The 140047-nt window shown below is 33.2% G+C and overlaps 12 protein-coding genes and 5 pseudogenes across 14 annotated transcripts; 12 read left to right on the top strand and 5 right to left on the bottom strand.

The window, feature by feature from the left end:
* The first annotated feature begins 8426 nt into the window (after window positions 1–8426).
* On the top strand, window positions 8427–10312 carry LOC120147722 (annotated as a pseudogene).
* Window positions 10313–12017: 1705 nt separating this feature from the next.
* On the bottom strand, window positions 12018–14603 carry LOC120147721 (CASP-like protein 4A1). Its single transcript, XM_039161031.1, is given in 4 exon segments — window positions 12018–12290; window positions 13658–13793; window positions 13934–14387; window positions 14390–14603. Coding segments are annotated over 4 exon segments (939 nt in total). The 5' UTR covers window positions 14544–14603; the 3' UTR covers window positions 12018–12095.
* A 3934-nt stretch (window positions 14604–18537) lies between these two features.
* Window positions 18538–21017, top strand: LOC120147719 (formate dehydrogenase, mitochondrial). The gene is made up of 6 exons (XM_039161028.1): window positions 18538–18704; window positions 19162–19333; window positions 19634–20174; window positions 20288–20412; window positions 20519–20631; window positions 20715–21017. Exons 1-6 carry the CDS (start codon window positions 18621–18623, stop codon window positions 20826–20828), a joined length of 1149 nt encoding a protein of 382 aa, XP_039016959.1. The 5' UTR covers window positions 18538–18620; the 3' UTR covers window positions 20829–21017.
* Window positions 21018–30461: 9444 nt separating this feature from the next.
* LOC120147720 (serine/threonine-protein kinase STY13-like) lies at window positions 30462–34103 on the top strand. Its single transcript, XM_039161030.1, has 6 exons — window positions 30462–30975; window positions 32197–32318; window positions 32553–32749; window positions 32891–33065; window positions 33485–33619; window positions 33715–34103. The coding sequence occupies exons 1-6, from the start codon at window positions 30672–30674 to the stop codon at window positions 33919–33921; spliced, it is 1140 nt and encodes a 379-aa protein (XP_039016961.1). The 5' UTR covers window positions 30462–30671; the 3' UTR covers window positions 33922–34103.
* Window positions 34104–34298: 195 nt separating this feature from the next.
* On the bottom strand, window positions 34299–37389 carry LOC120147578 (annotated as a pseudogene).
* A 2231-nt stretch (window positions 37390–39620) lies between these two features.
* Window positions 39621–41185, top strand: LOC120147755 (annotated as a pseudogene).
* A 29623-nt stretch (window positions 41186–70808) lies between these two features.
* LOC120147740 (UDP-glycosyltransferase 90A1-like) lies at window positions 70809–72421 on the top strand. Its single transcript, XM_039161046.1, has one exon. The coding sequence runs from the start codon at window positions 70841–70843 to the stop codon at window positions 72260–72262; it is 1422 nt and encodes a 473-aa protein (XP_039016977.1). The 5' UTR covers window positions 70809–70840; the 3' UTR covers window positions 72263–72421.
* Window positions 72422–77969: 5548 nt separating this feature from the next.
* On the bottom strand, window positions 77970–81190 carry LOC120147759 (benzaldehyde dehydrogenase, mitochondrial-like). 2 transcript variants are annotated; one of them, XM_039161070.1, is made up of 12 exons: window positions 81041–81190; window positions 80592–80726; window positions 80341–80483; window positions 80102–80255; window positions 79768–79997; window positions 79490–79579; window positions 79230–79403; window positions 78976–79113; window positions 78637–78774; window positions 78474–78535; window positions 78100–78390; window positions 77970–78047 (listed from the first exon to the last, which is right to left on the bottom strand). In XM_039161070.1, exons 1-11 carry the CDS (start codon window positions 81108–81110, stop codon window positions 78117–78119), a joined length of 1608 nt encoding a protein of 535 aa, XP_039017001.1. In that variant the 5' UTR covers window positions 81111–81190; the 3' UTR covers window positions 77970–78047; window positions 78100–78116. The 2 variants fall into 2 exon arrangements, with proteins under 2 accessions (XP_039017001.1, XP_039017000.1); XM_039161069.1 differs by having other exon boundaries at window positions 78024–78390.
* Window positions 81191–88194: 7004 nt separating this feature from the next.
* LOC120147675 lies at window positions 88195–91338 on the top strand (annotated as a pseudogene).
* A 584-nt stretch (window positions 91339–91922) lies between these two features.
* Window positions 91923–92390, top strand: LOC120147504. Its single transcript, XM_039160865.1, has one exon. The coding sequence runs from the start codon at window positions 91923–91925 to the stop codon at window positions 92388–92390; it is 468 nt and encodes a 155-aa protein (XP_039016796.1).
* A 3125-nt stretch (window positions 92391–95515) lies between these two features.
* Window positions 95516–97393, bottom strand: LOC120147409 (RING-H2 finger protein ATL46-like). 2 transcript variants are annotated; one of them, XM_039160785.1, is made up of 3 exons: window positions 97009–97391; window positions 95981–96970; window positions 95744–95946 (listed from the first exon to the last, which is right to left on the bottom strand). In XM_039160785.1, exons 2-3 carry the CDS (start codon window positions 96916–96918, stop codon window positions 95889–95891), a joined length of 996 nt encoding a protein of 331 aa, XP_039016716.1. In that variant the 5' UTR covers window positions 96919–96970; window positions 97009–97391; the 3' UTR covers window positions 95744–95888. The 2 variants fall into 2 exon arrangements, with proteins under 2 accessions (XP_039016715.1, XP_039016716.1); XM_039160784.1 differs by having other exon boundaries at window positions 95516–96970; window positions 97009–97393.
* Window positions 97394–105187: 7794 nt separating this feature from the next.
* Window positions 105188–107433, bottom strand: LOC120147579 (probable inactive receptor kinase At2g26730). The gene is made up of 2 exons (XM_039160918.1): window positions 106043–107433; window positions 105188–105956 (listed from the first exon to the last, which is right to left on the bottom strand). The coding sequence occupies exons 1-2, from the start codon at window positions 107349–107351 to the stop codon at window positions 105400–105402; spliced, it is 1866 nt and encodes a 621-aa protein (XP_039016849.1). The 5' UTR covers window positions 107352–107433; the 3' UTR covers window positions 105188–105399.
* Window positions 107434–108797: 1364 nt separating this feature from the next.
* LOC120147503 lies at window positions 108798–110732 on the top strand. Its single transcript, XM_039160864.1, has 6 exons — window positions 108798–108822; window positions 108938–109067; window positions 109283–109452; window positions 109680–109965; window positions 110151–110320; window positions 110575–110732. The coding sequence occupies exons 1-6, from the start codon at window positions 108798–108800 to the stop codon at window positions 110730–110732; spliced, it is 939 nt and encodes a 312-aa protein (XP_039016795.1).
* Window positions 110733–111513: 781 nt separating this feature from the next.
* On the top strand, window positions 111514–122242 carry LOC120147502 (DNA repair protein UVH3-like). The gene is made up of 18 exons (XM_039160863.1): window positions 111514–111675; window positions 111756–112006; window positions 112420–112595; window positions 112701–112773; window positions 112999–113076; window positions 115010–115131; window positions 115213–115327; window positions 115502–115579; window positions 115685–115738; window positions 116284–116468; window positions 116662–118456; window positions 118915–119109; window positions 119605–119690; window positions 119909–120212; window positions 120310–120446; window positions 120641–120725; window positions 120911–121441; window positions 121541–122242. The coding sequence occupies exons 1-18, from the start codon at window positions 111588–111590 to the stop codon at window positions 122240–122242; spliced, it is 5055 nt and encodes a 1684-aa protein (XP_039016794.1). The 5' UTR covers window positions 111514–111587.
* Window positions 122243–124199: 1957 nt separating this feature from the next.
* On the top strand, window positions 124200–126623 carry LOC120147616 (annotated as a pseudogene).
* Window positions 126624–127739: 1116 nt separating this feature from the next.
* Window positions 127740–128647, top strand: LOC120147771. Its single transcript, XM_039161080.1, has one exon. The coding sequence runs from the start codon at window positions 127751–127753 to the stop codon at window positions 128624–128626; it is 876 nt and encodes a 291-aa protein (XP_039017011.1). The 5' UTR covers window positions 127740–127750; the 3' UTR covers window positions 128627–128647.
* Window positions 128648–137169: 8522 nt separating this feature from the next.
* On the top strand, window positions 137170–138833 carry LOC120147501. The gene is made up of 4 exons (XM_039160861.1): window positions 137170–137539; window positions 137901–137985; window positions 138376–138450; window positions 138717–138833. Exons 1-4 carry the CDS (start codon window positions 137427–137429, stop codon window positions 138831–138833), a joined length of 390 nt encoding a protein of 129 aa, XP_039016792.1. The 5' UTR covers window positions 137170–137426.
* The last annotated feature ends 1214 nt before the right edge of the window (window positions 138834–140047 follow it).

The raw sequence follows: 140047 nt of genomic DNA, 5'->3' as shown, positions 1-140047 counted from the left end.
CCAACTTAGACAACATATCCTCTTGAGCCTTAAGCATCTCTTCTTGCATTTTCCTCAGATCATCTTGCAACTGCAATTGAGTTCTTTCTATTTGAGCAATCTTATCATCCATGGCCTTCCTTGTGTTATAGTGATGCTTGAAATTTCCCAGTATTCTGTAATGTATCCCTTATTGTTAATTTTAATGCTTTGAGGATGAATGCAAATTATGTAAAGTGCGATAAAAATGCAATACAAAACTTAACGTGCAAATAAAATGCAAATGCATGCAGAAAGGCATTGATTCATAAGACGCGATCAGTCTTAGAACAACTTTCATTTAGGACCAAAAGCATCATTTTTACAAGAAAAGTCTACTACAGAAATGGCCTAGCTCTCATGTTCAGCTCTACTATTTGATTGACAAGCCAATCGACCCTCTTTCCTACGCCTGATGCTGGATTGGCATAGCTCTGGATGACTTTTGCTTGGAGGTCCATCTCTCCCAACTGCCTCGCAACGCCACTTAACTGATTCATGGTCTCTCGGATCACGTGATTCACGTTTGTCTTCCAGTCTCTAAAGTGATCGTTTGAGTTTTGCCATTGCAGTCTGGTGCCTTGGACGGTGCGCTCGAGACCAGCGATTTGTGTCTGGCAGCTTCGTAAGGCAGCCTCTAAATCATGAATCTTCTTTTGCAAAGCAGCGTTCTCCTCGAGGCTAACCCTTTGATCCACTTGGCAACGCTGACTGTTTTCTGCAGATAAGGAACTTTCAAGCTGCATAACGTAGGCACTGTACTCTTCATTCTTTGCCTTGGCTCGAGCTAGCTCTCCCTCATGCCTTGATTCCATTTCGTGCATCTCTTGATTGAGTACCTCTATCCGTTCGTTCTTTGCTCCGCATCTCTGTATCCAGAGGAATACTTCATCCTGTTTGCCTTGGAGCACATTCTCCCGATGTTGCCTTTCTAATTTTAGCTCTTCTTTGCTTTGCCTCTTCTCAGTTTCGAGCTCGTCGATTCTTTGCTTTCTAACCTCAAGTTCAAGTTGCATGTTATTTGCCTTCATTCTGAGTTCTTCAATATTAGCATGCAATTCTTCTTCTCGCTTCTTGCTCAAGGTGTACCTTTGTCTTAACTCCTTAGCCTCTGTCCTTTCGCTCTTCAGTGCCCTAACCCAGGACCTTCTCTCGGACTCAAGTTCTTGATTTCTTTTCTTCTTCTCTGTTTCTACTTCTCTGACTCGGTGCTCTCTCTCGGCTCTGACGTCTCTAACTCGACGATCCCTCTCAGCCCGGAGCTCTAACCGCCACTGCTCTGAAGTTCTCCCGAGGCCAGCAATTGCCCGTGCTCGACTCATCTTTTGGTAATCACTCTGTAAACTAGTGAGATTGGCCTCCACTTCATCATTTCTCTTGCGCATAAGCTCAAACTGTGTATTATAGAATCCCCTATCGATGTCCAACATGAAATTCTTTTGTCTAAGGGCCTCACACTCTGCTTCCTTCCTGGCGATTTCCGCTTCGAATTCACTCTTCAGTATCTCCAACTTAGACGGTACATATTTAAACTGTACTTCCAAAGGAATTGTTTGGTCGCGATCCGCCAACGGGAGGATATCATTCTTTCGCACCGCCCTCCATGCCACGTAATCTGGTGTCAGCATGACCTCAGCCGCTATGAAATCAGTTCTAAAGGTTGACTTCCACGCCTCTGACATTGCACGAGCAGTCTTCTTGTAATGATCTCCACAGTACACAAATTCAGATGCCTTCAGACCGGATGTAGCTGGGATGAATTGGCGTGCCCCAAATTGCCTTAGTACCATCAGTGGCGCATAACCTACTCCACCCCATAACCCTAATAGGGTTACCCAATCAGAATCCCCGCATTTGTACAACACATCCACAAAAGCTAACCAGGGGACACGCCACACTATATCATGCTCCTGTAAATTTCTGAAGAGTGAAACCCAATCTTTCCTGGTGAGATGCTCTGGCCACTCTTTAGTGAGGAAATCTTTTAAGGGTGAATAGGCCGTAGAAAATCGTCGACTATACTCTCGGTCAATTTTCCAGAAGTGACTGCGTATCCAAACAGTAAGCAGCTGGACACACCCGGTGAAGCGGCTACTCTCAGTTCTTCTGCAACTGCTAAGTGCTCTGAATGTTTCAGCCAAAACCGCAGGAACAGGGTTTACCTTCCTTTCCAAACGCTCGAATAAATCGACCACTGCGGCTTCCACGTGATAAAGAACTTTCGGAAAATCATCAAACCATAAATTCCCAAGGCGAACATCTCCATGCTCTTCTCGATATCGCTATGCTTGACGATAAGCTCCTTGAGGCATGACCAAGGGAAGCAATCGGACTCTCCCTTCTTTTGGATTCGATCAGCAACCCACTTCTCTCCCATCCCAGTAATCCTTGCGAGCTTGCCCTTAAAGGATTGTGTCCTTGAGGCTTTTGAGTAGATACGGTCCAAGTGTATCGTCTCGAAATGAAGCAAGGAGGTGTATTCTTCTAACGTGGGAGTCATGTCTTCCTTGTTGAAAGTGAAGCAGCTGTATGCGGGATTCCAAAACTGGACGAGAGCTTTGATTAGGGGTTCGTTTACTTTCACGTACAACAGAAGGGCGATGTCACCATACTTTTGCCAGAAAGAGTATTTCACATCTGAATTCCAACTTTCCCAAATTTCGCGTAACTCTTGCAAATCGTTTTGCTTTAGACTGACCGGAGCAACCTCTGGTAGTACTGATATGTAATCTTCAGTCAAACTGTCGCCTTTCTTCCTCTGAGTTTCCTCGGACCACGACCTCACTTCTGCGTTATCCACTTCCTTGTTATGAAAGCTCTTGTCCATTTTATGACCGCCTTCTACTTTTATGACCACCTTGTGAATCAACACCTTTTTTCATGAATGATGATGCAATGCAGCGGTAATAAATAAAACATAAAACACAGACAAAAACAAAACTGTGTTAGTATATATACAATGAATAGTCAAACAACATGAAGATAGAAAATATATACATCCTAAACCTATTTCACATGGTATCCACCCAACATGGCATCTACTGAATCATGCTTTAGTAGATCCTACCCAACATGATATTTACCCACATGTTTTGTTACTCATAAAAAATCCTAACCGCATGGTATCTAATTCACATGCATGTTTGAAAAATAAACCTAACCACATGATCTCTAGTTCGCATACTTTTTGCCAAAAAAAAATAAATTCGAGGGAAAAGTTAGAATGAGTTTCCCCTTTGTGTCTGCGGACAGAGATTCAACATAAGATGGGCAGAGTTTCAGTATTTCTAAAAGGGTCCTCGAATTGTCCTTTGCTGGTGCCCCCTTGGGCTTGCCAGACCCTCGATCTTTGCCCATTATAGGCTTAAAACGGATCAAGTTCAATTTCGAGAGGATACATTTCCCTATGTCCATGCGAGGAAACTCAATGTTTCACTCGTAAACATAAGGCATGTACCCCAGAGGTTACTAGCTAAAGCCCATGCGGAGAAGAGTAATTTTTCTCACGTAAGCGTAGCTTTCACCCCTACCTAACGGGACAGAGCACAGTTAGAATGCTCTAAATATTAAAGGTTTACAGCAACAGTGGGGAAACTCATAATCCTTTGCCTCGATCCAAGAGAAATAATAGACTAAAGTGAAAGTCAGAAAACTGAAAACATGTAGATCACACATTAGTACAACTATTTATTTGTTAATTAAAACGCAAATTAAAATGCAAACAACAATTTAAAACAAATCAGGGATCAAAAATCAAATTAAAGTGAACTTACAACTTTCGTTTGCAAAGACAATTAATTAATCGACTATAGGCCTGACTCTCTAAAAGTCCCCAGCGGAGTCGCCAAGCTGTCGAAACGATTTTTAAACAGGGTGGGGGCGAGATTTTTGAAACCGCGTCATTTTTAATTATTATCTTTTCAATTGGATTTTTAATTAAAAACAGTGCGATTTTAGAAAACCTCTCGTTTCGAAAAATTAGAAATTCCTTTACGATAAAAATATAAGGTTCGAGGAGTCGCCACCAATCTTTGATTAGGGTGTGATTGGGCACCCAAAAAACATTGTCATTTTAAATAAAAATTAATTTTAATTAAAACGACAAATTTACGGTCTACGTTACCAAAATCCAAGTTCGGGAGTCGGTTACGCGTGGGGAAGGATTAGCACCCCCACAACGCCCTAAATCGGTACCTAGTCGATTAATTAATTTCTTTGCAACGAATTTCACAAGTTCAAATTTGATTTGATTAATGATCCCTTTAAACGACAAACATGCAAATTTGCAACATTCAAAGCAAAAAAATAGATTTAATTCAAAATTACCAAGTCATTAGAAAGATAAAGAATATTCGATTATTTAAAAAATATCGAGACCAGATCTTTAGTTCAGTTCTAACGACCTTTTCTCGAAAAGTTTAAATAGTCGAATATTTCCTTTTCTTTCGCTCCCAAATTTTACAATGATATATCCAAATTTAATTAAGCGTTACTGACGAGATACCATTTTAATTTAAAATCGTCAAAACAACTTTCCTGTAAGTTAAGGAAAGCCATTCTGATAATTTTAGATTAAAAGGGCATTACCCTTAATTCCGATTATGTGATTAGATCGAGTCATGCACATGAGGCCATCATACGAATTATGCTAAATGAATGTCATACAAAGAGTAACTAAATAAATATTATGATTCAAATCTCATGCAACGTGAAATAAATAAAAAAAACTATATACATATATTTTAATTAAAAAAAATACAAACCTCGCATGTTAACATACGATGTACAAACATGACTTAAATATATTAATAAAAACATGACATGCAACATTACAAAATTTGAATACATAGATATACATATACTAAAGGAGTGACTAAATATGTATAAAACCAAAATTGAGCATACCAATTAACAGGTTAAACAAGGGCTAAAATAAAAAGAAAAATAAACAGCATACTCCTTTCCTAAACATTTCATTTCAAGGTACTGCAAACATAATACGACCAAAGCTTTACATAGGATCAAAATGAATATTTCCAAAATTACATATCCAATGTATAACAATCACGAAAACAACCCTTGCATGATTCTGGACTGAAATGTAAAACGCTGGAAATTACGAGGCGAAATCAAAATATCAATAAAGCTCGGCTTAAGGATCAAAACGAAATGAAACAAAACTGGGATGGCCACGCTCACAATTAACCCCTCCCCAGCAAAACGCGGGGGTTTTTTGGATCTGCACAAAACTACGCCGTTTCACGGCCACCTAAACGACGCCGTTTTGGCGTACGGGATATCAGGGTAACACTCATAACCCTAGCTTCAATTTCTTCTCAACCTAAACTAACAAACCCCTCGCCGTTTCCTCCATCCCTCTCTACCCATCTCATTCTTCTTCTTCGATGGCCAACAGAGAACCCAAAACAAACAAACTGGCTAACGTGGCCTCCAACCCCCAACGGTTCCGACAAGGAACCCAAACAACGCCCGACGAACGACCCAAACCTCACCGATGCTCGCCAACTAAACTGCGACCCTAGAAACCAAAGCCCGTGGCCTCCGGCCGTAGCAGCCACCACGGCTGCTACCTCCTCACAACCCCGACGATAAACCCCATACTCCGATGAAAACCCATGGCTAGAAACCTACCTAAAACCTATCCCTAGCACAAGATTTACCCAAACTTCCCGACGAAACCCGCAGACAGCCCCTCACATCTACCACGACTTTCCTCTCCCCTCAAGGCTCCACCAAGGAACCCAAAAGACCCGATGAACCCTCTCTCCGTTTCCCTTCTACAGACCCTAGCCCCAACCTCTCTTAAAGATCAAACCCTTTCCACGCCTAAACCCCGGTGAAACCAAACACGGATACAACGGAGGAATCGATGGCTTACCCTTGGTGACTCAATGGGACTCGGGTTTCAAGCGGCTGTGACGGTTCCTCTTCTCGACTCAGGAAGGTAAATGTTGTGTTGTTTTGCTCTCTCGAATTTCTGGTTGGAGTTGATTGCTCGAATATTTATTTTGGGTTTCCACTGATGGTTGTCTCAAATGGATTGTTTGGTTACTGCTTTGGTGTTCTCTTCATTTCTGGTTTCGTAATTTCTGATGGGTTTCGTCTTCGGTTTTGCCCTTTTCTCTGGTTATTGCTTCCCCTTTTTTTTTCCTTTGATCTCTTGATCGTTGGTTGATGATGGATCTTTTTTTTCCTTTTTTTCTCTTGGTCACTCTCTATATTTGTTTTTGTTGTTGGTTTTCTGTCCTCGATTTCTCCGTGCCTCTCGTTCTGCTTCTTGTTTCGTGTGTTTGCAGGGCACTGGCGAGAGCAGATCACGGGCGGCAGCTGTGGGGAGGCGAGCTATTGTCCGGTTGGGCGTGCGTGATCTGGCAGCAGGGTTGGCTTCCCGTGAGACTGCGGCTGGCTCGGGGATTGCTGGGAGTTGGGAACCGTTGGATCTTGAATCCAGATCCAACGGCCTTCAATGATACGGCGCTGGAGGCTGTGACATGGAACCCTAACGGGTTTAGGTTTTCCAGAGTTGGGCCCATAACAACCGGGCTGTTGTGTTTTTTATTGTTTGGTTCGGCCTGTAACAAAAATGGCAATATTTAGTGCATATTTTATATATTTAATTATTTAATTATTTAACTATTTAATTACTTATCCGTATATATATATATATATATATATATATATATATTAATAGCTACATAATACCAAACTTATAATAATAACCCTAATAATGATAATAGTAAAACCCAATTGAATTTAAATAATGCCCCGGACAAATCGAGCATCTACAATATATACTATTTCGATCCAACCTTTTACAAAATTCAACCCGAATCAAATATTATTTAAAAAAAACTCGATTTTATCGGATCGGGTCAAAATCTATTGGGTTAGAATCAAGTTAGTATCCCTACACATAATGCTTAATTCAATTGATATTGAATTAACCACTAAAAAAATCAAAATATAAACAAGAACATAAGAAAATTTGTTTAGGTAATTCACATCGGATCAATGATCCACTATAATATTTTGAGCACAAAAGATACAAATCTCCAACCTAATACACATACTATTTGTAGGCACTCTCCCACATAATATTATGAATCCAAGCTATTCTTTCTCTTAAGTAATCCCCACTAATTACTTACATTTACAATGAATCATCAGAACTCTTAAAAGCACACTTACATTGTTTCTTAATTAGTTTAATAAAACTCATTTTCAAATAATCCAATAAAAGTCCTAGTTAAAACGAACACGAACATTGACAATCTTTAAATAAACATTACACATTCTTTGTAAGGCTTGAGACGTAAGTCTTTTTTAATTAAGTTTTTTTAATTAGTGTAAAGTTTTTCCCATGACAGATCAAATCTTCATTTTCAAACAAGAAACCTTCCATAAAATTCATACTTGTCAAACAAGTAACTTAATAAGTTGAACTTAAAACATCAATGTTTGTTTCTCGGAGGATCTTGTTAAAGTATATCAAATCTATAATTTTTAAATAAAAAATCTACTCAAATAAGAAAATTTTATGATAGAATGTCTTAATTCTTTTTGGTTTTCAAAATAATGAGAATTCTTTTCTAACACGTTATAATATGATTACAAAGTAGTATATGTGTAGGTTTCAAATCTAGATAAACTTACATACATCTATAGATAAAGATGTTTGAATTATCTAATATAAAATAATCTTCTAAAAACTCTCAACACCCTGTGAACAAAATATACCAACAAAATAACTTTAATATGACGAGATGGAAACCGTGCAAATCAATATTGATCCAATGTACATTGTCTCAACCACTATGATTTGCACCAACACAATTCAAACTTGAAATTTGAAAGCGGATAAATAAAGTTTATCACACACACCCACGGACTCATGATTGTGAACATTCAAGAAAGTTATGCACCTACACGTACAAAAGAGAGGGTTGTGGAGCAGACACACAGTGGAGGAAAATATTCTAGTTGATGAGTGGACCCTTTCGAGCATCTGGATTACTACGAATGTTCTGGTGCATATTCAGGACGAAAAGCTCCAAAACTCCATATGTAATTTTTCTCTCAAGGAATCATCCTTTTGAGTTCAAGTGGCAATATAAATACCCTCCCCCACTCCCCCTTTCTTCCTCACCTCATTCCTAGGTTTCAAAACCCTAAAATATTTCAGCCATATTACATCAAATAAACCAGCTATGGAATCTGCAGATAACCCACGGTATAGTTCCTTTTCCATTCTCCATCTTAAACTCACAACATGGTCATGCAAACCCGGGGATTCGATGTTTATGTTTATCTCGGTTGTGAACATGACGTACTATAATAACCACATTAATAGAGTAAACAACATACCAGAATGCAGTTTGAATGATTTAATGTTGTAATGCAGGAATAAATGTGCAGCATGCTTCAAACAGTACAACAGAATGGAGCATCTGGTTGATCATATGAGGATTTCGTTTCATTCGGTTCATGAACCCACCTGTGGAGTTTGTAAGAAACATTGCCGATCCTATGAGTCACTAAGGGAACATCTAATAGGTACGTAATTCAAGTCATATTTACATATATAGACTGACTCTTGGAACTTGACTCATGAAAACTACATATGTATACCTTGTTCATAAACATAGGTCCATTGCCTAAACAAGAATGCAAGAGCTTGTTCAACATCAGAGGCTGCAAATTCTGCCTAGCCATTCTGGATAGTCCTTATTCCCTTAGGATTCATCAAGACAGATGCCAGCTATCTGGTGTAAACTATGTATGTATTTGTTCAACTTTTCAAGTCAACTATATGTGTATTATGGCGTTTTTTGAGTTTTTTTTCCTTTCTTTCTTAATATAGGGGATACTGCCTTATATGGCTAACTTGGGTCTTCGAGATAGCTTGACCATCGACAATGGTTATTCACGAGGACCCCAAGTGGTTGCACTCGCATGCAAAACTGTTGGTGGTGGCAGCGATAGGTCATTAGATCTTTGTGCAAGGGTTTGCATAATTGATGAAAATGAGAATATGATCTTCCATTCTCATGTGAAACCTCCTATTCCGGTTACAAACTATAGGTATCACATTAAAATAATCTGTTTAGTTCTATTTCTTTATTTTTTTATAGATATACGTATTCAACACATATTCATACATGAATATGAAGATAATGATTTTTTAAAGAAAACACTTAAAAATTAAATAATTACATATTTATTCCATACTGATCACCTTAATCCGAGTACTATAGGTCCCTTGTTTAAATCACTTTCAGGTATGAAACAACAGGCATTCGACCGGAACATTTGAGAGACGCAATGCCATTGAAACAAGTTCAAAGAAAGATTCAAGATTTCCTTTGCAATGGAGAACCAACGTGGAAAATTCGATCACCTAAAGGTGGAAAAGCCAGGATTCTCGTAGGTCATGGTCTCGATCATGACCTAGATAAAATGCAAGTTGAATATCCACCAATCATGATAAGGTAAAAGTTTGAGAATGCTATATGTACGTACAAAAGTCAACCTGCACTTTTCTTTCCAAGAGTTAACTTGCATATATTCATGTCTATATTCTATGTTCTCAGACTTTCATTTTTATGAATATTCAAATTAAATATTCGTATCCAACTCATATATTCTAAATATAAATATGAAATTAGAATATATATTCATATCCGGCACTCACACCTAAGAATAATAACGTTTAAGTTATTTTCTTTTTAAGGATATAAGCTCAATGATGAAATTAATCTATAAGATTATGTTTGCCTACAGGGATACAGCAAAATATCCACCTTTAATGAAAACAAGCAAACTTAGCAACTCACTCAAGTACTTGACTCAAACATATCTGGGGTAAGAATTAAATATAGATCATCTATTTTCTCCCTATATGATTCGTATTCGTATCGTCTATCAATCGATCATTATCGTTAAAGAGAGACGGATACATCATCTTCTGTGATCAGATATGACATCCAAACTGGCATTCAAGACCCTTACGAAGACTGTGTTGCAACAATGAGGCTTTACCTGAGGATGAGGAGACAATTTCACAAGAGACAAGACAGTCCGCTGGCTTCCGATCCTCAAAATCGGAACAACTTCGCGTCGTGGAGACAAGGCGAGCTCGAGAGGATGTCCCCTGAAGAAATGCTAGCGATCTCAAGGTCTGATTACTACTGTTGGTGCTTGGATTCTGCATGAAACCTTTGAGAAATGGAAGCATTCTAAAAGAGAAAATATGAGAGTTTTCTTCATCCCCCATCACTTATATTAGCAATAAGAAGGAAGTATATTTGTTATTTCCATATATAATTTGTACTAGTAAACAGTTTATTGGATTATATATATGTATGTATGTACCTACCAGTATAAAGTATGCAATCATCTAAATAATAGTATTATATGGCAATTCCATTTCCATCTTCCCATATCTTTCGTTGTTTGACATCTTCCATCCTTGTCATAAACTAGAAAGAATGCCATTAGGTCTGTTAGTTTATATAAACACTTCTAAAAGTATTATGTAATAAGTTTGAGATTCGAGTTCCATCATTTCCTTCGTTCATGGGCTACACCTTTAAGGCAATATATCTAACATATTGTATACAGAAGTTCTTATTCTCAAGAATGCTCAATTGATCAGTTGAGTTATGAACCAAATATATAAAAACTTGCCAAAATTAAAATTCAACATATATAAAGAGACTTTTGCCATGAAATATGAATCATCAAACAACATTTGAAATCTCTAATGAAAATTTACCAGCGATTGACTGCAATTATCAGCTGCTTGTTATCTTGGCTTTGCTAGATATTGCTAGTTTTCTCCCAGGATGGTCAGTTGGGGAGTTTGGATTTTGAAGATCGGAAGAAGTTGTTTTCATATGTTTCAAGATAATATTTACCATTGAAGTGGCACCGTCTTCACCTCATGGTTAAATTGATTCCCTCTTATTAGGACCACTTAACACTCACAAGTAAACTGTAGATCTCATTGGTTTCTACTGGAATCAGATTTCCAGGAATTCAAACTCAGGTTTTCCTCGGCCTTCTTATGGCCTCATGGTTAAGTGTTTTGCACATTTTATTTGGAATCATATTCTGCATGTCTATTATCTAATCATATTCCGATATATTTGAAGAATACGATAAATTTGTAATATAAAATATTATTAATATTTAAATTCAATAACGTAGTAAAATCCCATCAAATCGGGAAGTCGCTACACGTAAAATATAATGATAAATTGATCTTCTTATTTTATTTCATAATGGGAAGTGAACATAAATCTTATTAAAAAACATGGAAGTAAATGAAGGGGGTTAACAAGGACGTGTACAATCACATTGAGAAGGGTTAACGCATCGCCCAACAGCTTTAGGTCCGAAGCTAAACGTGCAGTGTTGTTCATAATCTTGTTCAGTGCAGTTCATGTTTAATGAAACTGTGCATGTTGCAGCCTCCACCATTCTTGGCTCACTTCCCGAAAATTATTACAATTACATACACAAAATTATTAATATTTTATACCCTTCAACAAAAAAATATTCTTCATTTAAAAATAATGGTACATAATATTAACTTGTGTATTTTTATTATATATGATTTTTTTATTAACTTGATATGATTTTAAGATAATAATAATATTTCTTTTTATCACTCAGATTATTCAATGAATTCTTATAATTAAAAATAATGGTACATAATTTGTTCATTATAAAAATAATTAAATATGAAATAAAATAATATACAACAAAGAAAAAAGTGTTTTATTTAAGGTACAACATCATTGTTTCATACACTATCTCCAACATAGTTCAAACAAAAACAACGGGCAAATTTTCGAATAAAAAGAAAAGGAAGAGAAAGCAAAGGGTAAATTTCTGTACAAAATGCATTGCATTACGTGCTTCACTGTTCTAAGCCAGAATCCCATCCATCTCCTTCAGGTTCACATTGTTCTTTCTCAAAGAAATTTAATCTTTATATAAATATATACACACACACATGTACGTATATAATTTCCCAGAAGATGTATTATTGGCTACATAGATTTGAAAGTACAAAGATGATAACCAGAAACAAGTGAGCTTAAGGCCAAGGCAACGAATGCCACCAAGGACAAGGCCATTGAAGCTCTTGCCATCTCCGGGAACTTGTCCTTTCCCCAATTGGATTGCCAATCGTCGACTCGAACAGCTGCTGAAGATGATGCCGCTATGAGAAGATAAGCCAGCATCTGCCAAATTGAACAAAGAGTTCAGTGTTTCACTCGAAAACAGATTTATGATGCTAGTATGAAGAAAACAGGATCTGCTAAACTTATCTACTGGGGAAAGTGTCAGGCCAAGTTCTAAAGCCAGAAGAGCATAAATAACTTTAATGAGCAAAGAATGTAGTATTTTAGCCACAACAGATGAAGATTTGTTTCAGAAAGGTTCTAGAAACAGAAAGAAGAAAAGAACATAGCAAAGCACCTTGTCTGTTTTCGAGTGTGGCATCTTAAGATCGATATTACACATTACACAGACTAAAATACTCAATTACTCATATCCGACCCTCACCTCTAAGTTCGAGAAATATAGCTTAACATTATAAAACAAAAGGCAGAAACTCGGTTCATCAAATTAACTTTATTAGTTCCCAATTCCCATGTTACTAAACCCTAAAATCCATATCACTCAAACACAGGTCTATTCTATCTTTTTCAAGATTTTCATGTGTTTGAAAGGTCCTTGAAGGATCACATCCTCATAGTCGTATCCAAATACACGTCAATCACTATTATCAAACTCGGGCACTTAAAAACATGAAGAATGAAAACAACATTGTATAAAATACCTATGTTCAATACTCGTATATTCAAAATGTGATTATGAGAACATGCTCCTTTAAACATTTAGAAAAATCAAACTTAATCATATATGATGCATATTCATATTTGACAATCACTTTTGAACTCGAGTAACATAAAAGGCAGCTGACTTTACAACCATTGCTTGGAAATCAAGCGTTTCCAAAGATAACCCCAAATTCTCCACTACACAAAAGTACCAACTATTAGCCAAACCAAAAGCCACAAACATTATTCAGAAACAAAATTGGGAAAGCAAAAGACAGCATTATCACAGAGAAAAGGCATTAAAAAAGGTCATCCGAAAAGGGTATTCCAACAACTAACCTAACTGGACCAAATACCCACCAATTGTGTGTCCAACAAGGAGGTAGATACACCGGCCATAGGAGTCACCCACCACCAACCTTTATAGGCTGTGGTCCCTAAATTACCTCATCAAACCCATCATAACTCACAGGTGCACCCCGGACTTTTTTTTCCTAAAATATTTGTATCTGATGTTATATCCGGCACATACTCACATGAGTATGGTATGAAAAATTTTGTGTCAATACACATTGCTATCCATACTTACTGGCCTAGAAAATAAGGGACTTCAGTCTAAAGCTATACTGTTTAGAATTTGTATTTCTCTTGAACTAACTATGTTCAAAATCCATTTCCAACATACATTCAAATATACTCATATTTGATTATCACTCTAATACTCGTACTCGATTCCTACTAACATGGTTGGAGAGAAGAATTACCTGATCCAAAGCGAAATCTATGTAGCACCGGAGACGACTCCGCGACTTACGCTTGCCTGAGGTCAATTGGTAGGCAAGGTCATATGCTTGAATCCCAGAGTATACAAATCCTATCACATTCACCGCCATACAAAACCTGCATACCATTGAAGATCAAACACATTTGAACAACGGATTTGATATCAACATCATTAAGAAAAAACAATGGCTGGAAACACATAATCAGTTGAATCAATGATCATTTCAATTAAGAAAAATCCAAGAAAGAAAGCAAACCTGAACTCCTTGTAGCGGTAGAAAGAATCAAGAGCCCAACCTTGATTTCTATCGGTAGCTAGAACAGAGAAAGAAACCAAACAGAAACCAAACCCAGAAATCCTGAACCCCAATAAAGCCTTTTTAATCACCTTATCTCTCTTGGTTCTCCTTAATATGGAGAAATCAGGCCTCAATCTTTTACCACTACCAGAACCCAGTTTTTGCGTCTGCTCTTCAAGTTCAACAGTAATCGCAGTTGGCTGATCTCTGGAAGTGAGCTCCGCCCTGGAAACCGCCGCAGCAGGTGGTGGCTTGGAGTTGGGTTCAGAAGGTTGAGGTGACGATGTTGGTTGTGGTGGGGAAAAGCCGTGGCTGAGAGAAGAATTATCAGATGAAAGAGGAGAATCAACGGGGGAAGGATCGGATGGTGGTGATCGAGTGGTTTTTAGGGTCAATGGAAACTGTGAAACCGTGGCGGTTTTCGCTCTTCTTCTCCATGCTTGTGCCGTTCTTGTCGATCTTTTTCTTGCTGTTTCTCTTGTTCTTGATTCTTCTGCTGCTCTTGAGGTTGTTTCTGATGTTGTTCTTCCTGTTGTTGTGCTTGGGGATTATTCTGGCTCTCCATCATTGAAGAAGGTAGACTGATTGAACCCTCTGGTTATCAACACTTTGAAAGTGAAACGGTTTAGGAGTCAATCGGGAGATAAATTATTGGTTATTATTAAGAGGGAAAAAAGGGGAAATTATTAAAAAAAAATCAAGAAAACGACAGCGTTAGTTTCCTAAGACGTTCTTTCTCTTGTCTCTTGTCTCTTGATGCTACTTCCACTGTTGTGTGGTTTTTTTTCCTTCTCAATTTAGGAGATTCAAATTCCTTTGTTTCAAGGGCAGTGGTAGTAGTATTTTCCGGCTACTTTCCTGTCGTTTCTACTCTTCTTTTTGTTATTTTTTCGTTAGTTGTAGTTTGGTTCATTAATTTTCAGTTGTATTTTGTGTATTTATAATAATGCATTATCTTGATTTTTTTTTGTAATAAAGAGTATTATGTTATGGGTACTTTTAGGTTTTTGGTACATGTTTCTTTCATTAATCTTTTTCTTGGTCTACAGTTCTATAGAAATTTTTAGTTTTTGTTTTCTAGATGCATGCTCTCTTCGTTTGTGTGTATATAATATTTCGTTAGTTGTTATATATCTATGTTAGATAGGATTACGATTAAAGAAATATTATTATTTTTATTTATCGCTTTGGATATTCATCAAAAAAAAATTTATGTTTGGTGTTGGGGAATGTCGGAGAGTTTTGTATCTATATATCATTGTCTCAACTACTCATGCTCTTACTCTTTAAATTATCACCGCTAGCTAACTGCTATATTTTATTTATGATAATTATAAATATATTTATTCAACATATATATGACAAGATGTTGTTGATGTTATTTTATTTTACTAATGAATATATCAAAATACTATTTTTAAAAATAAAATTAACTTTTTTTTTTTTGAAGAAAGGAGATTTAGAAGAAAACAAATTTAATTAGTAGAGAAGTAGCTTTGTGTTCAAGGCATGCAAACCCAAGAGTTGGTTTGACCAATAAACCCACTACTTCGTTGCGTTTTACGAATTTTTTTATGTTCTTAATTAATTAGAGACAAAGGCGGCCAATAATATTAATAAAGATAAATAAATTTTGATTTGATTTTTTTAAAAAATATTTTTTAAAATTTTATATAATTTTTAAGTTAATTTAAATTTCTTATTCAATTTGAATTTAAATTTTTTAAAGTTCAAATAAATGAAAAATAAAAAATTAAATTAATATCTTTAGTCTTTAGCTAAACAATTTAATTATTTAACTGTTTGATACTTGATTCTTCAATGTTTTCTTCATTTTATGTTTGTTTTTAATAAAATTTGAACCATGTTTTCACTCCTCAATTGTTATAGAATATCTATGTAGTTTTAGTTTCTCCTTTTTGACAACAAATGTCTTCTTTTACAATCTAGTTAAGCGATTTTGCATCATTATCGTGTTTTTTCCTCTTCGTTTTAAGTTTATCTTGATCAAATCTTAATCACGTGCTCCTTTATAACCGTAAAATATTTATATAACTTTAATTTTTGACAAAAAATCTTATTTTTACAATTTAATCTCCTAAATTTACCTTTTAATCAATTCGATCTCTATAATCACGACTCCTTACAAAGTTTTTCTTCCAATTTTTTGACTCATTTACACTCACATCAGTACTCCATCCTCAAAATCCCTTCTTAAAAAATGTCAATTCAAAATTATTATACTATAATTTTAGATGATATTTAATTTATTAAATAACATTATAAATCTTGCTTACACAGAATAAAAAATATAAAAATACATTATATCATATGTAGTTAGATAAAGTTATTTAAATTTGAACCAATTAGTATCATAAACTTACAAATAATCATATTTAAATTGAATAAAAACCTGAACAAACATATTTGATTTGACTCTACTCATGTTTCATAAACTCAACTCTATATGATATCTGTATATTATAAATAAATAAATATCATATATGATTATAGGAAATCATTTAAATAAGAATCAATTAATACAATAACAATATAAATATTTATAATTAAATTAAATAACAAATCGAATAACTTAACTCAAATTTTATAAATAATTAAAAAATTTTTAATTCAATCTAATACTCATTCTTAGAAAAGACTCTTACTCGTACTGTGTGGCAACGGAGATAAGGTGGCTAATGATTTTAAACTAATTCCAGGGTTATTCGGGGGTGGAATATTTTTAGGTACCTCCCCCACGTGAAAGAGATATTTGGTTTTTCTCTTCTTTTCTTTTTTCTCGGCTATCGAGATCTTTACTTAAATTACAGTTACCTTTTTCGTTTGATATGACATTCTAAATTTATATTTAGGTTCGATTGCAACTCAAGTATAAATTAAAAATGTCAAACATGTTCATGTAAAAAAATACGAAGTATGTTTAATATTATTTTATAATAATGATATTAATTATGTTCATTGAAAATAAAGTATAAATAAAATAATTTTACTCTCAAGTTATCCCAGTTCAATTTCATTATTATCAAGTATTTTAATTTTGATTTAAATAATTTATAAAAATAATATTTCTATTTATTTTTATTTTTATTCAAAATTTTCAATATCACTTAAATTTAAACTTTAGAATAAATATAAAAACTTTAGATTATGAAATAACATTTGTTTCATCACAGTTTCAAATTGAGCGCTGCAAATTCAAAGTTTAGTATATATATGATCAATGGTGAATTAAGAATTAAAAAAATAAAGGTTTAAAAATTTTAATATTTTTTTTGAAAAAGAATGTGAATGGATTTTTTTACTCTTTTCTTTCTCTTAATATATTAAATTATATTTAATAATTTATCTAAAATAATAGTTATAAATTTAGCCTCCAAAAAGATTAAGTGCATCTTTCGTGACGATGACTCTAACTATTTAATTTGTTTCATTAATAATTTTAAGATTTAAATTTAGATTATTTAGATGTTATTACTATTTCATTTTATTAACTTAATAGTTAATTAATTAAAACAACTTAAATTTTAATAATTAAACGCAACTAAACTTAAACTGAACTTCAAATCTTAATTCCCGGGTTTAGCTCAAATTTGTTGCGATTAATTTAACTCGATTGCACACATACTCTAAAGGGTAAATTACACCATTTTTATTGAACTATACTCTCTCTTCTATTTTATTCATTGTATTTAAATTTTTCTAATTTACTCACAGAATTTTTGAATTACTTCTATTTTCATCGCTCTGAATTATTTTATTATTATTTATGTATGAATTAGTATTTTATTATTATTATTTAATATAAAATAAAAACAGAATATGGTTGGACGCCACTGTCGACCACCTTCGACCGTCGTAGATGGTGACCATTTGGTCTCAAATTTCATGGCTCTTGTTCGTCATGACACCTTGAGTCTGAATATGTCCTCCATTTTGCGGGAACATGCTCTGAAGTCCACGAATTGGAGATTAAAGTGAGGAAGTCGAAATGTTTCAATCGAGATTCATGAGTTTTGAGACATTTTATGGTGAAACAATCACCATATTCAGACTTAGGGAGTCGAGACGAACAAGACCTATGAAATTTGGAACTAAACAATCACCATCTACGACGGTCGACAGTGATGTCCGATCACCTTCTGTTTCTATTTTTATATATTCAATTATTATAAATAAAATAATAATAATAATAATAATACAAGGCTAAATAATTAAAAATAATAAAATAATTCAGAGTGATAAAAATAAGAATAATTTAAAATTTTAATAAGTAAATTAAAAAATTAAAAAATAAGATAAATATAATAGGGGAGATGGGAATGACATATTTTACCCTACTCTAAAACTATTCTTACAGAAATTTTTCACTGAGTTATCCGAAATCTACTTTTTAAAATTATTAATGGCTGCTTGAGATGAACAAACTAAAATTCGACACGTACTAAAAGTCAACAAACTAGTGTACAAGAAGCAAAAGCCAACCCGAAATGTACCTCATTTGGGTTTTCGACAATTGGGAAACTGATTTTTCGCCTATAAAAGGGATCAAAACCAGATCATCTTCCTCACCGTCTCTTCCACAACTCAAACAAAATTCCGTCACTTTGAAAGTGTTCTTGAGATTATGGCTATGAAACAAGTTGCTTGTTCTGCTATCAAAGCAGTGGCCAATTCTGGGTCATCCTCTGTTCTTACCAGACAACTCCACGTAAGCTTATCCATGTGCTTTTTTTTGCTCTTCATTTCTTTTCTTTTTTCATATTAAGTTGAAATTCAGTTTGGGTTATTTGTTGTCAAAATATTCCAAGTTTAGATTGACAGTTTTTTTGTTAAATAATCGAGTAATTTAAGTGAATTTGATGGCTGGAATTTGGGATCATCGAAAACAACGAAGGGCCTGGCTAGTTCCTTTGCATGCACTGGTGTGGCAAAGTGTGTCGACTCAGTGTCACCAGTCATGGATTATCTAATTACTATTTTTTAAAGTTCTTTATTCTTAATTAATAATATATTTTACTGGCATGTATCCTGAATTTAAATATTTGTATCCGATACATCAAAGCAACCTAGATTTTCAAGATTGATACGAATTTCATGTTGTTTTCCCTGCAAATCCGTTTTTCACTAGTGGTTTAAGTGTTAATGTCTTGTAATGTTTCTTACAGGCTTCTCCAGGGAGCAAAAAGATTGTTGGGGTGTTTTACAAGGCCAATGAGTACTTCACAAAGAATCCCAACTTTGTTGGTTGTGTGGAGGGAGCCTTGGGATTGCGCCAGTGGCTTGAGTCACAGGGGCACCAGTATATCGTTACCGACGACAAAGATGGACCTGATTGCGGTAAGCATTAAGATCCCTACTGTCCTTTTCCGATATGCGGTTAATGTAATATCATTTACCATCATCGAATGATGTTGATGCCTCCATGATCTTGCATAGGGAAGTAAATTTGGTTGGTATAGTAAGAATTCTGAGTTTATAATTTAGAATGCCAGTCCAGTTCATTACAATATGTTGGTGCCATGGTTCAAATAATTAATCTATGGCATCCTTGCTTGCTTTGATCTATTATTTGAACTTTAAAAATAGTGGAATTTTTTAATACAAGTTCGATTTTAATCACTCGTGTCCATATTGCAGAACTCGATAAGCATATCCCTGATCTCCATGTCCTCATATCCACCCCATTCCACCCGGCTTACGTTACGGCAGAGAGGATCAAGAAGGCCAAAAACTTGCAACTGCTGCTCACTGCTGGGATTGGCTCCGATCATGTCGATCTGAAAGCAGCTGCTGAAGCTGGTTTGACTGTTGCTGAAGTCACCGGAAGCAATGTTGTCTCGGTTGCCGAGGACGAGCTAATGAGAATTCTTATTCTCGTCCGAAATTTCTTACCTGGCCACCATCAAGTTATTACCGGGGATTGGAATGTTGCAGGCATTGCTTACAGAGCTTATGATCTAGAAGGGAAGACGGTTGGAACTATCGGTGCAGGTCGTATTGGCAAGCTCTTACTCCAACGACTGAAACCATTCAACTGTAATCTACTATACCATGATCGAGTCAAGATAGATCCGGAATTGGAGAAGCAGACTGGAGCTAAATTCGAGGAGGATCTTGATGCAATGCTTCCAAAATGTGACATTATTGTTGTAAACATGCCACTTACTGAGAAAACAAGGTCCGGTCTCATTACATTATCTATTGAATGTCCTAATGCATAGATTAATCATTGGTTAATGTCCTCTGTATTCCTCAAAATTTTCATTAAACTAATCAAAATCTGTATGATAGGGGGATGTTTGACAAAGATCGGATCACAAAGATGAAGAAGGGAGTCTTGATCGTTAACAATGCTCGAGGAGCAATTATGGATACTCAGGCGGTTGCTGATGCTTGTTCAAGTGGACACATTGCAGGTATGTTCCTATATTTGAAATTTGAAATGGTTAAACTATTATATTTAAATTTCAATAGGCCTCCGCACATGCAAGTTCGATTTTACATTTTTCGTCGATTTTTCAGGTTACAGTGGAGATGTTTGGTTTCCACAACCAGCTCCTAAGGACCATCCATGGCGTTATATGCCAAATCAAGCAATGACTCCTCATATTTCTGGTACCACCATTGATGCACAGGTATGTTCTTGTTCTATGTTTCGCTCTCGGACTTGGCATTCTTTCTTTTGCCAACAACTAAATTGAAAACGGAACTTATGCAGTTGCGGTATGCTGCCGGAGTCAAGGATATGCTTGACAGGTACTTTAAAGGTGAAGAATTTCCCGTACAAAACTACATTGTCAAGGAAGGTGAACTTGCTCCTCAGTACCGATGATTTCGTCTTCTTTGTCGATCAAAGACTTCGAATGTGTTCTGTTGTCAATCAACTTGGCTTTTAAAATAATGTGTGTTTGGGGATCCAAAAGTTTGCTTTTCGGATCAAAGTCCTCTGCAAATAGTGTGCCTTCTGGTGTTTTGAACTTGATGTTTTCGATTCATGAACGAAGTTGTAATGAGCTTAATCTTTAAATCTTAAAATATTTTAATTGAATCCTCAAAATATTATTATCGTATTAATCGAGTTCTTATTCTAGTTGTCAATGTTAACTCTGCTAATTCAGATATGATATAATTATACTAAAAATATATGGATCAAAATTTGAATATATTTATACTTGTCAATTTAACAATTAAATTTTGATATGTAATATTTTAGCATACTAAATCCAAATTATGTAATAGATAAACGTTTAATTAAAATTTGGTTCATAGATTCCAAATATACTTAATGTTATATCTGAATTAACATTTAACATTTTTTTTTGGATAAGTAACATTTAACATTTGATAATAGACTGATCAATACAAGTTTAGTAAACACAAGAGGGGGCGTCCGGTCGGCTCCCGTGACCCCTCCGTCATAAAAACAAGCAACCACGTTGTCCCTTTCCCTTGCTTGCTTTGCATTTACTCGATAAATTAAAAAAAAAAAAAAGGAAGGACTTCACGTGCTTCATCATGGGATATCTCGCTTTTTCTTTCAATTCATTTAAATTCGTGTTTTTTTCATCACGAACCCATAATTTCGGTGGTAAAAAAATTTGATTGTTCTCTGAGATTTTAGGATTGAGCATTATAAATATCAGAGGTACGAGCGTTTAATGTTAATAAGTTGAGAGTATTTTTTTGAACAAATATTAACTTATATTTACTCCATGTTAATAAAAAAAAACTTATTAGTCAAATTATTTATTTTTATTTTCTTATATTCTCTCAAGTAATAAATTTTAGATTCATTAAGAGCATTCTATTTTCTTTTTCCCTCTTAATAAGATTAAATTTAAAATTTATAAAAATATATTTTTACAAACTAATGAGATGAGATACTAGATTTCTTAAGCTAGTTTAAGGGTTTGAATCTCGGTATTTACGAATATAAAAAATTAGATTAGTCAAAAAATATATCATATATACCAAAGATTAATTCAATTTTTTTTTTGTAAAATCAATTTTTTTCTCATATCATATCAACATTCTACGTATCAACGCTCCAAAGATTATAAACAATTTAAATTATTATTATTGTTATCTTTATGATCGACCACGACATTAATTTTAGTGTTGATCGTTAAATGTTAGTATTTATTATTTCTCCTTTATTTTATTATATCGAATCTTTACTTTTTCTTGTTTTTTAAAATTTTAACAATCATACCTTTATAACACGTTTTTACGTCTTTTGGCATGTTTTCAGCCGTTTGATTATTGTTTTTGTTTATCTTTTTCCTTATGGTTCGATTTAAAATTATCGTGATTTATTAAGAGGACATTCATTTGTTATCATATTGATATTCTATGCTTTAAATCATCTGATTGGATTTGGATACGTGATTTGCTTTCGTAGATAATTTTTCACGTCGCTTGGCTCTGATTTGTGGTTTATCGATGGTCTTTCAATAGTTAGATCTCCTTTTTTGATTCGTTTGTCTATATAGTCAGATCAGTTCGTATATACTTTTTATTTGGATTTATTTGCTTAGAAATTTTAACCTTTTTTTTGCACAATCCTTATGTGGTCGTAGGTGACTAATTTTTTATTTTGACGATTATAAGAAAATATTTTTATTATGCGTTTAATTTATTATTGTTGTTGTAAATATTTCTTATAATCCAAGTAATTTTTATTTTTACTAAAATTAGTTGATTCTATGAAAATAATAATAATTCAGTCTGATTTGAAGTAAAACATTCTAATTATATTGCAAATGATGTACTTCATGCTTTTTATAACTAATCAACGAAAGTATCCAACTCCAAAACGAGGTAAAGGCTTGACCAATTCTAAGGTGACGTTTGGTTCGTTGGAATGTTTATGAGGGAATTGAAATTTGTGAAGGAATTGGAATCTGTCAGGAATTAGAATCTAATTTCATATTCTGTTTGGTTGGCAGAAAATTGAATTGGAATCCAATTTCATATTTTGTTTGGTTCGCAGACATGTCAGATGAATTTAATTTTAATAATGTAAAATGACAGGATTGTTCTTATTTTTTTGCTTAATTTTAGTTTGTTTTATAAATTATATGTAACAATAATAAAAAAATTTAAAATATTAAAATTTAATTTTATTGATTGATTATTCATTTCAATAAATTATAAAAATCATGCTAATAAACATCATAAGTTAAAATCATCCCAATTACGAATGACCATGGGACGGGTTGGGTCGGGTTTTTTGGTCCACCCGACTTGACCCGAGAACAAGGGAACCTCCATCCGAGACCCGACCCGAATATATGAATTAGAAACCCGACCCGAACCGAAATAATAAAAAAATATTTTTATTCAATAAAAATAGTGACTTAATTGAAAAAATTATATATAGAGGGGTATTATTGTAATTATTCCCAAAATATAAGGTAAAATTATATATTTTTCGGGTCGGGTCGGGTATTTTTCACCCTAAACCCGAACCCGACCCGACCCGAATATCACACTTAAAAAACCGACTCGACCCGACCAAAATAAAGTTTCACCCGACCCGACCCGAATATATGAATTAGAAACCTGACCCGAAATAATAAAAAAATATTTTTATTCAATAAAAACAGTGACTTAATTGAAAAAATATATATAGAGAGGGGTATTATTGTAATTATTCCTAAATATATAAGGTAAAATTATATATTTTTCGGGTCGGGTCAGGTATTTTTCACCCTAAACCCGAACCCGACCCGACCCAAATATCACACTTAAAAAAACCCGACCCGACCCGACCAAAATAAAGTTTCACCCGACCTGACCTGAATATATGAATTAAAAACCCGACCTGAAATAATAAAAAAAATTATTCAATAAAAATAGTGACTTAATTGAAAAAAATTATATATAGAGGGGTATTATTGTAATTATTCCTAAAATATAAGGTAAAATTATATATTTTTTCGGGTCGGGTCGGGTATTTTTCACCCTAAACCCGAACCCGACTCGACCCAAGTATTACACTTAAAAAAACCGACCCGATCTGAACCCGATTTTTTTATAAAAAAAATCCGACCCATCAGGTCGGGTCGGGTCGGAACCCATCAGGTCCGAGTTGAGTGGCCATCCCTAATCCCAATCAAAATATATTAATAAGTTACCAAAAAATTGATGATGGTAATATGGTCAAATTTCACATTCCCTCCAACAAGAGAATTGAATTATATCATAGAATGGATGAAATTAACTTTCCTTCATTTGATAGAAAGTTGAAATCATAAGGGATTTTAATTCTCTTAAAAAACTTGAACTAAACATGATAAAATAATAGAATTAGATTCTAATTCACCCTAATTTCAAGGGATTCCTACGAATCAAACGCCACGTATATTATTAAGTTTTCTACGTCAAAATAAGAGAAATTATTATATGAGCCGTTTTCATCACTTCACATATGATCCCGTCCAATTATTTAATGTCATATCACTATTTTTTTTTCTACCTCATATTTGAAAAGTCGTCTTCTTCATCTCTAATATTTTTCAACTTGAGAAAATGTTGAGAAAATTCAGATGAAATGCAGAAACAGGGATCTAAACATGATTCAATATTATTTGATTTTGAATATCCATTTTCGTATATATATATATATATATATAGTGTTATAGCTAAATTCTGTATATTAAATATGGATTATTTTTAATTCATCCAAATTTATAAAGAAATCATACGATAAAATGACATTTAGAATTTGTATTTGTACTATCTACTGAATTCAAGTGGAGTATGTCAATGATTTATTCTAGCAGCCTGGAAGTTTAATCGAGTATTTTTCCTTTACAATTAATATTTTAAATGTTTTTAAACATAAATTTGAATTTAGTATAAAATAATTAAATTCATTTTTGTTAAGAAATACATTAATCGAACGAATTTGATTAATTTAGTTTTCATCTTGAATTTTAATTTTAAAGAAAGTTAATCAAGTTTATTTTAAACTACTATCTGTTGCGGAAGACGGCTATCTAATAGAGCAAAAATGCAACTGATAATTTGAGAAAATAAAAATTAAAGATAAAAGAGACACAAAATTTACGTGGAAAACCCCTAAATTTTATATGGTAAAAACCACGGGCAACGGTAGAAGAATTTCACTATGAGAAAATAGGAATTACAACCTCTCTCGATCTACCAAGGAGAAAATAATGATAATTCTCTCTTGATAAAAAGGAGAAAACAACTCTCAAGAAACTCTCTAAATTCTCTCTAGTATTGGAAGAAAGCTAGAGTGCTTTGGGATGATTTTGAAGCTAAATGAGCTACGGTATTTATAGTTGAAGCTTTAAGGACTAATTTGTAAATACCCTAAATTATAATGACTAAAATTGAGATTTACCCATTCCTAAAAAATAACAAAAAACAGCCCACTTTCGGTTCCCCTATATTTGACAAAATTCATTCAATTTTCTTCAACTTGCACCGAAAGTCATTTTGACTTTCAACAATCTCCCACTTGAAGATTTGATTGGAACAATCATATCTTCACACCATTCTTTCTACCTTGTACCATCATGTTGCTTACATTTTTGTCAGGCCACAAGAGGAACGACACCAGCTAAATTTATCAGTGTTGATTGCATTCGTCATGAAATTTGCTATATTGTCTTTGGTATGGATCTTCTGCATATCTACCGTCCCTTATTCCACCTTTTCACGAATGAAATGGTATTGAACTCGTATGTACTTTGTCCTTGAATGAAATGCTGGATTCCTTGCTAGATGCTAGGCGCTTAACTGTCACAAAACAGAGAGACATACTCTTGATTGTGCTCAAGCTCCTCTAATAGCATCTTCAACCAAATTGCTTCTTTACTGGCTTGTGTAGCTGCTACATATTCTGCCTCTGTTGTGGATGTAGCCACAACTGACTGCAATTTTGAAACCCAGCTTACAGCTCCACTAGCAACTTTGAACACATATCCTGTAGTATATTTGTTTTTATCCAAATCCCCTGTATAGTCATAATCTACATACCCATTGATTAATAAATTTGATCATCCGTAACATAATGCAACATTTGAGGTCCCTTTGATGTATCTCAAGATCATCTTTACTGTATTCCAATGCTCTTTGCATGGATTCGCCATGTACCGACTAACCACTCCTACTGCTTGTACAATGTCTGGTCTTGTGCATATCATAGCGAACATTAAACTTCCCACTGCTGATGCATACGGTACTCGAGACATCTCCATCCTCTCTTTTTCACTGCTAGGACTCATACTGAAAGATAATTTGAAGTTAATATGAAGAGGGGTAGAAATTGGCTTACAATCTTGCATGCTGAATCGTGACAAGATCTTCTTCAAGTAATTCTTTTGTGAAAGCCAAATCTTCCTATTACTTCTATCTCGGTGAATTTGCATCCCTAGAATCTTGTTTGTTGATCCCAAGTCCTTCATTTCAAATTCCCTAGCCAATTGTGCCTTCAATTCTTCAATATGATCTTTGTTGGGTCCTGCAACCAACATGTCATCCACATACAACAACAATATAACAAAATCGTTATCACCAGACCTCTTGAAATAAGCACAAGGGTCTGCATTAAGTCTGTTATATCCAAGGCACATAATGAAGGAATCAAATCTCTTATACCAACACCTCGGCTTCTGCTTTAGACCGTACAGAGATTTGATCAACCTGCAAACCAAGTTCTTCTTTTCTTTTTCTTCAAAACCTTCAGGCTGGAGCATGTAAATATATTCTTCAAGATTTCCATGAAGAAAAGTTGTTTTAACATCTAGCTGCTCTAGATGTAAGTTCAATGTAGCACACATTGCCAAAACTACTCGAACTGTTGTTAGTCGAACCACAGGAGAAAATATTTCATTAAAATCAATACATTCTTTTTGAGCATATCCTTTGACCATCAGTCTTGCACGATACCTCTCAACTTGATCGTCACCATTTCGCTTGATTTTGAAGACCCATTTGTTATCAATTGGCTTCCTTCCTTGTGGTAGTGCACAAGGTCCCATGTATTATTTTTATGAAGGGCTTCGATTTCTTCTTGCATCGCCATCATCCACAGTGAAGCATTTGAGCTGTTTATTGCCTCCTGGTATGTTGATGGCTCATCGTCCTATGTTAAAAGGCAGTATGCAATATTAACTTCTATAACATAATCTGAGTGTCAATTGGGACGTCTTCTCACACGATCTGATTGACGAGTTGTTGGAGCTTCAGAACTCTCTGGTTCTTGTTCATCATGTGTTGGTTCTGCTTCAGAATAATCTCCTTGTTCAACTTCCTTTTCCACATATATCTGTGTAGTCTCTGACTTTTCAGCGCTATCATCATCTTATTTTCTTTGTAGTTTATCTTCTATAAAGATAACATCATTGTTGATGATCACTTTGCGGGCAGTGGGATCCCACAAGCAATACCCCTTTACACCATCAGCATACCCCAAGAATTTGCATTTCCTAGATTTTGGATCTAGCTTTGAAATTTCTTGGGAGTTGTACATCACGTACACAATACTTCCAAATACATGGAGGTTTGAATAATCAGCTGGTTTACCAGTCCACATCTCCATTCGTGTCTTCAGCTCTATTGCAGTTGATGGAGCTCGATTCACCAAATAACAAGGTTCTGTTCATCCGCTCTGCCACTCCATTTTGTTGAGGAGTGTTCGCCACTGTGAACTGTCTTTTTATGTCTTCTTTCCTGTAAAAGTCATCAAATTCTTCGCTTGTGTATTCTCCTCCATTATCTATTCTGAAACACTTGATCTTATTTTCATAATCAAGTTCCACCCACGCTTTGAAGTTTTTGAAAGTTGAAAACACATCTGACTTCTTCTTAATAGGGTACACCCAGCATCTCCTAGAGTAGTCATCAATAAATGAGACAAAGTATTTTGATCCGCCTAGGGATGTAACCGGTGCTTGCCATACGTCAGAGTGAACCAATTTTAGAACACTTTTGCCTCTAGAATTTGATGTGTTGAATTTCAACCGGTGTTGCTTACTTGTTATGCAATGCTCACACAAGGTAAGTGATACCTTTGTTAAGCCTGAAAGTAGGTTTTGCTCCACAAGGACTTTCATTTTTTGTTCTGACATGTGTCCAAGTTTCTGATGCCATAGCATTGTAGAATTTGAACTACATGAGGCAACAGAGGCTTCTGCTTCTAGCAAAGTCTCTCCCTTCAGCATATACAAGTTTGCAGCTATCTTTTCGCCTTTTAGCACCACAAGCGCTCCACATAACACCTTCATGATTCCTTTTCGTGTTTCAATCTTGCTTGCATTATTATCCAACAATCCGTAGGATAATAAATTTTTCTTCAGGCCTTTCACGTGCCGCTCATCTCGAACAACTTTAATTGTTCCATCATACACCTTCAATTTGATGGTTCCCACGCCAATGATCTCTAAGGCATGATCATTGCAACTATACACAGATCCTCCTGAGACAGGTTCATAATGATGGAACCATTCTCTTCTTGAGGTCATGTGATATGTTGCTCCTGAATCAATGAGCCATATATATGCAAATATTTTTCTGCCTTCCACGGTGGTTGACGCTTCACAGCATAGAGCATCTCCATCATCTGAAGTGTTTGCGGTATTGCCTTGTGGATTGGAGTTTTTATTTAGACTCCAACAATCCTTCTTCAAGTGGTCATTCTTTCCACAGTTGTAGCACTTTAAATTCTTCTTGCTTCTCGACTTCGATCTACCATGATTGTGACTGCTGCTTTGGCCACGTTCTGTTGATCTCCCTCTCATCGATGTTAACGCTTCTGCTTGTTGCAGATTTACTTGTCTGTCTTCTTTGTTCTTGCACCGATTTTCTTCTTGTAGAATAGCAGCTGCAACGTCATCGAAGACTAGACTGGTGATATTACTGTTTGTCAAGTTGATGATGAGTTGATCATACGAATCCTGTAGTCTTTGAAGTAGAAGTTCAGCACGTTCCTGTTCTCCTATTTTACAGCTTAAAGATGTAAGCTGAGAAAATAAAGTGTTCAGTGTATTTAAGTGCTCCGTCACTGAAGTAGATTCTGGCATACGGAGAGTGTACAATTTTCTCTTAAGGAAAATTTTATTGTGCAACGATGTGGCCTCGTACAGTTTGGTGAGATGATCTCATATCTCCTTAGCTGTCTTTTTCTCCTCGATGCTTGACAATACTTCATCTGTTAATGCTAGATGAAAGTTTGCCATAGCATTCCCGTCCATTTTGATCCATTTGTTATCATCTGTGAAATCCACCGGCCTTTCACTGATAGCTGCTAGACAACCGTCTTTCCTCAGGATGACCTTCATCTTCAATTTCCACAATGAGAAATTTCTCCCATTGAATTTTTCAATATCAAATTTCGTTGCCATAGCTTCTTTTACGGATAGCTCCCACTATTTCACTATCGTGAATAGTTCTCTGGAACCTTCAAAGAATGGGTAATACCTTCTTACTTTCTTATGTTGGAGGATCCACCTTTTGGTGGCAACCACAAAGACAATAAGCAGATATTACACACTCAAATCAGGCTCGGATACTAATTGTTGCGGAAGACGGCTATCGGATAGAGTAAAAATGCAACTGATAATTTGAGAAAATAAAAATTAAAGATAAAAGAGACACAAAATTTACGTGGAAAACCCCTAAATTTTATAGGGTAAAAACCACGGGCAACGGTAGAATAATTTCACTATGAGCAAATATGAATTACAACCTCTCTCGATCTACCAAGGAGAAAACAATGATAATTCTCTCTTGATAAAAAAAGAAAACAACTCTCAAGAAACTCTCTAAATTCTGTCTAGTATTGGAAGAAAGCTAGAATGTTTTGGATGATTTTGAAGCTAAATGAGTTAGGGTATTTATAGTTGAAGCTTTAAGGATTAATTCGTAAATATCCTAAATTACAATGACTAAAATTAAGATTTACCCATTCCTAAAAAATCAACAAAAAAACAACCCACTTTCGATGCCCCTATATTTAACAAAATTCATTTAATTTTCTTCAACTTGCACTGAAGGTCATTTTGACTTTCAACACTATCCACATAGAGGATATATTCAAAGTACAATTGTACATTAATTTATATACTTAAGTGATCTTTATTATAAAAATTATTTATTTTTATTAAAATTTTAAATTTGGATGCGTGCCACTATTTATTAATTGTACAATTAATATGATATCGAAAACGAGATATCTAAATGAATTATAAGTTTTATAAATTTGAAGGAATAAATAAAGATTTTTAATTTTAATTGTACAAATATAAATATAATGTTTTACAAAATCCATGTGGTCGCATGGCTGTTTTGAGCTTTTGAAGTAAAATGAAACTTTTTCATTTTTATATAAATAAGTTTTAATAAATTTATATATATTTGAAAAAAGATAACCATTTTTTTATACAAATATACGTATATATGTATACACACTTTCGATCAACTATACATACACTATTATATTATTAGATCATGATTGAGTTGTAGTTTTTAGTTGAGATTTTGGATAGGAACCCAAAGTAGGAAATAACTCAAATAAGAAAAGGAAGTGAAGGAAATTTAAGAACAGAGTTTGCAAAGTGGGTTCTTCGGATTTCTTTTTTGGGGGGCTTTTGTTGATTTTTCTAAGGAATAAAATTGTGATTTTTGGTTTGGGTTTGAGAAGATGGAGAAAAGTGAGAGTGGTGGAGGCGGTTATGTAAGAGCAGATCAGATAGATCTGAAGAGCTTGGATGAGCAACTTCAAAGGCATCTTAGTAGAGCATGGACAATGGAGAAGAACAAGAACAGGAAAGAGGAAGGGGAGGACGGAGGCGGCGAAGGTGGTGTTGAACAACTGAGGTCAAGCAACACCGTGAGAAGACAAGAGTGGGAGATCGATCCTTCTAAGCTTATCTTCAGAAGTGTTATAGCTCGTGGAACTTTTGGAACTGTTCATCGTGGCGTTTATGACGGCCAAGATGTTGCCGGTATTGTTAGCCCCTCTCATTTTTTTATGTTTAAGATATGTTTTTGATTACCCATTTAGTGATAAAACACTAAACTTTTCTCAAAATAACTTATTTTCCACTTGGTTGATGATTATGAAACTATAGAGATCTCTCTGTTTCTCCTATGGTTTCTTTGAAACACCACCTTGAAGTGAACTTTTTTCTGCATGAAATAGGAATTTGCATTAGGCATTCAAGGTAAAGCCATTACTTTAAGCCTTTCTGGTTGAGAGGTTAAATAATCTGAAACTGTTAATTTTTCACAGTAAGGGGCAATGATGTTGATTTTTGAATTCTCCATGGCTTGCTTGATTTGATTAATGTTCTTCCATTATAGCTGACTGAATTTGGAGTTCCTCAATGCCAATGGTGTTTTTGTGGCTTAATATGTTAAGGGATCTAATGTTTCAGTTACTGTTTTCATGATGTTATTTAGACTGTTCCATATGTTTGGCTGTAGAGAAAATGCAGTTAAAGTGTGGGAAATGAAATCGGAACTTACTTTCTAAATTTGATAAGACTTACTTTCAAAATTTGATAAGCTGCTTGTAAGCAACGAAAAAACATCTACCCTACGTGAATTTTCCTGGGCGGAAAATGATTTTCTTATGTAGTAGCAAACAGTTTACCATTAATGTGAATCTGTTTTATTTTCTCACAGAGCAGTTTGTGATCAAAACTGGCAGATCTAACTTCTGGAAATCCGTGATTCACGAGAAGTTTTTGAGATGGTAGTTAGTTGAACTGATGCAGCAATTTAATTGATGTTATTCCTTTTTCGAAACTTTCATGTGTCCTAATTTATTGTTCATATGCACACATCTTTTATGGTAATTTTGGAGATAAAAAGCTAGACAATTAAAAGAGCCTCATCAATGTTGTGAACTTTCATGTTTTGGCTAACTATAAAGCTGCCAAATGGACCTTATCTCATCTACTAGAAAATACCTCCCAAAGTATTTTCGATGAACTACATGAACTCAACGACCCCATTAATCAAGTTCTAGATTTAGTCTTTTATGGATAACTCTTTGATGTGTCACAGGACAGTTTAATTGATGTTTCATTCCTGTTAAATCAGTTTAATTGATGTTTCTTTCCTGTTAAATCATGTCTGAAAAACAGAGAGATGTTGGACTTTTGCTTGTTTGTTTGTAAAATTTTACCCCCTTTTTTCATTATTTGTTCCATCATGCTTAGTTAAACTTCTCGACTGGGGAGAAGAGGGCCACAGATCAGCAGCTGAAATAGCTTCACTTCGAGCAGCTTTTACACAAGAAGTTGCTATGTGGCATAAGCTTGATCATCCTAATGTAACAAAGGTAATGTTTCTTATCTTGTATTGATTCCTTTTCGGGTTTCTTCTCTCCTTTCTGCATTCGTGCAATCAAATTAAAGTAGTCCCTAGTATAGTATGCTGGAAGTACGAAGATCGGATAATCATCCTTTCCTCACTGTTCCTGACCTCAATCCCAAAACTTTTTAAGGGGTGTCTCTGTTGTATTGGTTGGATACTTACGTTTCTCTTTAATCTATGTTCTAAATTACTCATGCAGTTCATAGGGGCAACAATGGGCTCATCGGACTTGAACATACAGACCGAAAATGGTCACATTGACATGCCAAGTAATGTTTGTTGTGTTGTTGTTGAATATTGCCCCGGTGGTGCACTGAAATCTTACCTGATAAAAAATCGGAGAAGGAAGCTGGCCTTTAAAGTAGTCGTTCAATTGGCACTAGATCTCGCACAAGGGTCAAATTCCTCTGCCTTATCTGTACTCTATTTTATTCTCTTAGATTTACAATATATGAATACTATCCGAAGTGTACGTTGTAACTTAAATAAAGTTCCCCAATCAATTTTGTTGACACTGTTGCTCTTAAAACCTCACAGGTTGAGCTATCTTCATTCCCAGAAGATTGTGCATAGAGATGTCAAAACTGAAAACATGCTTCTGGATAAGACACGAACTGTGAAAATAGCCGATTTCGGGGTTGCTCGTCTCGAGGCTTCAAATCCTAATGACATGACCGGGGAGACCGGAACACTTGGTTACATGGCACCAGAGGTATACATTATACCGCTTGTATGGTTTTCGATCTTGCAGTTGTTCTCTCTCTCTTTCTTGTGAGTGGGTTTGCGATTATGGCTTGCTAAGTATTTAAAAAGCAATTATGGTCTGTGATTATGATGTTGTTATAGCAACCCTAGAAAAGAGGTCGGATCCATGACTTATTAGATGTTCATGGCGTTTTCCTACAATGTCAGACTGCGAAATGTTAGATAGAATGAGATTATAGCTAAAAGAGATCAGATCGGGGTAGATTGTTGCTACTTTCGTGTGCTCAAAACTTTCTTTTTAGGTGGATGTTCATCGATAGTTCAGCTTTCGTTCAATGAGATTATATGCTGACTTTTCTTTTTCAGGTATGGAAATCATTTGAGTTCCAATTTATCATCTAACATTGATGAATTGAAATGGCACAGGTCCTTAATGGTAATCCCTACAATAGAAAGTGCGATTTGTATAGTTTCGGTATCTGCTTGTGGGAGATATATTGCTGTGACATGCCATATCCTGATCTCAGCTTCTCGGAAGTGACGTCCGCAGTCGTCCGCCAGGTAAATGAATCTATCTCAGATGGTGTTCTCGGTTTCGGAAACTTTAAAAATTAGACTATCCTATACCAATTGTACGTGAACTTTTGAAACTACAGAATCTAAGGCCGGAGATACCTCGGTGCTGTCCAAGTTCACTTGCAAATGTTATGAAGCGGTGTTGGGATGCCAACCCCGATAAACGACCGGAGATGGATGAAGTGGTGTCGTTGTTGGAGGCCATTGATACATCGAAAGGTGGGGGAATGATCCCACATGATCAGCCTCAGGGTTGTTTATGTTTTCGGATATATCGCGGCCCTTGATAATAGTTTGACCCTAAAGATGCTTTCAGTGTAGGGTTCCAATTGATTCATATTTAATTGAATTGGAAAGAAGCAAAGAATGTAAGATCTGAAAATCCAAAATTGTGGAGTTTACTGACTAGGAAATGCTCCTCGGTGTGCTATTTTTAACATACGTTTTGTAAAGTTTTTGTTGTTGTTGGTCTTTCTTTCTTTAGTCATCCTTTAGTTTCCCTTGGTCGTACTTTGACCATTCATAGTCGATCTATTGACCAATTAATCTGGATCAAATATTGTAAAGGTCTATTATAGAAACAATATTTTCAACTTAATTTGTTTCATTCACACAAATATTAAATCTGAAATTATTTTACCTTGTAATCAAATGAAAATGAGTCCACCTTTAGGGGAAGTAATGTAATAATTCAACAAAACAATATATATTCTCTGTTTGAAACACTACAGATTCTGCCGAATTGAATGAAATGAAGCACGTGAAAGAAAACCGACTGATTTTAAATTCAAACTACAAAGAGGGATTTAGCCAGCTATCTTATAACTTGGATTCACCAAGTTTTCCAGGCCAGAAACCACTTGAATGGACTCTATAACGTCACCAACTTTCAGGTCTGCCAAGAAATCCTCATTTTCCGTCGTGTATCCGAACACTGCATATCGACCGTCCAATATATTAGCGTTGCTTGGTGTCAGTTCGCTTTCTTTAAGTAGCCAAAATACTTGGCTTGACGCGGAATTATCCTCGAACTCCTGTTGGAAAATAAAGTAAAGTCAGAAAAGAGGAACATGATTCCAACAAGTGATGAAACCAAGTTTAATGAATTCTCACATCTCGAGCCATTGCCATGGTTCCGAAAGCATTGAACGGAAGCTTCGTTTGAGCCTTGTATAGACCAAGCTCCTGTCAGAAACACAAATTGAGAACTCTTTTTAGAGTTCTGATTAATGAATTCACGGATTTGATATGTAAGAAGAAGAAAGCTGACCTCCAGTGTTTCTCCGTAGAAAGGTGCCTTTTCCCCATCAACCATGATTTCTAATGGTATGGTTCGACTTTTCTCAGTACTAGGATCAATAAAGCCCTCTGCAGGACCTTCGGGATCACCGGTTTGAACAACAAATCCGTCCGCTGCAGCAAATTCAATTAGGTTTAAAAGCTTTGAGTATCTTTGTTGTTGATAATATGCACAGATGTCCATCTCAAATATAATGAAAAAGTCTCATTTCGTCCTACTCTGTTAATGATATGACCGATTAAAACATAATAATACAATAACCTTTGTAATTTGTAAACTTCCATCTGCAAGGCAACAAGAAACTAGGAACAAATAAAGCAGTATCGAGTGTTACCTCTCTGAATTTCCATGCCATCATAGAAGCGTCGTTGCACCAAATCAACAAAGTTCCCAGCAGATACAGGGGCGTTATATCCATCAAGAACTATATGGAATACACGCTCCTCTAGATTTGGATTGTCCTTGACTTTGACCTTCATATCCACGGCTGCTCTCCCCTTCAAAAGAGGCATACTACGATATTCTTCGGATACTTCAAAAGGGAAGCCATCCACCATATACTCTTCAACACTGCAGAAATGCAATGCCCGAGGAAGATCTCAGCTGCAGTCAATGACAAGGTACCTATGAGAATAATTTATTTTAAGAGGCTTAAGTTATCAAGTCCTTCCCTAAATTTTGTCATGAAAATATCATACAGTTTTTAAGGCATTACAAGCAACCACTGCACCTAGGGACAACCCTGAAATTTGTTAGCTTAGCCTCACTGACTCGAGCCTCACTAAGTGCCAACAGCTGTGGCATGGTTGATACATCTAGTTTGTCACAGTGGCTAAACATGCCTGCAGTTGCAGACCTAAACCTATTTTGGTACACTTCTTATCTATGTTTCTCGAACTCAGGTGTAAGTGTTGGACATGGGTGTGTTCATTTTTTAAGTTTTTCCATGTATTTAGAGGGGCTTTGGAGGGTTAAAGTATATCCTTATACCCATGCTCCCGAAATGGGTGTCGAACATGAATGCTTCAAGAGAAATGAAGAGTCCGACCAGCATAGCTTCATATACAGCAGAGGCGCAGACACAAGTGGAATGATTATATTTGCCTCACACCCTGAGCAAATGATACAACTCTACCACTATATGACAGGTCAAACACAGCTTTTTGGCAAACTATGTATTTGGTACATATTTTCAGTGTGCTTTGACTAAATTTGATGCATTTTACCAACAAATACAAAACATATTAAGCAACATTGAGGGACTGCACATAGAAATTTTGAAGGGAAAATACAAATCAAGGCTAATTTCACTCATCCGCAACTTAGGGAAATTATCACATAGAAGCAAAAAGCTAACCACAGCAATAAGTTTTAAAGATTTTTTATTGAGATACCCACGCTCCAACGTACTGAAGCAGTTCCTTCTGTTTAGGTGCCACTGCTTCTCTATTCCGATCCTCCACAATCTGTTGTAGTTCCTCCATCCCGACTTCGAGCTTACTGAGAAATTCCACCCCATGGTCCTTCTTTGACTCAGCTAACCCCGAGATAATTGAACTCTTCCCTTGCTTGAGTGATCGAGATGCTTGCTTCACATTCTATGTTTTATGCAAAAGAAGAGCATTGTTATTTATGAACGAAACAACCACTATGCCTATCACCATAAGCATAAGCAAATATAGGATTTTAAGTTAGTTTAAAGCAAGGGAGTCGTACTCTCTCGACAGAATCGAGTCCCTTGACGCCAGCGACCTTGAGACTCTCAGTTATATCTTCTAGTGGCTTTTGTACTTCTCTTATAGCTTTACTGTCAATTGGCATATCTCAACAATGCTCCAGGGTCCTTTATTGGAGGCCCCGAGATTAAAACAGACAAATCGGACAATGAAGGGTTAGCTGCATTAGCCATAGGAGACCAGTCCAGTGATGGCATTCCAGTTATCAACCCAGCAGCCAAAGCAACTGAGATTGCACATTCCTTCAAGGAAAACGACCTCTTTTTCTGCTAAAACACCGAACTTCGTATTCACATAAATGGTTTAAAAAATCAATCTTTAACCAAAACTCACATACATACACATATATAGAATCAAAGCAGAATCACCCACTTGCATCATTTGATCAAATTCACATAGGAAAAAAAATACTTGCTTTTCCCTAACGAGTCCAATACATCAAACGCTTAACCTCATAAATGTAGCATCATAGAAAAAAGGGGGGGGGGGAAGAAGACCCAACCTGCCCATTTTGAAGCTGACAGCGAGCATGCTTGTGGGAACTACATTTGGGCAAGAACTGTCGATTCCGACAAGAACAACTCTTGGGAGTCCCTAAAAAGATTGAACCTTTGGTGGGTACGCTCGGATTATTCCATTTAGAGGTAGATAAAGAAGAGTAAGTGTTGCAAGAGATGATGGTCGACATATTTACAAGATGATGGTCGACATATTTACAAGATGATGGGAAATTAAAATATGGCAGTAGTAGTACCGATAATGTATCAGAGACTTTTTTTTGGGGGTCAAACAGAGGTTTTGAGATGGAGAAAAAGATAAGGTCGTTGGGCCCAGAGAGCAAACTGTAAACAAAAATGTTAGATGAATTTTGCATAGTTGGGATATGGTTTAATAACCATCCTCACGCTCTGGATAAGATTTCAGTCTCTTGGATTTTGGATCTCTTTCTTTTCCCCTTAATACAGGAGTTAATGAGTTAGATAGGAACAAATTACTACGCAAATGGTTACGGTTTGCCGTGCTCTTGAAGACAATATGCTCAAGCACATTACGTTAGAGTACTAGGTTTATAAGATTTACAGAGGTATCTAATGTAACGATCTACCTCAAAGGCACGATCTAAAAACTCTCAACTGTTTCCACCTATCTTTTCGGTCTATCTCTGACGACATTGAAGACAGTAAAATACCCTTCTCATCTATCTCTGACGAACTAGAATCTGGAGAATACTTGGATTGACCGTCAGATTTTATAAATATCTTATTACTATACCAAACTTTTCAATCTCGTCCTATATATTTACATCATTCTTTGTGATTCCTCACTTCACTTTTATATTGATACATTTATTCATTTTTATAACTTTATTTTTTTGATATTTTCCATTTTATGGTAGTGGACATGTCCACTACTCGAACCTCCTCTGACCTATTTCACTATCGATATACGATTTTCGTAGGTAATTCAAATTTAAGAGTTTTATTAAATCAATTCTCTTTTATTTTTTTTCTCTAATTATGTATTTTTTTTATGTATTTTAATCATTTTTTACTCTACTATTTTTTAATTTTTCTCTCTAATAACTTATAATTTATGTATGTTAAACACTTTAAATATCATTCCTTTTTATACAATCAACTAATTTTAATAATAAAACTTTCAAAATTCACCTAAACATAAATTCTGTATTAATTCCCTACCAACATAAATACCAAATACAGTACTCAAACCTAAACTACTGTATTAATTCTCAACCAACCTACCTACCCACTACAGTACTGAAACCTAAACTCATTAATTTTACGGTAATTTAATACATCAAATCTGTAATTAAAAAAAGAAAAGAGAAGTTGCCCACGGAAACATATGGTAGTGTGAAGAAATCACCCATTGAAAGAGACTTGTGTGGCGATAAACCTTGGTCGGTTATCAGCCCTATAAAATGAACCATATTTTAATAATAGAATGATTGAGATAGTGTAATTGAATTTTTTAATATTTAATATAATCTATTTTGAAGATTATTTATACATCTAAGGTGAATTGAACAATATCAATTTAAAGACGTTAGGTGTTTCACGCATCTTTAAGTTAAATATAAGCCTCTACAACTGTATGGCGTCTTCAGTTAAATTGAGAATATCCTAAGAATGCACATCGTCTTCAGACCAATAAAAAGTCTAATTCAAAAAATAATATGATGAATGTCTTATATAAAAAATAAAAATTTATAAATATATTTTTAATATTAAATACAATGAATCACAAACAAAAAAAAACTAGTAATTATATATTTATAACTTTAAAAATCTAGATAACATACAACTTGAAAATAAAGGCCTGGAGCCCATGAACCCAATCCAATAAGAATAAGACCAATTGAATATGGCAAGCCTAACATTTGCAAATGATTAATGTAACACATTTTATGTCCGTGAAAAATTCGAATTTGATTCGATCAAAATTTAGTTAATACTTAATTCAAGTTGATTCGATTTAAACTCAAGTTGGATTTGTTAAGTTTACGAACAATTCATTAATTACTTTTTATAATCTTTTAATAGTTACTTTAAAAATTATTACATTAAAAAAATCTAAATAAAGATGGTTTATAATTCAAAAATTATCATTTAGATTAAAACTACTATAATACAATTAATAATCTTTAGAGTATATAATTAAAAACTTTCAGTTGAAATTTCTCCTTAAGTTATAGATTTAATACTCTTTAAAAGTAAAAATTTTCGTTTTTTCTCTCCAATTGTTTAAAAACAAAATTCTGCTGCAAGCCTGCAACGGACGAAACTTTATTAACAATTACTAATATTCTAAGTTATATAAAATAACATTTTAACTTAAAACATATTGTAAATTAATCTTAATTAAAGCACCACCCAGCATAACTACGCATTACTGTCAGTTTCAGAAACAAGCCTATATAAAGCTTGATAGGGTACTGCATTAATGTCAGAACCACATATACAATCAGAGGAAAACAATATGGATATAGATTCCTGTAAATTTTCATCCCATCATGTAGTTCTTTTTCCCTTCATGGCCAAAGGCCACACCCTACCGATTCTTCACCTAGCCCGCTCCTGATCCGCCGAGGTATGGAGGTGACACTGTTTACCACCACCGGCAACCGACATTTTATTGCAAACTCTCTTGCTGACACATCCGTCTCCATCATCGAAATTTCTTTCCCTCAAACTGTCCCTGAAATCCTGCCCGGTGTTGAAAGCACCGACGCATTATCTTCGATGACTCTCTTTTATCCATTTTGCAAAGCCACAAAGCTGATGCAAGCGGAATTCGAGAAGAAGCTGGAGGTTCTGGTTCAGGTTCAACCAGTGAGCTTCATGGTGTCGGATGGGTTCCTATGGTGGACCCTCGAGTCTGCTTCGAAGTTTGGGTTCCCAAGGTTGGTGTTTATGGGCATGAACCAGTTTTCTTCAAGTGTGACCAGAGCTGTAGCTGAAGACGGGCTTTTTGATAGGGTCGAGTCAGATGATGAATTATTCACTGTAACTCAGTTTCCATGGATTAAGGTTACAAGAAACGACTTAAATTCGACATTTCTTGAACGGAATGATCTTTCAAAGGAGGTATTCATGGATCTATTTAAATCAATATCAAACAGTTATGGGCAAATTGTTAACACCTTTTATGAGTTGGAAAAAGTTTATATTGATCATACGAACAGCAAGGGAAGCCAAAAGACTTGGTGCGTAGGACCATTGTGCTTAGCTGAACCGGAATCACCCGAACCCCAAAAGAAACCCTTTTGGATTGATTGGCTAGACGAGAAGCTAGCTCAAGGGTGCTCTGTTTTGTACGTGGCGTTCGGTTCTCAAGCCGAAATCTCCCCCGAACAGCTCCAACAAATCGCGACCGGATTGCAGGAATCAAAGGCAAACTTTTTGTGGGTGATAAGAAAGAAAGAATCCGAATCAATGGATACTGAAGGTTTAGAGGAAAGGGTTAAAGGGAGAGGCATGGTGGTGAAACAATGGGTGGATCAAAGGCAAATACTGAAACACCAAAGCATCCAAGGATTTTTGAGTCACTGTGGGTGGAATTCAGCATTGGAAAGCATGTGCTACGGTGTACCAATCCTTGCATGGCCAATGCTAGCTGAGCAGCCATTGAATGCGAGAATGGTGGTGGAGGAAATCAAGGTAGGGTTACGAGTTGAATCCGGAAGAAATGGGATGAAACCAGGGTTCGTCAAATGGCAAGTGTTGATGAAGATGGTGATGGAGTTAATGGAAGGAGAGAGGGGAAAACAAGTGAGGAAAAGAGTGAAAGAAGTTGCAGAGATGGCTAAGATGGCTATGGAGGAAAATAGCGGTTCTTCTTGGAAGACATTGAACTTGCTTATTGATGAAATATGCAACAAGGAACAACACGTCCGTCATTGAAGATGTCTGTCGTTTAGGAAAGAGGACAACATGATACGTGACAGTTCAGTAGTGCTTTGTAGACAGCTTTTGTTGGAATTATTTGTCGTGATACGTACCTAAGGTTTTGGGGTTAATCATTGTTGATTTTAATTAATGATTTCACTAAAATTGAAATTACAAAATAAATGTCAATTTCTCTCTTAAATAGGAAGGGATAATTTGGATCAATTTTTAATTATGGATCGGTTCTTAGCTTTTTTTTCACAATATTTTTTATTGTCTTTTTTTAACAAAATGAATTTATTTTATTTTTATTTTTATTTTTATTTTTGGTAAATTTTTAAAAGCATTCCTATAAATATTTATAATTTTTAAAAAATAAATAATCTATTTTGAAATATAAAAACTTATTTTTCCATTATAAAAATTAAGATAATTTAAATCATTATAATTTTTTTTGGATAAATCAATTTATTACCCAAAGAAACAGAGTAATCTGCTACAAAAAACAAGAGCAGCAACCTGATTACATAGATCTCCCTACTTATAAAACAATTCTTCTATTAAGCTATACCCCATTGATTAAAAAGTGTAATATTAGCACAATCAAATCTATTAATGTTCCTTCCCCTCAATTTTATGTAAACTATATCCTTTATAACTTTAATCATCTCAAAAGCATTTCTAGAGCAGCCCCTAAATTGTATGTTGTTCCTCTCCTCCCACAGAGTGTAAATATGAGCACACCATGCAAGCTTCAAGATTGTTGTGAGTAAAGAGTTTCATTCCCAGACACCACTAGCCCATGCTATCTCAGCCTCCCAAGGCAAGGATCTTCTCATCAAACCACAGAGGTTCAACACAGCCCCCCAATTGCAGAAGCCAAATGACATTCAAGGAATAAGTGATCTCTTGTTTCCAAAGCATCATTACAATTACCTTCAATAGTTAACCCTATACGTTGTAGCTTGTCCCTTGTAGGAATTATATCCAAAAAAAACCATCCAAGCAATAACAATATGCTTTGGGATGTGAAGAGGAAACCAAATCAGCTTTTGCCAAGTAACTTTTGCACCCTTCGCCCGAATCTCTTCCCAAATCTCACATGCCTTCAATGCACCAGCAGAAAAAACTGGAAAAGCCTCGGTCCTCAATTTTACGATACTCCTTAAGCACCAACTAGCATTAACTCTAACTCTCATGTGCCAAAAATCCATATCCTTTAACACATAGCTCTTAAGGCAAGCTACCCACAATGAACCCTCACCAGCTAAGATATTTCTAATTAATTGCATCATATATGCCTTATTCCAAGTCTTAATATCCTTTACACCTAGCCCTCATTTAGATTTCAAAAGGCAAATATTTTCCCAACTTACTCGAGCTCCAGTTGTTTCCATATCAGACCCTTTCCAGAAAAAATAAGAGCAAATCTGCTCAATCTATTTTATAACATACTGAGGCAGAATTAACTGTCTGCACCAGCAATTAGCTATACTAAAAAGTACAGCTCTAACTAATTCAAGTCTGCCAGCATAACTCATATGCTTCCCAGACCAATGGTGTAACCTGGATTTAATCTTTTCAATAAGAATTACATAATCCTTTTATGATAGTTTCCTAGTAACCAAAGGAACACCTAAATATCTCACAGGCAAGCAACCTTGTTTAAATCCAGTAATCTGTTTAATTTTCTCAGCTCTGCTAACAGAAATACCAGCAACAAAGAATTCACATTTAGCAGCATTAAGTTTAAGACCTGATATATCATAAAAACAATCCAAGACACAAGTTACTCCAACAACATATGTAACAGTTATTTTACAGAAAATAAGCAAATCATCTACAAAAGATAAGTGAGTAAGACCTATTTTCTTGCATCTATGATGAATAGCATCAGCCTTGTTCAATAACCTTGAAAGCACATTCATTGAAAGAATAAATAAGAAATGAGAAAGAGGGTCTCTTTTTCTTATACCCCTTACACCCTTGAAGTAACCTATCAAACTCCCATTAAAAGAAATGGAGTACCTAGCAGTAGCAAAACAAGCTTCAATCCAACCAGTAAAAATCCTTGGCAGCCCTAAAGCCTCAAGAATTGTAGTAATGAATCCCCAATGAAAGAAGTCAAAGACATTTTGAAGATCAATTTTCAATGCACACATTGGTGAAATAGACTTCCTACCATAGCCTTTCACCAGTTCCTAAGCAAGAAGAGTGTTGTCAACAATACTTCTTCCTTTAACAAAAGCAATCTGGTTTAAAAAAATCATCCCTGGGAGACGATTTGTTATTATCTTAACTAAAATCTTAGATATAGCCTTATACACTACAGAACAACATGAAATAGGCCGAAAATCCTTAACCATGCTAGGATTAGGTACCTTAGGCACCAAAGCTATAGCTGTTGCATTGAAGGCTAAAATCAGAACTAACTCTTTAAAAATTCTTTTACAACAACCACCACATCATCACCTACAATAGACCATGATTTCTTTAAAAAAACAGGGAGTGAAACCATCAGGACCTGGAGATTTATCATTTCCCAGATAGAATATGGCATCCCAAATTTATTCCCTAGAAACATCATTAACAAAGCCAGTAGCACCTTCTAATAGAAAGGAATAGTACATCAACTCTTTCAAAAGGGTTTTGATCAAAAACCTTAACCCCAAAATCAATATTACCAATCTTTCTAGTGAAGAAATCTATCACCTCAAAAGCCATAACATCAAAAAATTCTAACATGCACCATTGATCATCAACAAGGACCCTAATAGTGTCTCGCTTAGTTTTTACTGCAACTACAGAATAAAGAAATTTTGAACACTTATCACCCTTCTGTAACCACTGCACCTTAGCCTTCTTCTTAAAGAACATAGTCTCTGCCTCTTCAAGGGCTTTTTAATTCATTTTGTAAAGTAAGCTCCTTATCAATATTATCCACACCACCTAGAGTTAACATTTTCTTCTACTCAAGCTCTACTTTCTTTTGCCTAACACGAGTAGAAATATCACTATAATATGAATGATTCAAACTCTTAAGACATACTTTCAAGTGCTTAAGCTTAAGAAAAAGACCTTCATAGGACTACCTTGAACAGCACATTGCTAAGACTGTCTTACCACACTAAAAAAGTTTGGATAAAGAGTCCAAAAGTAAAAAAATTTGAACGGTTTAGGACGATTAGCTAGAACTTCTTTAGAAAGCCTTACCAAAGCCAAACAATGACCTGAGATACTAGGAGCAAGTAATTCTACAAATGAATCCAGAAAAGAACTCACCCACATAGGATTAATTAAAACCATATCAAGTTTCCTTGCTAGAAACAAATCATGTTGCTTATTTTCCAAGTAAAAGTAGGACCAAAGAAATGATGATCTAGAAGTCCTAAATGTAACATCCCAAAATCAGGGTTAACGATTAAAATGGAAGTTTTAAAACATTGAGGTAAGATTTTAAAAAAATTGAAAAGTTTAGGACTTAAATGGTAATATTTTATGAAAGATTAGTTCAATAAATATTTAATGAAGTAAGGGTATAATGGTAATTTCATGAGAAAGATTTTTCCCTTTTTGAAGGATATAAACATGTGAAAATAGAAGAAAAATAAAAGAAAGGTCCGGAGACTTGGTTCTCTTCTTCTCCATCGTGGTCGTGAGCTCCATTTCAAAGGTGAATCTTAGTAAGTTAATAATTTCTTGAGTTTTAAGCTTAGTTTTAATTCTTGGAGTATTAAGAAAGCTTAATGAGAGATTAAGGTGTGTTGAAACTCCAAGGTGGATATGTTATGAAGAATTAAATATTAAGAATTTTTAAATGAATTTGTTGAAAGCATTTTGATATTTCGATATAACAAATTAAGTTAAATGAATTTTAAGATTTTCCAAAATGATTTTCTAAGTATATTCGATAAAATTATTCGAATATCAAAACATTACTCCAAATATTTCAAAAATCATTTTTAATCCTTACTTAAGTGTAAAATTAAGTTTTAATCTTAAAACAATTTCAAAATAATCTTTCAGAGTATTTCGAACCATTTCAAAGCCAAAAATTCCAAATTGCTCAGAGGGAACCGATTCCCCACCAAGGGGGTACCGATTCCCCCCTGAATGGTTTGGCTCCGAGATTTCCAGAATGCTCGGAGGGAACCGATTCCCCCATAGGGGGTACCGATTCCCCCCTGTTCAACGGTCGAAATATTTGAATTTTACACTTAGGGAACCGATTCCCTATGAGGGGGAACCGATTCCCCCACGCTCCAAGTTGTTTTATTAATTGCTTTCACACTAAAACGGCTATATGATCTTCACTAATCATCCCCAACGTTCATAAGTGATTCAAGGTGTATTTAAACAAATTCTAAAGCCCTTGATCAACAAGAAATCATAGAGAAACAAGAGAGAAAGCATCAAACACCAAGTTTGTGCAAATCAAGCCAATTTTCCTTTCAATATTCATTTTGCTTTCAAGAACACCATTTGTGCTCATTTGTAATTATCTTTGAGTGTTCTTTTCTTGTTCTAGAATTGTGCAAACATCTTACCTTGTGAGGTTTTCCTTGTAAGTTTGTAAATTTGTAATCTTCTCTTTGGGAAAGAGTGTTGTCAAGAATTGGGATATATTCTTGAGGGTGTTGTAAGGTTATCTCTCTGGCCTCAAAAGAAAGAACAAATTAGTGAATTTGTTGGAAAATCCTTAGTGTGGATAGCTAAGGTAGTGGACGTAGACTTTGATTGAGAAAGTCGAACCACTCTAAATCGCTGTGCAATTACTTTCAATTTTCTGCAAAAGCTTCCACCAAATTTTTAATTGCCAATTCATCCCCTCTTGGCCAATTCCGTCAATCGATTAACTCAACAGAATTGATGAGGAATAAGTTATAATGGATTTTTAAGTCATATTTGACTTGTCAAGGATCTAATTAAGAAGTTAGAAACAATAGAAGTAAATTAAGAACATGTTGAATAATTGGTAAGATTTTTAAATTCAAGGATGCTAATGAGATATTGGATGATTAGATGAGTTAAAGTGATATAAGATGGTTTGAAAAGGTATATTTGAGTTTGATGAAGCAAAATAAGTTAATATAGTGTAAATTTAATAAGTTATGGAAAATTTTCGGGAGAAAGAATTAAATTCTAGGCTAGGGGTATCGGTATTGTTCATTCAATATTGATACTTCAAAGAGAAAAGAAATAGTAATTGGGGTAGGGGTATCGATACTGGTTGAATGAGTATCGATACCCTAAGGCGGAAATTCATATAATTGTTCATAGAGTATCGATATCAATGAGGAGGTATCGGTACCATAGTATAGTAGTATCGATACCATGTTAAGGGTATCGATACCAGACAACATCGAATCTAATATTGGTATCGGTACCATAGCATAGAAGTATCAGTACTGTGATGGTAGTACCGATACTACTTAAGTTGGAAAGTAGAAATTATTGCTTTGATTAGCTTGCAATAGTAAGAATCTTTGCAAGTAATTCAAATTCTAATATTTATTAGATTGTGTATTCGTGTAGATAATGATAGAAAGCAAAGTCTGGACAAGTCGACCAAGTGATAATCCTCGAGAAAGAGATAAGAGATAGACATTGACTAGTGAGGTCATGTGAGTGCATATTAGTTAATATACGATGTTTAAGGGAAATAAGACTTGCGACGAGTCTATTTCCTATATTAGAATGCATGACTCATGAATGTAAGCATATGTTTGATATGAGTGTATGTGTTATATGTTATTGCATGTGTTACATGATTTGTATGAATATATGCTAGTGTGATAAGACATATGAATCAATATAAGTGATTTATGTGATTATATAAGTTATATGATATTGACATAAGGAATTATCTGAACACGTGATATATGAACATAAGAGATTAAGTGACATGAGCTATGTGATCATATGATAATATGACATGAAATATGTGATATGTGAATTATATGGAAATGTGTTATGTGTAAATGAACTAATTGCCTATATGAATATGTGAAATGACATAAAAGATAATGCCCATGTTATGTGTCATGAGAGCTAGAGGTATAGTTGGCATGTCAACGATTGTCAATGGTCTCAAATCATATGGAGAGATCATTTCAAATGAAAAGCTTGTGAGGAAGTTAGTCTACTCCCTCCCAAAATCGTGGCAATCAAAGAAGACGGCAATCATCGAGTCTAAGGACTTAACGTCCTTAACTCTTGAAGAGCTAATTGGGTCACTCCTCACTCATGAAATGATGCTCGAAGATGAGGTAGACCTCGACAAAATTGACGAGACACCAAAGGAGAAGGAGAAGAAGAAAAACATTGGAGTTGCTCTCAAATCCACAAAAGATGAGAGTGATTCGAATAACGATGACGATGACGAGGAAATGGCATTGTTTGCCAAACGGTTCAGAAAAATGATGAGACCTTATCGAGGAAGAAAATTCAAACGAAATGAAGGCCTAAAAAATGAACCGAAAGAGAATGACCCAATCATTTGCTACGAATGCAAAAAGCCAGGGCATGTTAAATATGATTACCCACAATTGAAGAAAAAGGGTCAATCAAAGAATAAGCACAAGGCTCATGTGGCTACATGGAGCGATGAAGAAAGTTTCGATGAAGAGGAACAAGAAGTAGTTAACTTGTGCTTGATGGCATTTGGGGAAGATTCTAAGGTAACCTCTAACTCATCCGATTTTGATGATTTATCCTATGATGAGTTATTAGAAGAATATAATGGGTTGGCTTCGGATTATGAGAAATTATTTTTAAAATATAAAAACAATGTTTCAAAATTGAAAAATGAAAACAAACTCATATCCAAAACCAACAACGATCTTGAAAGTAAAATCAAAGATTTGCAAATCAAACTAGAAGAGTTTGAAAAGAAAAATTTAGATTTGCAAAATTTACTTTCAAAGATCAATGATGATCATCAAAAGAAAATTGATGATCTTAAAACTTCTTTTGATAAAGTTGGAACAAAACATTTTGAAAAAGGTGGAAATTCAAAATCCAACTTTGTTAGAAAAAGTTTTAGAAACTACAATCATAGAGGTCCCCAAAGAACCTCTAATGGAAAAATCGTTAGAAGTATGTGGGTTCCTAAAGAACTCATCACTACTAAAGATAAAAATATCCTACACAAATGGATACCTAAGGGGACTAGGATTTTGGAAACTAATGAATATGGACCCAAAAGAATTTGGGTACCAAAAATCAAAAATTAATCTATGTTTGTAGGGAAATGAGCATTACTACAAGGCACGGGAAACAAATTCAAATTCATGGTACCTTGATAGTGGATGCTCAAGACACATGATCGGAGACAAAAGCCGGTTCATTGAACTTAACGCCAAAAATGGAGAAGAAGTGACTTTTGGAGACAATTCAAAAGGTCACATTGAAGGTATTGGTACAATAGGTGTTATAAATACAAATGATGTTAGACATGAAGTTGGAGAACCATCATCAAAGGAAAAAACGAAAAATGAGGAAACTCATGATCCTCTTGAGAATCCAACCATTAAAGAAAGGGAAGTATCTTATCCAAGAGAGTACAACTATGTCAAGGATGGTGAAATTATAGGTGATCCATCAAAAGGGGTAACAACTCGATCTTCTCTTAGAAATATTTGTAATTATGTTGCATTTATCTCATGCATAGAGCCTAAGAATATTAAAGAAGCATTAAATGATGAACATTGGATTATGGCTATGCAAGAAGAGTTAAATCAATTTGAGAGAAGTAAAGTATGGACATTAGTTGAAAGACCTAGTAATAAATCTACTGTAGGTACTAGATGGGTATTTAGGAATAAGCTTGATGAGAGTGGTAATATAGTGAGAAACAAGGATAGACTTGTTGCTCAAGGGTATACTCAAGAAGAGGGTATAGATTATGATGAAACATACGCTCCCGTAGCTAGGATGGAAGCAATTAGAATGTTATTAGCATTTGCATGTTTTCATGAATTTAAATTATATCAAATGGATGTTAAAAGTGAATTTTTAAATGGTTTTATAAAAGAAGAAGTGTATGTGGAACAACCTCAAGGTTTTGAAGATTCAAAATTTCCAGATCATGTTCTTAAATTGACAAAAGCTCTTTATGGTTTAAAACAAGCTCCTAGAGCTTGGTATGAAAGATTGTCAAATTTTTTAATTGAAAAAGGTTTTTCAAAAGGAAAGGTTGACACTACATTGTTTTTAAAGCATAAAGGTAAAGATTTATTAGTAGTTCAAATTAATCTTGATGATATAATATTTGGTTCTACTAATGATGTTCTCTTGCAAGAATTTTCTAAGCTAATGCAAAGTGAGTTTGAGATGAGCATGATGGGGGAGCTCTCATTTTTCTTGGGACTCCAAATCAAGAAAATAAAAGATGGCATCTTCATTAATCAAGCTAAGTACATCAAAGATATGCTCAAGAAGTTTGGACTGGAAAATGGGAAACCTCATGACACTCCAATGAGCTCTTCAACAAAGCTTGACTTAGATGAAGGAGGTAATGTGTAGATGTTAAACTATATAGGTAAATGATTGGATCTCTACTTTATCTAACTACAAGTAGACCAGACATTATGTTTAGTGTTTGCTTATGTGCTAGATTTCAATCATGCCCTAAGGAATCACATTTACTAGCTGTTAAGAGAATTTTTAGATACCTTAAGGACACTCCTAGTTTAAGACTTTGGTATCCTAGAGACTCTAGCTTTAGCTTGCATGTTTTTTCTGATGCGGATTATGGAGGATGTAAATTAGATAGAAAAAGCACCTCCGGTACTTGCCAATTCCTTGGAAATATGTTGATTTCTTAGTTTTCAAAGAAACAAAATTGTGTTGCATTATCTACCACTAAAGCGGAATATATTTCAGCCGGTAGTTGTTGTGCACAAGTTTTATGGATGAAACAACAACTTTTTGATTATGGAATTGAAGTAGGTACTATTCCTATCAAGTGTGACAATACTAGTGCTATTTGTCTCACTAAAAATCCCATCCAACACTCTAGAACTAAACACATTGAAATTAGACATCACTTCATTAGAGACCATGTCACTAAGGAAGATGTAGTTCTAGAATTTGTTGATACTTTGCATCAATTAGCGAATATTTTTACAAAACCCTTAGATAAGGAAAGGTTTTGGACACTTAGGAGAGAATTAGGTTTAACTGACCTATCTTCACTTAGTGTTTAAAATAATTCAGCACTTTTAATAAATACTGAAAAATGCTCATAATAGTAATTTTTGATTGCATTCATTGCTATTAGTTAGGGGGAGTTTATGATTCTTGATGAAAAATTAACTTTATGTTCAAATATTTATTAAAGATTAATTTAATTGTTTGAACATAATTATTTTTCAATATATGACTTGCCTATACCACTAGAGAAGATTAATTTAGCATTTTGTGTGCTTAAAAGTCAGATTTTAGCATTTTGGTGTAGAGGGAATCGATCCCCCCCATGAGAGAACCGATTCCCCCTTTGAATGGGAACCGATTCCCCCCACTTGGGAATCGATACCCCCCTGGGGTTCTATTAAAATCGGACAGAATACCCCAAAACCCCAAAAATCCTCTTATTTCCTCTTGCCGTCGTTCCCTCTCAAATCTTTCCCTATCTCCATTTTTGCCTCAAATCAAAGATATTAATCGGAATTCGATTCAAATATCATCTTCTAAACCTGTTGGAATCATTAAAATCGTGCAAACAACATCTAAATCCCCTTAATCTTCATCTTTCAAGGTAAATTTTTCTAAAATCTATATTTCATTGATTTTGAACATAGGATTAGTTTTAATTAGTTCAAGGTTAAAATAGTGATCGGGCATTGATTGTTTAGTGATTAGAAACTAGATGTACAATCAATTTCATCAAAAACACAAGAATTTTCCAAATTTTTTTAATTTTTCGAAATAAAAAAAATGTTAATTTTCAAATTATTGTGTTTTGATTAAATTGTGTTGTTGTTATGAAAACTATACATATATTGTTTCTCAGAACCATATTTTTCAAAAGTTTTTCAAAAACTTTGCCTATTAGGATTGATTTAGAGAACCTTGAAATATTGATGACTCAATTGAGTTTTGGGATTAATTGAATTGAATACATTTGTTTTTAAAATTGCAGGTTATCCAATCTATTCTGATTTCCTTCACCATGTCTAATCCTAAACGTGCTAGGTCTTCATCTAGTCGTTCTAGTCGTCAACCAAATCCACCTCCAAATCCTCCGCCTATTCCTCAAAATCCTATTCCAAATCTTGATCCTAACTTGACTATCCAAAATTCTTGTTTCAATCAACCGGGTCCTAAAGATTATCGTTATTGGTTTTACCAATATTTTGACTCGTATAAGATTAGGGAAGAACGTATCCCATCTCTTCAAGCTATGGTTGCTATTAACTTTAAATATCTCCCTATCTTGCACGAATGGAAATTTGATAAACTTTTCGAACTTGAACCCGTTGTCTATCATCAACTTGTTCGTATCTTCTATTGTAATGCCGTTTGTATCAAAAATCCTGACAAAACCAAAACCATAGGAGTACGTTCCTACCTCCTAGGTCAATATTTCCATCTTGATTCGGCTTACATAGCCAATGCCTTAGGCTTGGATAATGAAGGTTTATCAAATGAAAACAAGTTTTAGGCTCACGATATAAACGAAATGATAGTGCAAGTGTTCTAGATCTTCATGAGCGTTTTCTTTATCTCATGATCACTTGGTGGTTTCGACCATCCGGGGGTCGTTATTCTACTCTCAGAGCTTTAGATCTTTGGTGGTTGCATTATTTTGAACACAATATAAAAATAAATCTTTCCGAGATTATCTTTGCTGAGATTGTTGAAACCGTTAACCTAGTGCCAAATAAGAAACTTTGTTCTTCACTAGTTTACGGTTGTATCCTTAGTAATCTCTTTTCTAAAGCCGAGCTTCGAGTTGGTCTAGATGCCTCCTTTCCTCTTAAGAAACAAATCAATCTTCTTTCTTTAACAAGAACGGGATGGGTCAAAAATAAAGAAACCGGTGAATGGGTTCGATCTTCTGCAACTACTCCGGGAGCTAGTTCTTCACAAGCTCCTCTCGAAGCTGACAAAGATCCAGAGTTTGACCAATTAATGAGGGATATCGATGAAGCTGAAGATGAGCCTGAGCAACCCGAGGAGTACGCACAACAATCGACTCAAATGCCTCCATATTTTCAATCTTTTATGGAGACATTTGATTACCGATATGCGACCATGGATTCGCGCTTTACTTCTATAGAGTCTCATTTATCCACAATGGGAGCTCAACAATTAGAAATTCTTCGGGAAATGCGTGCAAATAATGAAACAACCAACGCACGTATTAATGACCTCACTAACGAAATGGCCGCTATGTGAGCTCGTTTTCCTCCTCCTGATCCGGATATGTGATTAAATGTTTTACTTTGAACTCCAAACTTATTGTTTTAACATTTTGAATATTTTGGAATGTTTGAATTTGTGGATTGTGAATTTGTTTGGATTTATGGATGGTGTGAACTTATATGTTTGGTGTGATTTATTCATTATTGCATCATTTTCATCATTATTAGCAATATGACCAATTTTGCCATATCACATTGTTTATGAATATTGGTTATGGAACTAATGGTTAACGTTTCTCTTGATTGTGATCTTAGCAGCTTATGCATACATATACCTAATCAATTGGCTAAATGTTTTTCACGTTTCTTTGAATCTTTTTGATTTAACAAAAAGGGGGAGAAGTGTGTGTTTTAAGTGTGTTTTATGTGTGTTTTAAAATGATAAATGGGAGAAGTGTTAAAGTAAGGGGGAGTAATTTCAAAATCTTAAAATTACTAAAATGTTTTGTTATATCAAAAAGGGGGAGATTGTTGAAAACATTTTGATATTTCGATATAACAAATTAAGTTAAATGAATTTTAAGATTTTCCAAAATGATTTTCTAAGTATATTCGATAAAATTATTCGAATATCAAAACATTACTCCAAATATTTCAAAAATCATTTTTAATCCTTACTTAAGTGTAAAATTAAGTTTTAATCTTAAAACAATTTCAAAATAAGCTTTCAAAGTATTTCGAACCATTTCAAAGCCAAAAATTCCAGATTGCTCAGAGGGAACCGATTCCCCACCAAGGGGGTACCGATTCCCCCCTGAATGGTTTGGCTCCGAGATTTCCAGAATGCTCGGAGGGAACTGATTCCCCCATAGGGGGTACCGATTCCTCCCTGTTCAACGGTCGAAATATTTGAATTTTACACTTAGGGAACCGATTCCCTATGAGGGGGAACCGATTCCCCCCACGCTCCAAGCTGTTTTATTAATTGCTTTCACAATAAAACGGCTATATGATCTTCACTAATCATCCCCAATGTTCATAAGTGATTCAAGGTGTATTTAAACAAATTCTGAAGCCCTTGATCAACAAGAAATCATAGAGAAACAAGAGAGAAAGCATCAAACACCAAGTTTGTGCAAATCAAGCCAATTTTCCTTTCAATATTCATTTTGCTTTCAAGAACACCATTTGTGCTCATTTGTAATTATCTTTGAGTGTTCTTTTCTTGTTCTAGAATTGTGCAAACATCTTACCTTGTGAGGTTTTCCTTGTAAGTTTGCAAATTTGTAATCTTCTCTTTGGGAAAGAGTGTTGTCAAGAATTGGGAAATGTAACACCCCCAACCCGTATCCGACCCGGATACGAGTCCGAAGTGTCATATTGACTTTTCAAACCTTGACTCTTAAGAAAAATCCCGAGAAATTTAAAACTTTATTTAAATCAAAATAAAGACTTTATCAGAGTGCTCGTACTTAATGACTTATTACATGCCAACACTTTATACATAACCAAATACATACTTTGTCAAATATTTCTGATCTGATCTTTTGGTAAGGAAAACTGACATGTCTTGCTCCGCATCACTCCTTACTCTTCTCGAAACCTACGTGTGAAACAATCACACGCTAAGTCGAAGACTTAGTGAGGCATAACAAATTATAATGCACTTTAAAACATTATTTGATACATGCATGTTCTGTTCTATCATGTTATAGCAATTCCATGCATTTTTCATATCGTATAAAATCATATCAGATTAATTGCAGTAAATACATACATACACATAATTCATCATTAACAGTTTATCATATAATCACATACTTTTTCAATCAAACACTATACACACACAACATCATATCATTTCTATAGCATTTATCATACCACTAACTTATATTTGTTCATATCTCTGGATTAGCCCATGTACATATGTGAGAACTATCGATATGTGAGTCTATAGAGGTTGTGCACTATACTGTCACCACAGCTCGTATAAATGCACCGAAGTGCCCCGTAGAATTGCACCGTAGTGCCATATAATGATGTCCATAAGGACCACGTAGAATTCTTTAAGAATCATATACATATGCTAGGGATCAAGTATGTGTCTTTCCAGACTTCACACATGTTCCAAATAATATACATATGTCTCGAAGAACCGCGTAAAATTGCACCGTAGTGCCATATAATAATGTCCATAAGGACCACATAGAAATCTTTAAGAATCATATACATATGCTAGGGATCAAGTATGTGTCTTTCTAGACTTCACACATGTTCCAAAGAATATACATATGTCTCGAAGAACCGCGTAGACCCTCGACTCTTGGCATGCCAACTATACCCCTAGCTCTCATGACACATAACATGGGCGTTATCATTTATTTCATTTCAAATATTCACATAACTTGTAATTCACTTTCACATATCACTTATCACATAGCTTCTTTTCATATTATCACATAGTCACGTAGTTCACTTACACGTAGATCATTTCCATATAATTCACATGTCACATATCTCATGTTCTTGTATTCATATAACATATAATCACATAGATTACTTTCACATCACATAATTCATAGTTATGATTTCCTATAGTTACCTAATTATAAAGCTAATTCACCTATACATGTTTTCATATAATTTCTATCATTTCTCACCCAACCACATTTATTCATGTACACATACTCATCATATCTTGTTCACATATGATCATATACTTCATATAACAGATAGGAACACTTTCACGTAGCTTATAATCATAGGTTTTGTCTCATAACATATACTTGTTTTCATATATATTTCATATCAATTCTTATACCATCACATAATTCCTTTAACATACAAATATCATGTAACATTATAATAGAAATATCTATAAGTCATATCACTTAGAGCACATACACTTATAGTCACATTGTTTAAATCTTAATCTTATGCCTTCTCTTAGACACATATATATATATATTCACATGTTCAGGTAATCCACCATTTCATCACATATTTGTGTATTCATATAACTCATTTCATTTCATTTCATATCTATCTATATATATATATCCTCAAGATTATCCTAATATAAATCATATAGCACTCTTATGTTTCGTATTCATATTCATCTAGGGCAGACTTATAAACATATCTCACTTCTATTATTTCTCTATATATGATCTAATTTGTTTACTTAATTCAATTTCATATAACTCCTATAATCTTCTCATATAACTTCATAATTTTCTATCATACAACCCATGTGTTATAGTTTTATTTAAACATATGAATCTTTCCCATCTAGCTTATCTTATATGTTCATCTTATCATTTATGTTCAAATCTCCTAGTTAGTGTACTATTCTCACTTCATCCTATAGATCAATATTATCCAGCTTATTTCACTTATCATATAGTAATAATTATATTTTACTATGATCACATAGTTTATATCTCATATAATTCATAACCTTTCTTATGTAATTACTTATACTTTATCATCTAACACATAAAAGAACAGATCAATCCATATAATCAAGCATACATACATGCATATTCCACTCATGCCTTTAATCATGAATTCATGTGTAACACTTTAGGAAATAGACTCATCGCAAGTCTTATTCCCATCGCACATTGTATACTATTGAATATGCACTCACCTGGCCTCACTAGTCAATTCCAATCTCTTATCTTTCCCTTGATCGATCTTACTTGCCAAACGTTCCGGAATTTCTTTATGCGTAGAATCTACATAAATGTACATTTCGAGGTAATCATTAGATACCTATACCTTTTAATTAGATACTAGCAACTTAAACGAACTTATTAAACCAATATTCCCATTTTTCCTTTAGGGGGAATCGGTTCCCTACTGAGGGGGTATCGATTCCCTCATGACATTCTGGAAATTTTGTCGTTTGAAGGGGTATCGGTTCCCCTTGAATGGGTACCGATTCCCCTTGCCCAGAAATCATATTTTCAACCCGAAAATTACTTCATTTCCACTTAAACACTTCATATATCATCCCCTTTTCATTCTTAACTCTAGTACACATACTTAAACCAATCTATATTCATTTATTTCATCTTAAACCTCAAAATCCTATCTTTCATTTGAGATTCAAAAATCATACCAAATTTTCAATGTGTTCTAATTCCAATTCTAACACTTCATACTTCTTAATTTAAACCTTGACAAGTCAAATTCAACTTCACAATCTATTATCTCCTTCCATATCAAAAATTCACTTAAAAACTCAATTTTCTTAATTTCTCATAACTTGTTAATCTTTGAGGTTTAAGCCACCTAAAGCTTTCCTTAATCTTTCTTAATATCCCAAGAATCAAAACAAGCTTTAAAACGAAAGAATTAACCAACTAAAGACCCACTTACCTTATACCAGGCTTCACGGTTGAGAGGAGGAAGAAGAAGACTGAAGAATGCTCTGGACTTTTCTTCCTACGTGCTTATTACCCTTTATAAAGGGAAATAAAAATCTTCCCTGAAAAATTACCATAGTACCCTTAATATTTCCAAACTTAATCATTAAATCCAACATCAACTTTCTTCAATTAAATCCATGAACTTTTAACTTATTTCAAAATCGAGCACCTAGTTTACAAAATTTGCAATTTAGTCACTGACCCTGATTTGGGATGTTACAAATCTCCCCTCCTTTAAAGAAAATTCCTCCTCGAATTTCCACTACACACATTGATAAAAACATGTCTGTTAATGTTCTCATGTTGTTTCCTTTACTTAATCTTTCTTTCTCTTAGTTCTTCAACTACCTTTTTCCTTTATACATCCTATCATGTTACTTATCATATAACCAATAGCATCAGTTCTTATCACTCAAAATCCTTAATCAATCAAATTCTTTATCAATCTTTAATTACCTTATAACCATACCAAACTTGTATTTCGTCATCATTTGACCAAAACACAACTTTAAATCTTCTTCAATGTGATTAAACATATACTTTAAGGAGTCAAACAATATTTTCACATCACCTTGCACACTTGTCTTATTTCTATATCAAAATTGTCCTCTGTACTTCCATATTTATCGTATCTGATCCTTTAAATCAATCCCTTTCATTTCTTTATTCCTTATTCCTTATACATAAATCATATATTTCCTTTCATGTTCACATACTCTTGTCTTATTACTTATACTCATCTTTATGTACCAATCTTCATTGCATCCTCATTACTTTAATAACCCATTTCTTATACATAACTTCATTCTTTATCATTCTTATACTTGTATTTTTCTTTCTGAAGGTTCCATGCAAATACTTATCTCAGTTTCTACATCATAGCTATCTGCTCAGAATATACAACCATATTCAAATTCACATCATAATCAATTAACTCAACTTTATCTTTTCCTTCAATCTTATAACTCTATCACTTTTACTCTGACAGCTAGTCAATAATATATGTTCAATCTAGGGTACAAACCCTAATCAACCAAACACATACATCCTTTCAAATCGAAATTATCTTAAAAATTCACTTACTCAACTTATCAATTTCACCTCTATTCTCATATATCCTGAAATTTCTTTTGCTCAAACTCAACATTCTGACTTCCTGTGTCTTATAATATGATCATCAAATATACATATTCTCAAACTCTTCTTATCAATCCTCAGCTTTATTTAAATATACAAATTCTTACTTCCTTTTCCTTTACTATACCACATTACTATGATCCAATTATGCAACTGTATCCAGATCCATTGCAGATCTGATTATCATATCCTGACAATATCTTATAATCTTATAATTCCAGTACATTTTTATCACATACTCTAGTTAGCCAATGCTAACTCTTTCCATCTTAACTGCAAACCCTTATCATAAACATACTCTTGTTTATGCGCAATATTATCACTTCATTTCAAACTCATAAGCTCTGACTTATACATCTTATACGCTTGTCACTGATGCACTTATCCTTGAGTTCTTTTATACGTAATCATCACGTCATTAGATCTTTTTAACATTCTTATGGTGACACCCGTTCACCATCTTCTATCTTATTCACATAATAGCAAAACTACTCTACATCGTTTTTCCGATTCCAAACGATGAAAATTTTCTATCATTATTCAGATATGATTTCAGCTTTCTGAAATCAACTTTTGATCTTACTAGGCATTTCCTGAGGTGTCCGCTCTTCATCCTGCCTGGCCAGGGCAAGTGAATAACTATCACAATCAGGAATATCACCTTTCACTTACTTCGAAATTATCACGATCGGATTTCTACTGTATTAAACTATTCTTATTTTATTAGCAAGACAACGTATTCCTTACACTATCAGATCAGAAATTTTTCAATCTATGTTGGCATGTACACCTTTTATGACACTTTGGACTTCGGTTTATGCCGAGAATCGGCTAAACCTTAGCTCTGATACCATTAAATGTAACACCCCCAACCCGTATCCGACCCGGATACGAGTCTGAAGTGTCACATTGACTTTTCAAACCTTGACTCTTAAGAAAAATCCCGGGAAATTTAAAACTTTATTTAAATCAAAATAAAGACTTATCAGAGTGCTCGTACTTAATGACTTATTACATGCCAACACTTTATACATAACCAAATACATACTTTGTCAAATATTTCTGATCTGATCTTTTGGTAAGGAAAACTGACCTGTCTTGCTCCGCATCACTCCTTACTCTTCTCGAAACCTACGTGTGAAACAATTACACGCTAAGTCGAAGACTTAGTGAGGCATAACAACTTATAATGCACTTTAAAACATATATTGATACATGCATGTTCTGTTCTATCATGTTATAGCAATTCCATGCATTTTTCATATCGTATAAAATCATATCAGATTAATTGCAGTAAATACATACATACACATAATTCATCATTAACAGTTTATCATATAATCACATACTTTTTCAATCAAACACTATACACACACAACATCATATCATTTCTATAGCATTATCATACCACTAACTTATATTGTTCATATCTCTGGATTAGCCCATGTACATATGTGAGAACTATCGATATGTGAGTCTATAGAGGTTGTGCACTATGCTGTCACCACAGCTCGTATAAATGCACCGAAGTGCCCCGTAGAATTGCACCGTAGTGCCATATAATGATGTCCATAAGGACCACGTAGAATTCTTTAAGAATCATATACATATGCTAGGGATCAAGTATGTGTCTTTCTAGACTTCACACATGTTCCAAAGAATATACATATGTCTCGAAGAACCGCGTAGAATTGCACCGTAGTGCCATATAATAATGTCCATAAGGACCACATAGAATTCTTTAAGAATCATATACATATGCTAGGGATCAAGTATGTGTCTTTCTAGACTTCACACATGTTCCAAAGAATATACATATCTCGAAGAACCGCGTAGACCCTCGACTCTTGGCATGCCAACTATACCCTAGCTCTCATGACACATAACATGGGCGTTATCATTTATTTCATTTAAAATATTCAAATAACTTGTAATTCACTTTCACATATCACTTATCACATAGCTTCTTTTCATATTATCACATAGTCACGTAGTTCACTTACACGTAGATCATTTCCATATAATTCACATGTCACATATCCCATGTTCTTGTATTCATATAACATATAATCACATAGATTACTTTCACATCACATAATTCATAGTTATGATTTCCTATAGTTACCTAATTATAAAGCTAATTCACCTATACATGTTTTCATATAATTTCTATCATTTCTACCCAACCACATTTATTCATGTACACATACTCATCATATCTTGTTCACATTGATCATATACTTCATATAACAGATAGGAACACTTTCACGTAGCTTATAATCATAGGTTTTGTCTCATAACATATACTTGTTTTCACATATATATTTCATATCAATTCTTATACCATCACATAATTCCTTTAACATACATAACATATCATGTAACATTATAATAGAAATATCTACAAGTCATATCACTTAGAGCACATACACTTATAGTCACATTGCTTATATCTTAATCTTATGCCTTCTCTTTATATATATATATATATTCACATGTTCAGGTAATCCACCATTTCATCACATAATTGTGTATTCATATAACTCATTTCATTTCATTTCATATCTATCTATATATATATATCCTCAAGATTATCCTAATATAATCATATAGCACTCTTATGTTTTTTATATTCATCTAGGGCAGACTTATAAACATATCTCACTTCTATTATTTCTCTATATATGATCTAATTTGTTTACTTAATTCAATTTCATATAACTCCTATAATCTTCTCATATAACTTCATAATTTTCTATCATACAACCCATGTGTTATAGTTTTATTTAAACATATGAATCTTTCCCATCTAGCTTATCTTATATGTTCATCTTATCATTTATGTTCAAATCTCCTAGTTAGTGTACTATTCTCACTTCATCCTATAGATCAATATTATCCAGCTTATTTCACTTATCATATAGTAATAATTATATTTTACTATGATCACATAGTTTATATCTCATATAATTCATAACCTTTCTTATGTAATTACTTATACTTTATCATCTAACACATAAAAGAACAGATCAATCCATATAATCAAGCATGCATACATGCATATTCCACTCATGCCTTTAATCATGAATTCATGTGTAACACTTTAGGAAATAGACTCATCGCAAGTCTTATTCCCATCGCACATTGTATACTATTGAATATGCACTCACCTGGCCTCACTAGTCAATTCCAATCTCTTATCTTTCCCTTGATCGATCTTACTTGCCAAACGTTCCGGAATTTATTTATGCGTAGAATCTACATAAATGTACATTTCGAGGTAATCATTAGATACCTACACCTTTTAATTAGATACTAGCAACTTAAACGAACTTATTAAACCAATATTCCCATTTTTCCTTTAGGGGGAATCAGTTCCCTACTGAGGGGGTATCGATTCCCTCATGACATTCTGGAAATTTTGTCGTTTGAAGGGGTATCGGTTCCCCTTGAATGGGTACCGATTCCCCTTGCCCAGAAATCATATTTTCAACCCGAAAATTACTTCATTTCCACTTAAACACTTCATATATCATCCCCTTTTCATTCTTAACTCTAGTACACATACTTAAACCAATCTATATTCATTTATTTCATCTTAAACCTCAAAATCCTATCTTCCATTGAGATTCAAAAATCATACCAAATTTTCAATGTGTTCTAATTCCAATTCTAACACTTCATACTTCTTAATTTAAACCTTGACAAGTCAAATTCAACTTCACAATCTATTATCTCCTTCCATATCAAAAATTCACTTAAAAACTCAATTTTCTTAATTTCTCATAACTTGTTAATCTTTGAGGTTTAAGCCACCTAAAGCTTTCCTTAATCTTTCTTAATATCCCAAGAATCAAAACAAGCTTTAAAACGAAAGAATTAACCAACTAAAGACCCACTTACCTTATACCAGGCTTCACGGTTGAGAGGAGGAAGAAGAAGACTGAAGAATGCTCTGGACTTTTCTTCCTACGTGCTTATTACCCTTTATAAAGGGAAATAAAAATCTTCCCTGAAAAATTACCATAGTACCATTAATATTTCCAAACTTAATCATTAAATCCAACATCAAATTTCTTCAATTAAATCCATGAACTTTTAACTTATTTCAAAATCGAGCACCTAGTTTACAAAATTTGCAATTTAGTCACTGACCCTGATTTGGGATGTTACAGGGTATATTCTTGAGGGTGTTGTAAGGTTATCTCTTTGGCCTCAAAAGAAAGAACAAATTAGTGAATTTGTTGGAAAATCCTTAGTGTGGATAGCTAAGGTAGTGGACGTAGACTTTGATTGAGAAAAGTCGAACCACTCTAAATCGCTGTGCAATTACTTTCAATTTTCTGCAAAAGCTTCCACCAAATTTTTAATTGCCAATTCACCCCCTCTTGGCCAATTCCGTCAATCGATTAACTCAACAGAATTGATGAGGAATAAGTTATAAATGGATTTTTAAGTCATATTTGACTTGTCAAGGATCTAATTAAGAAGTTAGAAACAATAGAAGTAAATTAAGAACATGTTGAATAATTGGTAAGATTTTTAAATTCAAGGATGCTAATGAGATATTGGATGATTAGATGAGTTAAAGTGATATAAGATGGTTTGAAAAGGTATATTTGAGTTTGATGAAGCAAAATAAGTTAATATAGTGTAAATTTAATAAGTTATGGAAAATTTTCGAGAGAAAGAATTAAATTCTAGGCTAGGGGTATCGGTATTGTTCATTCAATATTGATACTTCAAAGAGAAAAGAAATAGTAATTGGGGGTAGGGGTATCGATACTGGTTGAATGAGTATCGATACCCTAAGGCAGAAATTCATATAATTGTTCATAGAGTATCGATATCAATGAGGAGGTATCGATACCATAGTATAGTAGTATCGATACCATGTTAAGGGTATCGATACCAGACAACATCGAATCTAATATTGGTATCGGTACCATAGCATAGAAGTATCAGTACTGTGATGGAAGTAACGATACTACTTAAGTTGGAAAGTAGAAATTATTGCTTTGATTAGCTTGCAATAGTAAGAATCTTTGCAAGTAATTCAAATTCTAATATTTATTAGATTGTGTATTCGTGTAGATAATGATAGAAAGCAAAGTCTGGACAAGTCGACCAAGTGATAATCCTCGAGAAAGAGATAAGAGATAGACATTGACTAGTGAGGTCATGTGAGTGCATATTAGTTAATATACGATGTTTAAGGGAAATAAGACTTGCGACGAGTCTATTTCCTATATTAGAATGCATGACTCATGAATGTAAGCATATGTTTGATATGAGTGTATGTGTTATATGTTATTGCATGTGTTACATGATTTGTATGAATATATGCTAGTGTGATAAGACATATGAATCAATATAAGTGATTTATGTGATTATATAAGTTATATGATATTGACATAAGGAATTATCTGAACACGTGATATATGAACATAAGAGATTAAGTGACATGAGCTATGTGATCATATGATAATATGACATGAAATATGTGATATGTGAATTATATGGAAATGTGTTGTGTAAATGAACTAATTGCCTATATGAATATGTGAAATGACATAAAAAGATAATGCCCATGTTATGTGTCATGAGAGCTAGAGGTATAGTTGGCATGCCAAGAGTCGAGGGTTCTACGTGGTCTTTCGGGATATATATATAATCTTTTGGAACATATATGCGGTACTTTGGTACACTTATTTGGTCCATTGGAATACGTATATGGTTCTTAAGGAGTGGTCATTCGGGACATTTCTACGCGGTCCTTCGGGAAAAATTCTACATGCCCCTTGAAGACACTAAATTTTGTCCTTCAAACGTTATTATATTATATAATATATATTTATGTTATAAATTATATATTCATTTATATATAGTTATTTATTAACACTTTTTTTCCTTTTTCTTTTCAGACCCAATTGGTGCCCAAATACAACAGCTGGCCCATACCAGCCACAACCCACACTGACCCAGCTGCAATGGAAACCCTAGCCCCCATATGCTCCACAGCACCGCACAACAATCAAGGAAAGTCCTACAGCCGCATGTTACTCCTTCGATCTTTCCGGTGGACGTGACTCCAAGCCACCAACGTCACGCAGATCTCACAAGCATAATCAACAACCCAAACAACCCACCAATATGAGGATTCCAGTTAGAATAGGAGTCTTAAAAATAGGGTTTTGTTCAACTATAAATAACATGTAATCACCCATTGTATTTTACTACGAATTTCATACGAAATACAAGCAAGAATTACTAACAATTTTGAGCGAAATCAGAGCTTTTCTTTTGCAAATTTCTGAAAGAACAATAAGTAAAGGTTCTTACCTTTTGGTGGTTATCTTGCATGTTCGTCTATTTGCTTCACTTCTTTTTTTTTTACTCAAGAAACACTAAAAACGCCGATGAACAGGGGGGTTTCGAAGCTTTCGAACCCAGATTCACACCCTGAGGCTTTGTTTTTTAGGAAACTATTAAGATTTTCAAAACGAGGGCACCGAGAACTCTAAAAAAATGAAAGTTTTTTTATTTTTCCGTCGATGACCGGCGGTCGTCGTCGATCAATGGCGGCGGCGAGGCGACGCCACCCCCGGAATCTGGAAAACCCGAGCGTTGTTCTTCATCTCTCAAGAATAATTGAGAGAAATAGAGGGATAGGGGGAGGTTTTTGGCGAGAGAGGAGGAGAAAATAGAGGTTTAAAAAAATTGGCATTTATAGTTGGTCCGTCTGACCCGCGCGACCCGACCCATTAACCATCTAAGACCCGTGTGTTTTTAAGAAAGTAGGGTAAATCACCCTTTTGGTCCCCCTAGGTTTTTAAGTGCCTATTTCGGCCGCCAATTTGTCTCAATTTGGCCACTACTTTTTATTTTCTTTCAATTTGGCCACCCAATTCACTATTTTCTTTAATGTAATCCTTTATATGTAATTATTATATTATATTTTATTTTATTTTTATTATCATAAATTTCTTTTCCTAATATTTTATTATACATGTATATCTATATCTAGTATTATTATTTATTATATATTTAATAATATTTTTCTATTTATTTACTATATTCAATTATTTTTGGTTATTTATTTATTTATTTTTTTAATATTATTTTTATTTTTATATCTATATATATATATATATATATTATTTATTTATTTGTATTTTGTTTTCCTAATGCTTGTGTATATGTATATATTTTTATTGCTTTTTCATTATTTTATTAAATATTATATTATATATATTACCTAATTTTTCTAACCTTTTCTTTTTCTTCCTAGGCCCCTCCATGTCTTCTCTTTTGACCCAATTTGTTTTTTTCCCTGTGCATTAATATAGTGGGCACCCTTTATTTGTTTTCTTTCTAATTTTCTTTCTTTGCTTTTGTTTTTTTTTTCTCCTCACATTATATATATTTATTTATTTATTTTTACATAATATTTTATATCCCTATTATTTTTCTTAACTATTGCTTTTACTTATTTTATTAATTATGATAACTTATTATATATATATATATATATTGTTTATATTGTTTACTTTTGTGTATGTTTCATTTCTATTTTGTCTTTGTTTTTACTCTTGTTTTATTTATTTATTTTTTCATTTTATTTTCTGTTTATTTATTTTTTTCATTTTATTTGTTTTCCTTATGATATTTATTTTATTATCATTCTCATCTTTTTTGTTTATTAGCATTTTATATCTTAATCCAATTCGGCTTCTCATTCCAAATTTAACATTTAAGTCTTTTTAAGGGTTTTCGTTCAGGCAACTAGAGGTAGGTAATTCGGATCATATTCTTACCTTTTAATTTAAGCTTACAATTTTCTTGATTTAAGACAACTGGAAATTACGTAGTACCGAATGGGCAATTCAAGGGTGTTAACCCTTCCTTGACTGTAACCGACTCCCGAATCCGACATATCTTTGGCACTATGCAGATCAGGAAAGAAAAGGGTATTCGATTAACCTATTTGTTTTAAAATAAATAATCGGTGGCGACTCCAATCCACTTTCCTAAGTCGAAGCCCAATTCTCGGGCCCAACCGAAATAAGGTTCCGACACCCCTGGTGGGGATTTATACGAGCTGTGGTGACAACATATATGCATAACCTCTATGTACTCACATATCTTTAGTTATCACATGTGTACATGGGCTAATAAAGAGACACAATATAAATAAATTTGATATGATTATATGCTTGTTTTCGGTAAAGTGATATGTGTGATATATGATAGTTAAGAAGGTTAAGTGTAAGAATAGATAACTAAAAGGTATGAATGAAATATAATATTGATAATGAAATGAGGTTATTGATGATAATGACAAGATCTGTATATGTGTACATTTGATTATATGTAATGTTATATTATTTTTTGTGATAGCATTGTATGATATGTTAATGTGTGGTTTAGTAGTTAGAGTTTCCTTTATAAGTTTAATGTCTCACTAAGTCATTTACTTAGTGTGTGAACATTCACACGTAGGTTTCGAGAAGGTTAAGGAGCATAGAGGATCAAGATAGGTCAGCCTCTCCTTTACTATGATTAGATCAGACAAGAGTTTTGAATCATATGTATTTTGTTTATTGAAAGTAGTTGTCATGTAATTAATGTTTTGATTTATATACGCTCTGATCAGTTTTAAAGATATTTTATTTGTAATAATATGAATTATGAAATTTTATTTAATATAAGTGGAAATTGTTCATATTTGTATACAAGTATAAGTTTTGAAAAGTCAACGTGACACCTTGAACTAGGATCCAAGTAGGATACGGGTTGGGGGTGTTACACTAAATCATGATTTACATCCTGAAAATCCTTTATATCTGGAGTAATAAAGGGTCCCAGCAGCTCACAATCTGAACTTTCATTGGAATGTAAAACAATATTAAAATCCCATCCCAAAAATCCATAGGAACTGACTAACTGTACATTCCAAATCACACAGCTGCTGCCAAAGCAGTCTTCGCATAATTCCATCATTGTTGTCATATACTGCATAAATAATTAGAGGAACATCAAGGTAAAAACCTTTAATCAAAATGCACTGATCTGAAACTTGACAAATAGAAAAATCTAGACCTTTCCTCTAGATAATCCAAATCATTCCATTCAAAGAATAATCCTAATTTGAACAAACATTCCAATTAAAAAACTTCCTCTCAAGGATACTCGCAGACTTTTCAACTTTAACACGAGTTTCCAACAAGCAAAAACATCAACATTATTCTAGATAGCCCTTTGTAACACTTTATCTTGCTTAAGAGGACTATTTAATCCTCTAACGTTCCAGAATCTAACTTTTATTGAGAATGAGAGCCTAGAACGCCTCCATTACCTCCTACAACAACACATTTAACTTTGTCAATATAATTCTTCTTTTTCGTTTTAAGTTCATTAACTAAACCAACTACTCCAGATGAAGCAACTCGAACTTTCCTTGATTGACCTTCAATAGTAGTAGGATTATCTTCAATAGAATTTAGAATATCAAATCTATTCTTAGATATTACTATAGCAACTTTTGAATTATCCTTTGTTGGCCTACCCCTACCCTATTTAGGAAGAGATGAATGAGTAACTTCTTTACCATCTTCAATAGAAACCAAAGTTTCAGTACTTTTATGCTCACACTCAACGTCATAACCTCTAGGCACTATAGCAGCACCTAAACAACTTGTTTCTTCAGCAACTACAGGTTTACTTTGCTCCTCTTTACCAATAGGAACATGTATAACCGCTTATTACAGAGCCTCTATACCTCCAACTACAGTAGCCTCTGCACTTTTGTCCAAATTATCTCCATTTTTTTCCAAATCTATGTCACAACCGGAGCAGGATTTTGAAACTCCACACATCCCTTCTCGATATGCCCAAATACATTACTCCTTCTATAACAAGAAGGTAGCCAGGGGACCTTAACACTAATCGAAGTAGCTAACTCATCCTTTAATACAACATCCACATATTTTGGAATCTGATCATTCACCCTTATTTCAATGCAAATCTTGGCATATTCTATTCTCGATTTAGATGTTGTAATTGAATCCATAGAGAGATAAACTCCTAAGGCACTCGCTATGTAGCTTAACCCAGCTCACGAGTAAAGCTCCAAAGGCACATTATAAAGATGAACGGCGGCCGGCGAGGCGATGGCCGACCAATTTTTGGGTTTCACGGTGGTGTTCTTCGATGAAGAACACCCAATAACATTTCAAAGGAAATGGTGGGGCTCGATTTGATCTCTTTTGAAGCAAATGGGGAAAATGAGAAGTATTTTTGGGTTTTATACCCAAACCCGCGTGTTAACCCGATCCATGACTTAGACCCGTGTGTTTTTGAGTAAAAAAGGGTAAATCACAGCTTTAGTCCCCCGTACTTTCTAAACGCTTATATTGCCCTTGAAAATCGATTTTTACCCCGAATTACTTTTAATTTCGGCCACCCACTTTATTTTTCTTTCAATTTAGCCCTTTTAATTAATTTGTAATTTAATTAATTAATTTTTTATTTTATTTATTTTTCTTCTTAAATTGTTTTTAATTTTATTTCATTTTATTTGAATTGTTTTATTTAATTTTTACTGGTTTTTTATTTTACTTCTTTTAATTATTCTTTTTATCCTATTTTTCATCTTTTTTATTTCTTTCTTCTCCTTTTAATTTTTCTTTATTTTTAATTATTTATTTTTAATTATTTTAATTATTTTAATTATTTTTAATTTTATTTTTTTCTTTATTTTTATTTCTTCTTTCTTCTTTTCTTGTCCTTTTTATTGTTAGGAACTTTTTCGGTTTCTTTTTATTTATGGCATTTATTTCTTTCCTTTTAATTTAGTTTTATGTAATTTTTCATTTTTTAGTTAATTTTTTTGTGGTATATGTTTGTTTTATTATATTTATGTTATCTTTATTTTTTTATTTACTTTTTTTCTCTTTCTCTTTCTTTCTTTTTTTTTGACTTGGTTTATATTTAATTTCGTAGTTAATATTTTTACCCTTAATTCAATAGTCCATTTTTATTCACTTTTAAGTCCATTAAAGGTAAGTAATCTGGAAATTAATTAGTACCGAAAGGACAATTCAAGGGTGTTAATTCTTCCTTGACTGTAACCGACTCTCGAATCCGACATACCTTTGGTAAGACGTAGATCAGGTAAGATGGTGTACGATCAGCCTAAATATTATTTTTAAAATGATCGGTGGTGACTTTAACCATTTCATTCAAGTCGAATGCCAATTCTGAACTCACCCGAAAGACGGTTACGACACATTTATTCATTTTTATAACTTTATTTTTGATATTTTCCATTTTATGGTAGTGGACATGTCCATTACTCCAATCTCCTTTTACCTATGTCACTATCGATATAGGATTTTCATAAGTAATTCAAGTTTTGACAGTTTAAGAGTTTTATTAAATCAGTTCTCTTTTATTTTTATATCTAATTATTTATTTTTTTATGTATTTTAATCATTTTTTACTCTTACTATTTTTTTAATTTTTATCTCTAATAACTTATAATTTATGTATTTTAAAAACTTTAAATATCATTCATTTTTATACAATCAACTAATTTTAATAATAAAACTTTCAAAATTCACCTAAACATAAATACTGTATTAATTCCCAACCAACATAAATACCTAATACAGTACTCAAACGTAAACTACTGTATTAATTCTCAACCATCATAAAGACCCATTACAGTACTCAAGCCTAAACTCATTAATTTGACAATAATTTAAGACATCAAGTCTGTTTAATTAAAAAATGAAAAGACAAGTTGCCCACGAAAACATATGGTAGTGTGAATAAATCACCCACTGAAAGAGACTTGGGTGGTGGTAAACCGTAAATGAACCACATATTTAATAGCTGAAGCCTGAATGAGAAGACACACAAAGGACTACAGGCTATTGTAAGCTCCTTATTCTAGAATCTTTATCAAATTAGAACGACCCTATACTAATTGATCTAACCTGTGAGAAATAAACTTTTTAATGCATTAACAAACCACATGCTGCAGTTAGGGTTTCATAAAAGTATTTTTTTCTATTATAGAAAACTTAAATTTTGGAAATAAATGTGCTGGAGTGTTACATAAAAGTTTTTTTTTGGTTCTAAAAACCTTAAAATTTGGTGCAGATTTCTCTTTTTTGGCTCCATTTTTAAATTTAAAAAGGTATTTATTGAATCCGATCGTCGATATAACTTTTGAATATACATCCTAATTTAATATCAATATATTAATTTTTAAAAATATTTATATATCCAAATAATTTTGGGAGATACTCATATGCAAGTTAAATGTTTTGCCGCATTCGGTCAAAGTTTAATAAAATCAATTAATATTATAGGTCTAAAATACAATTGATTAATATAAAAATAAAAATAAAAATAAATAAATAAAGATAGTTTATAACTAAAAAAATTATCATTTAGATTAAAATCTACTATAATACAATTAATAATCTCTAAAATATATAGTTAAAAACTTTCAGTTGAAATTTCTCCTTAAGTTATAGATTTAATACTCTTTAAAAGTAAAAAAATTCTTTTTTTCTCTCCAATTGTTTAAAAACAAAATTCTGCTGCAAGCCTGCAACGGACGAAACTTTATTAACAATTACTAATATTCTAAGTTATATAAAATAACATTTTAACTTAAAACATATTGTAAATTATTCTTAATTAGAGCACTACCAATTAATGTCAGTTTCACAAACAATCCTATATAAAGCTTGCTAGGGTGCTGCATTAATGCCATAATCACATATACAATCAGAGGAAAGCAATATGGATATAGATTCCTGTAAATTTTCATCCCATCATGTAGTTCTTTTTCCCTTTATGTCCAAAGGCCACACCCTACCGATTCTTCACCTAGCCCGCCTCCTGATCCGCCGAGGTATGGCGGTGACACTGTTTACCCCCACCGGCAACCGACACTTTATTGCGAACTCTCTTGCTGACACATCCGTCTCCATCATCGAAATTTCTTTCCCACAAACTGTCCCTGAAATCCTACCCGGTGTTGAAAGCACCGACGCATTATCTTCGATGACTCTTTTTTATCCATTTTGCAAAGCCACAAAGCTGATGCAAGCGGAATTCGAGAGGAAGCTGGAGGTTCTGGTTCAGGTTCAACCAGTGAGCTTCATGGTGTCGGATGGGTTCCTATGGTGGACCCTCGAGTCTGCTTCGAAGTTTGGGTTCCCAAGGTTGGTGTTTATGGGCATGAACCAGTTTTCTTCAAGTGTGACCAGAGCTGTAGTTGAAGACAGGCTTTTTGATAGGGTCGAGTCAGATGATGAGTTATTCACTGTAACTCAGTTTCCATGGATTGAGGTTACAAGAAACGACTTCGATTCGACATTTCTTGAGAATGATCTTTCAAAGGAGGTATTCATGGATCAAATTAAATCAATATCAAACAGTTATGGGCATATTGTTAATAGCTTTTATGAGTTGGAAAAAGTTTATATTGATCATACGAACAGCAAGGGAAGCCAAAAGACTTGGTGCGTAGGACCATTGTGCTTAGCTGAACCGGAATCACCCGAACCCCAAAAGAAACCCTTTTGGATTGATTGGCTAGACGAGAAGCTAGCTCAAGGGTGCTCTGTTTTGTACGTGGCGTTCGGTTCTCAAGCCGAAATCTCCCCCGAACAACTCCAACAAATCGCGACCGGATTGCAGGAATCAAAGGCAAACTTTTTGTGGGTGATAAGAAAGAAAGAATCCGAATCAATGGATACTGAAGGTTTAGAGGAAAGGGTTAAAGGGAGAGGCATGGTGGTGAAACAATGGGTGGATCAAAGGCAAATACTGAAACACCAAAGCATCCAAGGATTTTTGAGTCACTGTGGGTGGAATTCAGCATTGGAAAGCATGTGCTACGGTGTACCAATCCTTGCATGGCCAATGCTAGCTGAGCAGCCATTGAATGCGAGAATGGTGGTGGAGGACATTAAGGTAGGGTTACGAGTTGAATCCGGAAGAAATGGGATGAAACCAGGGTTCGTCAAATGGCAAGTGTTGATGAAGATGGTGATAGAGTTAATGGAAGGAGAGGCGGGAAAACAAGCGAGGAAAAGAGTGAAAGAAGTTGCAGAGATGGCTAAGATGGCTATGGAGGAAAATAGCGGTTCTTCTTGGAAGACATTGAACTTGCTTATTGATGAAATATGCAACAAGGAACAACACGTCCGTCATTGAAGATGTCTGTCGTTTTGGAAAGAGGACAACATGATACGTGACAATCCAGTAGTGCTTTGTAGACAGCTTTTCTTGGAATTATTTGTCGTGATACGTACCTAAGGTTTTGGGGTTAATCATTGTTGATATTAATTAATGATTTCACTAAAATTGAAATTACAAAATAAATGTCAATTTCTCTCTTAAATAGGAAGGGATAATTTGGATCAATTTAATTTGTAATCACTTTTAGTTTAATTAAAAAAATTAAGATATTCAATTTAAATCATTATAATTTTATATTTATATTCTATAAATTGTTAAAATATTTATATTCAAATTAGAATTTAATTCGATCACTTTTTTCTCCATACTTATGGGCGTTCACACATGTAAGATGATATTAGATTTTAATTTTATATAGTATACGTATATACTATTTTATTTTAAGGTTAATTATTGTTGATATTAGTTAATGATTTGACAAAATTAAAATTACAATGAAGTGTATACGTATCTTTCAAAAAAAAAATCTTCAATAGGAATAGACCTGTCTAATGATCGTTCAATTCATTGTAAAGATGAGATTGATTTGATTCAGTCAGTTTTTCCAAACATTCATTCTCAGTTTAGTTTGGATTGGTTCTTGATTTTTCTATGATAATTTTTAATTTTGTCTTTTTTGAAAAATAAATTTATTTAATAATTCTTTTCTTTTTTAATTTTGTTTGAAACTAATGTCGTTGCCGATGAGATTATTTTGCAAGGATTAAGTGCATCCTATTATTTTAAAAAAATAATTAAATTTAACTTAATGTATTAAAGAAAAAAGAAAAAAATTATAATTTTTCCATACACATTATTTTTAAGAAAATAAAATTAAAATTTTAAATCACTATTCTTAAATTTATAGATCCACCACTGTTTTGCAGTAGAGTAAATGCCTCCAGCTTGAAGTGAAGAACGATCATGCTCGTCGACACAATAATGATATGGCCTCGTGTGAGGTATATTACGTTATTAATCAAACAGGATGCTTCTCTAAGACAATCGGAATATGTTCGACTTTTGATGCAGAATTTTGAGTGTGCTTTTGAAGGATTAATTTTGGCAAGAGATTCTAGTTTTTGCTCTTTTATCGTTGAAACAAATAGTAAAAATGATTTGGATACGATCAGATATGACTCGGGTTAGGTATAGACACAAGATTCGAATCTGACCTGATCTTATTAAGTCGAGTTTTAAAAAAAAATAGAATCAGGTTAGGTCGGATTGAATTAAGTTTTTCTAAAAAAATAAGTTCGGATCATGTTCAAGTTTAAAATAAAAATATTGTCCCGACTCAAAAAATAATACAATTATACCTTATATATTTAAAAATGATTATAATAATACTTCTTTTCATATTATATATTTTTTCAATTAAATTATTATTTTAATGAATAAAATTAATAATTTTTATAAATATATTTGTTTGGATAGGGTAAGATTCTAACCTTATCTCATAAAACGGGTCAAGTTTTATGTCGGGTGAACCCACCATAACCTTGAGTTGGATTGCATTTCAAGTGAAAGGATTATATTTTTAAATGGGACCAAATTGATAAAAATTCGACTCAACTCAACTTATGTTATTTCCTAACCAGGGTTGAGGGGAGGGGAGGCTCGTCATTGGTGCCGTATATCAAACAATTGGTCGATAGAGAATGAATGGTGCAGTGTAGTTTTACGCCTCGAGAAACAATAGGATGACAGATGTTATGGCGCATATGGCTTGGTCTAGATCCTTCGGGTGTCACTATTTTCAGTCACCCCTATTGAAGCTGGTTTATCGTTGGAGAATGAAGACAAAAGCAGGCTGCTGTAAAGCTATACATCTCAGTCATTGATTATTTTCTAGTTACTCAGAAAAATTAATTTCTCAAATAAATAAAAATAATGAATAATTCTATATAATGTTTATAAGTTATTTAATATCTTGAAACATAACAACTTGTTTTCTATTATAAAAATATTAAATTTAATTTAAATTACAATAATTTTAAATTAATATTTTATAAATCATCAAAACGCTTTGATTCAATTTAATTTCCAAATTCAATCGATTGGTGTTGGTCCTAATCCAGTGGATCACGCGTGTATGCAAAATCATCGCGTCACGTCGGCCTTTTAAAGATTACAAAATAAAAAAGACGTTTGCTATTAGAACTTTGGGTAAATTACACGTTTTTGTAATTAAATTATTTTTTTATTTCGCTTTGGTATCTAATTTTATTTTAGAGTCTGTTTGTTTCATGTAAAATATTTTCCGGAAAACGTTTTCCTCACTTTTCAGTATTTGGTTGGAGGAAAACAAATTGATCAATGTAAAACATTTTCCTGATCAACAGAATTTCCTTTGTATTTTCTAAAAATAACTTAAGGTTTAATTTTTCGTAAGTCAATTTCTAAACTTTTCACTTCAAAGCATAAATACTCAAAATAATATTATTTTATAAATTCAATATTAATATGATATTTTAGTATCATTTTCATAAAAATATTAATTATTAACATATTTAAAATATATTTATTAATATTTTTAATAATATAATAATAATATATTTACAATAATATACTCAATTATATTATAATAATATATGATACTATTATATTTAATAAAATTTATATTATTTATTAATTTCTTGAAAATAATATTATTGAATTATTAATAGTGAATACTTTTATTTATGTATTTAATATTAATATAATAGTCTAATAATATTATAAAAATTCCTTAAAATATAATATAATATTTTTATTTTTATAGATATTCAATATAATTTATCATATTTTATTTTAATAGAATATACTAGAGTTATATTTTTATTTATAAAATTATAGAAATAATATTTTAATAATAATATTGACATAAATAGTATTAAATAAATTATTCTAATATTTTTAAAAAATGATATTAATTTTTTATAATAAATAATATTATTTATTATATTTTATATTTGCAATAAATAATTTCTAAAAAAATTATCAACTAGTGAAAAATGGTTTACACAACATCTTCCAAACACCATAAAACATTTTCCAGAAGATGTAATTTATTTTACGGAAAACATTTTCTGAAAAATATTTTCAGTGAAACAAACGGACCCTTATTTCAAAATTATATATAACATTTAATTTATATTTCATTTTGGTGTTTCACTGGTCACCGTTAAAAATTAACAAAACTAGTGACGATGTACTTTTTTATTTTCCAATAATGATTTGGTATTATTTTATTGACACGTCAATGTCACCGTTAAATTTTTAATAGTGTGATATCGAAATGAAACATAAATTAAATGTTGGATATGATTTTGAAATAAAATAAAATTTAGGTATTCAAATAGAATAAAAGTAATAATTTAAGTGTTAAACGAGTAGTTTACTCTAAAATTTTACGAGAACTTTCTAGTTTCGATTTACATTGTGGTCGCAACTTCAGTGTACTTTCTAGACTTCAAATATTTGTACTGGTAGTTAAAATTTTAAAATAATATTTTCAATTTAATATAAAAGATTTAATATAAAAATAAGTGTTTAATTTATATTTAAAATTAATTTGGTATGTTTAAAGAAATTTTAAAGTAAGGGCTTTATATTTAAAATAAGTGTTTAATTTATATTTTTAGACAAAAATATTAAATATAAATTAAACACTTATTTTTATATTAAATCTTTTATTTTCAATTTAAAATAAAAGATTTAATATAAAAATAAGTGTTTAATTTATATTTTTGTCTAAAAATAAGTGTTTAATTTATATTTTCAGTTTACTCTAATTTTTTTGTTGAAAGATTTTATTTTTTAAGGTTTCTTTTTTGTAATTTCAGAAAATTTTGGATTTTAAAACTAATGATATGCTTAATATTTTAAGAAAATAAAAATTTTAAAAATATAAACATGACTCGTGTCACTTAACAACTTTTTAACGATTGTTACGACGTAAACATTTAAAAGTGTAACATTGGAAATGTGAGACACTTATTTTGAGAAAAAAAAATTCAGGCACATAATGTTAATTTTAGATATAATTTGGATGTTTATTTTCTCATGAAGCCAAAATAAAAATATCTAACATTAATATTTATGCAGTTATGCAATTTTTAAATGATATTTTTTAAGTTAAATAAATATTTAACTAACTTATAATATTAAATTCAATAAAAGATTTTTATCCTTAAACAACTTGATATCACTTAAGCAGGTTTTGAGTTTGAGTAATTATATATTCAGAAAATATTTATTGAGAGACTTACCAATCAAAATTAGATGTACGGGCGAGATCAATCTTAATTAATCAATATGAAGTATTGAAAATCGGGAGAAAAAAAAGGATTTTAGGGAAGCATATCGATCTGAACAAGTTATAGTGGCTTGTAAAATAAAAATTTCTATTGTATGATCTGAACAAGTTATCTGATTGAGTTTTGGCTAAAGAATTTGATTTTTATTTCAAATTAATTATTATCATATAAATTCACTTATCCACCCTCTAATTATAAAATATAGTAGTTAACTCCCTCCCCATTTTCATTAAATTTTCAATTATAAAATATTATTTTATTATAAAAATAATAGTAGTTAATTTAATTTGAAATAAAACTTTAATTTAATAATTTTATAAAATAAATGGTTATGGGAACGAATTGTTCATCTTAAATATTTTCTTATTAACATGAATATAATAACTAAAATTATAAATTTAAATATACAAATAATTTTATTATATTCATGTTATAAATGAAAGAAAATATTTATAAAATTTACTCTATAGATAATCTTTAAGTGATTGATCAATTATTTATATTTAAATATAGTAGTCTTGTGTTCAATCTTTAGGCAATGGCTTTTAACTTGATTTATTTAAAGATTAAAAGAATGAAACAAATACAAATATCATTAAACTAATATATATTATACTCTTAAGTAATTTAATGACTTTTAATTGAGTTAATGCTCATTGACTGAAGACACTACTTTTATTTAGAAATTTAAAAATAATATATAAAATATAGATGTATAGGATTATCATTTCATGATTTTCTAAAACAAAGTTTTAAAACTTGAATATATTTGTATCACATGTATAGTTGTATCTAGACCTGTCAATTGAGTTGGTAAAATTGGTTTTGGATTATATCAATTTTAATTTTGAATTTTAGTCGTTTTAAATTTAGGTCATCTTTGAATTTAAATTATTTTAAATCCAATTTAAATGAATTTACAGTATTATTATTTTATAATTAGATCAGATTTATATTTATTAATATTGTTAAGTGTAAGCATCAGACCCATCAAACTATCTTATAAACATTTCAAATTACATTATATGTACGTGTCTACATGAAATGTATGAGTTTATTTATTTTTTTAATACTTCTGATTATTAGGATCATATATTTGTATTTATGCTCAGAATGTTTTGAACGCTGATGTCGAAACATGTTTTATTACTACAAATCCTGTCGGGGAAGGTCTTCAGTTTGAATCTTGAAAACCCAAATCCCATTGTGCTTCAGTTATAAACAGCAGGGATGGATCGAATGTGAGAATAGAGGTAATTGTTCTTAAAATTTCAAACTCTCATATATATACTAGATATATTTTCGACCTTCTATGCTACATCATTTCGAGGATATATATATTTAATATGAATATTTTGAGTTTTTTCATGCGTCCGAATATCTTTAACATAATTATTTTAAGAATATTATAAAGTCCGGGTAACATGTTTCAACTCGAAGAACGGATTAGATCATTCAATTAAAGAAGAAGCAGAATAACAATTGACTGTAGACATAGATTTATGGCAATTCGTGAGCAAGAAGAAAAATCACAACCATGCTGGGTTCTTCAACGGAGAGACAACTGCCTTGATTTGCAAGTAACTGCTAAGACCATAGATTCCTTTCTCTCTTCCTTGACCACTCATCTTGAACCCACCAAAAGGGACTGCAGCATCAAATATGTCATAGCAGTTTATCCATACCGTCCCGACTCGCAATGCTCGAGTCAACGTGTTGGCAGTTTCGAGGTTTTGAGTGAAAACTCCGGCCGCCAATCCATACGAAGACGCATTCGCCTTTTGAACAGCCTCAGTAAGATCCCTATTGTAGATCAAAGCATTGAATGAGGACTTAAGAAACACAAGAACGTCCGAACAACATAATAACTTCTTTTGATGACTTACTTGAACTTGGAGATGGATTGTACTGGTCCAAATATCTCCTCTTTAGCTATCAACATGTCATCCTGATTGGAGCACAAATGGGAATCATATTATAAAAGGAACAAAATCTATCGCACCTTAACCAAAATCATTTCAGAAATCATATATGTGCTGATACTGATACCTGAACATTGGAGAAAACAGTGGGTTGAATATAGTAGCCTCTGGAACCAAGTTGTTCACCTCCAGTTTCAAGTGTAGCTCCACTTTCAATGCCAGATCTTATGTACTTGAGGATCTTCTGGAATTGCTCATTATCAATCTGAATTATAAGTAAACAAACAAAAATATTCAGTTTTTCATACATCATTTGTTTGATTTTGGGTCCTGAATTCCTCGGTGATCAAATGTATTTGACGATGAAGTTGGCACATATAAAGAAGGTCGATGTTCAAGCAATGAAAACAATGGCTAATGGGAGAACCAAGAATCTCTGAGAGCCTCTACGGCCTCTGTTTCTCACCTGAGGACCTTGTTCAATCCCAGTCTTGAAAGGATCCCCGACAACACGTTTCAGTGCTCGAGCCTTTGCTTTCTCTACGAACTCATCATACACACTTTCATGGACTAAAGTGCGAGAACCGGCACAACAACACTGACCCTGAAGAAGATAGATGTAATTGATGGTATGACTTGAATTCAAAAAGCTGGTGTTTCGAATAATACAAAACTATTCATATCCTATTGGTTTATATTGTAGGATTTGAATGAGCCGACCTGGTTAAAGAACAGGGCTGAATGTGCAAGCTCAACAGCCTTGTCAATGTCAGCATCTTCGCAAACAATGAAAGGAGATTTTCCTCCGAGTTCCAATGTTACCGGTTTAAGGTTGCTGTTTGCAGCGAGTCCGAGCACAACCTTGCCTGTAGCAGTGGAACCTGTGAATGATAGCTGCAAACACAAAAGGTTTAGATCTGATGTAATAAAAAACACGAGACAGATCGAAAAAAATGACTTATCCGGAGCTTGTACGATACCTTGTTCACATCCATGTGACTTGAAAGTGCTGCACCAGCTGTAGGACCAAATCCAGAGACGACATTTAGGACACCAGGAGGAAGTCCAGACTGAGAGACAGAATGTTATTCAAGAATCATTAGATGTCATTGTCGGTCTATGATTCCAAAATGCCGAAAAATCAATGAATCGTGATGTTAGTTGGGCTGTAAAGAAGAATATTTCAATGTGCATAGTCATGGGATGAATGAATAACGAAAAACGAATCGAGCATAATGGATTTACAGTATCGACATACCTCATGAAAAAGCTTGGAAACATAAAGAGCCGACAACGGTGTCTGCTCTGCCGTCTTCAGGACAACGGTGTTACCGCAAGCTAATGCCGGACCAACTTTCCATGAATACAATAAAAGAGGAAAATTCCATGGGATAATCAGACCAGCTACACCATACGGTTCATGGAGCGTTTGAACATGATGCTGTCCATCAGCTGGAACTGTGAGTCCATGGATCTTGTCTGCCCAGCCTGAAGAACACGGCTAACAATTTTAATATTCGAATCCAAGTATTGACATTATAAAGGAAGATAACAAAAGGGTGTGAGTTATTTCTTTGTTTTCGATTTCCTACCGGCATAATATCGGAACATTCGAACAACCATCGGTATCTCAATCTTAGCAGCTTGCTCGTACGGCTTCCCATTGTCCCAAGTTTCAAGTGTTGCTACCTCTTCAGTGTGTTTTTCAAGCAAATCAGCGAAGCGGAACATTATACGCGACCTTTCCTAAGCATATTGAGAACTGGAATCAGGTAAAATTCTAATACACAATAAGATCAAGCATGGATATGTGAAAGAAAACATATGTTACATAAGCAGTCATCTTAGGCCATGGCCCTTCATCGAATGCTTTGCGAGCTGCAGCCACTGCTCGATTTATATCCTCGGCATCGCCTTCTGCAACTCGGGCAATTACATCTCCTGTCCTAGGATCAAATGTAGGGAAGTTTTTTCCTAAATCCAGAAAATCATCATGGATTAGTTCCATTGCATATTTGCTTCTTATTGAATGAAATTGTAACAAAATGATCATACGTATATATGGGAGTCCGGAGTTCTAACCTGAAGCAGCATCAACAAATTGTCCATTGATAAGAAGCTGAGTATGATCTATTTGAATAGATGGATTGATAGGTTCATCAATTGCAGCTGATGTACTAAAGCTACTAACCCTTCGTCCCCATCTTGAAAATCTTCCTGCAATACATCATTGATTTTGTTTCTCTTTCAATCTTTTACTTGTTAAAAGTAAAATCTACGGAAGCATAAGTTTAAACCTCTTCGTGTATGATCTAAAACATGGTATACCAGAAACTGTAAAATATGTCTTTCTTAGACTATGCTTTTGCAAAGATACCGTAGAGAAAGTGACATGTGAAAAGGAAAAACAAGTTTTCTTCAGTTCCCCCCCCCCCCCCAGGAATCTAACATGAAGATCAACCCAAGGAACATAATACAAGAGCTTAATCAGAGAAGCTAAATCATGGACTAGATAGAGAGATCAATATTACCCAAAGAAGATAAAGAAGTTGCAGCAGGACAAGAAAGATAGAGCAGAGAGGAAAGCCTTCTGGCAGCCATTATCAAAGCTTAGTAAATACTGTTGTTGTTGAGTTGAGATTTCTCCCATCAATCATTCATAATGGCATAGCTCTTCTCTTTATAAACCATTTCTCAAATGGACTCTTGTGTACAGCTTGGCAGACTTCAATTGTTATTTATGGAATAAAGAAGACAAGTTTTAAAGTATTAATAATTAATTACTCCTACTTTTTTCCATATTTAGTCATTATTCATAAATGGTGGTGATAAGTTTTAGTTTAAAAGAGGATATATGGTAAGTGACAAGGTGCACCGTGCACCGTGCACCTGTAAACACTCGAAATAATGCTGAAAACTTCGATTTCCATCTCAATGGCGGGCTCAGGACCGCTAGACCTGATGTAAGCTTTTACAGGTTTTGTTATTCATCACAACGGTTGAGTATCACGCGTAAATAATTACCCTAAATTTGGTGGTTTTATATAAAAAGAAAATTAAAAGATCACCTTTTCTTCAAAGCGTAAAAAAATACAAATATTATTATTTTTAAAAGATTTAGAGATAACTAAAAATGCAACTTTAAGTATAACAAGTAATTGGAAACAAGGAATTGAAGTTAGCAATTAGAGGGGGCCAAGTCATTGTAGTGTAAGAGGAGTGTGGGTTTAGAATTTCTTCTTTCTCATTGCAAACAAGTTGAGGTATTTTTTTTTGAATTAATAATTCATATCTAATTCATTGACCGACTAATTTAGATCGGGTACTGCAGAAGAAAAGACGACCCTCCCAACCTAATTTGCTCAATTCGTAAATATAAAGATTCAAACCCCTGACATTGTTTAAGAGACCTAGTGTCTCCTTCCACTAGAACAACTAAGGTATTTTGATTACATGTTTTCAGCAAAAGTCATAATTGGAGTTCTGTTTTTGTTTTCAACTTGTCAAATCTTTTTTTTATGTAAAGCAATTTGATAATGGATGATTCATCGAGCAATGTTTAAACCAATAATCTTAATTTGATTATTTTGGTGGAGTTATATCCCATCTTTGAATTTAGTAAATAAAATCATAATAAATTATAAATTATTATTCGATAAATTAATTCCACAAATATCTTTGTTTTTTTATACATGAATAGTAAGATAATCTTATCCGCTTATGACTCTTGAATCAATTAAAACTTTCAAATTAGTCAAAGTTTCCATTATTTCCACCTATTTCGGTTTTAACTGGCAACAAAGTATACATGTTAACAAAAAAAAATCTGTTTGCGTGTATAATTATACTTTTTAATGTGAATTATCTTTTGTTGGATGGATATATCTCAAGTAAACATAGCCTTATACATTCAAAATATTTTGATTAAATTTAAATTATTTGAGTATGTCTGTGAAAAAAATCGAATTTCACTCGATTAAAATTTAATTAATACTTAATTTGAGTTAATTTTATTCAAATTTAAGTTTGATTTGATAAGTTTACGAACAGTTCATTAATTAGTTTTTATAATTTTCTAACAGTTACCTTAAAAATTATCACATTAAAGAAATCTAAATAATAATTACTTATTTATTAATAGATAATAAGAAAGATATTAAATTATTAATTAATAATTACTACTAATTTACTAATATATTATTTTTATAATAAATGATAAGAAAATATTAAATTATTAGTTAATAATTATTAATTTATTACGCCGGAAAATTAAACCCTAACTATCCTACCAAAAATTATGGTAAGCTTAACGAGCAACAATTTTTTTTAACGAGCATGAATCGAGCAAAATTAGTGAGCAATTAGTCGAACAACAAATTTTTTTAACAAGTTAAGTCAAATATGTCCAACTCGCGATCAACTCGCTCGTTAAATACTCATACTTAAAACTTTCCATATTTTTATATAAATATATGTATATAATTATACACAATTAAAGTTTATGTTATTTTACCGATAAGGGTTATTTTAAGTGATAAACAACTTAATATCGTTTAAGCAATGTCTCAAGTTTGAGTCATTGTGTATGCAAAAATCTCTATTGGGAGATTCACCCTTCAAAGCTAGGTATGCGTCGCGCCTTGATCCGGATTAGTTAAGGTGAAACCTTAGAATTGGAGGACAACCAAATTTTTTTATTTACTTTTAATGTATTTATCTTATTAACATAAACAATGAAAGTAATGTAAAATTGAAAAACAAGGTTGGATTATAGTTAGACTTTGAATATTAGAGTCTAATTCTGATTTCGGACAATATTTTATATTTTATTCTTTTTCCGAACAAAACACATTTTGTTTTTGAAACCCTCCTTGATTATTTAAGAGGCAATTTTCCTGATATCTCCGTTGAACAATATATTTCCCGATCAGGCACCGTTCAGACTATATTTTTCGATCTAACATCCTTTGTAGAAAGGCGCGACCCTCGCAAAGCGCTTTACGCTGATTTGACGTCACGTGGGGTAAGACGCGCCCCCTACAGCGCGCCTTATGCTGACATGGTATACACGTGTGTACAGGGGCATAGCGCGGTGCAGGGGCGCGCCTTACCCCAGAATCTGTCACGCGTCAGTAAGGCGCCCCCTGCGGCGTGCCTTGGGTATAATTATCCACCTACCCCGACGTTTCACACCCCAATCCTCCCTATAAATACCCCATCCTCAATCATTTTCATCACATCAAATTCTCTCAACTTCTCTCAAATACTCTTATAATCTCTGTCTAAGGTATATTTTATTATATTTTTAATATTTTGTATTTAATTTATTTAAGTATTTAATTTATTTAAGTATTTAATTTATTTAATATTTTATTTAATTAATTGTTTTGCATATAAAGACGACCTACTTCGCTTGGATGGAAATCATATATCTCGACACTTTGATGATACGGTAACATTTTAACGTTTTAATTTAATTTAAATTATTAGTAATTATTTATTGATTTATTTAATGCATGATTATTACAATTTAATATTAGTTATTGTAATTTGATTATCATTTACCATTTAATACTTATTGTATCGTTAATATCATTTATTTGTTAATATAACGCCAACATCCAATCTCGTATAATTGTATCATTTTTTTAATCTTCATCAGCGGCTATCGAATAACATTAACTTTAAGTAAATGCAAATTAAAGTACAATAATTATTAATTGATAAACAACTACATTATTTCCTTATCAATTATTACTTAATGACAACAGAATTGGACATGTTTTTCTAGTGTGTCATAGGTTTCTACAATGCCCACATCTTATGTCTTGTCTAGATCTTTCTCGAATATCCATATAGCAATGAATTTGATTGGATTTTGGACGGCCACGCTCCCTCAATAAACTCGGATTTGGTACAATCGGAAGCCAATCTTGAACCTCAGCAGGGTCTTTGTCATTACCTATGGGGGAACTCAAATTCGTATACCTTAAAAGCTTCATATAGTAGGTATACATGATCCACAAAATAGTTATAGTCTTGACGTGTATGCGAGCAAGCTGCTATCACATGAGAGTATGGATATTTCAGAGCTTGAAAAAATCCGTAGTCGCACGTTCTATCCCTTAGATTTACTCTTAACGACACAACTTCAATCCCTTGAAGAGGTCGCAGTAACTCTGTAACACGAAACATTCATGCCTTCTAGAGAAACTTGTTACAGACATCTCATTTGATGCAACAATTTTTTATGTAGATCTGCAACTAATCTAGGGTGATACACATGACCGCCTTAAATCCAGGTTTGAGCTTATCCCCCGAGCTTCACAAAAAGCGCCACCAAACGAAAATATGTAGTCTTTACCAAAGTCGCTACAGGTAAGTGACGTGCACCCTTTAAGGTTGAATTGATTGCCTCTGCCAAGTTGGTCATCATGTGTCCATATCGATATCCACCATCATATGCGTTCGTCCACATTTCTTTATCGTATGTAATCGTATCCTTCATCGTTCTTCGCCCACAAATCTTGAAGCATTGATTCAAAGATTCGAGGAAGTAGTTCGTAACCTAATCAAAAAATGTATAACTTACTAACATGATCAAAAGGATCGAAAAGAAAACAAACTACATCAGTTTCACTTACCCATGCGCACAAGTAATTGACGCTCATCATTCTTCTTGTATCTTCCATGGTAGTTCACAGCAATGTGTCGGATACAATACCTATGTTGGACAAAGGGTGGTTGCCACATTGGACCCAAAGAATCCATTGCTGCTTTGATCCCAGCTCCGCGATCTGAAATGACACAAATTTTTTCCCTCGTGATAACATGTGCACGTAAATCTCTGAGGAAAAAAGACCAATAATTTGTATCTTCTCCTTCGACAAGAGCAAAAGCAACTGGAAGAATGTTGCGATTGCCATCTTGGACAACTGTCAATAATAAAACTTGCTTGTATTTTCCATACAATAAAGTCTCGTCGATCTGGACCACAAGCTTACAGTATTTGACAGCATTAACGCATTGCGGGTAAGTCCAAAAAACCTGGTAGAATTGGCATCGATCGCGGAGAACTCGATCATTATGGTATACATAGGAGGTTTCGAAGTCCACAATTATCCCATGATTCAACCTCCGCACCAGCCTAGAAGTTCATTGTAAGATGCATCCCATTCGCCATGAAGTTTGACAATGTCATTTTATTTTGCCAACCAAGCTTTTTTATAGGAGACAGTGTACTCATACTGCGATTATATAGCTGAAATCAACACAACAACAACTATTTGAGAGCTTGCTTTTACCATGGGCATGATGGCTTGGTATATCACTTCAGAGTCCAAGTTGGGATGATCTTGGTTGACCCATCCAGCAAAACATGTGTGAGGACCGTTGTATACTGTTAGTTCTCATCTGTTGTTTTTCCTCTTCTCTTCGATACGCGAACCATCCAATTGCATCCGTTTTCGCGTCGGGTACAGTAGCATACATATTTTTCTGTCGTGGAGCGGTCGACTCTCGATTGAACAGAATTACAAATATTGTAATTTTTATAGCCATTATCGCTTCTTCTTTGCTTGAAAACTCCATGCCTAAATATAACCACCATTATTTATTGATGAGTAATATCCATAGTCATCGATATGAGGCATATCCGCAAATTTTGGCCTATACATTGCACCATAACCAACTTCATATATGTGTGCTGGAGGGTCAATTTGTGCCACATTTGCTGGAACTTCATCCACATCATCATCATCGGAGTTGAATTACGATGATTCTAGGTGAATGAATAGTCCAGTCTCAGCACCATCTGCACCAGGCTCACGAAGCGGTTCTTCTGGTGGAGATGATGTTCCTCCATGCTCTTCCTATTTAGGTCGAAGAACCTACCACTTGCACGCCTTCCCCTTGAACTGGAAGGCATATCGACATTCAGATTGAAAAAGCTCGCAGTCGAATGCCTCCCCCTGGAGCTTGAAGTCATCGTGTCAAATGGAAACTGCACAGATTGTTGTGTCGATGACATCTCCATATTAAGGTCAAAGGGATTTGCAGATGAATGCCTTCCCCTTGAACTGGACGCGATATTGCCATACGGATTGTTCGTCGACCCACCTCGGTACATATCGTAAGGAGTTGCGGATGAATGTCTTCCCATTATGGCATTAAAATCATTACACATTACTGTCGTCGGGCTGTCAACTTGATCAACTTGATCAGCCAGCCCATAGTGGGAGCTTAATGATTGACCCCGAACAACACACACTTGAATAAAATTTGCATACATCTCAATATCGGCGTCTGAATAATTACTTTGAGCTTCAACCATCATTTCAACATCATCATTGTTCAAAAGTTTGAACGTTGTATAAGTTAATGGCAACAATGATGTTGGAAATCTGTACTGCAACGACGACATTCTTCTTCTACTTCCAACATGAATCTTCCTTGAAATCTTCGTTATCAGCTCCTCAAGAGTTACGTTTCTCTTCAATGATATTTTAACACGCTCATTTGATACGAAAACAACGCCGGTTTCATCTTCTCGAATTTCTCCATCATAATAAACAATAGCTAAAAGTCGCGCCATTCTTTGAGCTTAAAAATGTGGCAATATTATATCTGCAAAAAAAAAAAACTGAAACAATGTTGATTAAATAAATAATATATGAACGAAAATATAACACAATAAATTTTTACACATAAACATAAATAATTTAAATAATATAATTTTATATTATTACATGTACCGCAAAACTATTTCGACGTATATTCCAGCTTTCTAATTTTACAAACACAGAAATTAATTGACAACAATTAGTATAATATTTTTCAAATAATCATAATAAACAATAAGTATAATAAAAAAATTTATCACAAAATTACCTTATAACGAAAACTCGTACGAACTTCTGAATTAAATATGAGAAGATTGTTGGATTGTTGTATTAATTTTTTTCTAATCGAAAGGAGATGTGAGGAGTTACCTCAGAGAAACGATATTTATAGCTGAGAAAAGCTACAAGACGCGGTACATGCACCGCATCTTACATAATTATATCAGATAAAGCTAAGGCGCAGCCCCTGTTCCGCGCCTAATAATTGTGTTAAAGTAAGGAGCGGCCCCTGCCCTGTGCTATACTCCTAAGTGGCCTAAGGCACGCCCTCGGGGCCGTGCTTTACACACGTGTATACCATGTCAGCATAAGATGCACTGCAGGGGGCGTGCCTTACACACGTGACGTCAAATCAACGTAAAGCGTTACAGGGGTCGCGCCTTTCTACAAAAGGTGTTAGATAGGGAAATATAGTCTGACGATGCCTGATCGAGAAATATAATGTTCAACGATGATATATAGAAAAATCACCTATTTGAGAAACACTGAGTCGGCTCAATTATCCACCCATGCAAACAAACAATGAAATAAGAAAACTATAAAAATTAAGAAGAAAATGTCCATTAAATGCGAAAAGAACAAGTTTGAGAAAAAAGCAGAAAATATGATTCTTTGATTGAACTCCAATTCATTATATGGTCTAAGGTTGCCTTTTCTTATTTTTATTGAACAATGTTCCCTTCTTTTTGGTATTTAAACCCTTCCCATCTTTGTCTCTTCAAAAAGGCTACTACCGATTAGTAAGTAAGCAAAGCGATATTTTTGTGGGGTCTCCTCAATATATATATAAACCCACATTTGTGTTTTTAAACGTAGCTTAAATCTTCGATGCTTGAACACATTTTCTCCTTTGTTTTCCATCTTAAAGTGAGAAACTTGAGCAATGGTGAGGAAATGGGTTATTTTTACCCTTGTTTTCTTGGTTATCTTTAATGGGTTTTCTTCTGTTTCTGCCACCCCACCTGCAAGTAAGTATGATGAAAAGGTTTCACCATTTCTTTCAGTCTGTTTTTGTTTTAAATTTTGCTTTGCATTTTATCTTATGTGTTTTTTCGGCAGAAATTGTAACTTCAGTTGTCTCAAATGTGGTGTCTGTTCTTGTTAAATGGCTATTGTCACTAAAATCAGAACCCAAAGCTGGTAACTTCACTTCAAATTCCCAATCATTTATCCTATTTCCTCTGCCTTTTGGGATTTTTATTCTCTCTTTTATGTAATGTAAAGATTATTTTTTGTTAGCTAATGGGATTATTGGGGTTTGTTTCTTCAGCAGTTTCAAGCCGTTCCATGATGAAATTTGAAGGTGGATACACTGTGGAAACAGTTTTTGATGGAAGCAAGCTTGGGATTGAACCATTCTCTGTTGAAGTTTCCCCCAATGGAGACCTCTTGGTGTTGGATGCTGAAAATAGTAACATTTACAAGATTTCCATGCCATTGTCTAGGTGTAAGTTAATCCTTGAAGAATATTTTCTTCTGGGGTTTTTGATTTGTGTGCATTGCCAAACCTCACATTCAAATTTGTTTGATTAAGATTGAACAATTGGCTCTGTTGATTAATTTTGTGTTCTATGAGGCACTTAATTTGGGCTCTTTTCTTGTAAGTTGTCCATAGATTCTTAACTTATTACTTAATCAAGGTTGTGAATGAGTTTGATGTACTTTTGTTGAGGAGAAGGCTCTACTTTAGGACGGACAGTTACATCTTATGTCGCTCGGACTCTTTGTTTTCTTGAAGAATTCGTATCCGACATATATCCGCGTGTGATACAATTGAGTACGAGTAACATATATGTTAGATCTATTTCTAGATTTAGACTTCTCTTTTTGCTTTTTTTATTATTCAAAGCTGACAATTGTCTATAGAACACTTAAAACTTCTAATTTACACATGTTTCCAGTCTTTTATCTTTCTAAGCCTTATGTGAATGCACTTTCACTTTTTAAACAACATTTGACTAATATTTGGACACCTTTGAGCTTCTTTATGAAGCACAAGTACTTTGTTGATTTGAACAGTGAGTAGTTCGAGTTCACTTTGGAGTTTTAATTCTTGGAATCTTTTAAAGTTTATGAAAGATGGTGAAGCGTATAGACTTTTCTTTGTGTTCTTAGACTATTAAATGGATGGATTCTCTTTCTGAATTTAATTTTTCTTTGATTTCTTCAACCTTATCTTGTTCATTTCTTGGTGTTCGGTTAATATTCATACTATGTACAGATATATTCCGTTTGCTGATATTGTATGCAAAACTACAGATGGCAGACCTAAGTTGCTTGCTGGATCATATGAAGGGTATTCGGGGCATGTAGATGGTAAACCACGAGAAGCTAGAATGAATCATCCAAAAGGGCTAACGGTGGATGATAGTGGAAATATATACATTGCTGACACAATGAACATGGCTATCAGAAAGATCAGTAAATCAGGTGATTTAGTCATGGTCAAGGAATTTCAGATAATTAAAGTTCGGCTACCCTGCTCTATAAGTTTTGTAGGTTTGAATTCCACTAAATAAAATGTCATTCTAACATAACCTCTTAGCTGAAATTGTTTTATATATTTATGTAGGGGTTACAACTATTGCTGGAGGAGGAAAATGGAGCCGCGGAGGAGGCCATGTTGATGGTCCAAGTGAAGATGCAAAATTTTCAAATGATTTCGACGTGGTTTACATTGGAAGTACCTGCTCTCTTTTGGTTGTAGATAGAGGAAACCAGGCAATTCGCGAGATCCAACTAAATGATGATGATTGTTCGTATCAGTATGATGGCAGTTTTCATTCAGGTATGTCTCTTTCAAGCTACTCTCTTTCCGTTGCCCTTTGAGATCATCAAAATCTTGTAAGATCTGGGATGATCATTGTAGGTATAGCAGTGCTTGTTGCCACTGCCTTCTTCGGTTACATGCTCGCCTTGCTACAGCGTAGGGTACAAGCAATGTTCTCTTCCCATGGTGTAAGTGACCTGATGTTTTATTAAACGGATCGAATGTCGTAGATTTTCAAAATCTCTCCTTTCTCGGATTATAGTGCCTTTTTTTCTCTTCTTTCAAGTGTTGATATGAAATGTTAGGACTTTTCTGATACATGCTTTGTTCATAAGTTTCCAACATGCTGGATTCCAAGTGATATGACTAACAAGTTCCAATCTTTGTAGGACTCGAAAACTCTAATAAAAAGAGGAGCAACGATGGCACCCATGGCGCCGTATCAGAGGCCTCCTAAACCAGTCAGGCCTCCTTTAATTCCTCCCGAAAATGAACCTGAAAAAACAGAAGTGGGCTTCTTCAGTTCAATCAGTAGGCTCGTCTCAACTCCAGTTCCTCCGTGGCTGAAATCTTCGGGGGATTATTTTCTGGATTCAGACGGAAGCCTCAGTATTATCAGTTTCAACATCCGTATCAGCAATCATCCATGCACTCAAGAGGATGGCCAACACGAGAGAGCTTTGTCATCCCCGATGAAGATGAACCACCATCCTTAGATACACAAACGCCGACCCGAAGAGAAGTTACCCATTTCCAGCAAAAGAACTGGAAAGGAAACACCATATCAAGCAAAGCAGGCCTCACTGTAACGGATGGGATGCTGATTATCAGCAACAGCAGCAAATGCTGATGCATCACCATCAGCAACAGCAGCGTCTGCAGAAGCATTATTCATCAAACCCGCAAACATACTACGAGAAGAACAGCGAGACAAACGAGATTGTTTTCGGGGCAGTTCAAGAACAGGATGGAAGGCGCGAAGCCATGGTGATAAAGGCAGTAGACTATGGGGATCCCAGTTACGGTCATCACAATCTTCGACCGCGTTTGAATTATATGGGTTACTCCCATGGCTATTGACCATTTGGTCTATTGGCTTTTATTATAATCAAATGAAAGTAAAACAAAGATACACAAAGTTCATATGAATGCTATGAACATGGCCATGGGAAACATGCAAGACTATGGATGATGAAGGTTTTTCAGTTTTTTTTTTTTAATTATTATTTAGTTTTTTACATATGTTGTTAGTTTCCATGTTTGTTTCACATAAAAGGATGTAAAATATGTTTTTTGTTTGATCTAAAAGTTTTTTTTTTACTTTTTTGTTCATTTTTTTCTTTGATTTTGGTATTATATAATGTTGGATATTTGAATTCTAAAATTATAATGTTGGATACTTGATCTAAAAATATATTTCTAGGGACGAAAACAGTTAGGAGGACAAACTTATAAAATTTTAAGAATGGACAAACTTTTAAAATTCTATGCAACAAAACAAAATTTTAATAAAAAAATTCTTTTCCAAACTCAAGTCGAAATTGTTGTGACCCAAATAAATGATTTGAAAATTTAGTGACCATCTATACAGTTTACCCTTTAGGAAGCTGTTACAAACTTCCCACTGTTTCCGTTAAAATGTCTATATTTCTCTCTTGGGAAGAATTTTTTTTAACTTTTTTCCCATTTTTGCTGTTAATCGTAACCGGAATTCTCTGATCGTCTCTTCACTTCCCCCGGAAAATGCCGCCACTTGATACGACGGAGGAGGCGATGTCCGGCGTCGGTGAAGACAACATCAACGAACTCAAGTTCTCCAACCGAGGCTTCTGTTGTTGTTGTTGTATGCCATCTGGCTCCACCGTCAAATCAAACTGGTGGCAACGAATCGCGACCGATGATAGCAGCTCTGCTGCCTCACAGAATACAAGTCATAAAGAGTCGCGGTGGATCCGAGGGTGGAAGAAGGTTAGGCAATGGTCGGAGTTGGTGGCGAGATCGAAATTGAATTCATTTGTACGGCGGTTCATCAAGAATAAAAACGGCAACGGTGACAGGGGGAAATTCCATTACGATTATCAGAGCTACTCCCTTAATTTTGATGACGGAGTCGATGAGGATTTTTTCAACCGGAACTTCTATTCCAGGTACGCCTCATCAACTGTCTCAGCTAAATCCATCATGGATTTCGACAAAAAGGGGAATTATTAATTGTTTTATGAAGGAAAAAAAAAACAATTACATGAACAAGGGAGACGAGAATTTTATGTGTTTGGCTAGTCATAAAATAGATCGAATCATATAACAACAAATTTATACCTTCGATGAACTGTAAATTCATCATATTTATCAAAATTGAAAGTTCAAACACCCGTTTCACTATCTTCTTTAACATTTTAATTTCGCATTTCTCAATGTTTAAATACTTTGGTTTTGGATCACATATTTGGATGAAGTGCATTCTCTGTGTATTTTATTTTGCATTTGATATTTTTGAAAAGGATGGTAGATTGATTCCCTATAGTATACGATTAAACTGACATGAACTCAGAGTATAATAAGTTGAGTTAGGCTTAAACTATATATAAAAAATGAATTTGAACTCAAGTTGAATTTGCTATAGTTTCATTTTTTACTCAAAATGAATTTCAACTCAATTAATTTAAAATATTTTTGTTCGACTCGGATCAATTGAATATTCATCCTTTATGTATATATTGATTTTTTACGTTGAAACGAGTGGCAGTGGGTTTGTATTGTATCGTAGTGTATCACTTTGTTTCTTAGGTTTGCTAATTAGCTATCCCTTTAGGCTTTAACATTGTCCGAAGGCCATTGATTCAAGCGTTTCTTATCATACATGAATTTACGATAGTTAGATTCGTGAAAATAAAATGTTGAGATTAACATTAGAAAATAAAAAGATATTCATTGAAACAAATAAGGAATTAATCTCGACAATAAATTTCTACTCATCCAACAGTCCTAAATCTATGTAAAATTAAAAAAAATGTATTACATAAGTAAATCTTAGCCTATGTATATAACTAAAAAAGTTTCACATTATATAAGTTAATTTTAGCCCATATATATATATAAGAGTGTGATTTTTCAATCTCAAGCATCAACAGTTGAAGCTATGTTCAGTTTAATCAAGGAAATTGCTGGATTCAAACTAAGGGGAAGGCATATTAATCGCTTACACACTGCTAATGTTTCCCTTTGTAACCAATGGGATATTATTTAATTGTATCTTCATTTGCTTTTTTCATTTATGATGATCTTTGTAAATTCAAACATTGATTGTATTTTGTAGCAGCTCACTGCTAGCTATTTGGGTAATAAAATCAAACATTTATCAAAAAAAAAAAGAGCGTGATTTTGTACTAATTAAATATATATATCCTCTCAATACATATAAAGAGAAATGATCGTGATTTTGCACTAATTAGAGTCATTTTTTAGTAATATATATATACAAGTACGGTGATTATTGCTAAATGTTATTTTAAGGGGTAATAGGAAATTGATTAGAGACAACTCTATCATAAAATTAATCGTATTTATTTTTGTTTATTTATTTTGATTTGTATTCGGTTTATGTTTAATAAAAGTTTAAATTTACACTTAAATTCACTTTGTTTAAAACTAGGTGTGTTTTGTGTTTTTAATTAAATTAATTTGTTAACAAATATCTATAAAAATATAAATGAATATATTCAAAAAATAATAAACAAATAAATAAATCTAAACAAATTTAACTAAACAAACATTTTGGTTAGTTTTGGATGTTAAATAATAAAATTTAGGCATTACTAATTACATTGTAAGCAAAATTAAACACATATATTAATATTAAATATATTATAATTGAATAACAAAATATTTAAATTATTCGTATATGTGTTTGTTCATTGAATAATCCAACATTATATGTAGATTATAATCATGGAATGCAATGTCCTTTGTAATTGCAAGGCGGTCATAGAAGAAGAGACAAAATATACCTCATTCAAATGCATTGATTTTTCAGGAGATTACTGATGGGTCACAGCTTCACATGATTCTAAGCTTCTGACAGGCAACGATTTATGGGTGGTCCCCACCAATACTTCATTTCTGAACAGTCTTTGTTCGACACTTCCTTTCAACTCATGTAAGAATCTTAAAACATAAATACTGCAAATGTATATTTATATACATGACATAACATCATAGTTTAAATATAAATTAAAACATTTATGTATGTATCATCATACGCAATTTCTGCATATTCTGTCGAAGAATTGTTGCAGACCATGTTTAAACTAAAATATACCCTAGATATTGATTAATAAAAGGCTTAATATAAAACAAATTCAAACTATACCTATTTTATTATTTAATTTTTTCTCCATCAATGTAAATATATGATATTATTAATATTATCATTTAAATGCTTCAGATCTTAATATAGTGATATTATAATGGTAATGCATTATACCCCTAAAAAGAGATTTCAAGTTTGATTTTCTTGGTAAACATTTCATATTTTTCTTATTTTTTTCAGTATAATTTTACTGAAGAAATAATTATCAAAAGGATTGTTAATTATTTAATGGCATAATTATCCAAATAAAAACACTCTTTAATGATAAATGACAAAAATAAATAAATTTTAGTTTTGATAATCAAAAGGCACATGCACACTAAAGATTAAATATAATTTAGAGCATCTTTTTTGTTCCTTCCTCTTTTGACTCTTGGATTTATAGCCAGGTGTAGGCACTTCCTCAAACTTGATAAATAATCTGATTGATAATTAGATCTAACCACGATATTAGTGTCATTCATATATTTTTATCTAATCATATTTAAAATATTATATTTGTAGAAATTTTAATACATTAATAATATATTATTTAAATTTTAACACATCCGTTAGTATTTTATATCATATTTCCTAATGTATATTAGTGCAGAACTATGATTTCCAGAATTTATGAGACACTGTATCTATGACATGAAAGTGAAAATACTCAATTTAGTCCTCAATATTTGACACAGAAGATTGCAGTAACATCTATGATATTTGCAGTTGTCCTTGTCCTAAATACATTGGTGAACTAGACTTACGTTCGATATATATATCTAGATATATCGCACATAACATACTCGCATCAAACATTAATAAGAAGCCAAGTACTACCTTAGACCAAATAATATACTTGGACTATAACCTTCCACATGAACTTACCTGTGGCTTAACTAAAAAGCTGTCATGATGCTAAAAGGATCAGATGATATTAGATTGCTGAGATGTGCAAAACCGTGGAAAATATATGTATGAAATATCTTCTTTTACAGGATACGACACATGAACTTCAGTAGTACAAATGACCCTTTTTTCCAACATTAATTCTATTCCTCTCATTCCATTCAATTTTTACAAACAAAGCAAATGGCATGGTGATTGGTGAGTAATTTTTCAAGTTTCAGATTTCAGAACAAAAACATGTGACATGAGAGACAAGATAAAGCACAATAAAGTTCGATTTGATCAATTGTGTAGGATAACGTTAACCTTTCATTCTTCTTGTGATTTCTTCAGCCATGGGAGGTCTGAGTTAAGAGATGATGGCATACCAATTTGAGCATCTGAAGAGCTTGAGAATTTGCCTTTCTTAGACCAAAGCCAGATCTTGGAAACCGAAAAGCTTTCCCCTTTACTCATACTACTAATCTTTTTCTCTTCGGAATCTCTTTCGGCCGACGAATTCCCATTCTGATCTGAGCCTCTAGATAACTTAATACCACTTCCTTGGTGTTGGCCGCTGTGTCGACCAATAGAGAGGGTAACCCTCAGATCTGAATTGCCAAGCACATACTGATATGAACCCATTGAAAAACACCTCCTTGCATCTAAGTTGCTGCTACTGGTTTCACCACCAGCCTCGTCTGGTTCACCACTTAGCCTTCTGAATTTTCCTAGCGTAACAGGCAACACCCCTTTGTCAACAACAATTTCCTCCATTTCCACTGTTTTCTGACAAGGGGTGTACCCATTTTCATCATTGCCACCACACCCTTCATCTTCCCTAATGTCATCAAAATCAAAGACTGGGTTCTCCATTGAAAACCCAGGCGCAAAAAGGGTGCCTCTACAGAGAGGGCATGTTGAGTTGGACAACAGCCAAGTGTCAATACAGTTTATATGAAAAGCATGGCTACACATAGGAAGCAATCTCAGCTTATCTTTCTCAGAAAACTCGCATAAACAAACAGCACAGTCAAAGGGCTCCTTGGGACCAACTATTTCCTTGTAATGGAAAACAGGTAAAGCATCAATGAAAGCTTGATCTAAACCAGAATCATGGAGGTGGAACAGCTGTTGGAGCTGTCTTTGAAGAGCATCAGAGGTGGACATCTCAGGGTATCTAGTATTAGATTGAGAAGATGTAGATGAAGATGGATGCTTTATAAGGAATCTAACAAGCAGATGGAGGAGACCAGAGATGAAAAACAGAACAGCCAAGATAACTATAATGAAAAGAACAGCAGGGCTGATTCTAGTACCAGAGGATGATGGTGGTGAAGGGTTTGAATCTCTATGAAAAGCTGTAGCAGTTAAAGGAGATGGAAGAAGAGGGGGTGGATATTGAAAGTAACCATCTTTTTGCTTGATTTGCAGATGATGGTGATGTTGATGATGAACCCAAGACATCTTCAAATGGTTGCTTTCTAACATCCTACACATCATAAAACCATAACTCTGAAACCCCAAAAACAAAACCAGAAATTAAAAACTCAAACCCACCTCATATTTCAAGCCTCAAAAACAATGCTCAAAACAAAACCTTTCCTTTTCACAGGACAGGAACACCATATTATTCTCCACAAATTTCCTTTTCTTCCTTTATATCCTCCACAACCAAAACCCGTTTTCCTTTTAACAATCCATTAAACTAACCTAACGTAAGAAAAGAATTGAGTCTTTGAAAAATTTACATGCCTTCAAAATGGAAGAGAGAAGAGGAAAGTGAAGAAGGGTATCTAATCCCAGTATTTATCACAAACCCAACCTCAAAAATCACTTCTTTTTCTTTTCCTTTTTTTTTTTTTGCTTTTCCTCTTTTAAAATGTGAGTCGTCCCCTTCCCTTTCTAGTTTTTGGTGAGAAAAAGGCAGTAACAAGAGAGAATGGCAGAACAGCAGTTGCAGTTTCCAAGTGAGAGAGAGGAGCTAAAGTTTAAAGGATGCCAAAGAGAAGCACCGGAATTTCGGCTCCACTCCTCAATGTGAGCGCGTGGGGTGCAAATGGTCAACCACAAGCAGACAGGTTTGATGCTGTCCTATTAATGGTTTTGGTTTTTCATTGAGAGGTTGGGTTAAAAGTCTAAAAAGTTTATTTAGTTCCATTTAATCATTTTGGGTTTTTGATATTACAATTACATTGATTGATGGCTCTTTCGCTAATAACATGAAAATGGCTTTTTTTGGGCAGAAATATAATACATATTTTAAGATATACTATTATATATGATAATAAAATTGTATTATATGTGGCAATTATGATTCAGGTGACAAATCATATTCAACTATTTTAATTAAGAATTCATAACTTATTTAATTATGAATGGTGTATAGATTTTTATATAAAAACGATTCAACTTATATAGAATTGGTGATTGATTAATCGGTGATACTAAATCCAGTGAAGAGATTAAATAATATATAAATGTAATTTAAAAATATTTTATGTAAATATATTTATTATTATTAAATTATTAAATGATTATAAACACAGACGGAGCCATAATTAAATATTGGCAGATGCTAAAATATTATACTATTTAAGAAAAACATAAACACTTATTAGGTATTTAAATTCGAAATTCAGCATGAACTAAGTGACCTTAGTGATTAAATGATTGTTGTTATCATTGAAGTCCCGAGTTCAAGCACGTGTGTAGGGGTATGAGCGTTCATTGTCAAATAATTTAAAGTCTTTTTACAAATATTACCTTGTATTCACCATAAATTAAAAAAAATCGCAAAACTCAAAACTCAAAAAATAACTTCTAATTTATCTAATATTTAAACTTACAATGACTAAATAGTAATTAAATCAAAAAGTTGAGAACAAGACTTATCATTCTTTAGTTCGACCCCTACTTGATTAAATATTTAATAAATTTTATTATTTTTATATGAATCAAAATACTATTAAATTAAAATTATATCAAATATATAAATTTTAAAGGTCGGCTCCCTTGGGCATAAGGGATCTCCGTCCCTTATAATAAGTAAGGAATAAAAGGTTTTGTGTATCAAATCTATTGGTCATAAGTTGAATCTCAAACGTTGAGTATTGGTAGTTTTATTTAAAATTTTGTATATGAAAAGACAACATCTTCACATTAATATTCTATTCTCTTTATAAATAAGGATAATATTGCGTTTTATCAACTAAATTGATGATCACTTAACTACTAACATCAAAATTAGTCAGATAATTAAATAATAACTAATCTTTGATATATGTGTATTTGAGTGAACAATATTTATTATTTCAAAAATATTATTTATCATCCTTAAAATTAAAATTATTTTAATTATTTCTAATTAAATAATTTCAAATTAACAATTAAAAATCCAATAAATAGTATAAATAAATGCAATTAGTGTCAGATATCCAGATTTTGGGTTGAAAATTTAAGATTAAAAAAATCAAAGAATGAGGTTTAGAAGTATTGAAAAGAATGTCTTTGTAATAGCCCAAATTTGACTAGTGACTAAAATGTAAGTTTTGAAAGTTTAAGGGTTAAAGTATAAACTTTGTAAAAGTATAGAGACCAAAATTATAATTTTGAAAATTTATAGATTTTAGCTTGTAAATGAACAATTTGGCCTAAAGCAATGATTTTTGTGGGAATCAGATTTTCGATACGGGATTTGTGTTAAAAGGTATAAAACAATAAAGTTCGGTATTGAAATCGGATAATCTGAAATTTATGAAAAATTGAAGGATGTTAGAAAATGGTTGGAAATATTATTTCCATATTTTAGATCAAAGAAAATTGGTGTAATTTTTCAGTTTAGGTCGAACAATGAAATTTTAGTGACTAAAGTGCAATTTTCAAAATTGCATGGCCAAAGTGAAAAGTCAAAGTCGAGTTGATTTATCTTTGACTAAGAATATTTTAATGGAAGATAATGCAATGACATTTGATAATTATCAAGTTTCATTAATGATATTTTTGGGATTTCTCATTAATTGAATTTAAATTAAATTATATTATTAAAGTGTCATGTATCAAGGTTAATAAATACTAGATTAATCAAGAAAATTAGCACAAAATCAACTCCTTCTTCAAGCTTGGCCGAAACCACCATTTCTCTAAGGTAAACATTTTATTTTTGATTTTTAAGCTTACATGATTGATTTTTAGACTAAATTATGAATTAGAGAATTAATCTACATGAAATTCTCTATCATTTGGTACCAATATTTCATAGTGAATATGCTTATATGTTGAGATTGAAGGTTAGGGTTTATGTAGGGTTTTTGGAGTTTGAAAAATTAATGAAAGATTATTATGTTTTTGATGTTGGAAAATTAATGAAAGATTATTAGAATGATTTAAAGCATGTTGGCCTAATTAGAGTTTTGGCGAATTGGATGGTTATTTGATGTTTAAAATCAATAGAATGATTTAAAGCATTTGATTTGTTTTGGTGGAATGATTTCAATTTGGTGATTTAAATGGATTTGTAGAATTGATTTAAAAAGCATTTAAAGATTTGAAGAATAGAATAGAATGATCATAGTGACATTCAACCATTGGGGAAAAATTAGGGAAAAATATTGAAAAATTTCCTATGGTCTAGAATTGATATTAAAAGTGTTATATGTGACTTGGAGCCCTGAGTTAGTGAAAGGGTTAATATACAAGTTTTGAGAATTGTGGGATATTATTGCAAGAATGTAATATTTGAAGGGTTAATGCTGGTTTTTTATAGTTTTAAATACTGGAAATTTAAGTTGGAAAGTTGTTTGGAACAAAATTTGAGGGTGTAATTCGAAAAGTCTCAATATTATGGGGACTTGATTTTAAGTTTATTAAATGTGGAAGTATCATTTGAGTAAATTATTGTAATGCTGGAAATTTATTTAATACGCTGATTTTTGGGTTTAATTCTTAAGTTGAGATTTAATTCTAGGTTTATCAAGTTGTGTGGTTGAATTTGACAAGTCTAAGAAAGTTAAGGATGAAATGGCAAGCTTTTGAATATTTAAGTGTTGATTTAAATATTTTATTGAGGTGCTGGAAATTTTACATGGTTAATGTGAAATGATCATAATGGTGAAGGGCCATTATTAATTAAATAGTAAACTTGATATGAATTCCAAAAAAAAATCATAATTAGTGGTTGGATTATGAAGTTAGTAAAAGTTGAAGAGTTAATAGTGAAACGAAATATTCATGGAATTTAAGAATTATTTTGAGAAGTTTGAAATTACGATGGAAGTACGATTTAGTTTTATATCAATTTAAGTATCAAATTTATTTTTATCAAATTTTATATTTAAGTTTAGATTATGTTAGTTCAATACTAACGGATAATTTGAATACTCTATGTTATTATATGATATTGGTAGTCCACAGTAAATTTAGTGATTCAAGTATCTTGAAAGGGAAGGAAAAATTGTAGGATCGAGAAGATTATTGTGGAAAAGATTTGATAGCGAGGCAAATGTGAGTGCATTTCATTTGTATATATGTTTCAACCAAACATTGGCTTGCGATGAGCCAGTGTCGGAGTTACGTTAAGAAGCGACTCCTAGTATTATGTGAAGTGTGATTCAAGTTTATATGTTTATTTAGTAAGCTAATAGAATTAGTGAATAAGTCATGACACTAGTTGGTAAAATCTACCTAGAAATTATGTTTTGAACAGTAAGTTTAGAAAATCATAAAAAAAATCTACAAAAATGATTAGAGGATGAATCTTACACCATTAGATTCTTCTATCAGTCTAGTTTCATTTAGAACAAATGAATACTTATTTCGAGAAGTATAAAAAATATATGAATTTTTAATCAGTGATAGGTCAGAAAATAGGATATCATATCCTGTTTAAAACAATTTTTGTCAGTCAACTTTGAAAATTCGCTATAAATTGTACAAGTGGAAATAGACAGAGTGTCTTATATGGTTAGAATCTTATTTGAGTTTAGTTTTCATTGGTGTAAACGAAATAATTTTTCAATATATATATATATATATATTAATATAGAATAATATTTCTTTGAAGATAGTGCAACCTGCCATAATATGAAATTTCAATAAATTGTGTAGTGGAAGCAAATTTTTAAAGTTTAGTGAGGCTTATATTTGATTTATAAGTAAATTGTTCAAATGAGTCTAGTTTATTTATTTAGTTACTCTGATCGAGGATGACTTGCGATAAGTAAATCTCATTTTATTTTCCAGTATAATTTATAAATTTTCAATATGGAATATTTCTATAATATTTTATCTTCATCAAGTTTATGAATGATTTTGGGTATGAACTGTCAAAGTATGATATTTATGATGATGTATTCTAAATATTTACAGTTATCAGATGATTTTTCAGTTGTAAGATATTTACAATTATTAGATGTTTACAATTATCATATGTTTTACAGTTATCTAACGTATATTAATAAATAATTTTATGATTATAAATATAAACTCATTGTATGTTGCATTGAGAGTCGTAGTAACATTTGACATGCCATTAAGTGAGTGCTTATCAATTATCAGTTATCAGTTCAGCTTTGGCACATTCATGTACCAATGTTCAACAGCGATGGTGCTCAGGTTATGATTGCACTGAAGTGCATCATATCACAGTTTCAGTTATGATTCGGCACCGTGTTATGCCTAGTGCGCACCTTATACTCACGTACCTTGTATTCTCTTACATATACATTGTGCTATAAGAGTAAGTGTGAAAGTTATGATAATATATAAAAGAAAAGAACATAGAATTGAAAAGAAAGTTATGAAATATGTTCGAATGAGAAGAACAAAAGTTATTTATGATATTTAATGATGACTTACATGATTTTTGATAAAATCATGAGATGATGATTTTAAGGTTTTCAGAAGGAAAACAGTCTGACTAGCCTGGTTTGAAGTTTTAATTGTTTTTTTAATTTAAATTTTCAATTTATTGTTTATATTTTATGGATTTTATGTTTTAGCTATATTTATGCCTCACTAAGTTTTACTTAGCGCGTGATGATTTTCATGCGTAGATTCGAATAAAGTAGTGGACGTGAAGTGAGGAGTTTGCCAACATCTTATGGAAAATCAAACATAACGATAGTATCAGTAAGACATCCTAAATTTGACTTATTAGTGGCATGTACATTATATCTGTTGGGTTGCTTTATCAGATTTATTTTAAAAGGGTTTGTAATAGTAATTAAGAATTATTTTCTTTAGTTTTGTCTAATTTTAGTATTAATCGTATTTATGAGTGAATAGTATAAATGTTATATATTTAATGGATTAAAATAAAGTGGTATTAGACAGTTGTATTTGGATATGAAACAACACCGAATTACCTAATTACTGACTGAAATCGAATTAGTTTCAATGATCAAATAAAATTTTATAAATTTATATGTTTAAGGAAAAAACCTTTTAAAGATAAAAATGAAATTATTAAATGAATTTTTTTTTGAAGTATTTAAGTTCAACAAATGTCAGTTGTATTGATGTGATATCTTTAACGATATCTTTAACTCGTTTTACGAGATATATACGAGCTAAGGGTGTTATAGCCTATAAGTCAATTATATTAAATATAGTGCGCTTAACATTAATTTTTCTAAATTCATATTAATGGCATGGCCCCTTATTCAATATTTCTTGCATTATAATTTTTTTGATCTGAAAATATCAATATTTCTTGCATTAGGATGCTGGTTTATGGAGACTTTTATATATATATATATATATAAAGCCCAAACATTTGAGCAATACAATCACAAGTTCACATGCATCAAACAATATATATTTCACTTTACACTTTTAGATTTTTATGCATTGATTTAAATATAATCTAAAATTTAAATTTTTTTGAAGTGGACTTAATGGTTAAGAGAATTTTATTCTCTCTTGATGATCTAGGATCGAGTAATATTGTCTATACGAGATTAGATCTCGGTCTTTAAAAAAAAACTAAACTCTAAATACGCATCATTCTACTAACAGAGCTTGTAAAAATAAAAAAGTTTGCATTGAATATATTGTTTCTATATGGATTTATACATTAAAATAAACCATATCTTAATTTTTTAAAAGATAATTATAAAAAAATAAACTTTTTACTCAACTAAAATATTTAATGAATGGCATCACATAGAGCCAAAATGAAGTTTATAAAACAAGGATGAAATAGATTTTTATATGTTTAGTTAAAATAAGATTGAAGAATGATGACAAAAATAGAGCAACCTGCCCCTTTCTTATATAATCAAAATCATATGATCACGCATGCAATCAATTCTTCCTTGGCATCCATCAAATGTACCCATTTGAGCAAAGATTAAGAGACACGTGAAATATACTTCATTCATTGTTTTTACCCCCAAATAACTTTAGAAGGTATTACAAAATTTCAATTTTCAATTAAAAATATTTTTACTTTTATTCGAAGTGAATATTTGATGCATAAATAATCGGTGAATCAGACGAAGACCATCATCAAGAACAATTAAAAGAAAATAATTTTAAAATTTTATGATGTAGGTCATTATTTGATCCATTAACGATGCATTCAAGCATACAATCATACATCACCATACATATGATGTTAATTATATTTATTAAAATAGATTTTAAAACTGATGTAAAATAATATCACAGGCAATCTTAAAATGATAATAAATGTTCTTGAAGTATATTTAAAAAAATTAAAAATGAATATAACACTTGTCATTATCTTAAAAAACCTATAATTTATTTATTTTCTAATAATATTTTATCAAATAATAATCCTTATCTTCCATATAGATATTATTACAACTTGGTTTTGCCTTTGAAGAATGGGAGATGTGGAAAGTTTATGTAAAGTCTTTATCTTAATGATAAAGGGGAAAATTAGGTGAAGGATTTGGATGACAATACAGGGTTAGTTGAAGCTTGTAAGAAAGATAATAAAAAGGGTTAGAATTTAATTTGATCCTCATATTATATACACTCTTCATGTTAGTCCTTAAAGAAAAAAAATTTGCAATTAATTACTCAGAACTTGTATTTTATCGACAAGTTAGCCCAATAGATTAGTTTCATTAAGTTAAATGCTTATGTATTTCATTAACTAGTTTACCAAGCATAAGTATTTCATTTAAACCCCTAAACTTAGTAATTTAAATTCCAAAGTTATAGAACATTATTCACCTTTTCTGGATAAAACCATTGAGGGATAGATTGTTTGTATGCGTGTGGACTTCCTGAAATTGATCATCAATTTTGCAGTCTCGGGTATCCATAATTCATTGGTTGACTAAGTGAGAGCACTTGTAAAATAAGTGCTCAAATACATGATTTAGTTCGAGTTGTAGTGTTGGGCACTACCTCTAGTGCAATTGGTTGCTCACTTCCCTTTTTTTTAATCATTCAAACATTTTCTCACAATACGAGTAATTAGAATATAATATCTGTTGAAATAATTTTTTTAGTCTATTGACAAAACATACACTATGAACGCAACTGTTCGAATCTGAAACCTCTAGAGAGAGCAACTCTCTCCTTTAATATTATTATTGAAGTCACTCGATGAATTTTTGAAGTTTTCATTTAAATACTCGTATCCTATATTTGTGTCCAATACATAATTGGATATAAGTAAATAAGTATGATATACATATATAAACATTAAAGGGAAAAAGGTGAACATACTTATATTATACACGTACCCGTATTAGACACCAAGTAAAATAGTTCCATAGAATATGAAATTATTCAAATTAATACAACGTAGATGAGAGTGAAAGCAGGAGTTGTTGGTCAATTATTCAGTTTGAAGTACAAATCTTATCTGCATAACCTAATTTTACTCAAATCTGAACTAATTGTAAATGAAATATCTTAAAGAAAACATAAGGAACTGGTAATTTCCTTCATAATCATTTTAATGAATCTTCATCTCATGATCCATGGAGGAAAGCAGTCCCCAGCTTAAGGTTCATGAACTGGAGACTTATCTTCTTCCTCCTTAATCGCGTTAATCATGGTGGCAACCTGGTTAATGCCTGGCCTTGACTCGGGAGCCTGGTTGACACATTTGATAGCCACATGCAGCAGATTCAGCATCTCTTCTTCACTCGCACCCTCAGAAATCAATGCCTTATCGAAAACTTCGACCGTCCATTCTTCCCGAACCACGGAATGAACCCATGAAGTTAGATCGACTCCGTCGTTCTGAACCAACTTTCCGGTAAGTAGCTCAAGCAGAATCACACCGAGGCCATAAATGTCTGCTTTGAAACCACTAGCTGCAGTGTCCTTGGTATGTTGCTGCATTGAAGAGGGTTCTTGAGGGTCCATGGCCATGAGTCCGTATTCACTTATGCAAGGTTCCATGTTGCTCTTCAGCATGATGTTTGAGGATTTCAAGTTACCATGCGGGATTCCATCGCCATGAAGTTCATGGTGCATGAATGCCAATCCCTCTGCAATTTTGGCTGCAACACTGAGTCTGCTGGCCCATTTGAATCTTCGTCCCGATCGGTTTCCTAAAATACATGCTCAGTTAGTTTCTCAAACGCATACGTACATGAATATATTGATTACATTTTGAATGAAGAGAAGGTATGGTTACCATGGAGAAGAGTGAAGAGACTTCCATTCAGCTGATATTCATAAACCAGAAGCTTCTCATGCTTCGAACAATAGAAGGCAAGAGGTGGCAAGACGTTCGGATGCTTCGCTTGATCTAGCCTCAGCATTCTCTGCTTAAACTCATCGTTCGGAATCATCCAACCTTTAATCCTTTTCACAGCCAACACCATCCCATTCTCGAAGATGACTCTGTAAAGGGTACCGTGTTTTCCCCTCCCAAGCATCTCAGCTGGAGCTCTAAGCAAGTCCTCAAACCTCAAATCACTTACTGTAGGACTGGTCAGAACCACTAGTGAAGACGAGACCATTGTACTCTCGGTTGAATTGATCGAAAACTCGGATTTACTCACATCTGTTTTCAACTCAGCCAATGTAAAACTAGGTTTGGTGTCAACAAAGTCATCCACTGATGCAACCTTATTTGGACTTGGAGCTGGAGCTTCAACACTTTCCACTTTCTTCCTAGTGAGCATGATAATAATCAAACCAACAATAATCAATCCCAAAGCAATATAACCTGAGAACATAAGGATATCCTTATTGGAAACACCCCTTGATTTCTTTTTTGAAGGTGGACATGTCTTATGCAATATTTCTCCACACAATCCAGGGTTGTTGAGATAGCAGTCTGCAGGGAATTTCTGACTCACATCAGGAATCGGACCCTGGAAATTGTTGTTTGAGACATTGAATTGATCAAGATTCGAGAAATCGAATTCTGGGATCTCCCCTGTAAGCTGATTGTTTTGAGCTAAAAACATTTGGAGACATGAAATCCTTGCCAAACCTGGCAATTCACCACTAAATCTATTGTTTGATATATCAAGTTGTATCAGGTTACCTAACATTGCCATTGAATCGGGAAGTTTTCCAGTGAACTGGTTCCCTCCCAAGAACAAACGAGTTAACTGTTTGCACTTTACAATATCAGCTTGGATTTCACCACCAATGTTGTTCAAGCTAAGGTTAAGAAGATTAAGTGATGCAGCAATGGAATCAACGTTACAAATGGCAGTGACATTAAGAAAACCTGATAAACTTGAATTATCAAGCACTATTTTCTTAACCATACTGTTGGTCTTATTGTCACAAACTACACCCTTCCACTTATTCCTGCAAGGATCCGAACTCGAATTCCAACCGATATTCGGGTCGGACTGCGCATTGTTGTTGGACAACCCTGTAAAGAATGTAACCAACGAATCCCTGTCTGCATCATCCACTGAATCTGTCACATGAATGACGAGAAACAATGAAACAAAAAGAACCCAGATTGGGATTTTTTCCATCTTCTTCTTTGGGATGATTCTCTTTGAAACTTTGATTCAAACAGGTTTGGTATTGAAGTTAGAGTTTAAAACGAAACTGGAACTTTCATTGGTTGAGATTGTGGAACATGGAGGAAATCTCGAGGCTTTTGATGATTGCCGGAAATAATATAAAATGGCATAACGATCCATTTGGCTGAATATACAACAAGAATTTGTAGTTTTATGCATTGGATCAATGTTATAGAATCAGCCGTTTAGCTTTCAAAGATATAAGCCGGCAGCAACAGGAAAGATCGAACCTTATGTGTCATGGCTTTTTACAATGAAGAATATTCTTCAATGATACATAAATATTCATGGTTTGAATGAAGTAAATTGAGTTGGGAGGTGATAATATATTTTTGTACTATTCAATCTGAATCAATTGATTAATAGAATGATTATATACAAAAATAAAATCATATATTAAAATATAATTATTTTTTATGCACGAAATGAGATGATATATATTTTTATACAGAGCGTTGACTTCATCAGTTTAGCTTTATATTTGATTTTTTAAACTTTCTTTTTCTTTTGATTAAGATTCAAGTTTTAAAAAAATTAGTATGATAAGGATGGAATTGAACTGGAAACGACATTTCCTTGTCGGAATTTCCCAGGGATTGGTATCAATCACAATAGACTTCATTCTCTTATGCCTTAACCAAAGAAAAGCATATTGCATCTAATGCTTTCTTTTCAACGGACCATATGTTATCATTTATTTTATTGGATTTTTTATTTTTCTAATAAAAATATATGAAAATACGAAGTATGTCTTTAATGATTCAACTCGAATTTAATATAATTGATTTATGAAATTATAATTTCCTTTTATAACCTAATTTATCTCTTTTATAAATTGTTATTTGTGGGTCGATAAAGTGAATAAACCTGAACATCATGTAACAAAGTTTTTTGATGATGGAATTGACAACGGTCAAATAAAAGTACTGTAACTAGTCGGTGGATATGAAGACTTTTAGAGACCCCGTAAACATTAATAGATAGAAGATTGACAACAAATATATCACGTGCAGAAGCGATCCGGAGAAGATATAACATAAATATTATAATTAAAAAATGAATCTATATTATTTTGCCTTATCTTTTAAGAAAAGATTATATTGATTGAAGTAAAAAAGTTTCTATTTGTTCTTCTTATAATGCAATGAAGTCAAGCAAAAGGATTAATTGTTTATTGACATATCTTTAGGTCATTTGTGTTTACAAGACAGGAATATGCTCTCAAAGAGGTACTTTAGATGAAGTTTTACGAGTCAAGCATCCAACGCGATGCCTAGGTTTCTTTGTAAAAATGAAACAATATTTCATGAACATGCCCTTAAATACCCTTTTCATCTTATTCTTCTATATATAGTAAAAATTAGGAAGAAAAAAAAGGCAATCAAATTCTTTCCCATGGAAGAGTTTTTGAGAAAACCCGGTATGTTTTAATTTTGTGTGTGTTTTTCTTCATATAATTTTAAATTAGTTAAAGACAACGAAGAAATTAATACAAGATAGGAACCCTGACTCATGTTGTTGATGATGTTTTGTAGAGATCATAAGAGTTACAAGAGATCTTCCACCAGCTCACTATATATTCAGCATAGACTCATTCTCTTTGTTAGTTGACACAGGGATCAACAAATATGAATCCCATGCATTTGGCGTCGACAATTATAAATGGTAACTTTTTTTACAAATGTTTTACGTCCGATTTTTTAATGTAAAATCAGATATTGTATAAGATTTTATATCCATCTCCTTATATATAAACATTTTTATATCATAGATCACAAAAGTCTTGTACTTACCCTAGTTTAATTAAAAAAAATTGAATTAAGGAAGATTGGGCAAACATATTTTTTCATTTCCTTAGCTATTTCCTATGGCATTTACAGGAGGCTGTCACTGTACCCAAATGGCAACAAGAATAGCAATGGCGAGGGCTTCATCTCCCTTTACTTACAAATTGATGGGACTGAAAATTTTCCTCCTACTTGGGAAGTAAATGTTAACTTTAGGTTTTTCATACATGATCAAATTCGTGATAAATACTTGACTATCGAAGGTGTATTCTTTTATGTACAAGTATAGAATTTATTTATTTTTATTAGTTAAACAGATACTAATTCAAAATCAAAACAGACCTAAAATAAAAATCAATCAATCAATTTTTATAAATTCTAGAATTGATATTCATCGTATCTAATCGAATACATGACAAATACTTAACCATCAAAGCAGTATCCTTTATTTGCATAATATTATACTTAATTAATTTTTGATGTTGGGCAGAAACTGATGGGGTGATCAAGCGATACTACCGGATGAAAACGGAATGGGGCATTGCGCAATTGGTGTGTTTGGATCACTTCAAGGAAGCTTCAAATGGGTACTTGGTAGACGATTGTTGCACATTTGGGGTCGAAATATTTGTAATTAAACAGACAGGAAGGTTGGAACGTGTTTCAATGGTGAAGAACCCTCCCAACAATACAATTACTTTCCAACTCCATAACTACTCTAAATCATTCTCTGAGTACTATACCTCTAATGTTCAAACTATTGGGGACTCAAAATGGTAAGCACGTACTCACCTATTTACCAAGTTAAGCTCGGAAAATCGAGTTCGACTAGTTTACAAACGTTAATATCTTTATGATTGCTGTTAAGAATCGAATATCAGATTTATTGGTTATATTTTTTTAAAGAGTGGTTATATAAAATAACATTTTGTTATTGGTTTTGTATGGCTAAAAAACGCAGGGAATTGAGAGTTTACCCTAGAGGAAATGGAACGTGGAAGAATATATCACTTTCTGTGTTTTTGTGGTTGATTGAGGGTTACAAGCTTCCATCTCAAGGAAAAGTGTATGCAAAATACAAGTTTAGGGTCAAAGACCGTTACAATGCCGCTAACACCAGGGAATTTATAGGTAATTTGCCCTAATTTTAACACCCATACAAAACATTTGTCTTAATAGTTTAGAGTGATAATTTATTCATAGTCTTTTTCAACTATTGTTAATGTACATATCCGTTGACGTAGCTGTTTAAATCAAGGATTTCTAAAAAAATGTCTTTAATCATTAAGACCATTTAATGATTTCTTACAAAAACATAATTATCATAACTAATAGCAGTAAATGTATATTATCTTTTTAAGAAAAGCTTTTCCTGTTGTTTAAAGGTGCAAATTGGTTTACTGCTTCAGCTTATGGATATGGTTTTCAATCCGTCATGGCACTGAGTGATCTGCAAGATAGATCAAAAGGCTACCTCGTTAATGATACTTTGATGGTGGAAGCAGAGATTATTGTTGTTTCTAAAGTCAAACTTTTCTTATAGAAATAATTATTTTATTGTATATTAAGTGAAAAATAATTAAATCTTATATTCTTAAATAGAAATTAAAAGGAAAATTTATTTAATTTATTAAAATTTCAAGTTAAGAAAACTATTAATAAGATAAAAGTAACCATAGCAATGTTGAGTATACTGGTAAGTCACTTTATACTATTATGAAAGAAATTAATTTTAAAATTTAAAGATCATATTATTTTTAACATGAATTCTAAAATTAATTTAATAGATAAGTAAGATTAAAAAATGAGTAAATATAAATTTTGGCATATAATTTTAACATTTATGTGCAATATGATACTTTTTTATACAATTAGGTATTTAGCTTTTTAATGGTTATGTGTCTAACCATAGATATATATTTTTTTGTTCGATGTAATTAGATACCTACTAATTTTTAATTACGAATATATTTTATTTTGATTAATTTATATTTATAGTTTTAATATTATTTAATTAAAAGAATGTTATGTGTTACAAATTTAAAAAATATATATTAAAATTTTAAATATGAATACATATAGTTTAAAAGATATTAAATATCGTCAACTAGTGTTGGTATAAATGGTTGAGATTCAAGAATTTAAACTTGTAAGGTCAAGTTTGAATCTTACCATATACTATTTTTTACTTATCTCAAATTAATAAAAAATAAAATAAAATAATATCATAAATTATATTTATCTAATAATATCAATGTAAGAAATGTACGTAAGTCGCCCGACGTCGTTTAATCCGTTCAGCCACTTTGGCGGCAATGGAAACGAACTTTATGGTAAAGTTCCATAAATCGATAAACAAAAAACAAAATATTTGAAAAATCTTACTGATCAAGCCAAAATGGGAGTTCACGGTCTCTGGGAACTACTGGCTCCCGTCGGCCGCCGCGTGTCCGTCGAAACCCTAGCCGGAAAGAAACTCGCCATCGGTAAACTCGAAATCCCTAAAACTTGCAATTGTACATTGTTTTAATAAATTATTTACTATTTTGTTTTTTTTTTTCTGAAGATGCAAGTATTTGGATGGTTCAATTCATGAAGGCGATGCGAGATGAGAAGGGAGAAATGGTTCGGAACGCGCATTTGTTAGGGTTTTTCAGGAGAATTTGCAAGCTTTTATATCTAAAAACTAAGCCTGTTTTCGTCTTCGACGGTGCCACACCGGTTCTCAAGCGTCGCACTGTCATTTCTCGCCGTCGACAGCGAGAAAATGCCCAGGCTAAGATCCGAAAAACCGCTGAAAAATTGCTCCTCAATCAAGTAACATTTTTTCCCTTTTTATTTTCATTTTTCTAACTTTCTATTATGGAATGCTGATTTTTTAAGCTAAATTTTGTTATTTACTATTAGTCTTTTACTACTTGTCAAATAAATGTGAAACAGTAGTATTTAATTAAAAAAGAATAAATTCCATATGATTCAAATAAATTTTGTTTTTTAATTTCTTAAAAATGTAGTATTTGTAATAGGGTTTTTTTAAGATTAGAAAAAGGGTTAAAACTTGTAACAACTGAATTGAATGAAAATTGAAAATTTCTCTTGTTAATTTATTTTCTACATGTTGCCTTGTTATTATATAATTTGTAATGTGTGGTGGAGATAATGATTTTCCCCTGTTTGTATCAAACTTTATTCTTTTTTGGTTTATTTTTCTATGTTTTATTGATTAATAGCTAAAGCAAATGAGATTGAAAGAGTTGGCAAAGGATCTCGAGAACCAGAGGAAAATGCAAATGAATAGTAATAAGGGTAAGATGGTTTCTTCGGATAACTGCTCTGACACTAACATTGTGGGATATAATGCCAATGTGGAATTGACAAAAGAATATGATGTAAAGCTGAAGGAAAAGTAAGCCGTCAATTGAATAGTTTCCTTTTGTTTTAAGGATATTCTTTTACCATGTTTGTTCTTAAATGGGGTTTTTTTTTTTTGCATTTTTATTTTTGTATCTAGATTAGAAGTGCCTAGTACTGCAAAGGATGGGGGTCACGATGACAATGAAGATGAAGATGAAGTGATAATACTGGTTAGAGCTTAATAACTATATACTTGTATTTTCTATCCTTATGGAAGTATTTGCATTTCACGTTTTCTGCTAGATTGAACCACTTTAATGGAAGTATCACTCAAGTTCTTGTTGGAGAAGTACACTATATTCTGGTTATCAAATAAAGTGTTTTTACTGCTCATTTCTTTTAATATTTGCAACTTTTGTAGTTTATGATGGCTATTGTACTTGATTGGTTTGTAGCATGATATTGATGGAAATATTGATCCTGATGTTTTTGCTGCCTTGCCACAATCAATGCAACGCCAACTTCTTAAGCAGGTGAGGACCCATATTTAGGCTGGTTGTGAGATTTTGCTGTTTCTGTCTTATGTTTTTTTATAAGAATTGAAGGCCTCATTAAGAACCCCCTTCATGATTAATGGAACTCGTAGAGGAGCTCCTTAATCAGCGGAAGGAGGAAAAGAGTGCCTTAGACTTCATTAATAATGTAAAGGATACAAAAAATTTAAAACATCTAGAATAACCCCCTTACAAAAAAACCGAAAACCCAAAAATAAATACCCCTAACAACAACACTGTACTTAGCCTATTCCAGCCTTAGCTAAGCTATCTGCCTCTATATTAGCTGTCCTAGCAACCCATCTAATTACACCCTCCGAGTCTTTAAGCCTATCAGCAATTTCCTTGACAATTATTACATACACATCTGGACATTTTTCAACATTCTTAACCCAATCCACTGCCACTTTACAATCAGTTTCAATTATCAACCGACCCTTAATACTCCCTCGAAAAGAATCAAAGAAAGATAAACCCTTTTGGACAGCCTTTAGCTCCATCAAAGTAGGAGGACCCGGGTCAGAAGCCTCCTGGAAAGAACCTAAAATCGAACATGCATCATCTCTTAAAATACCAACTAATCCACTTCTCTTCCAGTCACCGCTGGTTGTTGCATCCACATTCATTTTAATGAAGCCCTTAGGAGGAGGGGACCAAGGGAGACTAGTGACAATCGATTTGTTGAAGGATGAACAAAAATCCCCTAGGGAAGGGTCACTAATTAGAGAGCCCTTAGGAATAGAAATCTCTTTGAACTTGGCTAAGAACCAAGAAGCAAGCCTAAATCTTGCTAAGAAAAATATGTCAGTCTGGTCTAACTTCCCTCCATCGAACACAATGTCATTCCTGAATTTCCAAATAGTCCAAAGAACGACGCCTGGAATAAAGGTCCAAATAACATAATTAGATTTCAATTCTTCCCAAGCTAAAAGAAAGATATGAGCATTTTCATGAAAAACCGAACTAAGACTCGAAAGCTTCAAGAATTTGTTCCATAGTGACCACACAACAGAACATGAAAAGAATAAATGAGAGGAAGATTCCTCCGCCAACTTACAAAGTGGGCATAAAACATCCTCAATTCCCAAAACCCCTCTCTTAACCAATTCTGTCTTCACTGCCAGCTTTTGAAAAACCACCTGCCACATAAAAGACTCCACTCTTGGAGGCACCAATCCTCTCCACATGATGTTCTTCCAAAAATGAACCTCCTCTGAACTAGAGGAACAAACCTTAACACATGAACTAACAGAGTATACACCAGTCGCATTACCTTTCCAGATCAGACCATCGTTGGACCCTTTAGACAGGCTGTATTTAGAGATGATTGACATCAAATTTGTCCATTGTTCAAATTCCCAATCAGTCAAATTTCTCCTCAACTGTACATTCCAAAACCAGCCCATTGAACGAAACTCACCGAACTCAATTAATTTGCCACTCTTGTTTGAAGAAATGGAAAACAGTCTAGGGAAGATAACCTTGAGCGGAGAGTCCATCGCCCAAAGGTCTTGCCAAAACCGAATTAGCTTTCCATATTATTATTTGATGGTTTTTATTCGTCTCTAGTTGGGGAGATTGGTGCTTTAGTTTCTGTTAGAGATATTTTGGTTAGGCAGATTCCTAGGTCTTGTAATTGGGAGGCTGACAAATTAGCCAAGGAGGGGATTGGTTGATAGGTTTTAGTAGTCTTTTACTTTGGAGTTTTTTTCTGGTGGTGTTTTGGTTTATGTAATCTTATGTTAGTTTGGGTTATTAATATAATGGGGCACTCTTTTCCTCCTTAGTCAGCTGCCTCTGTTCAAGAGGCAACTATGAGGGAGGTTTTTAATGAGGCCTCCTATTCTTATCAAAAAAATATTATTATTTGATGGTTGATATTGGTTACTTGTAGTGTTTGATTAAATTGCAGACTGATGCTAAGGGTAAGAATATTCTATTAAATAACCCGAATCAATCTAACATGGAGAGGAGTAGCATAGAACACGACACTGCGGCTTCAATTAGTTGCAATCAGGAAAAGCTGGATGAAATGTAATCAACGTTTTTAGTTGAATTTAGACAAACTGTTCAGTTTGACTGTTTTGTTTTGATTGTTTTAATGAGTCAATTTAGGTTGGCAGCGTCTATCGCAGCACAGGAAGATAACAATTTAGCTAATAACTCATTAGCATCAGTTGCAGCTATCGCTTCCGAGGAGGATGGTGATGAAGATGAAGAGATGATACTTGTAAGTTTTTCCTTCTGGAAAAGAATGATGACAGTATTGTGGTCAAATGTTTTGTTGCCTTCTTTGCTAACTCAAGTCTCTTGCTGTGGTTACCTGATCTTATTAATTCAGTCCTTTCATGATAACCATTTTTGTATATTTCTTTATTGATCTTTTAATTTCATTTAATTTTAGCCTGCAATGCATGGGAATGTTGATCCCACTGTTTTAGCTGCTTTGCCTCCATCTCTGCAACTTGATCTTCTTAGTCAGGTGAAAATATCTGTATAATATGGTTATATATTCTTGTCATTTCTGGATTTGTAGCTCCTTCTTCACAATATATTTTGATGCTTATTGGTTCATTCCTGTTTATAGATGCGAGAAAGGTCGATGGTTGAAAATAGACAAAAGTATCAAAAAGTTAAAAAGGTACATTCTTGATGATTTTTTTTATATGCATTGAGAATGCATACCATGTTGAACGAAAGCTACTGGATTCTGCTGAAGGTGTTACTTGTTGAACTATCTTGTGTCTGCCATTTGCTCAATAACAATGACTAGATTAATATTTGTTGGTTTATAATTTAAGAAGCTACCCCCTCCCTTTCTAGTCATTTGAGTGCTGATCTGTTTCTGCATGATGGAATCAACAAGTTAATTTTATATCACTAATATCAAGAAGTCTTATAGATTGGTTTTGTTTCATTAACGACTATGTTAGGTTTGACCCAACACTTTAAAAGTATGGGTTAAACCTACATATTTGTATTTTATCAAAGCTTTGTCAGAATTTGGAAATCTTTCTGAAAGTTTGGTTGATGTAGGATAGTTGCTCGTTATCATTTGATCTTAATTTCTAAATAATGTGTAGGAGAACCACGCCACTGATGCATTTTTTTTACAATAATCACTCTGATTTTGTAGCTTTATTTGAGCCTTATGGGTTTTCTTTCCTTTAATCTTTTCTACTCCAGGCACCTGAAAAGTTCTCTGAGCTACAAATACAATCTTATCTTAAAACTGTTGCTTTCCGTCGAGAGATAGATGAAGTTCAGAGAGCTGCTGCTGGGAGAGGGGTTGCAGGCGTACAGACTTCCAGGATAGCCTCTGAAGCCAACAGAGAATTTATTTTTTCATCGTCATTTACTGGAGACAAACAGTAAGTTGTAATTTTGTTGTTTTCCACATGACCATGCAAGCTATGAACTTATTATTAAAATCCAAATTTTAATGCTTGGTTTGCATCTTCTTCAAACAAGGACTGGCTCTTGGCTTTCTTTCTCCTCTTTTATTTGGGGGTCGTTTTACAGGAGTAATAACTAGTTTGGGTAATACATTCTTAAATTTTCCAGGGTTCTTGCATCTGCTAGAAAAGAGAGAGATGAAAATAAGCAACAAGAGATACATTCAGATCATCCTTCAGGTTCTTTGAATAGTGTTAAATCAAGCTGTAAGTCTAATATGTTAACAGAATCGGTCCCTGATGAATCTACTAGTGCTCGTGATGAAGATGTTGGGACATATCTTGATGAGAGAGGCCGTGTACGTGTCAGTAGAGTGAGAGGTATGGGGATTCGTATGACTCGTGACTTACAAAGGAACTTAGATTTGATGAAAGAGATTGAGCAGGAAAGAACAAATTTGAATAAGGGTGTAAATCTGCAGTCTGTGCCAGATAAGATTAAAATTGACACTTCAAAGAGTGTATCTAGTGGAAACCATTTTGCAGAAACTTCACATGATGGTAACTCTGAATCTGTAAATGTGAATGAGAACCAGCAGTCTGCATTTAAAACTGAAGCTTGTATGGAAATAACTTTCGAAGATGATGGAAAGAACGAGTATTTTGATGATGACGATGATGGTATTTTTGCACGGTTAGCAGCAGGGGATCCTGTGACACTACCTTCTCCTGAGGAAAAATCTTCGAGAAAGCAGGCTTTGGGTTCTGATTCAGATTTTGAGTGGGAGGAAGTTGTGGTTGAAGGAACTGGGGATGGTGTTACTCTTGGTATGAATGCTGAAAAAACTCTTTTGAATAAGGAAAAAAATATTACTGATGAGAGTGAAGTGGAATGGGAGGAAGAACCTTCTGATGCTTCCAAGAGTTCCTCTGTCCCTGTTGAATCGGGTAGAATGCTCTCTAAAGGTTATTTGGAAGAGGAGTCTGATCTACAGGAGGCAATAAGGAGAAGTCTTGCAGATGTAGGTGTTGAAAAATCTAATTATTTTCCTTCTGAAGTTGTTGAATCGAAAACCTTGGGAGAAAACTTGGATGAAGGTTTTGGATCTCTGCATGAAAAGGGTAATCTGGGTGGACCAAGTTTTCCAGGGGATAATGTTAATTGGCAGAATAAATCTTGTGAAAATTTAGATAGACTCCAGAAGCTGTATACCAGGAATGAGCCAAATATATCAGAAAGCTTAAATTCTCCTAAGAGCCCATCACCTATACATAATTCTGATAAAAACATGACACTACTGAATAAACATTCTGAAAAATCGGATGGTTCTCGTTCTGAACAATCAAGGTGCAATGGAAGTTCGGAATTAGTTGCAACATTGGAAAGGCTCAATTTTCCTACAGGGAAGCACTGGGATGCTTCTAAGGGAGTTGACAGGTTGCCAACCATCGCTGACATTGGGTTTAAGGATAGTTCTCATAGTTTGTATGCAGAACATGGTGAACTTCCTGGTGCCATTCTGGTTGATAAGAAACCTGGTTCTGAAGATGGACCATCTAACCTGGTCAGTGATAAGAAAAGTAGTGTCGAAGCTGAACTGTTCATTATGGGTCAAGATAAGAAAGATAATATTGAATCTAAACTATTGAAGCAATCAGTTGAGACAGTTGGCTCATCCATTCCCCCGGTGCAGTCTTATGCAAATACAGTAATATCTGATATTCACATTGAGCAAGAATCGGCAGGGGATATAACTTACAAAAGTTGTGTCAACGAAGCAGAACAGCATAAAGACATGTCTACCATTAAGAACAATGATAGTGAAGAAATTAAGTTCTCGGAGACTAGTTTGGATGAGGAACTACTAATTCTAGATCAGGAATGTATCAATATGGTAGATGAGCAGAGGAAGCTTGAACGTAATGCAGAATCTGTGAGTAGTGAGATGTTTGCAGAGTGTCAGGTGTGTGTTCTGAATTTCTGTTTGCATTTTAGAGCATCCACTGTCATGATCAACAGATTGCTTTCTTTGGCTTGTTAATCATCTTTTATGGATTTTGGAATGATTACTAACATGTGGAAGCCAAATAGTTGGTAAGGTAGCATTCAAGTCTATAAAACAGTGACAAGGGTCTGAGATAAAAAAAAGTTGATTATATATTTCTGGACAATTAGTTTGCACATAAAAATCCATGAGACATGCTACATGGAATTTATGTGCACCGACACACATGTTTGGTTATTTTTTTCTCTCTTGTAACTTACATACTAGGGTGCTAGCTGCTTAACAAAAGGGATATAACATGATAGAGAACAAACATGAAAATTTTATCCAACTTGACTTGGTTCATATTGAAAGATTTAGGTGTCTTTGAATGTTAATTCTCTATGCCTAATATTTGGTGACATGATGCTCTGCAGGAACTGCTGCAAATGTTTGGCTTACCCTACATTATTGCACCAACGGAGGCAGAAGCCCAATGTGCTTATATGGAGCTTACAAACCTTGTTGATGGTGTTGTCACTGATGATTCTGATGTATTCTTATTTGGAGCACGAAGTGTTTACAAGAATATATTTGATGATCGTAAATATGTGGAGACTTACTTCATGCAGGTCGGGACCTTGACAAAGCTATGAAGCAGTTATTTTCTTCTTGCACCTCAAATACTTTTCATTTTAGGCAACTCTTTCATGGTGTAAAATTAATACCATAGACTGTTTCTCATTTCTTTTTGAGGCTTCATAACAGTAAAAATGTTCTGTCAGTTGGGTGGATTTGGGTTTTTCAAAGGTTTTGCTAGTTTTTCTAGAATCTTTCTTGTGCAAACTTCATCTGTCATGTTCTGCTTTCTTTTCCCCTTTTGGTGGTTCTCTGGGGTACTTGTCACGTATACAAAATGTACATCTTTTGCCTTATCGTGGTGGTGTTACTTTTTCTTTTTTTTATTTCTTTCCAGTAAAGATATTTAGCTGTTGATTTTTCTTTTGCATTATTAGGACCTGTGTTTGTTGCCTTGTGTGTTCATTATGTTTTTCTTCTCCCCCCTCCCCTTCCCTCAATTTTTTTGGTTTACTTATTTCTCTTGTTCCGTCTCTCTCTTGTTCCAGGACATTGAGAAGGAACTTGGATTGACAAGGGAAAAGTTAATGCGAATGGCATTGCTTCTGGGGAGTGACTACACTGAGGGGGTTAGGTGAATAATGGAGGCATTTTGACTCTACTGGTTTCATGAATTAAAAGAAATATAATTTGACCTTTTAATTGCCAATGCCTTTCCTGGACTTGCTTTGTTTGGAATTGTTTCTTTTTTGAACGTTTGGATTTCTTATCAATATTTATTCTTAGTTTGTGCTCTTCTGCATTGATAACCTTCAAGTATTTGGTCTTTAACTTATGTACATTCTATTGCAGTGGAATTGGTATTGTTAATGCTATTGAGGTAGTGAATGCATTCCCAGAAGAGGATGGACTTGGTAAATTCCGGGAGTGGATTGAATCCCCAGATCCTACTATATTGGGGAAGCTTAATGTGCAAGAAGGATCCAGTGCAAGGAAGAGAGGTTCCAAATTGACCGAAAAAGATGTCGATAGTGCAAAAACTAGCACCGGAGGCTCTGAAAGCAGCATCGGAAATCAGAAAACGTTTCAAGCTGACAAGAACAAGCAGTCTGCAGATTGCATCGATGACATAAAGCAGATTTTCATGGAAAAACATGTGAATACCTTGTTTCCTCATTGCTTTCTGTTTCCTTTTTATCACAATTATTATTATTTTTCCGTGTTTTATGAATTTATTTTTCTATAATGTACAGAGGAATGTGAGCAAAAACTGGCATATACCCTCTTCATTCCCAAGTGAAGCAGTTATTTCTGCATATTCTTCGCCACAAGTGGATAAGTCAACTGAGCCATTCACATGGGGAAGGCCAGATCTTTTTGTCCTTCGCAAGTGAGTCACCTTACAATTCGATCTTTAGCTTTCTTTAAAAAATGACTTTAAAGTATGTTCAAGGCTCTGCTTTTTAGAAAACATTTTAAGAACAATTCTAATATAAACACGTTTGTGGTTCTTACTGGAGTATGCTATGTGGTTGAATGAAAGTATGTGATAATTGTTTTCCGATCTGCCTTGATTGTATACAGACTGTGCTGGGAGAAATTTGGATGGGGTAGTCAGAAATCGGACGAGTTGCTTCTGCCTGTTTTAAGAGAATACGAAAAACGTGAGGTTAGATTATTTCTCCCCTAATCATATATATACATGGTATCCACGTGACTCAAAGCATTCGCAGCACACCTAGTAAAGAATCACAAACGGTGATGATGATTGTTCATGGTTCTTTATTTTTGTGATTCAAGGGACATGTCATAGATGAAATTCCTGATACTGTTTATTTTACTTGTTTAATGAAGACTCAATTGCGAATGGAAGCCTTTTACACTTTCAATGAAAGATTTGCTAAAATCCGTAGCAAGAGAATTAAGAAAGCAGTTAAAGGAATCATTGGAAACCAGGCATCGGAGTTAATAGATGATGGCATGCAACAAGGTTCTAAAAGTAGGAAAAAGAGAAGAGTTAGCCCAGTTCAAAGTGGAGATAAAGAATCAGGGGAGACTTCAAACATGAAAAAGGACATTTCTCAATGTCAGAGCAAATCCATGGAGAAATCAGTGCCCAAGACATCAAGGAAACGGCAGCTCTCTGGGAAGGATGTTTCATCTCAGATGAGCACTCCAGAACAACAACTGCAGATGTCACGGAGGCTAAAAGCCAACAAACAATCAGCTGGGAATGAAAGAGGTAGAGGTTGCGGTGAAGGAAGAAGAAGGCGTAAAGCAAGTCATGATTTTCAGCAGTCTGAAACCAGCTCTTCTGGTGATGATAGTGGCAATGATAATCGGGAAGTTGATGAGGAGTTAGATCAGCCACGGGAAGTACGAAGGGTAAGCTATTTTCATTTTCTTGGTTTATTGCCCCTGAAAAGAACTCCGAGTGAACTCATTTGTGGGATATTAATGATTTGCCTCTATTTGTCTCTTCAGTCCAAGCGAACTCGAAACCTTGTGAGTTACACCGTGAATGACGTGGAAGATGAGGCTGAAGTGAACCATAAAGATTCCTCTGGTGAAGATGCAATGGAGGAAGAAGCAGATAATGGTGTTAAAGAAAAGATTCAACCTGAAGCTAGAGAGCCTTTTCTTGCCAACACCGATGGGGTCTATCTTGAAACAGGAGGTGGATTCTGCATGGACGAGAGGGGAACTGATCAACCTGGTGAAAACCAAGATGTTGATCCCTCTGAAACTGAACCAACTAATGATTACCAGAAAATGGGAGGCGGATTTTGCACTGAAGAAAGAGACGATGATAAACCCGAGGCAAGCCAACATGTTGATCCCTTTTCTGAAACCGAACCGACTAACGATTACATGAAAATGGGAGGTGGATTCTGCATGGAAGAAAAGAACATTGATCAACCTGATACAAGTCAAGCTGGTGATCCCATTTCTGAAGGCGGACTCGCTAACGATTACCTGAAAATGGGATGTGGGTTTTGCATGGAAGAAAGTGATACAACCAAGGATCTAGATGCCGATTACTACCAATATCCTGTACAAGCAACCGAAGATGGTTGCAAGGAAAGTGCACCACTTCAGGAGACAATCTCAAGTGATGTCAGAGCGACATTCATCGGCGGTCTAAGTGCAATGCCTTCCTTGAAGAGAAAACGCCGGAAGAGGTGAACTGCAGTCGACTTTCTGGTTTGTCTGAAACAATTAGGAGCCTGGAAATTATTAATCTTTTTTTTTCTTGGAACTTGTGTAAATTAAAATTTTCTTTAGACTTTGGTCTGAGATATTGGATTGTAGTAGGTATTACATCCCTCTAGTCCTAAACCGTCACATGACATGACCTTGAGGACATATAATATATAAGAAGGTTTACTCCCCCACTAAACGAAGGGCCCCAAGTCCGCTCCATAGGGGAATAATTTACATTGAGAGTCGACTTAAACCATCGCCATTCCTCCATGAACCTACTTGTCATCTACTTTCAAATTAGAATAAATGAAATGTCATTACTTACAATCACTAAATATCCCTTCAAACTACCACATTCCTTGTAACCACTAGTTGTACATCAATAAAGGTTATCCAATTTTTCTTTTTATATCATCTTAATTAATGCAACTGGTTAATATGTAATAGTCGTTTTCTTAATAATTAACTTGTTTCATTTTTAGATGAGCATGATTATCAATGATGGATCATGAGTAGAATTAATTGTGACCCAAGATTTTGAAGAATTTTCAGTACTTCTTTAAAAAATTTATTAGGTCCCCTGAAAATGTTTGGAAGTGTTTTTTCTATTATTTTTTTAAAAAAAAATCTCATTCATCCATTTATATACATATTTATATTAAATTAAATTAGTACTCTCAAAATGTAAATTTATATATTTAATTTCAATTATCGTAAAAATAAAATATAAATTTTATATACATATTTATTTTTAAAATGTTAGTTTATCCTATAAGCTAATTTTTTTAAAAGTTTTTTTATTTTAATATTAATTATTTTAATTATTTTTCAAGCCATTATATTTTTGTTTCCCTTGTTTCATAGTGTTTTTTTTTTAAATAAAAACACAAGAACCTTGTACAATTTTAGGCTCATTCTAAAAATCCATATTAATCTATTTAACATCTAATTTTTTTTCTATAAAAATATCATACAAATAATACTCTTTAAAATTTTGCTTTATACAAATATTCAGATATTTTCCGGAAGGTGAAACCCTCTTTCAATTTAAAAAAAAATCATGAGTTAAATCCACAAGTATGGTCGAACTTCTTGTTGTCTCGATCAGGGTTGGTGAAGAGAGGAATACAGGTTAATAGTTGAATCCGATTATAAAAATAGTTGTTGATTGTGGGTCGAATACGCTTGCGAATCTATCTAGCTTGGTGTTGAGTTTGATTGGTATTATAGGGGACTGTGGCATGCAGATAAAGTGGATACCTAGGCATTGTAATCTGTTGGCGGACTCCTTAGGCAGGCATTGGGTAGTTGTCGTTCGCTGCCATATCGGTTATAATTTGGTGGTGTGATGCTTTAGGTTTTCGCTAGTTGGTTTTTCAAGATGCGTATGTGGTTTGAACTATTTGTAATGTTTTCTTTATATTAATATAATTACGAGATTTTTTTCCCTTTTAATTAGGTTTAGAGGGATTTTTAATGAGATTTTTTTTCATTTTTTTAAAAAAATATTCAGATGTTTTCTTAAAAAATCAATTAATATTTCAAACTTAAATATCAAAATCCACCACGACAATTATTGAACTCAATTGAGATGTGACGTTGAATTAAAAAATCAATTGCGGTTTTTTTTAATTTTACAGCCGGATTCACAAATTATTATATAATTCATTTTAATTTTAAAACTCCAGTTAAAAAACACTAATAATTTTTCTATTGGAACTTTAATATTAATGAATTAAATAACTATAAATTATTTAAAAATTAAAAAACAAATATTCCAAAAATAAATGTTAAATGAAGCATCGGATATTAAAAAAATACATTTTAATTTTAAAAATATTATTATTAAAATATGTAATCACAAATCTTCCATCCACATGTTCCACACTAGGTACAAATTGCAGCTAACTTGTAGGGACAAACACATACATCATCTAAATTATCCTTCGTTGAAAACTAAGATCTGCTTCTCTCTCTATCTCCCTCTGGTTTTGCAGGTTTCAGCCAATAAAGTATAGATTTTTCTTTCAAGCAATTCAAAGCCTGGAAAAAAAAGAAAGCTTCCTTTTTTAAAAAGAAAAAGAAAAATGGGGCTAAGTTCTTACATATGGAGTGCAGTTCCTTTTGTGGCAATGATAACAGTGGAGTGTACAGATGTGGGCATATCAGTGATAAGTAAAGCAGCTTTGAGCAAAGGAATGAGCAGCATTGTTTCTGTTGTTTATTACAATGCTTTGGGTACTTTGATCCTTCTTCCTTACTTCATCTTTTGCAGGTAGTGATTCTCCCCCTTTTATCATCGGATTGTTAAAACACTTTGAATTTTTCTTCTTTACGTGAGAATTGTTTACAATTTTTTGTTGCAGAAATAAGCAAGCTCCTCTGACTTTGTCACTGCTTTGGAGATTCTTCCTCTTAGGCTTGATAGGGTAACGGGGAATTGAAATTTTGACATCTGGGTTTAATTCCATTTCTTTTGGAGTGTTGGTTTCCAAATTTGAGAGCTCTGCTGGAAAAAAGAACAAAATTTGTGACAGTTGACATGTTTAATTTGCAGAAGCTCAGGGCAGATGGTATATCTTACTGGAGTCAAATTCAGCTCACCAACTCTCTCTTCAGCTTTAGCGAATCTTATCCCTATTTTCACTTTCCTACTTGCTGTCATATATTCAGGTACTATGAACACTGTTCTGAGTTAAACCCTGTGGTATTTTTCAACAACAAAATCTTGATTGAAATTCTAATGTCTAGCCAATTATGTTAATCCAACTCGAATATATGAGTATAGAATATAAGAATTTGTCAGACACAGAGTATGTTTATTTAAAAAAATATATATATTTCAAGTAAAATGAAGAGTCGAACAACATAGCTGATAAACAAGTATATATTCTTGTTATTTATGTATGTGGGATTGATTTGATTTCTATATGAATTTGGTTTTTGTTTATGTAGGATGGAAGAGTTGGAAATAAGAAAAAGAAGCAGTCAAGCTAAAGTGTTGGGTGCCCGCAGTAGCAGTAACAGGAGCATTTGTAGCAACGCTTTACAAGGGTCCTCCAGTGCTCATCAACTCATCATCTCCTTCAAACTTTCTCCAGCAACCTCTGTTCTCACAGCAAACTAGGTGGATTATTGGAGGCTTTCTTATGTTATTGGTTTGCCTTTCATCTGCAACATGGAATGTTCTTCAGGTGATAAAAACATGAACAATCAGTTTGCATTTTTGTCATTGATGCTTATTACACGCATATATGTATCAAACACGAGTACTTCATGAGCCGAAATGACATCAATTACTAATTTTAGATATAACATTTTACGAAAAATAAGAGTCAAATAGGATAGGTCATTTAGCTTAGGAACTAAATAACACTGTTTGCTTTATAACAAAATTAAGAAACTGATGAGATTTTGACGATTTCAGACAGCCACAGTTAAGGAGTATCCAGATAAGATGACGATTGTCTTCTTCTTTACATTCTTTATAACAATCCAATCTTTGGTTTTCTCTGCAATTTTGGAAAGAAATCCATCTTCATGGACATGGAAGTCTACTGAAGAAGTTGCCGCCATTTTATGCACGGTAAACCCTTAACCCATCAAACCCTACATTGTATGTTTTTTATTTTTGCTTTTAAACACTTAACTCATGTTTGGAAATTTCACATGTTAATATTAAATGTAAAGTATACATGTGGTTATTAAACTATGTTAAAATAATATTTTAGTTACAGAAGTTTTAAAATTATAAAATGGTGACTAAATTTTTCAAGGAATTAAAAAAGATAGTTATTAAAATATATCAATTTATTACAAAATGATTATTAAGTTTGTTGAACTGTTACAAAAATGATCCAAGTTGCAGGCGATATTTGGAAGTTTGTTTAGAATTGCAATACATACATGGTGCCTACAAAAGAAGGGACCTGTGTTCGTTGCCATGTTCAAGCCCTTAGGAATCCCTGTTTCTGCGCTCCTCACTATCACTTTCCTTGCCGAGCCCCTTTTCCTTGGCAGGTATGTTTCAATTACTCGAATCCGGGTTAATAAGACTAGTTTTTTTATATATATAGTTTGTTTGAATTGCAGAGTGATTGGATCAGTTATCATTTTAGTGGGATTCTACACTGTGATATGGGGACAAGCCGAAGAAAAGAGGGTGGACTTAGAAAACGAAGCCGAATCATCATCCCACCACAAGGCCCCTCTTCTTCACCACGTTTGAATTACTTTGTACATACCACCGATTATCCTCATCTTAGGGGAACATAAATCCTCTTGTTTCAACCTATGAAACTCGGATTTAAATTCGAATTCTGTTGACTATATTTAATATGTATCTACATATATGTTTGTTGGAGATGAATGTCACCACTAAATTTCTTCTTGAAGCAAGTCTGAGTACTTGAATGGAACACATTTTTCAAGTTTTATTGACCCGACGTAATATTATAACTATATTTTATAGTTTCTAGTTGATATATGATTTATTAAATAACATTATAAATCTTAATTACACTTGTAAAAAAGAATATGAAGTCTTAATATATGTACAATATCTTAAATGATTAGAGAAAGCTATTTAAATTGGAATGAATTAATATCATCATATTATAAATAATTATAATTAAATTTGAAGAGAAATTTGAACATCATGATTTGACTTGAATTTTATAAATTTTACTTTAAAAATTAAATAAAATCATTTAACGTGATTAACTTAAAATATTTTGATTCGACTCAATTGATTGAATGTTAACCCTCGAAGACAAAAGAGAATTTGCTTTCTAATATTAGGATGAATTTGATAAAAAAATGTTAATAATATTTGAAGTGTCTAAGTAATCGGCAAGCATATACTACAACAAAATATTACTTTCTAAAAACTAATATATGTATAATTTTATCATTAAACTCGAATAAAAATATTATTTTTATTATCATTAAATGGTAATTCAAGTTGTACGAGATCAATCTAAATTACAAACTATTATTATTAAAACCTTGATCCTTGAACAATTTTATTGACAAGCTACTGAGTGGACGGACCATTCGGAATAAACCAAGGAGTACTCCTTGTTATCTCACAAAACATGCAGCGCAGAAGCTATGAATTTAAGGAGAATATGGTTTATTATCAATGTATAACATAATACAGGAGAATATGAATCCTATGAGTGATTTTTTTTTACAATCCTTTGAGTGATTTTAAAAGTAAAAAGAATTGAGTAATTGTATTTATGAAGTGTATATATTATTAATAATTAAGAAATATTTAAATATATATTAGCATATAATTATCTTATATTATTAACATATAATATTTTTTATACTATATGGAATGCATTCTTTGAAACATTCAAAGAAAAACGCGTAGCATTGACTTTTATGAGATGCCCATGGAAGTCCACCCGCCTTGTCCTTATTATGAGCCAATAGAAAACCCTTGATATTCACTTTCAGTACATCGCTTTCCATGGTGGGAAAATGGGACAACTGAGCCACGATTTACACATGCAGCACTTCAGCCATCCCCATCCCCTGGAGCTAATCAATCCCCAAACCCTCAGCCACCTCCCCCCATGTTCAGCCTGCAATCTCCAATCCTCCGGATGGATGTACACCTGCAGGCCCTGCAACTTCACCCTCCACGCTTCCTGCACTCAGCTGCCTCGTCTGATCTCTCATCCGTCCCATCCCGGCCACTCCCTCAGCCTCCTCCCGACTCCGGCTTACCCCGTCGGGTATTTCAGCTGCGATGCTTGTGGTCAACGGGGCCATGGATTCGGCTACCATTGTAATCAGTGTGAGTTCGATATCCATTCCCTGTGCGCTTCCAAGCCTTTATCTATCCGTTGCCACTCTCATCCTTGCCAGCTTCAGCTCTTCTTTCATCCTCCTTATCAAACTAAAGGCTTCTCTTGTGATGTTTGCCATCAGATTGGGTCCAATCATTGGCTATATCGGTGTAGTGTTTGTGAGTTTGATGTTCATATGAGCTGTGTTAACACTGCTGCAACTACATATACAAGTACTGCAAGTGCATATAGGAGCACACCCGGACAAGCAGGGAATGTTCAGATTCAGGCACGGAACTCGTTTCCAGGGTCAGTTCAAAGCAATAATCTGCAGTATAGAAATGGAGTTGCTGCACCAATGAACAATCAATGTTATAATAATAGCCAAAACAATGGAGCGGCGGCGGGGAACGGTTTGATGGGTGTTGCGGTCCAGGGGTTTGTGGATGGAGCTGCTCAACAAGTTGGTCAGAATATTTTGCAGAGCTTGATGGGTGGCGGTGGTTCCAACAACGGTGGTGATGATAATAACTCTACTTCATCAATATTGGGTCTTTTCTTTTGAGTGGGATGATCATTCATTCATGCTCTCAATTACTTCCATCATCATCATCAATAATAATAATAGTCTGTGTATTCAAGTGTTGAAATCTTTGGTTTAACGCAGTGTTTTGAAAATCGGATCGGCCGGTTCAATCGGGAATCGTTGTCTAGTCCAGTTTAATCTATATCGGTTGAACCGTTACTAGTGAACCGGCCGAAACTGTTGAACCGTTCAAATCGGACCGGCTGAAAATCAGAAAAAACCGAAAAAAACCGTTAATTTTTTTTTAAATTAAACCAAACGACATCATTTGTTAAACAAGTCAAGTCGAACTCGAGTGTTGCTAAGTTCGACTCAAACTTGAAAACTTTAAAAGTAAGCTCAACTCGACTCAAACTCACGAGCTAAAAATTATCAAGTTCAACTCGAACTCGAAATATAATATTGAAACTTGAACTCAAAAAGGCTTGAACTCAAAAAAAAATTAGAAGCTCGATTGAAGCCTAAAATTTGAGCTTGATTAAAGTGAAATAATAGTACACTCAATGCTCACCAAAAAGCTCCATGATTTTGAATGTCAAATTACCTCTATTATTTATAGAAGTTAGTTGGGATGCTCTTCTATGTTTCTTAGTCATGTGGAATTGTTTTGTTCTCATATTTTTACTCTTTAGACTTTTGTGATGCTCTTCTATCTTTCTTAGCCATGTGGGATTGTTTTTAAAAAAAAAATTAAACCAAACAATATCATTTTGTTATGATTTTTTTAGCCTCAAATTTATTTTTTAATTATAGTTATATAATTATATTTATTATTTAATATGTTTTACCTTAAATATTATGTTGTAGTTAATTTGAATCATTTTGTTTCACTTGATTTTATGGTTTTTAACTTATATATGTTATGACTTGCTTTGAATATTACTTGTGATATAAAAAATTATTATTTTTAAATATTTTAGTATTTTTATTTAATTTTTTAAATAATTATGACGTCGTCCGGTTCTTTCGACCGGTCGAACCGGTTGAACCAGTGAACCGGTAACATGACCGATTCGCTAACCGGTCCGGTTCTGAAACCATGAGTTTTAACGTGAACTAAAACCACAAGTGTTCTTTAATATTCTGCAAACTGGCAATAGTTTTCTTTATTCAAACTTGTTTTTGCCACTTCCCATTGCTTAAAGTCAAGTTTATTCTTTATAGACAAGTTACTGTAAAATATAAATCATACGCCTCATAATTTATATACACACACAAATTTAAATTAAATTATGATAAAACTAGGAGGAAGTATTTGATCAAGTCAAGATAAAAGATATTTTTTAGTATAACGAGTTAAAAGATTTTAAGTTACTAAAATTAACGAGTCTTATTTTATAATTCATATTTTATTTTAAAAAAAATCAGTTGAGTTGTTTAAATTTTTGATTAAATTTAGTTGTAAATATTTATAATGTTATGATGCTAATTGTTACTAATTTAAATGACTTTCTATAATCATATTTGATATACATATATATTTCTTTATATTTTTTAATATGTGATTTACATATATCATGTAGTGTTGATGGACTCAATTCAAACTTAAAAAATCAATCCATTGATTACTAAAATTTTTGTGTTATACGAGTCATATTTTATAACTCAAACTTTATTTGAAATTTTTAGAATTAAATTAAGTTTTTTAATGTCGAGTTAAATAAAAAATTATTTTTTGAGTTAAATCAAAGTTTGTTCATCCTTAAATATAATATCAATTAATACTAAAATAATATTAAAATAAAAAAACATGAAATAAAAAAAGATAAAATAATCAGAAGCAATATGGATATAACCATCTATAGAGTCTAGAGATATAAATATATTTGGCATCCATATAAATATAAACATAGGATAGTTGTGGACCAGATAATCCCTGCTCTAGTCTCATTCTATTGACTTCACTACACTACAACCTCAATCGACATATTTTTTAAATTTGTTTTGAAATAAATAAAATATGTATCCAAATGGATAAAATAGAGGTATAATGATAAAATTACTTTCTAATATTTTTATAAATGATTATTTTATCTTTTATGCTTTTTATTTTAAATATTTTAGTCTTTGATATTTTAATTTTTGTCAAAATATTCTTTGTTAGAAGGAAATCGTTAATTAATTAAGGATGAATACATATTGTTAATGTGTCATTTTACATATACTTAATTATTTACGTGAAACATGGTATATCATTAATATAAGTGGTGTGACACATATCACATCATCACTTTGAATGATATGGTACATGTTATATTTATCGAAACAATTTTTTCTAAATGGGGAGGGATATTTTAAAACCACATCATTTTAATTATTCTATTTATGGTTGATTTTTAATTAAAAACAATGTGATTTTAGAAAATCTCTCGTTCCGAAAATTTGGGAATTCATTAATGATAAAAACACAGGTTCGAAGAGTCGCCACCAAACTTTGATTAGGGTGTGACTGGGCACCCAAAAATGTTTCGTCATTTTAAATAAAAATTAATTTTAATTAAAATGACAATTTGAGGTCTGCGTTACCAAAAAATGAGTTCGGGAGTCGATTACGTGTGGGGAAGGATTAGCACCCCCACAGCGTCCTAAATCGGTACCTAGTCGATTAATTAATGTCTTTTCAATGAAATTTACAAATTCGAGTTTAATTTGATTTATGATCCCCAACAAAACAACATACGAATTTTACCATATACAAAAGCAACAAGATTGATTAAGTTAAAATTTATTCAGCCTTTAGAAAGATAAAGAATGTTTAATTATTTAAAAATGTCGAGACCATATCTTAAATAGTTATAACAACATTTTCTCGATAAATTTAAATAACCGAACATTTCTTTTTCTTCCATTCCCAAATTTTAAAGTAACAAATCAATTTCTTAGGTGTCACTGATGTGATACACTTTTATTTTAAAATCGTTAAAAGCGGATATCTAATCAGTTAAGACAACCCACTGAAAATAATTTTAAATTAAAAGAATATTACCCTTAATCAAATCATGTAATAATGTCGAGTTATGCTCGTGAAATTAACATGTGTTAAATAAATAAGTAATGCAAAACCTTGATTTACGAACATGAGAGTACATAATTTATCACATGGAAAAACAACAAATTAGATTGAAACTAAAACATACTTAACAATAATATATATGCATGTGCGCATGTATTATGATAATTTGGGGGAAAATCTTGTTATATAAAATATCAGTGCATGCTAGCATTTTGACAATCGAGGAACCTAAAAGAAATAAATATATCACACATATATTTATATTCATGCAACTAAAGGCCTACACGCATATACGAGCTTAGGAAAGCAATATAATGACTAAAATGAACAAAATAAAAACTAAAGGTCACTAGCATAAAGAAAAACGTTATCGTTTAATATATATATATATAATTAAACGGTGTGGGTACCATAACTACTATAACACCAAACGAATATGTACAAAGTTAAGCAACAGAAATATAAAATCACATAATAAGGAAATAAACATGCTTTAGGGGTTAAAATAAGAGGACAGAATTTCATCTCAAATTTGGTAAGTTAAGTAAATCCGAGTAAAATAACATAGGGACCAAATAAAAGTTACCAAATTAACATGTTATATATAAAAAAAAATTAATAACAACTCAATAATGGACTAAGAGGAAAAAGTGCGAGAATTTGAAGGACCAAAGAGCAATTTTCTTAAACAGCTTTACAAAACAAAAGGTTGCAAAAGTTAATGTTGCCGTTTCTAAATATCCAAACAAATTCAAGTCTTGCGTCTTCACTGTTTATAGAATTGCAATGTAATTAGGCATATAATTACCATAACAATGCTCAGCTTCTGTATGCGTAGGATTAGCATGCACTTTGACGAACAAACTGGCCTTTTACTCGTGTGCACTCTCTGCAAGCTTCCTTCGGCTCTCCTATCGAAACTTCAAAAATCAGATTCCATCCCCCTCCATCCAAAAACCGAGCCCCCCTTCTTGTAGCTCCAAATTTTTATAGTAAATAATTATTATTCCCCCTTTCCAATGTAATGCTCCCCCAGGTAATGCTCTCTCCACTAACATAGAAAATTCCCTAGCAATATACTGCTTTCTCCACTAACATAGAAAATTCCCTAGAAGTATAGTGTTCTCTCTTTTACTCGTGGAATTCGGCCCCTTTCCTGGTGGCCTATACTTTTTCTTTTGCTTTCTATTTCTCTGCCTTGATTTGTGACGTTGTAGGGTATAGGAACTCATGGGTGGCCGACAGGTGTGGGTGCTTGGTGGATTCGTGCGCTGCTTCACATGGGGTGCACGAGTGTGGGTCTATAACCAGGTCCGGGTCATGTTTAGAATGTTGAATGGGCTGAGTGATTTGATTACTGCTGGGCTTTTTTTGTTGGGCCTGGATTAGCCTGCAAACAATAAAACATAAATAATATTAATATTAATAATAATAAATATATAATAATAATTTTAATATAATATTTAAAACTCGGACAAAAATGGGTGTCTACAATATTATTATTTTAGGTGACGTGACACATATCATATCAGTAATTAAACACATTTTGAAATATTACCGTAGCAACATGTATTAATCGTTAATCAACTAATGATTTCCTCTCAACGTGAAGTATTTTGATAAAAAAAAATTGAAACAATGGAAGCTAAAATATCACGGAAAAAATAAAAGACAAATTGATCATTTGTTTAAACATTTGAGATAATTTTATTATTATATCTAAAAATATATAATACATCATTATAATTTTTTAAAATAAATCGAGTCAATTTCACAAAATAAATAAAAAGGGTATTAATACTGACGATATACATTTTAAAAATTAAATTATAATAAATAGATTAAATTTGTCAATTAAATCTTTCAAAAGATTACAGTACATCATCTTTTATACAATCGACCTACTATAAATCATTAACATTTAGAAAATTTATATAAAAGTACAATTTATTAAATATATATATATATATTCGGATGTATTTTTTTATAGATGAAAATGAAAGTTTTTTTTATTAAATGAAAACGAAAGTTGAACGAGTAAACTTATGTAATAAAGGATTAAAAATTTAAAGGGTCAAGCTGGATTTATTCAAAAAGTCGTCTTCTAACAGAACAATAGCAGTTGTTGTATGAATTAGGTGGCGTTTGGTTCGTTGGAATGTTTATAAGGGAATTGAAATCTGCGAAGGAATTGAAATCTGTCAGGAGTTAGAATCCAATTCCATATTCTGTTTGGTTGGCAGGAAATTGAATTGGAATCCAATTCATATTCTGTTTGGTCCGCAGACATGTCAGATGAATTTGATTTCAGTAATATAAAATGACAGAATTGCCCTTCTTATTTTTTTTGCTTAATTTTAGTTTGTTTTATAAATTAAATGTAACAATATATTATAAAATTTTAAAAAAATATTAAATTTTAATTTTATTGATTGATTATTCATTTCAGTAAATTATAAAAATCATGCTAATAAGTATCATAAGTTAAAAACATGCCAATTAGGGATGTCTATGTGTCGTGTTGGGTCGGGTTTTTGGTCCACCCGACCCGACCCGAGAACAAGGGAACCTCCATCTGAGACTCGACCCGACCCGACCAAAATAAAGTTTCACCCGACCCGACCCGAATATATGAATTAGAAACCCGACCCGAAATAATAAAAAATGTTTTTATTCAATAAAAACAATGACTTAATTGAAAAATATTATATATAGAGGGGTATTATTGTAATTATTCATAAATATATAAGGTAAAATTATATATTTTATCGAGTCGGGTATTTTTCACCCTAAACCCGAACCCGACCCGAATACCACACTTAAAAAAACCGACCCGACCCGACCAAAATAGAGTTTCGCCCGACCTAACCCGAATATATGAATTAGAAACCCGACCCGACCCGAAATAATAAAAAAATTATTTTTATTCAATAAAAACAGTGACTTAATTGAAAAAAGTTATATATAGAGGGGTATTATTGTAATTATTCCTAAATATATAAGATAAAATTATATTTTTTTTTTGGGTCGTGTCGGGTCGGGTATTTTTCACCCTAAACCCAAACCTGACTCGACCGAATATCACACTTAAAAAAACTCGACCCGACCCGAACCTGAATTTTTTTTTAAAAAAATAGGACCCGATCAGGTCAGGTCCGAGTTGAGTGGTCATCCCTAATCACAATCAAAATATATTAATAAGTTATCAAAATATTGATGAAAGTATTATGGTCAAATTTCACATTCCCTCCAACAAAGGAATTGAATTTCATCATAATTCACTTTCCCTCATTTGATGGAAAATTGAAGTCATGAGGGATTCCAATTACCTTGGAAAACTTGAACCAAACATGGGAAAGTGGTGGAATTGGATTCCAATTCCCTCAAATTCTAAGGGATTCCTGCGAACCAAACGTCACCTTAATGTAATTAATGTGATTATTTAGAGGATTTTTTTTAATTTTTTTCATTATTTTTCAAAAATAAAAAATAAAGAAAATAAAAGAATTATCATTTCGTCTAGTTCCAATAAATTTTTTAAGTCTAAATGTGACTGAAGGATTCATTTTATTAGTAAAATATTTTATTAACAATTAATTGATTTGTAAAATTAAGTGTTTGATCAGTTAAATAATATTTAAGATTTGGGTCATTATTAAAAATGGAGTATATTTTTCTCATTTTTTGAGAAATAATTTATTATTGACCTGCTAAGAATGACGAGATCAGTCTTTATTGAAAATTTTAAATTCTCATATATTTATATATTTTTTATTAATAACTTATTTTCATCTCTTCGAATTTTTATAAATTTTCCCCCTAAATTATTATATTTTGATCCCTAATGTAATGAACTCTGACGAGCAACGCTTTCACAAGTATCGCTCATGTCTCATTGAATATCATTTCAATCACCGAAATATCTTTTTATGGATTCGTGAAGCTGTTAACGATGGCTCTGGTCCAATTCATACCAAAAGTTTGGTCCATAGATGTACAAAGAAGTGAAGCCATTTTTCCGATGGATATGAAAGGAGAGAGAAAGCCCAACAAAGAAAACCATAACCATAAGGAAAGGTCCATCTTCCTCGGAATTCGGATAATACAAGAGAAAATAACTTCAGTGACCGAAAATACCTTATAATAAATGATTTTAACCAACTTTTTTTGGATTTGAGAAAATGACCAACAAATTCGTAACGCGAAAGTCAAATTCGCAACGCCAAAGTCAAAATTGTAACGCGAAAGTTAAATTCTCAACGCGAATAGTTAAATTGCAACGATAATATGTAATTCGCAACGCGAATAGGTAAATCGCAATGATAATATGTAAATCACAACGTAAATTCTCCAAATTCGCAACTCGAATTTTGCAACGAAAACGAAATTCGCGTTGCGATTTTGGAGAATTGTGTTGCGAAAACGATATTCGAGTTGCGATTTTCCAAATTCGCAACGCGAATAGGTAAATCGCAACAATAATATGTAAATCGCAACACGAATTCTCCAAATTCGCAACTCGAATTTCGCAATGTTAATTACCTATATCGGTAATTAGCGTTGCGAAAACGAAATTCGCGTTGCGATTTTCCAAATTCGTAACGCGAATAGGTAAATCGCAACGATAATATGTAAATCGCAACACGAATTCTCCAAATTCGTAACTCGAATTTCGTAATGCCAATTACTGATATAGGTAATTAGCGTTGCGAAAATGAAATTCGCGTTGCAAAAACGAAATGTGTTGCGATTTTCCAAATTCGCAACGCCAATTACCGACATAGGTAATTAGCGTTGCAAAAATGAAATTCGCGTTGAGATTTTGGAGAATTGCGTTGCGATTTTCCAAATTCGCAACGCGAATAGGTAAATTGCAACGCGAATTCTCCAAATTCGCAACACGAATTTCGCAAACGCTAATTATCGACATAGGTAATTAACGTTGCGAAAATGAAATTCGCGTTGCGATTTTCCAAATTCACAATGCGAAATCAAATTCGCAACACCAATTACCGATATAGGTAGTTAGCGTTGCGAAAATGAAATTCTCGTTGCGATTTTGGAGAATCGCGTTGCAAAAACAAAATTCGCGTTGCGATTTCCCAAATTCGCAACGAGAATATGTAAATCGCAACGATAATATGTAAATCGCAATGCGAATTCTCCAAATTCGCAACTCGAATTTCGAAACGCTAATTACCGATATAGGTAATTAGCGTTGTGAATATGAAATTTGCGTTGCGATTTTGGAGAATCGCGTTGTGAAAACGAAAATCGCGTTGCGATAGTACTGTTTACCTATGTCGGTAATTAGCGTTGCGAATTTAACTTCTGTGTTGCGATTTACATATTCGCGTTGCGATTTACCTATTCGCGTTGCAATTTTTGAATCTGTGTTGCGAAATTGGAGTTCGCATTGCGAATTTGTTGGTCATTTTCGTAAATCCAAAAAAAATTGGTTAAAATCGTATATTATAAGACATTTTCGGTCACTGAAGTTATTTTCTCATAATACAATTACCTCAATCCTTTCTGTTCCACTTCACACTTCTTTGTTCTCATGCAAAAGCAGAGTTTTGAAGGATTAAGGGTGGAAAATGGCAACGGTCTCCACATTTTTAACTCCTTTACGTTTAGTCTCCAATACCCATTTTAAATCTCCCGAAAGCCTCTCCTTTTATCCTAATTCAATCCATTTTCAGACCAAAGTTTGCTCATTTTCGTCCAACAACTTATCATTGTCCTCCAAAACGACCAAAACTCTTCATGGGACTTGGAAACTCAAGTCTGCTGAAGAATGAGAAACATATGTTGCTGAGCAACAAGACTCTGTTTCTGTTCCTGTCTCTCCCTCTGACACTCTCAGAATGTACTTCCAGGTATGGGTTTTTGTTTTTCACTTTGCTACTTAAATTATGAAAAAGTTCAATTTGTTTTTCATTAACCAAGGGGGAATTGTCATTATCTTTTTTCAAAGGGTTGCTTTAGATAATGTTGGATTTTGAACTTCTTTTTTGAGTTTTGCTTAAATGCTTATCTATTTGTTATTGAATTCTGTAAAAATGTATCATGTTTTATAGTAGTGCTTAAAAAATCTCCACTAGGGGTGCATCGTTCAATTACTTATTGCATAGAGTTTGAATTCTTGAAATTAGGCATAAACCGGTTCCACTGACTAGTTTTTGCTTGAAATTGTATATTTGTCTGCAAATTTATTCCCTTGGAACTATTCATTCATAGGTCACTTACAATCAATCTTGATTGTTTGAAGGTAGATGGAATGTTGAATGAAGCTGAAATTCCAAAGGTAACTAAGGCATTAGAGGTATATAATCAACCTTTTGACTTTCAAGTAAATTATAACAACATTTATGTTTTGCAGACAAAAATGATCATTTTGATAGGCAACTTGGTAGATTTATCTTCAGATTGAATGAAGGGGAGGAATCTAACTTCTTTTTTCATCCGGTGTCCTAATCATAGTCTAGTGTTTCACTCGATCCCTTAGAAAATGGCTTCTTACAGAGGAAAAGATTTCACATGATTGCCTTGTATTATCTCTCACCGAAAAGTAAAAGAGAAAAATCTATAATCATATTGTTGTTTAATTGTACTACTATGTTTCTGTCGATATTATTGATGACAGGTTCTTTGATTTTGTTTAGAGTATATACTATAATTGAATCTGATGAGATGATTTATTTGTTTGTTACAGGGAGCCGAAGGCGTTTCCAACTTGAAGGTTCAAGTCCTTGAGGGTATTAGTACTGTTGAGACGAGTGTTCTTTTTGTTGGTGATTGATATGTCTTGTATTTAAACTTTCAGATCACTTCCCATGAGCACCTTTGATCTATCGGGTCATAAAACTCGAATTCATAGTCGAACGAACAAAAATTAAACAAAACAATCAGTCTGCTTTTCCTGTCTTTATTACAAGACCCTTTGCTCTAGGACTCCTAACTTTGATCCATGGTTCATTCATCGAGTTTTCTACATTCCATTCATTCATAGAGTTTTCCCGTCTTTATTCTGTTCTTTCTCCGTTAACTAAATAGACGACGGTCCAAGCTACCGGAGTGGCATCCAATTTGGTGGAGCTCATACAGGGTGCAGGATTCAAGTTACAGACATTGAATTTGAGCTTCGATGATGAAGAAGACATTCTTGTGTAGATGTCGTATTTAGATTTTGAAAAACTTGTCGTTGAAGTTCTCTGGCTCCTTTCTTTTGATTCATCTATTCAAGAATTGTAGTTAAACATGAAAAAAATGATATTCTTGATAGAGAAGATCTGTTCAAAATGGTAATGTAAGCCTTTGCCTTATAATTGAGTTGAGTTCAATAAACTTGAGCTGAATTTGTAACTCAAAGCATGAAATTTGATATGAAGAATGAAAATAAGCGATGACATAAATCTATTACATATAATGGTTATGTCGCAAACTAAGGAAATTATTATGAATTTTAATTATTTAATTAATATTTTTTTCATACTTCGTAACAAACAAATCTTTGGTGTTAGACATGGATGGAGTAAAAAGTACTGAACATTTTTATCAAACCGATTCAATTTATATCCAATAAAAGGTCACTAATTTTGTTATTCATCTTATGTCATTATCGATGTATAATTTTAAAGATTATTACATGGATGAATATTGAATTCATTTATTCATGCTGTACACTGTCCTTCCTCTAGTTTGGTTCAAGATTATTACAAAACAAATGCCACAGCCTTGTACTACCAACTTTGTCTAATTCTTAGAGATATAAAGAGGATAGTGCAGCAGAACAGCAAAGTCGAAGCTGGCAGCTACTAACCATCTCTAGCTGGAATCCTTATGAAAATAAGAGCCTGACCTGACCACTCTCCAACTTGTCTCAAAATATCAATTTTCTCAACTTCTAGTTAATGCCAAGGTTGCTGTAATATTACTTATCCAGAAAAAAAAGTTGCTGTAATATTTTTGTGTTTTTCTCGTCTGTTCTAAATTTCTAACATGAGTCCCATTCTCTAAAACTTACTGCCTATAAAATTTTAAAATTCTAAATAAGATTTTCAGCTCCAATTTTACAGTATATATACTTGAAATTATTTTCTGCTCGAATTTTGGTAATTCAACTAACAGATACGATGTCAATCTTGCACATGAGATGTAGGAATTATGTTTCCAGTACACATTTGTCTTATTGTTTGTTATTAAGCGGACCAAAGCATGGTCTTAATAAATTCCATTCCTTACGGTTTGTGATAATGTATTTATCACGTCATTCACATTGCACAGGAAAAGTATGGATCTAAATAGTAATCGTAACCATAATGTAGGTAGGTATGTTATGAATATTTTGCTTCCATTTATTATTATCGCCTTAAATTCTATTAATA

This window comes from Hibiscus syriacus, unplaced genomic scaffold, assembly GCF_006381635.1.
Source record: "Hibiscus syriacus cultivar Baekdansim isolate YM2019G1 unplaced genomic scaffold, ASM638163v2 tig00110940_pilon, whole genome shotgun sequence".
Lineage (NCBI taxonomy): Eukaryota > Viridiplantae > Streptophyta > Magnoliopsida > Malvales > Malvaceae > Hibiscus > Hibiscus syriacus.
This window is presented reverse-complemented; position numbering and strand designations above follow the sequence as displayed.

Coding starts and splice junctions, on each gene's coding strand:
- LOC120147719 (XM_039161028.1), top strand. CDS start 18,621: ATGGCTATGAAACAAGTTGCTTGTTCTGCTATCAAAGCAGTGGCCAAT. Junction 18,705..19,161: donor TTCTTACCAGACAACTCCAC/GTAAGCTTATCC, acceptor TGTTTCTTACAG/GCTTCTCCAGGGAGCAAAAA. Junction 20,175..20,287: donor CCACTTACTGAGAAAACAAG/GTCCGGTCTCAT, acceptor TCTGTATGATAG/GGGGATGTTTGACAAAGATC.
- LOC120147771 (XM_039161080.1), top strand. CDS start 127,751: ATGGGACAACTGAGCCACGATTTACACATGCAGCACTTCAGCCATCCC.
- LOC120147759 (XM_039161070.1), bottom strand. CDS start 81,110: ATGGCTGCCAGAAGGCTTTCCTCTCTGCTCTATCTTTCTTGTCCTGCT. Junction 79,404..79,489: donor GTCACATGGATGTGAACAAG/GTATCGTACAAG, acceptor TTGTGTTTGCAG/CTATCATTCACAGGTTCCAC. Junction 78,536..78,636: donor CTGTTTTCTCCAATGTTCAG/GTATCAGTATCA, acceptor TGCTCCAATCAG/GATGACATGTTGATAGCTAA.
- LOC120147409 (XM_039160784.1), bottom strand. CDS start 96,918: ATGATGTGTAGGATGTTAGAAAGCAACCATTTGAAGATGTCTTGGGTT.
- LOC120147740 (XM_039161046.1), top strand. CDS start 70,841: ATGGATATAGATTCCTGTAAATTTTCATCCCATCATGTAGTTCTTTTT.
- LOC120147579 (XM_039160918.1), bottom strand. CDS start 107,351: ATGGAAAAAATCCCAATCTGGGTTCTTTTTGTTTCATTGTTTCTCGTC. Junction 105,957..106,042: donor TCTCTTCACTCTTCTCCATG/GTAACCATACCT, acceptor CATGTATTTTAG/GAAACCGATCGGGACGAAGA.
- LOC120147504 (XM_039160865.1), top strand. CDS start 91,923: ATGCCGCCACTTGATACGACGGAGGAGGCGATGTCCGGCGTCGGTGAA.
- LOC120147720 (XM_039161030.1), top strand. CDS start 30,672: ATGGAGAAAAGTGAGAGTGGTGGAGGCGGTTATGTAAGAGCAGATCAG. Junction 30,976..32,196: donor TGACGGCCAAGATGTTGCCG/GTATTGTTAGCC, acceptor CATCATGCTTAG/TTAAACTTCTCGACTGGGGA. Junction 32,750..32,890: donor GCACTAGATCTCGCACAAGG/GTCAAATTCCTC, acceptor AAAACCTCACAG/GTTGAGCTATCTTCATTCCC.
- LOC120147501 (XM_039160861.1), top strand. CDS start 137,427: ATGGGACTTGGAAACTCAAGTCTGCTGAAGAATGAGAAACATATGTTG. Junction 137,986..138,375: donor AGGTAACTAAGGCATTAGAG/GTATATAATCAA, acceptor TGTTTGTTACAG/GGAGCCGAAGGCGTTTCCAA. Junction 138,451..138,716: donor TTGAGACGAGTGTTCTTTTT/GTTGGTGATTGA, acceptor TTAACTAAATAG/ACGACGGTCCAAGCTACCGG.
- LOC120147502 (XM_039160863.1), top strand. CDS start 111,588: ATGGGAGTTCACGGTCTCTGGGAACTACTGGCTCCCGTCGGCCGCCGC. Junction 118,457..118,914: donor AGATGTTTGCAGAGTGTCAG/GTGTGTGTTCTG, acceptor GATGCTCTGCAG/GAACTGCTGCAAATGTTTGG. Junction 119,691..119,908: donor GACTACACTGAGGGGGTTAG/GTGAATAATGGA, acceptor ATTCTATTGCAG/TGGAATTGGTATTGTTAATG.
- LOC120147503 (XM_039160864.1), top strand. CDS start 108,798: ATGGAAGAGTTTTTGAGAAAACCCG. Junction 108,823..108,937: donor AGAGTTTTTGAGAAAACCCG/GTATGTTTTAAT, acceptor GATGTTTTGTAG/AGATCATAAGAGTTACAAGA. Junction 109,068..109,282: donor GGCGTCGACAATTATAAATG/GTAACTTTTTTT, acceptor TGGCATTTACAG/GAGGCTGTCACTGTACCCAA.